The 115645-nt window shown below is 35.1% G+C and overlaps 1 protein-coding gene and 1 pseudogene across 2 annotated transcripts; both read right to left on the reverse strand.

The window, feature by feature from the left end:
* Positions 1–7506: 7506 nt before the first annotated feature.
* Positions 7507–85676, reverse strand: LNPK (lunapark, ER junction formation factor). 2 transcript variants are annotated; one of them, XM_041721688.1, is made up of 14 exons: positions 85522–85676; positions 79403–79491; positions 77723–77764; positions 76514–76701; positions 58408–58466; positions 50430–50470; positions 43548–43631; positions 43418–43469; positions 27916–28128; positions 19109–19214; positions 17798–17868; positions 16809–16979; positions 14965–15047; positions 8911–9053 (listed from the first exon to the last, which is right to left on the reverse strand). In XM_041721688.1, the coding sequence occupies exons 2-14, from the start codon at positions 79427–79429 to the stop codon at positions 9045–9047; spliced, it is 1146 nt and encodes a 381-aa protein (XP_041577622.1). In that variant the 5' UTR covers positions 79430–79491; positions 85522–85676; the 3' UTR covers positions 8911–9044. The 2 variants fall into 2 exon arrangements, with proteins under 2 accessions (XP_041577621.1, XP_041577622.1); XM_041721687.1 differs by lacking the exon at positions 14965–15047 and having other exon boundaries at positions 7507–9053; positions 85522–85675.
* LOC121501653 lies at positions 66744–71017 on the reverse strand (annotated as a pseudogene).
* Positions 85677–115645: the final 29969 nt, after the last annotated feature.

Here is a 115645-nt window from a genome sequence, read left to right on the forward strand (position 1 = left end):
GTTTTGGGTCATCCTACGGTAAAAGGAGTGCTGGACATTCACACTTGCTTCAAACTGCTGCTTACAATTATTTGCTGGGTGGATAAATTGCTCGTAACCAAATCTACTAAAACCTGCTGCTCTCTCCTATGGTGGTTGGGGGTGTTGTGTGGAAGGGTAGGGAGAAGTAGAAGACAGCAGGAAAGAGAGAATAAAATAGCCCACTCTTCAGTAATGATCGCATTATCTTTAAATAAATAAAATACTATCTAATTTCATCAAGCCCAATTACAGGAGATGGACTATTGGAAAAAAAAAAAAGATCATACAAACACACAAAAAGAATCCAGGTCTTCAAAAACCAAAAGGAAAAAAAAATGTGCTGAAAAGAATCTACAACATCCACTCAAAACATGTTTCAAGCATATCAATTTTATTTCAGCCTGTACTCAGCTTATAAAATTCATTGCATCCTATTCTAAAAATTCATATATTATTTGGTATGAACACTCATAATGAAGAACACAAGATCATTCCAAAATTTGATTCCTTTTGGTTTCTAGGGAAAAATATTTTTTAAAAAGCAAACCACTATAATTCAATAAAATGTATCAACTCTTGACAGGTAGGCAAAGCCTTTATTAGCATTCTTGCTGTCAACAATAAAGCACAAAATGCCTATTTCATTTTTAGAAAAAAATAACTTAGCTGACTATAATTCATAAAACATATATTAGTGCAAGTTTTAATTATACCTGCCATGTGCAATATACAGTACCTTTTGATATATTTTTGAGGCAAATACGCAATTTTAAGGTCTAATTTCCAATGGTACATTTACTGAAAGAGGAAATATGTATTGTGTGTGTGTATCGAGACTCCACCAGATAGTGTCAAAGAGCACCTACTTAACCCAGAAAACTCCTAATTTAACATGAATTATAACATTAAATGGGTCAGAAATGAAATTTAAAAAATAAACAAAAAAATATTTTAAAATACCCCATTCTATGTGTGAGTAGAATATGAGATCAGAGGTTGAGGAATATAGAGATACAAATTCTGTATCTGTAAGGTTCACATACAAATGAAACTAAGAATATTTTTTAAGAATGGGAGTTTATTAAACCAAATCATTTTATATACAATTTAGAAACCTTGGCCAAATAATGGATTCACGTGAATGAGAAAAGACCCTCTGTGCTCTAATCCCACCTGAGCACATTGGCCCTTAGGTCATGTGCAGTTCAGTTCATCCAGTTATTGAGCATCTATGTTGGGCACTAAGAATACAAAAACAAACAAATCCTCCTCCCTTAGTGTGCTGTCAGTTTGCATAGCTTCAAATCTTGAGCTAGACTTTCTCACTTTCTGGCCACAATTACTTTAATTATAGGCGTTTCAGATGGAAGTGGCACACAAGCCACCAGGGCTAACCACGTCAGGTCCATCACTTATTTATATGAGTCCACTCTCTTAACATACATACATCAGGCATCATCCCATGTCTTACTTTTGGTTTGTGTTTAAGGAGAGCAAGAGAGAGAAAATAAAAACTGAGAAACACAGCCTGTCTTCAGTGTTCACACCAAACGAGGGAGGCAGAGAGTAACAAGAGGTCAGGAGACAACATTATATATAATGTATCAAGCACAATGAGAATAAAAAGCAAGTAACTGCTTAGGAAAGAAAGCTGAGGAAGGTGTCACTCAGAAGATTGTAGATAAAGCTGGGTCTTAAGGAAATGAGATTTCAACAAGAATAGCACCACATAAGCCTGTGGTCAGCACATAAGAGAGAGAGTAGTTTAAGAGAAAGCTAGAGAAGGGGATCCTTAAAAGCCACCTAGGGAGTCAGCCACATACAAATGAACCTTAGAATATTTTTTAAACCTCTTTATTTTTATTCAATTAATTAACATTAGTTTCAGAGGTAGAGTTCAGTGCTTCATCAGTTGCATACAATACTCAGTGCTCATTCCATCAAGCACCCTATCCTTAATGCCAGTCATCCATCCAGTGACCTCATCACCCCACCATCTCCCCTCCAGCTTGTGTTTCAGAAAGCTCCTACAGCAATATGGATGATAGATCCAAAAAAGAAAAGACGACAAAGGAGTCAATCGGAGCTCCGCAAGGTTGTGAGGATGAAATAATTTCCTTACTCAATAATTCAAATTTGAGGTTTACAAAATTGCTCACACTACAAAATCTGCACAGCAGTATTTTCCATTGTGTGTGCACATATGTGCCTGTACCTGTGTGCACATTAACTACCTATTCAATGGCTAACTCAGGGTGCCTTCTACATGCCAGACATAGAAATATAGTGAGAAGTAAACATAGATATGGCTCTGCCTTCAAGGAGTTCATAGTCTGATGTTGGAGATAAATTATGAGAGCATTTCATGGGGAGGGTGTGTAGAGAGTCTGACAAGTGTTCAGCTGAGAAAACTGCCCTGAAGCAACACTTGGAATTATCACAAAAATAGGAGAAATCCAAAAGAGCATTAGTCTATTCTTTTACCTATCAAAAGAGAAGGCTCACAGATAGCAAACAGGACAAGGACCTAAAGATCCTAGGTTCTGATTCCATTTACAACCTCCATAAACTAAGTGGTCTTGGGGAATTAATTCCTGCTTGATAGGATTCCACTTCCTCACATGGTTGTAAGAGAAATGTGAAATTATCTAGAGCACAGTGCCTGACCAGGAGCAGGTATTCAAAAAATGTTCATTTAATTCCCCCCTTTCTTCACCCTTCAATATCAGACTAAGATAAAAATATTTATTTTCACAAAAATAAATGATTTTCCCCATTTTCCTAAAACAAATGCCAAGGATCTGGTAAAAGTCTTTGGCAGCTAAAAATCTGGCCTGTTCTCATATAATCCTGGAATAAGAACTTTAAAAAACTAATTTATGAAGGAGATTTTTTGAGAACACTTTTTAATCTTCTCAGAGTGCTTCCAACTTCTACCATTTTTGCTGCCAAAGAAAAACAGGAAGGTATAAATATTAGGGGGGAAAAAACCTAGAGAAAAATGCATAAAGCAGAAAATCTAGGTTGTAAAAAACATCAAATAATATAGAGCTATATAAGTGGATAGTGTTTTCTTCTAAAGTCCACAAGTAGTATAAATTAAGCCACATAACAGGACCTCTGGAGGAGACAGAATGGAAAAGTAAGTGGAATCTAAGTTTCACACAAAGGCAAACCAAAGGGCACTTGGGAGAATAACTACTATTGAATAAATTCAACAATTTTTAAAAAGACAATTTTAAATAGTATTGAAGTAAAAAATATAGATTTGTTTCTGAGAAGGAAAGAAATTAGGTTGAGACAAATTAATAGTTTATGGACTGATAGAATTTAATGAGGTTTTTATTCTGTATTTTTAAATTGTTATTCTTATGTTTGAATTCTAATAAATGTACTTTGCTTTATCTATAAATTGATTGTCTAAATTCAGAGCCTGATACATTTACTTATTAGCTGGGTGGAGTTAGTATATTTAGATCTTCAATACCTTTGAAACAAGTCAAATTACAAAGATTTAGCAGATCATCAGTTTACAATCATCTTTATCTTGCTTCAACTTTACATAAGTACTTGAATTATTTATAATAGCTCTTTGGGAGTCCATTAAACTATATCTAAATCTTATCTACACTTTTTTACAATGAATTAAGGCTATGCTACATAATAACTTACATTATTTTCTTTTGATTTTTTTTCTTTTGATTTTCTAAAGCAGCTCTGTTCTTTATGGTTGTTTCAAAATAGCTATTCATAATTCCATAAATTATTCCCATTCTTTGACCCTTTGACTGATTTGCACATAATCCAACAGAGAATACTGTAATTTTTCAAAGTAATATTAGAAAAAATAAGAAAACTTGCACATTTTTAAAGTAATCTTAAACTCTTAACATTAATTTTGATTGGCAGTGTAAAATTGGTGGTTCAGTATAAAGCATCCTGCATTAAGAGTTGAGATCTGAGTTTTTGCTTGGTTCAGATGCCAGTTATCCCTATGACCTGTGTAAGTCATTCAGATTTTCTGACACTCAGCATACAATACTTAATGGAAATCATTATATAATTAGACTATCTCTCCCTTTTACCTTTCTCTCTCACCCACATACAAAGCTATAACTCTCATGACTCAATCGTGTTCTCCACAACAATATTGTTTGTATCTAATGAATAGGCTGAGAAAGATTTAAGAATAAAAGGCATAGGTTAACAACTACCAACAACATTTCCAAATTTGGGTTCTAAGTACTACTATTTCAGTGCAATTCAGCAACTATTTACTGTGTGTCCCTGTGTCTTTGAGAGTAGGAGGATATCCCAGGAAGAGGAAGAGGAACCTGGGGGATTAGAAAAACTTTTGCATTATGAACTACAGAAAACATTATGATAGCTACATTAAAAGTGGGGTGGGAATGGTGGCAATAGTTGTGGTCAGAAATGCCAGAAGTAACTAGAAGCAAAATTATATAGGCCCTATCAGTAGTAAGTTTGGACCTTATCCCAAGAACAATGAGGAATCATTGAAGGGTTTAAACAATGGTGTACCAGGATTCTTTTTCCAATTCTGAAAACTCGTTCAGGCTATAGTGCACAAAATAAATAGCCAAGTAGGCAAGATTGGAGGCAGAAACCAATGAAGAGACAGTTCTGAGATTATTATCAATAGAGGCCTGAATGATGAGAAGGCAGTATGACAGTAATTAAGAGCAAGACTTAAGTTATTGTCTGCATTCAAATCCCAGATTTTCCAATGACCAAACTTGCTCTCTCTATAGCTCAGTTTTCTCATCTATAATCCAGAAATTAAAATCCTCACAAGGTTACACCTAAGAATAAAATAAGACACATAACAACAGTTAGCATGTTACCTGGCACAGAGTAAGAAAGCAAATGTGTATTATCATTACTAATGTTAATGGGATGGAGAAATGAAAAAACGAGAAGATGGTTTTGGAGACAGAAATGGATAGTGAAGATGTAGGAAAAAGGGGGAAGAGAATGAGGGGACACAGTAGTTCAGAAACACAATATTTTTAAGTTTTGTAGGTTTCAAGGAGAAAATAGTGTTCATTTTTTAATATTCTGATTGTGAAAGACATTTAGAAGGCAGGTAATTATTCAGTCTGAAGTGAAGCAAACAGATCAAGGCTGGAGATGGGAGAATCAGAGAAACGAATGTTAATGAAATCCACTGGGTTGATGAGATCCTCCAGAGAGAATTTGCAGAATAAAGAAATGCTGGCACGAGGTAGAAGCTATGGAACACCGGTACTTAATGGGTGGGCAGGGGAAGAGAAGCCTGCAAAGGACACTGAAAGAAAGGCACTAGAGTGTGAAAGTTCAAAAGTCAAAAGAAAAAAGAAAAGTGTTTCAAACCAAAGGAGTGTTCAACAATGTCAATACTGAAAAGCAGTGAAATAAGAACTGAGAGTTTTCACTGGATTTAGCAACTATATTATTCATTTACATAATAAACATGTGTCAAGCAGCGTGCTAGACCCGCAGATACGGGTAAATAAGACAAAAAAGAGGGCAGCCCAGGTGGCTCAGCAGTTTAGTGCGGCCTTCAGCCCAGGGCGTGATCCTGGAGACCCGGGATCGAGCCCCACGTCAGGCTCTCTGCATGGAGCCTGCTTCTCCCTCTGCCTGCGTCTCTGCCTCTCTCTCTGTGTCTCTCATGAATAAATAAATAAAATCTTTTAAAAAAAAAAAGACAAAAAAGAGCCTTGCACACACAGATTGTATGTCATAAAGATAGACAGTAAGCTTGTAAACAAATAAAATACTTAAATTGCAGTAAGGACCATTAGTAAAGTGACGTGATAGAGAGAGAGTAATAGAGGCCAGCTTTAGATAGGGAACTTAGGAGCCTATCTCTCTGAGAAGAGAATATTTCAGATGGGACTTAATGTAGGAATGGGTTTAGCGTGATCACAGAACTGGAAGAGGCCTGGAGGCTACAGCATTATGGTGGAGGAGGGATGAAGAGGTCAAAGCCAGACCATGTTTATAGATCATGCTGAGGTCACAGTGAGAAGAGTTTAGAAAATATCTGTTGAGCATTTCTAAGTAGGAAAGTAAAGGTCACTCTAGCCAATAGCACTTAGTAGTTTGTTTTTCCTCATTTACACTATTCTTAATAATCAGAAATAGAACATTTCACCACTCCTTAAAACCATTAACTATTTACTACAGTATCAGAATAACCTTTTCTATTTTAAAGGGTACTATACAATTACAGCACGTCACTTGTTGTATTCATTTTACTAATCCCCTTTTAATCTTCTTCCATATGTCTTTCAAAGATATTTCTCATAATATTTGATTCTATCATGCAATTATATTTCTCTGAAGTACTCTTCATTTTCAAGCAATGTACATCAGAATTTTAATGTTTCAAAACAAGAAGACTCGGGGCACCTGAGTGGCTCAGTTGGTTAAGCACCTGACTACTGATTTTGACTCAGGTCATCTCCAGAGGGTGAGAATGAGTCCCGTGTCAGGCTCCATGCTCAACAGGGAATCTGCTTGAGATTTCCTCTCTTCCTCTGCCCTTCCACTCATACCATAAATAAATAAATAAATAAATAAATAAACAAACAAAAACAAAAACAAAAAACAAGAAGACTTCAGCATGATGCTACTAAAATGTTTATGGGTCAAAAATGTACAAAACCTGAGATTCACCCTCCCCATAAAAGATTATATTCCATAGTTTCAGGTTCCTATTTCTTTAATCTATGTATTTATTTATATACATGCATTTGATAGAGAAAAGTTGATGCAGAAAACTCTGGCTTAAAAAAAAAAAAAAAAGAAAGAAAACTCTGGCTTGATTCTGAGCAGCTGAATTATATGTTCATATTATTTTTTAATTTCCTTACTTGCAAGAGGAAGAATTACAGCCCTTCCATATTTCACAAGGATATCTATAATATAAAATGTTGCTATTTACTTAATTATTAATTATCAGGCAGTGAGCTAGGCATAAAAATTATGTAAATAATTTTTAATCATCCCTATACCCCAAAGAGTAGGTATTATATTTCCCATTTTACAGTTTATATTCTGGGTCAGAATATCCTATATTGCAGTCTCAGAGAGGTTGGGTGACTTGCCCAAGACTGCAGAGCTAGAATTTAAACCCAGTTTTGTGATCTCAAAAACTCTGGTCCCTATACCATAATGCCTCAGACTATTAACAGATTAGATTCATTAAAATACCTATCAGATATAAGATATTAGATCATAAAGATGAATTTTTAAATAACAAATGTTATTCTATCAATTTTTTATTTTTTTTTTAAATTTTTTTTTAATTTTTATTTATTTATGATAGTCACAGAGAGAGAGAGAGAGGCAGAGACACAGGCAGAGGGAGAAACAGGCTCCATGCACCGGGAGCCCGACGTGGGATTCGATCCCGGGTCTCCAGGATCGCGCCCTGGGCCAAAGGCAGGCGCCAAACCGCTGCGCCACCCAGGGATCCCTCTATCAATTTTTTAATAAACTATGTACAACTTAGAAATATTTGCCAATACACCATTCCTATATATGTCTCCCTTTGATTTCAATTTTTTTAATAATGGAGAAGAATGATAAAAGGAAGATGAAAAAGATAACCACGCTGTTTTTAAGGTCCAAGAATTATCATTCTGGATGAAAATTTTTCCCAGTCAATCCTTAAAACATCTATTAAATCCAATGAACTACTATTAACTGTCTATTCTCACAATACTTATTTGTCTCCCAAAATTAAAAATTACAAATGGTTTCAGGTTTTCCTGGATCAGTAAACTCTAATCTTTGATTAGAACCTCTAAATGTCACTATTTCTCTGAATTTGAAAAGCAATTAGTCTGAACAGAAGCATCATAATTTGCTCTCAGGAGTCTATAGATTAATTGTTTTGTGCACTCTTCCTAAGATTTTTCAGGTAGCCACGTCATCCACCAAGACACTCTCTGAAGAAGTCTAGATATTTAACAAAAAGAAACTGCTGCCAGATCATCTTTATTTTCCTTAACAAAATACACACAAGAGCACAAAATTCACTTATATATCACCATTATTTTACAAGTATAAATAATGCTCAGAATTCAAGTACAGTCAAGTGCAGAGATATTTCCTATATGTTAATATGTAAACATAAGCTAGTTATATACATCAAGTGCCTTTGGCCCAGCTGCAAAATAAGAAACATCAAAAAAGAAACACTGCACTTGACTGTTCAGTTGCATTCTTACTGAGAATTTGTACCAATGCCTATATAGTTACAGTTAGAACTTTCCTACCACTTAATGGAAATGCCTAAATAGACATCCCACACACACAAATATCTCAAGAATTAAAATTCTACCCATTTTTAACGAATAATTATTAAAAATCTTAATTGAGTTTCATTCCTTAAAATGAACACCATTAGAACTTATTCATAACCAAAGTTCTTCCTATGTCAAAATGGTATTATTTACAGGTCACACATAGAGAAAATGAGAATGCTACTTTGTTTACTTTTAGAATGGAAGAAAACATCTAAAAGTGGGCTAAATAGTGTGGGTCTTTATAATTTCCAAAGGATCTTACTTTACTGATATCACTCGCCTTTAATTTAACACCCAGGAGCTACAACTCTGACATATTGAAATAGTCAAGCAATCTGAATTCAAATGATATCAAACACATCCTTAGAGGGAAAGAGAAAGAAAAAAAAAGAAAGAAAGAAAGCACCACCTAGAAAGCAATGACTGACATCATCAAGACTACAAATATCCAGTTGAAGGCACGTGAAAGCATTTACTACATGGCCATCAGAGACTCTCCACTGAGTTCAGGATTAGGAATAGGATCGGCTCTGGGGACTACTGATTTGGCTTCATTCATTGAGGTGTCCTCATTCTCAGCCTCTTGCTTCTCCTCTGGTTCCTCTGTGCCAGATACTTTTTCAGTCCCTTGGTTTGTCTGCTCTGTGTCTGATATTTTCTCGTCTGTCTGCTCTGTACTGTTATCAAGAACATCTTGTTCTTCTACAGATTCTGAAAAGATAAAGGGTCAAGACTTTAGGTATATCCAAATGTTAAAACTGCTAGATAGATAAACAAAAGGTAAGTACACATATACAGGGACAAAGAAACAAGAGAACTGGCCAGCATTATCCTTAAAATCTTTTAAAATATATATGTAATGCCCTATTACATACAGGAATTGGTATAAATGAAGGGGAAAAAATAATTTGGGGAAAACCAACCCATAAACATACTTTTATCCAAAGTTTTCCTGAAATTAGGGAATTTTCACAGTATTTAAGAGCCTTCCTAAAGATGCATTTGAAAGTTAACTGCCAAATATATCAGATGAAATCCCAACAGATTGATGTGTTATAAGACAACAGCCCAGCAAATAAAGCCAATGTACTGACCCCCCAGATTACATTTCCGGAAGGAATTGTCTCCCTTGCACACAGTCAACTGTGTAAACAATAAATATGTGTGTGCATGTGTGTGTGTATGTGTAGTGCTATTTCCCACATTGATTTACCTTTCTATTATTGAAACACTAAGATGGTCTGGATCCACCTTTTCCAAAGGCATGACAAGTCTCCCCCCATCCCTCTACAAAACAAGTTCTCAGGATTTAAACTACTGGGTCAGAATATCCTATATACCTAGAACACAAGGAAGCAAAAGTTAAGAGTCTTTTGCCCCTGTTTCCATAGAGAAAGCTAAGTGAGGGTTTTGGTTCCTATCTAAAAATTTATTCCCTTTAAGTTCTCTTGAGTTTCATTAAATTAAAATCCCTTAATAATAATTTTGTTCAGTAAAGTCTCTTTAATTTTTTAAAGTTTAAAGAATGAAATGAGAGAGAGATTGTCAGAAGCAGAAAGCTTTGGGCCTCCTAATTTTCACGTCAAAAATAAAAATCTAGCTTTTGTTTTTGTAATAAATAGTAAATATTCTTGTTAGGAGAAATATGGCTAAACCACATTGGCCCAACAAATAAGCAAATTTTACTAATCTCATAAAAGATCCCTTATGATATACTACAAGTGTTATTAACTCAAAAAATCTGAAGGAAAAGCCAATCTACATTAGTAAAAAGTTCAAGTTTAGCTCCTTTACAGTACATGTCAGAGTCTTGCTAAATAAATAAAATGAATTAATAGTTTTGCAAAGAAATTATGTGCTATAAGCACAATGGAAATGGAGGTCTTACAGATTCATGGTTTTACCATAATCAGTTTTAATAAATACAACTTAATCTATATCTCACACACTCATACCAAGATATTAAAATATTTAAAAGTAATTATTTCTTTAAATAGATATCCTGGACTCTAGTTTACAGAATCAATTAAAACCTCTTTCCTTCTTTCATACATAGAATGCAAGTCTAAAATTCCAGTTAGGGACATCCAATTTAATGAGGTCTTAATATATGAAAATTCATACAATCACAAAACATAGTGAGGAATTGTTCACAAATCCCATTTGTGTCAAGTGCCACAAAAATGCTATTTTTATCTTAAAAGGAACTGAAAATGGCATTGTAGTACCACTTGGAATCTACAAAAATCAAGCTAGAAAAACAGGTGAGTTTTGTTATCTGAACGATCCAGTACACAAATGAAGAGCAGAAAGTGCAAATGAAACTCTCTGGACATGTACAGATCATTTCTGCCACAAGGGCAAACAAGTGCTTCAGTGGAAAGTTTCAGGAGTTGCCAACCATTTGTAATTCTACCCTCCCAGAGTCACGGTTTTCCACAACTCTCTGGCCATTGAGCAACACCTACTTGCCAAGAACTTTATAATTTGTTTTATTTTAGAAAGCCTTCTGAACAAATCAATAAAGCCACACGAAATGAAAAGACAAAGAGCTCAGGGTTTAGGACTCAACTCACCATTAAACATATTTAAGTGAATATAGGCTCAGATAATTTGTCATATTCTGTATGACCAATCGCTTTAGTACTGAACTTAAATGGGAGAAGTACTCAAGTTCATAGTTTATCACATTTAAGCTTTGTGATGTAACTATTTTCAGAAAGAGACACATCATTGGTCAAATCCAATTTAATTAAACTCTGGGGTCTTGAAGCAGATAACACAAAAAGAAGTACTACAATACTTTAACTCTTAAATGCATAAAGATGAACTCTAAGAAGCACCATGGGTTATCACAATTAGAAAATGACATCATACACAAAGCTTGCTTGTCAATACTTTACTGTATTTCAAAGAATATAAAGAAGCCTTAAAAACTGGTGAAATGATGGGTAGGGCTTGAAAATAATCAAAAAGCCTATTGATGACTACTTTTCTTCCCCCAGGTTAATTTGTGGAAAAGTAATTTTAAGAGCAGTAATACTACAGAAAAACTGCTATGTGTCACAATCCCTATAATGCAGACATCAGTCTAAATGACACAGAGAATTGATTTTTGGATGCCAAATGCCATTTTGTGAAAAGTCATCCAAACAAGATTTCAGTGGATTAGGTATGCAAAAATAACAGAATTACATGTTTAAGAAGTAAACCACAAAACTTTATAATAAGATTATTAAATATATTCCAGAAGTATTTACTTTACTTCTATGGGAGAATATCATTTGCCTATTTTAATAAAAATAGCTAATTTTTTCTGTGAAGTTGTAGTTTAGAATAGCTTGGTAGAATGTTTCTAGCAGCAATGTCCACAATAGCCAAACTGTGGAAGGAGCCTCGGTGTCCATCGACAGATGAATGGATAAAGAAGATGTGGTCTATGTATACAATGGAATATTACTCAACCATTAGAGATGACAAATACCACCATTTGCTTCGATGTGGATGGAACTGGAGGGTATGATGCTGAGTGAAGTGTCAATCAGAGAAGGACAAACATTCTATGGTCTCATTCATTTGAGGAATATAGAAAATAGTGAAAGGGAATAAAGGGGAAAGGAGAGAAAATGAGTGGGAAATATCAGTGAAGGTAACAGGACATGAGAGCCTCCTAACACTGGGAAACGAACAAGGGGTAGTGGAAAGGGAGGTGGGCGGGGGTATGGGGTGACAGGCATTGAGGGGGGCACTTGGCAGGATGAGCACTGGGTGTTATGCTATATGTTGGCAAATTGAACTCCAATTAAAAAATATACAAAAAAATAAAAAAAATAGCTTGGTAGTATAAAAATACATTATAGAAGATGTCAATATTTGGGCATAAATACTAAAAAAGAAACCAAACCTTGTGTTCACACTCATTAAACAGGCCTTTTCTCCCCTGTGTAACACCAGTTTAAGACTAAAGTTAAAATAAAGTTACCTGAATGATCAATACCATCCGTAAGATAATTTTCAAAATCAACATTGGCATCCACAATGCTAAGTAAACAATATATCATAATGTGATAAAACAAAAATGACCTACAGAATTTTCCTTTCCCCACTCCTGCCCCCTGCCCCCTCTCCCTAATGTTCTTGAGAGAAAAAGCTTTTTCTACCCAATTGTAATAATTGGTTTCCAGTTGTTTGGGCAAAGCCTTAACTTAGCCAGACAACTCAAACTCATAAAACTGAGTATAACTGTGTAACAAATACCACTGTCTTATCTATAAACCACACACATGCAAAAACATGTTAAAACGTCACATTACCTTTTGGGTTTTATTCTAGCTCTTGAAAGAATAATTTTCTAAGAAAATTAAATAATAGTCTAGCAAAACAAATTCATATATTTCCTCTAGAAATCTATAATTTCCACAGGGAAAAAAAAACAAAACATAATTCTATCTAGTTTATACCATTGAAAATCCTTCATATTTTGGCAAATTCATTTAGATTCTTGTTTTTTATTTCTTTTTACAATAACAATTACAAAAATTTGTCCTGCTAATGCACCAAACTTTTGCCTTGTTAACACATCAGTAGCCACTGTATGTGTAGACTTAAAAACTTACCCAAAGGAAAATTTATTTTATTAAAATGGACAGTTTGTCTTTGAACTCACAGGTCTTAAAGCAGTTTTTATAAGACTTTTTGCCTTAAGGAAAATGGCCAACTTATATTAAGGAACAAAGACAGGAATTTCATCTCAAAACTTAACCCAGTGACTCAATGACTAAAATTCAATTAAATAAAAACTACCTATGAGAAAAATCACTCATACTGAAGACACAGAATACTGTGTAATAATAATACTGTTATCTACCACTGGTGAACAAATCCATTAGATGAGTAAGAAATGTCATTATTAGGCAAAATGTAAAACATTAGGATAAACTGTTTTAGAAAAGAGAATCAAAAGGCCAAAAGATCTCTAGGTCTACAACAAACATGCAAAAAGATACTATCGGTAAGTTTACATCCTGAGGAAGCTGTATGGAATTAAATATCAATAAAGGTACAAGCTTTTTGGATGTGGTAAATACATGATTCAACAAAATTTACGTTATCATATAGTTCAATTTCCTAGAGCATAACAAACAACAGTAAAAACAGAATTTTCTCTAGTTCAACATGACCTTACAGTAACAGTATATTGCTTAAAAGAAAGAAAAAAAAGAAATCAGATTACCAATAAATTTCACCTTATTTAAATGTTACTAATGCTTTTTTGGTATTGATTAAAAGCCATGTTTTATTATTAGCAAGTTATTGCCAGTTGAATAAGAACTATCTTTTATTAAAATAATTACATAAGATCTAGACAAATTAAAACAATATTAACATAAATAAATAAATACATACATACATAAATAAAACAATATCAACATTTTTCAAACATGCTAGCCTAAAATCACTCTGCTGGTACACAAACAATCTACAATCCACCTACTCTATATATTGATCATAGTTAACAACAATAACAAAAAAGCTACATATCAAGTATTTTGAAAAGCACATTTTAAAAAAGCAAAACGGATAAACCACTTTAATGTGGCTTAGAAGAGATTCACTACTCATTTAGCCATAAAAGAAACTGAGCAACCTAAAAGTAGTTGATTACTTCGGCATACCATGTCTAATATGCTCTTAGATAAAAAGATAATCCATAGTCCTAATTTCTTATGTTTCTTTAATACAGCATTGCCAAAGCACCCGGATCCACAGTTCTAGAAGAAAAGTCTAGGAATCCAAATGAGTAATTAATGAGAGAAATTCCTTCTAGGTCTCCTTCTTTGATGAAAACTTTCCAAGGTTTCATATGTTGTTCTAAAGATTGATCCAAAAAGTTTTCAAAAGTCTTGTGTCTCATCCTAAAAGCAAAATCTTCCAGTAGCAGAACCAAGACAAAACTCAATTTCGAAGTCTTGCATCATAGATTGAAAAAAAAAAAAAAGTTGCTTCTAATGACTCAAGATTATTCATATAAATAGTTATAGAATATTTGTTGAAAGGAAAATTCAGATGGAAGAAAATTACCTTTTGGTTCCCTCTGTGAATTCAATACCTAATCTCTGCAATTTCTGCTATCAAGGAGCTATTTCACTACTTTAAATAATATGAAAATTAAAGCAGGAAAGATTTTTTTTTTTAAGACCTCAAGTTTTTACATTAAGAACATAGAAATCAGAAATCTAAGCCCTCACATACAATGGCTGTCAGCACAGAGAGATGATTGTGATGATATGGTGTTACTGAATAGTTCAATATAATCATTAAAGGTATGCCACCAGGGTTCAAAACAAATGCAGCTTCATCTTTCACCTGAACACTTCCTAGTCAATTGGAAATGGTAACTGTATATCATAGTGGTGAGATAGTAGTCTTGGAGAAAAGTTTCAATCTTCTGGAAAGCCAAAGAAATAAGGTTCTCATAGCCATTTTGGTGAATCCAAGGAGAAGTATGAAAAGGTTACTAAACCCAAGACTATCTTAACCAAATGGAATTGTTGCTTCAGTTTCTAGCCCTACAGAGTTGTTAGACCTTGCCTCAGGTTTTGTCTTCACCTATTAACATTACCTTATTAGGGTTGAGTTTGAGCCAGTTAGACTTCGTTCTGGAGATTTCAGATAGAAAATGAGACATCTGAGGTATTGCTCCTCCTAGATTTGATGAGAAGGAAAGGTATAGCTGGGTGTTGTTTGCTAACTATCCATCTCAACCTTAGCAGAAGATATTAAAGCATGGAACTCATTATCAAGATTTTTATTTTGCTGGCTGTTTTGTTTTCTTTTTTTGTCCCAACTATTAGCTTTCAAATATTCACTTTAGCTTTCATAAGCAAGGTTACTCATGGAAAGGACTTCAATTTTTCTTAGGCATCTTCAGTATGAAATTCTTTAGTTTTCAGTTCCAAGAGGCTACAATAGCAAGGCAGCTGATTTGCATGTGACAGCATGCAGCTCAGAGCATGAATTAAGCAAAAGAAAAAAACTGATTATGTTTGGAGTTGATGCTGCAGACGTGGAGTGGAGTAGGTGAAGGTACTGATTCCATGTTGATAGTATACAGGCTTCTTGTCATGACTATCTGTGTTCAAATTCATTTTAATACATGTTAGTAAGCCAAAAGCCAAGCCCAAATCAATACATATATTTTACATTCATTCTAAGTTTAAAAAAACAAAAAAGGTACTCAAATTTTCATACTAAACTTCTCACATCTGAAAATTCACTGCCTCATGTTATTATTAGTTAAAGCCGTTTTTTCACTACTCAGTGGTTATATAAAGAAGAAATCAAATATATGTAAATGAGAATTCCTAGAAATTAAAAGAATGAATACTGACTGCTAAATAAACTATGTGAACTAAACTTCTAATATGGATTTTTTTTTCTGTATCAGATATAGCACCAAAATATCATGGCCTGTACCATACTTTTAGCATCTTCATGATTCAGAGCTGCTTAACAAACAGCTCCCCACCTAATATTAACAAGAAATAGTTGGCAATAGTCAGATCTTGTATCTCATCTTTTCCATTTTTTCATGAAACTTCCTCAAGAAGTCCTAAAACAATTACAAGATGAGTTCTAAAAACCAATAAATTCTGATAAATTTTGTTTCCCTAAAATAAGGCTGTCTTACATCAAAGGTATCCATTAGCAATATTAATCTTGAAGACCCCAAAAAATTGTTGCAAGGGAATATCAGTCCTATCAACATAGTACCCAAAGAATGCAAGGATGACTTTCCAGGGATCCCTGGGTGGCACAGCGGTTTGGCGCCTGCCTTTGGCCCAGGGCGCGATCCTGGGGACCCGGGATCGAATCCCACGTCGGGCTCCCAGTGCATGGAGCCTGCTTCTCCCTCTGCCTGTGTCTCTGCCTCTCTCTCTCTCTCTCTCTCTCTCTCTCTGTGACTATCATAAATAAAAATTAAAAAAAAAAAAAAAAAAAAAAGGATGACTTTCCAATTCCAAAGTTTCCTGCTTGGTAACCTTACCCATTCCAGTGGTAGGCATAAAGCTATTTTATCAATGTTAGTTACAAATCTTATCAGAACTTAACCCTTTTAAAGTAGTTGAATAATTCTTATAATCTGCTTCACTTAAATAAATTGCAAAAATGATTCCATGAAAACATTATGAGTCAAATCTCCCACAGTTACACGTAGATGTCAACCCATAAACAAATGCTTACCTAGCTGTTGCTAGATGCTGCTTAACACAGTATAACCTGTATTTTAAAACTGAAACACACCAGACCCATCACACAGGAGGCTAGAGTATCAGAGCAATAGCTGATACATGCATGCTGCAAAATCTCATAAATTAATCCATTCTTATCTAAAAGCATTATGCTTTTATTGTTAAATAGCAAATATTATTAAGAGATAAAATTTTTTAATTAACATATTCATACCTTCAGTGATCTGGTTCTCTGATGAAATCACACTTCCTGAGGGCAAGGGACCAAATGAACTTGAGCTTTCCACTGCCTGTCTCTTCTCAAAACTAAACTCTGGAAGCCTTGGAGCCTGAGGTCTAGTTTTTCTTGCAGGATTCAAGAAAAAACAGTAGGCACATCGAAAAGCTGCAGAGAATTAACAAAATAATAATAAAATAAAACCACAGACCAAAAAAAAAAAACTTTCATGGACTAATCAGATAGTATTTGACTACTTTTGCAAAGTAGCTAAAGAACCCTTCAGAAATTATTTATCCCTTGTGAAAGTACTTCTGGTTTTAATAATATGGCAGGTGCTCTTACAAAAGCTAATTTTCAAGCACACTTTCTAATTATTATTAGAATTGAAATATTAATTTTAAAACAGAAAAGATCATAAGTTACATGGCAGGTTATCTAATAGCAAAACAATCTATAATAATCTAAAATGTTTTACAGAAATTACATTTCTAGTCACTAGAATCCTTAAATGTTTTAAAGTCCAGAACCTTGCTCACTTGCCCAAGAAAATGTAGTATGTCATATCTGCGAAGCATAATTAATTTAGTACAATATTTTTTAAATAGTAGCTGCACATGAGAATCACCTGAGGTGCTCTAAAAAAAACAAAAACAAAAACAAACAAAAAAAACCTGCCTCCCCACCCCAGATCAATTAAAACAGACTCTTCATAGGTGGATCCTGGGCATAATTTTTAAAAAGCTTTTCAGGTGATTCAGATACACAGGGAAGTTTAAGAAAACTGACCTAGAAGTTGTACACTGTATAAGGAAAACATCTGTATTGTTTTTCCTGCTTGCTCTGTGTTGTAAAATAAGAACAATATGTCTGAAAAATACATACAGGGATAGTACCTAAAACAAAGTGACATTTACACAGAAGTTGGCATAGAATGAAATATTTAAGAGTAAAATATTTAAATCTAACTGCTCAATAATTCTTACCAATGTATTCAAATTCTTCTTTCAAAGCCATGCCATTATGAGAAAAACACTGCTGACATATAAGGGCATATCTATACCAAAAGAAAAAAATGAATATATCAGTTACAAATGCAAACCCTGGAAAGGCTACTTTAGCCATCAGAGCTAACTTATATTTAACATAACAAAATACGTCAAAACAAATTAAATGTTACTTAATAAACAATACTCTTTAAACAACAGCCAAAATTTCAACCCTTTTAAAATATAATTTATACACCAAATAAAAAACAAAGCAACAGTCAAATGAATATATCCTTAGCAAATTAACAGAAATATATTCAATAACAGAACACTTAAATTTCAATATTTCCTAACATGTATGTCTGAAGATGACAGACCCCAAATCTGTGGCCAGATAAGATAGGAAAAATTAGAAACTCTTAGAGATTCACAATGAATGTTATTAAAACCTCTGAGAAATCTGTAACAAAGAAATGAATTTGTTTAGTCCAATCCAAAGGTTAATTTCATACATGATGATTCCTAAATCTATCCTAGTTCTACATCTTTCTCATTTCCTATTTATATATATATATAAATATATACTCTCTCTGTTCTCTGTGTATGTACTTAACAAATACTTGGCCCTATCAAATAACAACTTGTCTGTTTTGAATAATATACAATTTATTATATTAACATCAAATTCAGTCTTTTTATTAAAATGATAGTATTAATCATAATCTTGTCAAATATCTACTCTACTATCCTAAGTATTTTTTTAAAGTTTACACTATGGCAGTTACTTTGCTCACATCATGTTTATCTTCCTAGGATTATCATAAAAATCAAATGATAAAATAACTGAATAAGTATTTTGAGAACTAAAAGTGTCATATGTAAATTGTCCTCATTGTTAAAAAAAAAAATTGTCCTCATTGTTGTTAAAATCAATTCCAGCACTGACATCTATAAAACTCCATTTCTTACAACCTATCATTTTTTCACTATTTGTTTGCTCTTCAAAAGTTTCAATGAAATGATGCAATGTCCCTAAAAATAATCTTAGACAATGTTATTTTGTTTTCTCTATATGTTTTTCTGTATTTTATCCAGATTTTATCCAAACCCTTACTGAAAAACAACTGAATATTTACTCTGCAAGGCTATAAAATATTCTATTATGTTCTAAAATCAGGAAACAGGAGCAACAAAATTGTAGAACATCCTGTGCATGCATACACACACACACACACACACACACACACACACCCTGATCAATAAACTTTTTCCTCATTTTCATTTACCTACCACCTTAATAAATATTACCTGTTCTGTGGACCATCACCAACTAAATATTCAACAATTCTATCCAGAGCACCTCGTTCTCGGGGGAGAATGGGTCTTGCTAAAGGTGGACCTGGAGGATGAAGACCTAGTAAACAAATAAATACATAAAAAATGTATATGTATAAAATATACTAACATTTTAATTTAGTTACCAAGTACTACCCATGTTTATCAGAACTTTTAAGAGATTTTAAGAGAATAAAAATAATAGTGATTCTTATACATCTCTTCAGAGCACTCAAGTTTTCATTAAAAATACTACACTAAAAAAATGTTAAATTATGTTCTATATCAAAACCATCAATATAATCTATTTAGAAATCAAGCTATATTGGTCTCTGCACAAGCTAATTTTTTAAGTGCCCAGACTCATTAAAGAGGGCACTTGTGAAGCACTGGGTGCTGAATGTAAGTGATGAATCACTGAATTCTACTCCTAAAACCAATATTGCACTGTATATTAACTAAAACTTAAATTTAAAAAATAATTTAAAGATAAATTAAAAATTTAAAAACATATACATGTGTGTATGAATAGATATAACTAAATAGATTTTTGTAGGATTACAAAGGTAATAAAATATAAATAAAATATTTTAAAGGAAAAATATATATAACTTAATGTTTAATAATTTAATAATAAAATACATATTAAAATTTAACAAAAGAGGAGACCTCCATTTGGATTAGATTAAGTATTCAGAGGACCTTTGTATAAGAACAGGGGTCCGACTGGGACATTGGGATGGCTCAGCAGTTGAGCATTTGCCTTTAGCTAAGGACATGATCCCGGGTCCGGGATTGAGTCCTGCATTGGGCTCCCTGCAAAGAGCCTGTTTCTCCCTCTATGTCTATGTCTCTGCCTCTCTCTGTGTGTCTCTCATGAATAAATAAATAAAATCTTTAAAAAAAAAGAACAGGAGTCAGATTTACCTTCCCACCTAAAACAACTAAAATACTATGCAAAATATATGAGGAAATAGTTTTAAAGACATTAAGTATCAGGCAATGTAGGATAAAGATCCTTGAGAGACCAAAACCAAGTAAGATGAGACCTACAATTGCCCAAGCTTGTTGCCTAGAGAAAATTTCCAGCAGCTGAGGGAGGGTAAATTCAGCTGAAATGTATCAGTATCCTTGAGTTTGAGGAGAAAAGGCTGGAACTCTAGGAGACCAAGGCAGTTGGGTTCACAGGAAGAGAATGCACAGAGCAAGAACACCAAAGATCTACAAAGGATCTCCAAGACTGTTCAGTACAATACTGACTGTCCATGTATATCATGAAACCATCTGAGTATAGAGAAAAAAAACTGTCCCCAAATATTAAAGGTAACAATGTTCACATGGAGCCAAAGTATTGCATGCTCTCACCCAGCGAGAGTGGAAAACTTCCTAAGTCACAGGCTATTGGATTAACTATTCAGAGGACTTTTGTATAAACACATAAAAACATCCAGCATTTAGTAAGATAAAATTCATAATGTCTGATATCAGATAAAAATTATTAGACATGGAAACAAGAGAAAAATACAACCCATAATGAGAAAAATGAACCAAAAATGACCTAAAAATGAGTTTATAGAATTTGCAAATATATTAAAATACTTATTATGACTATATTCCCTATGCTTAAGAATCTAGAGGGAAAATTCAATGTGTTTAGTCAAGAAATGGAAAAAAATTAAAAGACCAGATTCAACTTCTACAAATGAAAACTACAATGTTTAGTATGAAAAATCTGCAGATGGGATGAATAGTAGTTTGGACGTTACAGAGGGAGGGAGCTGTAAATTTGAAGATATAGCAATAGAAACCATACAAAATGAAATACAAAGAAAAGTCTAAAAATTTTGTAAATAAACAAATTATCAGCAAGCCGTGGAACAACTACAAGCAGCCTAATATACATATAACTGGAGTCCATAAGAAGGAAGGGAGAAAGAAAACAATACTTGAAGAAATAATGCACAAAAATTTTCTGAATTTGATGAAATCTATAAACACACAAACCTAAAAATATCAACAAACCCTAAGCACAAGAAACATAATTTTGAACCAGACACAGACAATCAAATTGCTTAAAACCAGTGACAAAGAAAAAATGGCAAACCAGTCAGAAAAAGATACACTAGGGATGCCTGGGTGGCTCAGCAGTTGAGCGTCTGCTTTGACTCAGGGAGTGATCCTGGAGTGCCGGGATTGAGTTCCACATCAGGCTCCCTGCATGGAGCCTGCTTCTCCCTCTGGCTGTGTCTCTGCCCCCCCACCCTCATGAATAAATAAATAAAATCTTAAAAAAAAAGATACAGTATATACAGAGAAAGATAAGAATGATAGATTTCTCATCAGAAAATAAACCAAAAGACAGTGAAGCAATATTTTTAAAGAAAAACTGTTATTTTTTTAAATAAAAGCAAAATGAAGACTTTTTCAGACATACAAAACTGTAAGAATTCATTATTAGCAGAATTGCACTATAAAAATTTTAAAAGACAGAAGAAAAATGACACCAGACAGAAAGAGGTAGTACAAAGGAAATAACTGAAATGGTTACCATGTGGGTAAACAAAATTATTACCATTTAAATTTCTTGAAAGACAACTGACAGCTTAAAGGGAAATCGATCACTTGTTGTAGGGTTTGTAACATATGTTGAAGTATACTGTATGGCAACAATAGCACAAAGGCCAAAACAGGAGAAATTTAAGTATATTGTTGTTAGATTCTCAAACTATTTGTGAACTGGTATTATATCACTTGAAGCTGAACTATGTTAAGTTAAATATACATACTGTAAACCCCAAGAGACCCATTAAAATAACATGAAAAAGCAATATAGCTAGTAAGGCAATGAAAAAAGAAAATGATAAAGGCACTCAATTTGAAAGAAGACAGAAAACAGGGAGAAAAGTAATAGAAGAGAGGGACAAATAGAAAAAAAATAGCACAATAGAAGATTTAAACTCAAACCCAAACATACCAATCCTGTTTATGTAGCCTGAACATCCTCACTCACTATGAGCCACAGATTGTCAGAATAAAAAAACAAGACGAGATAATATTGCTTATAAAGAAAAAAAATTAAAAACAAAGACACAAATAGGTTAAAAATAAATGATGGGGGGGCACCTGGGTGGCTCAGTCAGTTAGGCATCCTAACTCTTGGTTTCAGCTCAGATCATGACCTCGGGGTTGTGGATTGAGTCCCATCACACTCCACTCTCAGTGTGGAGTCTGCCCGGGATTCTCTCTCTCCCTCTCCCTCTGCCCCTTTCCCTGCTCTCTGTCTCTCTAAAATAAATCCTTTAAAAATAATAAATAAATAAATAAATAAATAAATAAATACATAAATAAATACATAAATAAATACATAAAAGAAACTATATACATAAATATGCTAACACTAATCAAAAGAAATCTGGAATAACGGTATTAATATCAAACAGAGTAGACGTCAGAGCAAACGTCAGAGCAAAGAATATTATCAGGGATAATTTTATAATGACAAAGGAATCAATAAATCAAGAGAACATAATAATCCTAGACATATTATATGCATCATAACAGAGCTTCAAAACACATAAAGCAAAAAAACTAACAGAACTACAAAAAGAAATAGACAAACACATAGTGTGTGTATATATATGTATACTATACTTATATACATAAATACAATGGTATATACATATTTATACACATGCACACACAATAGTTGGGAGATTTCAACAGCTTCCTCTCAAAAATTAACAGAATAAACACAGAAATCAGTAATGATATATAGAAGACTCAAACAACATTATGTGCTACCAACTTGTCCTAATTGACATATATAGTCACTCTATCCAACAGGAACAGAATATATATTCAAGTGGAATATAAAATATTTACCAAGACAGATGATATAGTAAGACATAAAAGCTTCAGTACATTTATGAAGATTCAAACAATACAAAGTATGTTTTCTGACAAACTTAAAAATTAGAAATCAGCAACAGAAAGACATCAAGAAAATCTCCAAATATTTGGAGACTAACACGCATTTAAATAAAGATTTTGATTCAAAAAAATCAAAATGTAAGTTAGACAGTATTTTTTATTGAATGAAAATGAAAAAAGAAACATCAAAATTGTGATATGCAGTGGGTAGAGGAAAATTTATAACACTAAAACATCTATAAAAGAGGGCAAATCTAAATTTGTGAATTCAGCTTCCACCTTAAGAAACTAAAAAGGAAGAGCAAGTGAAACCCAAGATAGAATTTAAAAATAAGTAAATAAAGAGTATAAATTAATAAAATAGAAAATACAAAACTAATAGAGAAAATCTGGTTCTTTTGAGAACATCAAAACTGATAAACCTCTAGACAGACTAATTAGGAAAAAAAGAGAAGATACAAAATACTAATATCAGGAATGAGAGAAATGGCATAAATCTAAATTGTAGATAATAAAAGGATAATAAAAGCATATTATGAATAATTTTATGGCAATAAATTCAAAAGTTACATGAAATAGACAAATCATCTGAAAGACTACCAAATTATCATAGATCACTCAACTAGAAATAAGTATTCAATATGCTAAAATTATATTAAGAATTTTTATATCTAAGTTTCTGAGAGATAAGTGTAGATGTTCTTCAACTAAAATTTTAGTTAAAAAAAACAAACACCTTCCACAATGAAAACACCAGACCTCGATGCTTCACCCTGTAAATTCTACCAAATATTTAAGGAAGAAATATAAATTCTATACAAAATTGTCTATAAAACTGAAGATGAGAGAATATCTTCCTATATTTTTGATACCAAAACCAAAGATTTTATAAGAAAAAATATTATAGACCAACATCTCTAAGGAACACTGATGCAAACAATATTTTTTGATGTAAACATTTTTAACAAACTTTTAGCAAATCAAACCCAACTATATATATAAAAAATAAAACATCACGACTAATTCAGATTTATCCCAGGAAAGCAAGGTAGTCTAACATTTAAAAAATCTGTCAATGTATTTCACTACATTAACAGATGTTAAAACAAAAAATAAACTAAAACCTCATATGAGCATCTCAATAGATACAGAAAAAGCATCTAACAAAACCCATCATCCATTATCAATAAAAATCTTCAGCTAACTAGAAACTGAAGGGTACTCCCTCAACGTGATAAAAGCTATCCATATAAAATAAAACACCACCAACAAAAAAACTGTACAGCTAATACCACGCTGAATGGTGAAAAGATAACTGCTTTCCTCCTAAGATCAGCAATAAGGAAGAATGTCTGCTTTTGCCACTTCTTTTCTTTTAAGGATTTTTTTTTTAAAGATTTTATTTATTTATTCATGAGAGACACAGGCTGAGGGGGAAGCAGGCTCCATGCAAGGAGCCCTACATGGGACTCAATCCTGGATCCAGGATCACGCCCTGAGACACTCAACTGCTGAGCCACCCAGGCATCCCAAGGATTTTATTTTTAAATAATTACCCAATAATTCAAGCCACCCAATGTGTGGCTTGAATTTACAACCCCAAAATCAAGAGTTGCATGCTCCACCAACTGAGCTAGCCAGGCTCCCCTGCTTTTGCCACTTCTATTCAACATTGTACCAAAGGTTCTAGCTTGTATAATAAGCAAGAATAAGAAATAAAAGGAACCCAGATTAGAAAAGGAGAATTATCTTTATTCACAATGTTGATACCCTATGGAAAATACTATCGAATCTATTAAAAAACTCATAAAACTAGGGGGCACCTGGGTGGCTCAGTGGGAAAACATCTGCCTTTGGCTCAGGTAGTGATCCTGGGGTCATAGGATCAAGTCCCACATTGGGCTCCCTGAGGGGACCCTGCTTCTCCCTCTGCCTCTCCCGAATAAATAAATAAAATCTTAAAAAAAAAATAAAACTAATAAGCGTAGCAAGATCATAGAAGGCCAATATACAAAAATCAACTGCATTTCTATGTATATTAGCAATGAACAACTGTAGGTAGTAAAACAAAGCCATTTTGAGCCGTTTAGGCTCAAAAATTGGAAATAATTACATATACATTTATCCAAAAAAAAAGTGCAAAACCTGTATACTGCACACTACAAAATGTTGCTGAGAAAAACTGAAGATCTAAACAGATATACTGTGTTTTATTATATAAAACACTGTTTTATATAATATTATATAAAAAACTGTGTTTATTATATAAACACAGCAGTATCAGAAGAAACAAATGGAGAGTGGAAGAATAATCTAGTTTTAATTAATGACTTACATTATATAAAAACATCAATAACAAAAATAAAAAGTTATGAATTGTGAGAACTGTTTGTAGGATATACTCTGAATGAAGAGACAACACAGAAGGCAGCATTGAAAAGAAAGTGAGATAATAAAATAAGTGATGTTTGCCTTTGTAAAGCAAGGCAGGATGAACATAAGCATAAGATAGACAGCAATGAAGGTTCACATGGAGACCTCATAGAAGACTGCAACAAAATGAGGCCTTGCTGAAATAAGCCTTGCAGTATAAGGATACAAGGTTTTCAAAATGATTGTGACAAAAACTATAAAGTATTAAAGAATAGCTTTAGAGTAGCAATACTGTATTAATATTTTAAAGGCTAATAAAGAGATTTGCTTTGTAAATGGTCACAAACCTAAAGGTTGTTACTATCTGAAAAAGGGCAAATGATGTCAAAATTGTAGCAATTAACAAATGAAATTTAGGTTCTAGAAGAAGTTCTTAGTGTAACAAATCAAGAACATTCATCAGATTTCATCAGATAAGTTATTGGCTTACTTGTATTAACAATATTCGATCATTTATGATCAAAACATAAATTTGATTACAGACGTTAAATGTCATCTCTCAGTATCAAATTTTCAACTTGAATAAGTATGCCAAATAGTATCTTGAAAGCATTTAGGTCAAATTAACTTTTGCTGGAATATTTTACTTCTATATGTTTAAAATGAGTATGTCCATAAAGGAATCTGGATACATAAAACAACAGATTTCATAAAAATATCTTAAATGCTGTACATACTAATAACTTTTAAAATAAAACATCTTCATATTTATGCTGTTATAGATAACAGCAATTAATACAAACATCAAGAGCAATCATTGTAGGAATACTGGTCATTTTTACACAGCTTGGCAAATTATCAAGTACCTGCTGGTTATTAATTTTCAAACATATGGGAGCCCTGTGGTAATACACATTAAATTGATTCTCTTCCACAAATATGGCATAATGAAAAAATGAATTATTAATCTTCTCTATAAGAAATCATTTAACTCATTCATATTTTTGGCAATGCACAACTTAAATAGTCTTCTACATGGAAAGTGAATTAAAAACTTAAGCAAAATATGTTTTATTTACATAATCATGAAATTTAGACTATTGTTCCCTCTATAACCCTATTCTTATATGTGCAATACAATTTTTATTACTTTATACAAGTTGCTAAACTTTTATTTTCTTAAAATTTAGATACACAAATGTATATAATTCATGCATTCTCACAAAAAAGTTCTTTCATTAAACTAAGAACTTTATAAATCACAAGTATCTCAAATCAATCAAGTAAAACAGACAATTCTCAATTTAATTTTTCTCAACTTCACAAACTATATGGCTTCCTTAAATGATATCGTTTTATGTCAATTTTAGAAGTATTTTTTCAATAACTACCTTAAAGTTATGATTTATATACATTTCATTTGTAGCCAGCTTTCATTTGTTTATAAATTATCAGTTTTCTAGTTTCCTAAAATCTAATGTTCCCCTTTTTTTTTTGAAAGAAAAGGAGGGAAAAAAACTAGTGTCATAATAACATTTAGATTGCCTTTATTTGTATAAGTGCCCTGAATACCTGATATCAACCACTGACTAGCCTCAAAATCATTATAAATTATATGTTAGTAATTAGTCATGAATTACCAAAGTGATTTAAATTAGAATTAAATATCCTAAGATAAGATAAATAATTTATTATCATATTCAAGAATCTGACATGGAAATTTACACAAAATAATGTAATCTGCTGAAGCAGTAGACTTCACTGTGGGTGTTCCATCACAGTCCAAAAGAAAGCTGCAGGGTAATATAATCTATTATACTCCACAAACGGGGTCTTCCCCTAGAGATCTACCACATTGAAAAAGAGAATCCAAAGAAATGAAATAGAAAAGGCAATATGTTAATTTAATAGAACTTGATGCTAAAGTACCTGTCAGAAAATACTAAGGTTCAATGGCTTAATAAAAGAAAAAATCTACCAGCCCATATTAACAATAATAGTATTATACACCACAATGCAGAAATAGTCTTCCTGGAATATGTTGTCATGTTTAAAAATATATGTGGAAAAAAATAAAAATAAAATAAATAAAAATATATGTGAAGAGTTTAGCAAAAAGCATGAATATATTCCAAAAGTGTTCTCTTCTATCCCATTTTATATAAATCTGGAGCCATTCTAAAGCTGAATATAAAAAGATATGCTATACTGTTGACTATGGACTACTACAAAGTTTTATTGCCATTTAAACAAAGAAGCCATAACAGTTAAATGAGCTCAAGAAATAGGTTTCAGTATCACAAGGTGCCAGCTGTAAAGAGTTATGGCTAATTGAATATGGAACTCCTGCTTAATCAGATAACTGCTCTGCTATTTCCAAATGAAATGCCATTTCCATACTGCCTGAAAATGGCCCGTTTTATTGGTAACCAGAGAAAACAATATAAACTGTAAATAACATTAAGTGCTCTGTTTACCCATTCCAGGCACTGAAGTAGCAGGGGATCCAAGACGTCTTGGTAACACATTTGATGATAGGGCTGGAGTAACAGTTCTTTCAGGGGGTCCACCAGGGGCTGAACTGTCCTTTGGTGGTCCAGGAGATACTGGAACTTGCGGAGGAGGGCCCTGGCTAGAGCTTGCTGGTGTTGGAGAAAGGTTTCTCTGAACTGCAGTTCGCTGACGAATCTCTGAGAATAACAATTAAAAAGAGCATTTTTTATTTAATATCCATATTAGCCAATACCACAAAATGACTCACATTTAATAAAGTTTTGTGGCACCAGAAAGCATCTGTAGGGTCAAAACTTCTTGTAATAAGAAATTTATAAAATGTACACTGAGAACTATTACAGGGTACTTACTCCATTTCTGACCCTACATTTCCAACTGCATATATTTAGACAAAATCCTTGATTTAAGTCTATCTACAGATATCACTTTTCAAAATAAATACAAATAAAATAATCACCCAATTATGTGTCCTGTCTTTTTACATTAATTCTTCCTAATTTATGATAAAGGAAAGTAAGTTTATCAGAATTAGTGAAAACTGATGAAAATGGCAGACTTGTTTTTTCAAGATAATGAGTGAGTAAGTATATTCTGGAATTATCAAATGATTTATGAAGTACTTAATCTAAGTAGTCACAGAAATGCTGCAAAAGTACTCTTTACTATTAGGAACTACTCCTAATCTCCTTTATACTATTACTGTCTCTTTGATAATTTTTTTTCCCCAATACATTCAATAAAGGAAAACTTCCTCTCTGTATAAACAGTTATCATCATAAATAAATCTTATCTTTTAGTTGCAGAAATTACAAGATTTTCTCTAACAGGGGCTGGTAAATGTGCCAAATCAGGCTCCTGCCCCTTTTTGTAGTTTTATTTAAAACACAATGCTCTTTTGTTTACATATTGTCTATAGCTCTTTTAGAAAAGCTGAGCATTTGCAAGAGATCATGGCTGTCAGAGCCATTTACTATATTTACTATCTTGCCCTTTACAGAAAGTTTCATGATCTCCTAACTCCATAACACAAATGTAATGCTATCATTTCCCCTTACCACCAATATCTTACTTGAATGTTGATGGTAAGATCTCAAGTAAAGAAGTGCTTATAGCTTTTTAATTCTACGTATCACCTTAAATTATCACAAATCCTCAAACAGTAGGCGGAAACTCAAGAAATTAAATTTTAATTGGCATGACTGGTAAAAATGCATACTTCCAGAAGCAAAATATTTTAAATTTGGACTCCATTTGACAGCTAAGATTTTCATGAAGAGTTCATTGGAACTAAAAGTACACCTCTAGCATCAGGTTTCAGTTCATTACAATCTAGCAGAAACTTCTTTAGAATCTTGGCTGTAACTTATAGCATTATTTGACCTCAGATGGGTTAACTTCACTAAACCTCTTTTCTTTATCTGCAAATTTAGGATAATAATATTAATTCACAGAATTGTTATAAGGATTAAATGATATCTGTATCGATAGCCCACATTTATCAAATGCATAATATTTCAGATGACACTGTTTTCACACAAAGTATTTTCAAATGACCCGTTAGTGAACTGTAATTACTGAAACCAAGTAATTTTCCTCTGCGTTTTAATTGTCTCTAACCTGGCCACTGAAATAATAAATTAAAAGCAGATCATCATTATATAACTGGAACTGTCTTTGTATCTTGCTATTTTCCATGCAGTTTATTTAGAAATTTTCAGATTTTACCTGGACTAATTGTAACCTAATATCTCCTGCAAATTAGCTGGTTACTTATCTTTTACTCACAAGGAACATCTCAAAAGGTGGTTGGTTACACACAGGGAAAGCCATGAAATGCTGCAAAAGGTATTGAGGGGTGCCTGGCTGGCTTGAGTTGGTAAAGCATGCAACTCAATCTCAGAATTGGGAGTTGAAGCCCCACATTGGGTGTGGAGCACTGATGTGATGAGCACTGGATATTATATACAAATGATGAATTATTGAACACTGGATCTGAAACTAATGATGTACTATATGCTGGCTAATTGAATTTAAATTTTTAAAATGCTGCAAAAGGTATTAAGATCAATGTAATTATATTAAGATTGGTCATTTAAATTAATTTTTACAAAACAAGATATCAAATACTATAAATCATTTTTTAGCCAATTTTCAGGTAAAACATAACTTTAAAAAATGACATTTTTCTTCCAGATAAACAAAAGTTTAACATTATCAGACTGTATTAAAAGTAGTTATTACTCTTTTACTTCTTAAAAACAGACTTGAAACTGCTTCCTCTGAATGTGCATCTACTTTGCAACAATTAACTCAAGTACCATTTTAACATACATCACTCATGAACTACTAAAAGCTGAGGTCTATAACTAGCTAGGCTAACAAAGGACACCACATCTAGCATTCTGTAAAAGAGATTTGGCTTAATAATTTCTAAATCTATATTTAGACAGAAAATAGGATGCCCAGGTGGCTCAGCGGTTGAGCACATCTGCCTTCGGCTCAGGAAGTGATCCTAGAGTCCCGGGATCAAGTCCCACATCGGGCTCCCTGCATGGAGCATCCCTCTGCATATGTCTCTGTCTCTTTCATGAATAAATAAATAAAATCTTTTCCATGAAAATAAATAAATAAATAAATAAATAAATAAATAAATAAATAAATAAATAAAATCTTTAAAAATATAAATAAATAAATTTAGGCAGAAAAAAGGAGAAAATTATATAAGGATGAGGAAAGGAAGTTTCATCATTTTCAAAGGAAAAGCAGGTAACAAAATTACAATATCAACAGATGAAAATAGCTAGCAACAACATCAAATCTATATTTGGTAAGGTGTTGTGTTATGAAATATTCTGGTAGTCTCAATTTAAAATATCTAAGATTTAAAAAACCAATAAATAAATAAAATAAAACATCTAAGATTTCTCTACTTTTAGTTACTTGTCATTCACGAATGCTTTGTATTACTCTAAAAAGTTTCTGGTATTCAACAAAGTATTATATTGGTTATATTTAACATTTCCTGCATTTAAATGTAAAATACCATCCCACAAAAAAAGATCTACCAAGCATTTAACATCAATCTGGTAAAGAATCATAAGAAGTTTTCCATAAGTTCAATTCTTGAACTAGAGGATTTTTCAAAATCCTTATCAGTGATCAGTCACTGATTCAATAAAAAATCACACCACGTATGAGTACATATCTATATTTTTAAATTCAAAATGAACAAAATAGAATCTAAATGAGATTTTTAAAAACTTCTATATTACAATAAACAAAGTTTAAAATAATAATAAAATGGCGCCTGGGTGGCTCAGTCAGTTAAAATAATGATAAAACAAGATAGTTGTTAAAAAGCATAGACTCTGCCTGAAGTCAGTCAGTCAGAGAAAGAAAAATACCATATGATTTCACTCACATGTGGAATTTAAGAAACAAAACAGATGAACATGGAGAAAAAAAGAGGCAATCCATAAAACAGGCTCTTAACTATAGAGAACTAAGGGTTGATGGAGGGAGATGGGGGGATGGGTGATGGGGATTAAGGAGGGCACTTGTGATGAGCACAGGATGTTGTAAGTGATGAATCACTAAACTCTACACATGAAACTAATATTACACTATATGTTAACGGGTATTTAAATAAAAACTTGAAACTACAAAGAAAAAAAGCAGACTCTGGGATGAAGCTCTATTGATTTAAATTTCAGCTCCACTCTGTTTATTAGATGTGCATGCAGCCTTTTCTGAATTGATAACAAGTCTCAGTTCAGCTTCCTTATAATAGGAATACTTACTTCTTACAGTTGTTATAAAGATTTAATAAGATAAGCAACAAAAAGGGTTTAACCAAAGCACAGGTACTTACCAAGTACTTAATAAAACCTACTAGAAATAGTATTCAACTAAAGGCCAGAGATTACAATAAATCAAAAGCTAAGCAATCTAGAATTTCTAAAGCAAAAATTAAAATAAAATGTAGATATTAATGTACAATTAAATGTTTTCCTAAACATATTTGTGAGCTTACTAGTGTAAATTCACAATTTATGCAAAAACTTAAATCCATTAACTCTAGCTTGCTCTAAAATAATTCTTGAGACAAATGTTCTATAATACAAATAATTCTCTTGATATACTGGATTTTTAAATACCAACTGTTTACTTGAAGAGGGTTTTGTCTTCATTTTGGTATTAAGCTGTAGTGGGAAGAATAGTACACTACAGTTAGAAGACTTGGATTTTCATCCTAGCAGATACCACCAGTTCCTTATGCAAACTAAAGTCTTTTTTTTTTTTAATTTTTATTTATTTATGATAGTCACAGAGATAGAGAGAGAGGCAGAGACATAGGCAGAGGGAGAAGCAGGCTCCATGCACCGGGAGCCCGACGTGGGATTCGATCCTGGGTCTCCAGGATCGCGCCCTGTGCCAAAGGCAGGTGCTAAACCGCTGCGCCACCCAGGGATCCCCAAACTAAAGTCTTTTATCCACTCTGGGTTTCAAATTTCTTTAAAGAGTGTTGGCAAAACTACAAAGACAATCCTCATATTTTCCCTAGTATTGGTCAAAGTTTTTCTCAACATTATGTCCAGCTCTAAGCCTCATAAGAAAAAGCATCAAGCAAAAGTCTTTGAATGATTCACATATACAAATGTGGAGATTCTTAAATTTAGGGTGTATTTGGCTCTTTATAAGTGATTATTAAATGTAGGTAAAAGAGGCATGAGATACCTTCAGGAGAGTTTCTATTTTTAAATTCATATAAATTCTGGTCTCAATTGTATAAATTTATATGATTCCTTTAAATAATCAAAATAATAAAGACTATGCATCTTGCATCTTTTTACTTTTAAAAATTTTTTGAAGGTCTTTATTCACTGTATAATCTTCTACGTATCCTATTCATAATAAGCTACTTTAAATTCAGCCTCTGCCCTACTTCCCTAAGTAAATTTTCTCAATAGGTGGATGGCTTTTTAGTATCAAAATGACTCCATAACCTCTTCCCTCTCATAGAGGCAAAGCCTTGGGGAGGAAAGAAAGAAAGAAGGAAACAGAGAGAGAGAAAAAGAAAGAAAGAAAAAACTTCCCCAACATTTCACTCCTCAACTTAACACAATTTGTTTCTCGTCCTCCTTCTTAGCTACCATAGTATCACTTACTGCTGAAGGCACCATTGTTTTGGTTACCACTAATGTTATAGCTACTCTTTATGAAATCCTTATTATCTGCTAGGAACTATAACAGACATTTAATGTGAGTTTACTAATGTCATCCAATATTTAGACCAACTCTGAGGTAACTTCTACCATCAGTTTTCAAAAGAAACCAAAGCTCAGAAGCTAAATAACTTGCCAAAAGTCTCACAGTAAATAAGAGATGGACATAGGACACAAATCCCAGTTATTATAACAATGTCCTCAACTCTGTTCAACCTCAGATTTGATGACCTCATTTGTCTTCTACTTGACCCTTTGTAGACCATGACAGCAGATGCCATCCCTACTACACTTCAACTTTCTAGATGCTAGTTTAGTTCTGCTTTCAAGTCTAAGCATTTCTTCTGTCTTTCTCCTGGGTTCCTCCTTTCTCCTATCCTTAAATCTCAATGTTCCCTGGGGTTTGGCCATAAACCTTACTCTATTTTCTTTTCCTGGGCAATTTCACTCAATTCCATGGTTTAAAGAATTATCATCTAGGGGATCCCTGGGTGGCTCAGAGGTTTAGTGCCTGCCTTTGGCCCAGGGCGCGATCCTGGAGTCCTGGGATCGAGTCCCGCGTCGGGCTCCCGGCATGGAGCCTGCTTCTCTCTCTGCCTGTGTCTCTGCCTCTCTCTCTCTCTATGTCTATCATGAATAAATAAAATCTTTAAAAAAAAAAAAAAAAGAACTATCATCTATACATCCCAATGATTCTTAATCTGTACCTATAACCTTAACCTTTTTCCTGATCTTCGTATAAAATAATCAATTACCTATAAACCATACCACCTGGATGTCACTTGACTCAACAAATCCACAAGCAAATCTATTATCTTCTATATAAACTTACCACTCCAATTCTTATGTTTCTTATCTTGCTGAAAACACTAACATCTAACCAGTTGCCAAAAACCTATATGATATCTAGATGTAGATATCTGCATATCTACATCTAGATATCATGTACACCTACACCTCCCACTCTCCACTATCCAAATCTAATTGTCATCAAATCTTGTCATTCTACTCTTAAATCTTAATTATCTGTTAAATCACTCCTTTTTCGACTCCTTTGCCACAATTTTATGTAGTGCCAGCCTTTATTTCTTTTTTTGGATTAGATAATATCCTAATCAATCTGCTGTCCTCAGCCTTGCTCTCTCCAATCCATTCTCCATATTATCAAAAAAAAAAAAAAAAGTGTTATTTCTAAAATGCAAAGTCTAGTGGCTTTTCATGTTGCATATAAGATAAAGTCCCAAACTCCATAATGTTGCATGCAAAATTACCCTCCCTCACATAAACACTCCCTTGTTCAGGCAGATAGCACTATATGCAGTCCCTCAGAGTACCACCTGGTTTCTCTCTTCTTATCTTTGCATGTGAAGTAGACCTGAAGAGTCCTTTCCCAACGTGTTCTCAAAGCAAATTGCTACTAGAATTTATAATGCATTATGATTTGTGCCTACCTTCATTGTCGTCCTTAGTGTGTTAATATTATTTACATGTGTGTACTCTTTTGAACCAAGATCTCCTAAAGAAAAACTGCATCTTTGTAGCCCCAAGATTTGGCAAGTAACCAGCATAGAATATGAACTTAATAAACATCCATGAAATAAATTCTTTCCTCTTGCATTTCAATATCAAATTTCCAACTACCTACTTAGATGGTGTAGTGGGCTCCCAAACATGTCCACATCCTCATACTCAGAGCCTATAAATGTTATGCTACATGCAAAGGAAATTAAGGCTGCAGCTAGAATTAAGATTGTTAATCAGCTTAATTTGTGTTGCCTACTACATTTCAGCCTAACTTCAGACCATAAAAAACAAGCCACCTTCGAGCAGAAAATATGCTAGTCATATATACCACTTGCCAGCCTTTAGTTTACTCTTGTGTTGTCCTATTTTTTAAATTAAGAATACATTTTGCTTATATTATTCATAAACAAATAATCCAAATTAAAAATGGGCAGAGGACCTGAGTAGATGCTTTTCCAAAGAAGACATACAGATGGCCAAGAGACACATGAAAAGAAACTCACTATCGCTTATTATCAGGGAAATGAATATCAACACCACAATGAGAGATCACCTCACACTAGTCAAAATGGCTAGTATCAAAGACAAGAAATAACAAGTGTTGGCAAGGATGTGGAAGAAAGGGAACCCTAGAAAACTGTTGGTAGGAATGTAAATTGGTTCAGTCACTATGGAAAACAGTATGGAAGTTCCTCAAAAAAATAAAAGCAGAAATACCACACAACGTCCACTTCTGAGTATTTACTAGGAAAAAAACAAACACACCAATTTTCTGAAAAGTTATATGCATCCTTATGTTCAATGTATCATTACTCACAGTAGACAAGATATAAAAGAAACCTGTGTCCATCAACAGATGAATGAATCAATATGTGATATAGATAAATAGATAAACCCCCCCACACACATATACATACAACGGAATATTACTCAGCCATCAAAAGGGATGAGATCTTGCCCTTTGCAACAACATGGATGGACCTAGAGGGTATTATACTAAGTGAAATAAGTTAGATGGAAAAAGACAAGTTACCATATGGTTTCACTTATATGTGGAATCTAAAAAAAAACAAAAAAAAACAAAAAACAAAAAAAAAGAAAACCCAAAATAAAAAAGACTCATAAATACAGAGAACAAAGTGGTGGTTGCCATAAAGGGGGCTAGAATAGAGGGATGGGTAAAATAGGTGAAGGGGATTAAGAGACACAAATTTACAAATAGAAAACAAATAAGTCACTGGGATGAAAAGTATACCATAGGGAATATAGTCAACAATATTGCAATAACTTTGTATGGTGACAGATGGTAACCACACTTAGCTTGGAGAGTCTTTTATAATGCATACAATTGTCAAATCACTACGTTGCTTGCCTAAAACTAATTTAATGTTGTATGTCAATTATACTTCAATTAAAAAAAAAGAATATGTTTTGCTTTATAGTTCTTTATCTCAACATTTACATTTTTCATCACCTTCATGATTTATTTCTACTTTAACTGCCTCCTATCTCTTTCAGTTTTAAACAACCTACACCTTGCAGTTCACCAAGGTCCCATTTGGTAAATTACTACTTTACGACATTTAACAAAATTAATTCATTCTAAAAAAAGTTTTATTTTCTTCAAGTCAACACATTTATTAGGTAACCACTATGAGCAAAGCACTAATGAATGGAATGCAGAGTTGCATATAGAGGTGGCAAGCAAAGATAAAACAAAATCATGAAACACCAGGTAAGTGCCATAAAAAAAGGAAGCCAACAAAGTACCATGGAGGGTCCAAGCATAGAGCGATTAAAGTCAGCGATGGAATGAAGGAAGGGTTCAGAGTAATGGTGGTATTTAAGATGAATATTGAAAAATGGATGGGGATCTAAACACCTTTGTTTCTGTATTAAGGTACATGTAGCAGTTTTATAATACAGGTCTAAAATTCTTTGATTTGCCTCCCATCAAATGGGGTTGGGAGGATGTCTATGTCTTCTCCCTTGAAGCTGTGCTCTGTTACTGTTTGACCAAGAAAATGTAGGAGCCTCAGTTTTCCAACTACTGTTGCTTGGGCTTCTTGCTCTTAGAACTCAGACACCATGGTGGAGCAAGACCAAGTGACCCCATGAGAGAAGTCTATGTGGAGAGTAACTAAGTGCTAGCACCAACTTGTCAGCCATGTGTGTAAGCTATCTTGGTAGTAGATCTTCCAGCTCCAACAGATGTGAGGCAGAGATAAGCAGTCTCTGCCAAACCTTGCCAACACTGCAAATTCATAAGCAAAACAAATTAATATTGTTCTAAGCCACTAAGCTTTGGGGTGGTTTGTTATACAACAGATGATTTTAACAGTATAGATATGACATTTAAGAACACCCAAAAATGAGCTTACTGTTTTACAAGTGTTTTCCATATTTTCTTAATCAAACCTACATCCCAAAAAACAGCAAAATATGGAGTATGATTCCCTTTGCTGTCAAGATCAAAAAGATTAGTGATTTCTACTTTAATCTTCCAAATATACCATGGAACACAAGTGAGTAAACTCTAAAAACCTACTTAAGAAGCTATAATCCATTTTCTAGAGCCATTAAAATTTTCTGCAGGACTTATTGATTTCAAATTTAGCTGTGGCAGGATACAATTGACTTTTCTTTTGTTAATTTCATTAGTAGAGATGCAGGGTTATGTACAAAGGTAAAAAAGAATGCATATGTAGCTTCCTTTTGAAACAAATAGGGAAGTCTGTTAAGGATTTATAGTCATAACCCAATTCTAGGACCTTGCCATTAAGGATAACTGCAGCCTTTCCAAGTTCAAGCATCCCACTCTGAAAACAGTTATCTTTCCAGATTAATTCCTCTATTATTCTTTCAACTCCAAGAGGATCTTTAATCAATTAGTTATTAAAGGAGTCAGCAAACTTTTTTTATAAAGGGTTACACAGTAAATATTTTAGGCTTTGCAGACGAGATACAGTTTCTCTTGCATATTTTTATTCTTCTAATTTTCTTGGAACACTTTAAAAATGTAAAACCAATTCTAAGGTCAAGAGCTATATAAAACGGATCTTGTAGTTTGCAGACTTCTATATTAATACTACCAACATCTTTGTCCATCATCTTCCACTCATGTCCTTATTTCCCTCATGATCATCTTAGATTCTATATACATTGTTATAATCACTACCTTGCAAACACTTTTCACTTCCTGTGCACCTTAACCATTTTATTTAATCCATTAGGTAAAACCCCAACCCTGGTTAAAACCAACTCTCTTCCTACTTCATAGCTGTACCCATACAGCTAAACACAACTAGAAAACATGCACAATCATATTTTAAATTGATGACTGTCAATTTTAATTTATTTGCTTACTTTTAAGTAGGCTCCATGCCCAGCGTGGAGCCCAGTGTGGGGCTTGAACTCATGACCTCGAGATTAAGATGTGAGCTGAAACCAAAAGTTGGATGCTTAACTAATTGAACCCTCTGGGCATTCCAAATTTATGACTGTTAACTTTAAGTGGGCATTAGCATCCCCTGGCATTCCTACATTTTCCTAATCCATTTGCTCTCTCACATCCCTAGAGATTTATTTTATGCATTCTCCTCAGGCCCCCAACAAGATCTTCCCCATTCTCACTCTCATTAAGAATATAAATACAACCAAAAGACAATTCCCACCAATTACCTGTATCTGTCCATGTTCTCTGTCTTCACTCCTTACTATTGACAAACTATGCACAGCCCCATCAAAAGCTAACTTCCACACTTGTACACCAAATCCCATCCCTTCTTGCCTCCTCATGGACAGTTTTCCATCAATTACGTCCACTCTCTCCATCATCAATTATTCTGTGTCCGCTAGGCCACTCCCAGTAGCATACAAACATGTTATTTCTTTCATACAGCATGTTCACTCACATACACATAATGCTTCCCTGTCTAGCTACCCATTTTTCTACTCCCTCTTATTCAAGAGTCTCTTCTGTCTCCAACTTTTCTACTTCCCTATTTTCTTAAGCCCACTCTAATCAGGCTCTTGCCCTCATTCCTCCACCAAAACTATTATTTTCAAGGTCACTATGGGCCTCAACATTGTTAAAAATCAATGTTCAATTCTCAACTCTCAACTTACGTAGCAGTATTTCTCACAGTGATCACACCTTGAAACACTTTCTTTAGTTAGCATTCAGGACTCCACATTCTCCTGGGTTTCCTCTGACCACTTCTCAGTGTCTCTTTATGGTTTCTCATTATTCCTGACATCTTAAGGTTAGAGTGCCCCAGGGCAGGCTTGGTCCTTTTCTCTTTTTTCTCCACATCTACATCTTTGGTAATCTCAAATAGTCTCACAGTTTTGATACCATCTACATATTGATGATACCCAGATTTATATCTTCAACCTAGATATTTCCTGTTTGCCAGACATATATTCTATTGCTTCCTTAAAATCTCTACTTGAATGTCTGGCATCTCAAATGTACATGGCCAAAATCAAACCCAGTTCTTCATATCACCTCAAACCTTCCCTTTTCCCCAAAAAGTGCTCCTCTTGCAATTTCTAACATCTTAGTAAATGGCAACTCCATCTTCCTAATTACTCAGGCCAAAATCCTATGTTCTCTGATCCTTCCTTCTCCTACCCCATATCCAACCCATCAGGAAATCTTTTGGGTTCTAACTTCAAAATATATGCAGAATCTGACTGCTTCTTAAACCACTTCCACTGTTACTGAACCAAGGTCCAAGCCAACATCAATGCTTTCCTAGACTACTAGAGTAGGTTCCCAAGTAGTCTCCCTGCTTCTACCGTTGCTCCCTTTACAGCCTCAACAAAGTAACCTTCCGATTATTTTATTTGAGATTTTACTTATTTATTCATGAGAGACACAGAGAGAGAGAGGCGGAGACACAGGCAAAGGGAGAAGCAGGCTCCATGCAGGGAGCTCAATGTGGCACTCAATCCCAGGATTCCAGGATCATGCCCTGAGCCGAAGGCAGATACTCAACCACTGAGCCACCCAGGCATCCCTAACCTTCCAATTAAAACATAATACAGCTCATGTCAATCTTCTGCTCAAAACAAAAAACAAAAATTTTTAAAAAGTGAAAACTGAAATTCTTAAAATGGTCTACATTCCATAAGGCCGTACAAGGTATGATCCTTTCTTTCCTCTCTTACTGCCCCTTCTACTAGTATCTCCCTTTGTTCAATCCAGTGCAGCCATACTGGTCTTGTTATTTCCAGAGCAATCTGGGTATGCTCTCTACTCAGTCTTTGCACTTGCCGATTCTTCTGTCTACAATGTTCTCCCCTTCAGATATTTGCATGGCTCATTCCCTCACTTCTTTCATATCTTTAATCAAATGTCAACTTACATTGATGTGGCCTTCCCTGATAAACCTTATTTAAAATTTCAACCCACCCTTACTCAAGGCACACCCTATTCACCGTTATTTACTTCCTCTAACATATATATATATATATATATGTTATTTCTAATATATATATATATATATATATATATATATATATTTCTCTCTCACACACACACACACATGCATGCACACATACAAAGTTTTTTGTCTGTTTTGTTCCCTACTATGTTCCTAGGGCCTAAAACAATGCCTACAGAGAGCACACACTTAAGTAAACATTTATTGAAAAAAACAGAAAAAAAAACAAAAAACAAATCCGAGATTAGTACACAGAAGTCAGATTTATTCCTGCATGCCAATTAAACTTTGAAAAGAAATGTAATTTCTTACCAACCCCAAATATCTCAATTTCTTTATTCTATAGAATCTATTCAGAAAATTCCACTGGCAAATACCTTTTTTCATTAAATCCAAACTATTACTTTTTTTAAAAGCTTGGCATGGAGCCCAACACAGAGCTTGAACTCAGAACCCTGAAATCAAGACCCAAGCTGAGACCAAGAGTCAGATGCTTAACCAACTAAGCCACACAGGTGCCCCAAATTTCTTTATTTACTAAGGACAAAGCTTTCCCATCTCTCAGTCTATGATTCCTCCAGAACTAGAATAAATGCTATGCACCTAAGCACCATATCATTTTATTAAATGTAAATATGTATATATACACATATATCTACTTTTATGTTTTTAGTCCTTCATACTAAATGATAACACGGATTTTCTAAGACTAAGCACCCACCAATTAAAAATTCTTTAAAAAGAATTTAAGAAGAAAAAATTATTTAAAAAGGAGTCAGGACTACACTGTCAAGATCAATGAAAAACAAGGAGTCTGGGAAACTGGCACAGCCAAAAAAGTCTAAGAAGACATGTCAACTAAATGTAAGATGGTGTCCTGGATGAGATACTGAAGCAGAAAAAGGACACAAAATTAAAGAAAAAAAAAAAAAAACTATGGAAATGGGTGCCTGGGTGGCTCAGTGGTTGAGCATCTGCCTTTGGCCCCGGTCATGATCCTGGGGTCCTATGATCGAGTCCCACATCCAGCTCCCGGCAGGGAGCCTGCTTCTCCCTCTGCTTATGTCTCTGTCTCTATCTGTGTGTCTCTCATGAATGATTGAATGAATGAATCAATCAATCAATCTTAAAAGGAAAAAAAAAAAAAACCTAAGGAAATCTGAATAAACTGGACTTTAAGTTAATAACAGTGAATCAATATTGGTTCATTAATTTTAGCAAATGTTAATGTAAGATGGTAACAGAGGATACTTGGTACAAGGTTATATGGGAATTCTTTGTACTAGCTTTGCAATTTTTCTGTAAATCTAAAAATATTCTAAAAGATTAACCTTATTAAAAAAGAAGAGATGGTCAGGTTAGTATTATCTCCAGTACATATTATACTCCTTTTAGTAATAAACTTAAGCAAATCGATGAATACTATTTTCAAATTTTATAATCAATATCAATGTAATATATCATTAACACTACATAATAAAAAAATAAAAGATATCTTCTACACATGATTCACAGTTCTGGTTCAGCAATCAAGCAAGAGAGTTATTAAAATAAGAACATATATAATTTTTACTAGCTTTCTTGCATGAGATACATATATATATACATATACACACACATATATATATATTTAGTACCTTTTTTCCCCTTTCTATTTCAGTTCAGAAACAAGTAAAACACAAGAAAAAAAGGAAAAGAGAGGGAGAGAAGAGAAAGAGGGGAAGGAAGGAAAGAATGAACAATGGTTCAAGCAAAGACATAAATATTTGACTAAACTCACAGGAATGCAGAACTTAAACATTAGTAGAATGTATGACTAAGTCACCTACAAAATGAAAGGAACCTAGAAGAGATCTGAAAAGATAAACAACAAAACTCAATTATAACTCTCAAAAAGGAGAATGAAGTTGAGATATAGTTTAGAATTTTTTAAAATAAGGAAAAAATTCCAAACAGCAATTAATTACTACAGACCTAGAAGAACTAGTAATACTAGAATAGGACACTCCAGAAGAAATTTTTTTGTATATTTTTTATTGGAGTTTGATTTGCCAATATATAGTATTACACCCAGTGCTCATCCCATCAAGTGCCCCCCTCAATGCCCATAATCCAGTCACCCCCTCCCCCCACTCACTTCCCCTTCCACTACCCCTTGTTCGTTTCCCAGACTTAGGAGTCTCTCATGTCAGAAGAAATATTTTTTAAAGAAAAAAAAAGCTTATAAGCTTAAGGTCAAAAACCATATTATATTCATCTCTGTATTCCCCATGGCATTTACACTTAAGAATTATTTAACACGTTCTTTTAAACGAATAGCTCATTTATGGTATAGCTAAGAGTTAATTCTCCCTAAAAGGATATCCAAAAGCAATGCCACAGGGATCAAGAGCAGAGAGACCAGCAATGGTTTTTCTATAACTACAATACGACATCAGAAGGAAAAAATGTATTTGGATTTCAAAAGCTTCGAAGGAAAAATGAATTTAAATTCTTCAAGGAAATGATGTTGCCTAAATATTAATAAGTACTTAAGAATGTCAGTAAAGAGGTCATACTTTTCTTTTTTTTACTGAAATAACAGATTTTTTTAAGTAACAGCAACTGCTTTCCACAAAATGTCACATTTAAAAAATATTATTTCCTAAAGTTATTTAAAAAGTATTTTTGAAAAGTTAGTGCCAGTTATACAAAATACTGTAAAAATGATAGAAACCTGGCCTATAGACCAAACACTCTTTTAAAAATTACTAAAAAGTAGTATAAATTGTAAAAAAAACTTAAATCGGCTATGAAGGCAGGAGTTCAGTGCAAGTATCTATGCCTAATTTATTTTAATCATATGTAAACTTTTACACTCATCAAAACATCAGGCTTATATTTTTATAAACCAAATCCTACTTAACTGACTGAGCCACTGAGGTGCCCCATAAGAATTTTCATAAGGTATTCTAAAAGATCCTTATTTGAACAGGGGAAAAAAACTTATAAAATACTGTTGAAATTATTTTAATTTCAAAAGCTTAAAACCAATTATATATTTAATCTCAATGGATAATATCTTTTACTTATCAACATATTCCTGAAAAATCAAAATGAAATGAACTTATTGCCATCCACTCCAAGTCATAACTCATATTACCAAATATAAATTAACATAAAAGCATTCTACATAAGTTTTTACACACCTCTATCACACTTTTGAACTCACTTGGATAAATATGGATCTTTCCAACAGCAGCAGCAGTTTCTACAAAGTTATTTACCTTGTCCAGGTCTTGCAGTTACAGCTGCTCCAGCAGATGGCGGCTCAAACTCCTGTCAATTAGAATAATGTTATTACAGTGACCTACTACAATGCACTATTTATAAATAGCACTGATATAACAGTCTTACCTTTGCTTTTTTTGAGTCCGGATCAAACCTTTCAAGAATTAATTTAGCCGTTTTATAAGTTTCTTTTTCCATGACTTCTTCAAGCTACAAACAAAAATTTCCATAAATTGTCACACTTGAAAACATACACACTACTTATTTTTATAAGTCCTATTCCAAAAGTGTTCAAGTACAATGGTTAAAATAAACAGCATATAATATATCCAGACAGCATCAAATACTTCCTACATTCAAATAATTAAAATCCAGATTTTAAAATGGCTTCTAACCCCTAATATGTTACTTGTATTTAACAGCTTTACTGCAAGGAAATACCAAATACTGCTAATTGTTTACATATAATGAGGAGAATAATTACATGCACCAACTTCAATAATGGAATGTGCAAAAATCTATCAGCCATCATTATTGGAAGTTATTAGACATGACAAGCAAATGACAGGCAATTCCTCAGATTTATTTCCTCATAGCACTTAATGCTATTAATTTAAAGAAGGTCGTTAGCCAAGAGCTTTACAAAATAAAATCTCTGTGCCAATTAACTGCTGTCAGCATCGATTTTAGATTATTTATTAGCAGAAGCAATTAGCTTGCTGCAAATGCAGTGAAAACTCACTAGCTGGGAGAACAGCCATGGAATTTGAACAAATGACTTTAAAAGCTGAAGCTCCCCCTTTTTTACTTAGATTCAAACAACTTTAGAGGGAAAAAAACACAGTAAGAATTTAAGTAAAAATTTTACTGAGTTCTATACTCACACTAGGGACTGTAATTAAAACAGTTCATTGTTACAGCATTTTATTTACAATACACACAAGTCACTCTATGGCTAAATACAGGGTTTAATTTAAAAAGCAATAACTAGTAAAGTATCATTTTAGCAGTTATGGCCCAATATCAGAAAAAATTTAATTTTAGTACAAGGCAGTCATATTATGACAAATAGCTAATGTATAGAAGAAAATGCTTTGCAAAAATTGGAATGGGACCTTTTCCTTCTCAGTGACCACTGACAGCCACTTAGATTCATTAAATGTCATATTTATTCCAAAGGTCATTTATTTTAGAACACAACACAGAGCACATTTACCAAGTTAAGAATACAGTTAAAAATATGCTACCCAATCATAGTTAATGGATTCCTCATTAAAAACTCAATTCAACATTTAAGAAGCTAAGTACTTAGATGAATGATTTATTAACCTTGGTTTAGTGAAACTAAAACATTTTCCTAATTATTTCAAAATTATGATAAATTCTCTAAACAAACAGGTTTAATGTTCTGATGTAAAGGAAAGGTTTGCAGTTCACTTTAGAGTTGAGAAAAAACTGGAAATCAAGATAGAAAGAGGACATGATACCATATATCCCTAAATCAACATAATCTACATGGAATATCAATGAACTACACCCCTGATCTCTACAAATTAATTTTTGATGTTTCAGGTCAATGTTTAGCAATAGAACTTTACATAATGATGGAAATGGTTTATATGTTCTTAATACAGTAACCACTATGCCATATATAACAAATGTTGCTTATGCAACTGAGGAATGGAATTGTAGTTTTATTCCATTTTAAACAATGTAATTCAAAAGATACATGGATGGGGCTTTTGGCTACTGATGTGGACAGCACAGTTCTAGATGAAGAGGACTGCTAGGCTTAAAAAGATTAGATACAACTGTGATCTTTGAAACAACACACAAAACTCAAAATCAAAATGCCACTTCATCAAATGAATGTAATACCTGGTACATCATTCAGCAAATATTTATGTTTATATCTTTGTTCATGTAAAGTATCTTCAATAAACTAAAGCACTAAAAGATGTAAACTATTCTCCTTTTCTAACAAAAATTTTTCACTTAATAGCTTAACACACATGTATCCATCCATACATTTTAAGTGACTAACTTGTTTCAAATAGAGACATTCTGATAGTATAAAAAAAAAAAAAAAAAAAAAAAAAACTTGAAACTCTGAAGTCAGAAAAAAAAAATCTAGGTTCAAAGCACATCCCCATTCTTAATTACTTAAAAAGATTTTGAGCAATTTCAGTGGCCTCAGTTTCTCTTTTTGTAAAGCAAATACACTAATATTTTCTTCATAGCACTGTTAGGCACTTAAATATAATAATGTAAGAGAAAGAATCTACAATAGTACCTAATACAATAACACATAATCTTTATTTAATACACTCAGATTATTCAGAATGGGTCTGAAAACAGCAGTGTTTCCAAATACCCAACATATTAATGAATGAAAATTTGATACTCAGAATCCCCTAAAACACGTTACTGTTTTTCATAATATTTTTATATGTTAAATAGTAATGAATGATATAACAACGAATGAACTGTTCTTCTGTGATACGTTATACTAAAAGTTTCTGAGCTTTTTATTTAAAAAACAAAATAATCACATTATGAATCAATATTTTGTCAAGATTATATATTTCAATAACATGTAAAAATTATTTCTACTTGATTAAGACATTCCATCATGGACACTAAAAGAAGGGAACATTAACACAAATGTCAGAAAAAAAATTTAATTTTAAAAGGTAATCGTACAAATATTTAATATTTAAATTATCATTCTTAAAATTTTAAAACACACAAAGCATCAATTGTTCTATCCAATATTCTTCATCTTTGCTTCATGACAAAAACTCTAGATGTAGAAAAATTTATTTTGTTATATATTAACTTCGGTCAAATTATTAGGAGTGTGCCCCAAAGCATATTCAACTCAGAGCATTAGGGTACATGTTGCATTATTTAAACTCATCTTTTTACAATGATGAAAATCTGTCTGCTTACCCTGATTTTGGTTCTACTGCTGAAATCAATACTGTTTTTACTAGTTCAGATTTTATATCATTTTCTGATTTCATACAGCAGTATTCCACAATAATAGTCCCATCTTTTCTCTCTGCATTTCTTCTGTTAAAGTATTTACAAAGATCTAGAGCCTAGAGTGAATATTCAAATACTAGAAAATGGCAGCAAACATTATTGGGTAATATAAAAATATAACATTTGAAACTTCTCGTGAGGTGAACAGCACTACACAGAATTACATGCTGAACTTGCTAATTTAAGGACTTTTTTGCTTCCAAAATTTATTTCATGTAATGTCATTAACAGGATTATACATAAAACATACCATGAGTATAAGCTTATTATTACTTATTTGCAAAAAAATTTCACCATTAACAAGAGACAGGGCCCATAAAACATAATATGGCCACAAAAGCAAGACAGATTAATTAGATTGTAAGATTTCTCTACTACATGCTCCTGTCCTTCTCCCACAAATGTCCATATTAACCTAGAGCTCAGAATGTCAGCATTTCCTGCTCTTTCCTTCAACCAGCGTTAATAGATTCGTTTGAACCAGTAACATTTTGTAGTTAATTGTTAAGCTATAATACTCAGAATTATAACATTTCCTCCCGTGTTCTAATATCAACTGACTTTCTCAGGATTGATTGATTGACTGATGGATTTGATTTACTTATTCACGAGACACACAGAGAAAGGCAGAGACATAGGCAGAGGGAGAATCAGGCTCCCTGCAGGGAGCCCAATGCGGAGATTGGATCTCAGGACCCCAGGATCACGGCCTGAGCTAAAGGCAGATGCTCAACCAGTGAGCCACCTAGGTGCCCTTCAGAATTTAGAAAAACATGAATTTCCCGAGAAATGCCAGAAAGGAATTACCACACAAAATACTCTCCTTAAGGGTGCCATAGTCAGTTGAGGGACTGACTCTTGGTTTCTGCTCATGTCATGATCTCAGGGTTGTGAGATCCAGCCCGCCTCTGGAGCCTGCTGGAGATTCTCTCCCCTTCCTTTTCCTCCCTCCCACTCTGCTAGTCTGCCACTCCCCATCCCACCCCCACTCATGCATGCATGAGCGCAGTTTCTCTCTCTCTAAAAAAAAATTAATAAAATCTTTAAAAAATAAGAAATACTATGCTTGACAAAGTACAGCATTTTCATGAAGCCACTTAAATTTAAACTCGTGTTCTGATGGATCCGATTTTGAACTGTTTTCTTGAAATGCTCATGGATGCAAAGGGATTATCTATTAAACAGTAATTTTAAAAAACTGAATGTTTGTTTTAGTAGCAAAATATACACATCTAGACTTGGGAGTTTTTAAGATTAATTAAAGATTAATTCTTAGCTTTATTTTAATAATACTTACATTAAGTTCTTAAATTTAAAACATTGTCAAGATACCAATTTTCCTAAAATAATTTAATTTTTTAATCAATTGATAACTCATGTTCATTCTTACACATTACACTTACACAAATCATATTGCAAACCTTTTCAAAATAAAGATAGATCCCTAAGGAAACGACCTTTCATAAAATGTCATGTAATAAATATAATTTGTATTCATTTTATTATTGAAAGAGAGCGGTAGGAGTGCCTGGGTGGCTTGGTCAGTTAAGCATCTGCCTTCAGCTCAGCTCATGATCTCAGGGTCCTGGGATTGAGCCCCTGATAGGGTTCTCTGCTCAGTGGGGGAGTCTGTTTCTCCCTCTACCCCTCTCTCGGTGATCTCTCTCACTCTCTCTAATAAATAAATAAAAATTTTTAAAAAGAAAGAGGAGGGATAGGAATTGGACAATTTTAGACTGACAGTTATTTTCTTAGACGCATTTCAATAATAAAAGTATTTTTAAAGCTAAAAAATGTGGAGTTTAAAATGAAATATCAATGAACAAGATCAGAGTGCCCCTTCTTTTTCCTCTCATTATCAGCACAATCATAAACAAGCATTGTGCTCCTTACTAACTCACCCTTAACACCTATTGTTCTAAACAAAGTGTAAAGAAAGTATAAAGCAACTCAAACAAAGCAGCTCTGTTAAGAGACTGAGTAATAAAGGCCAGGGACTAGTTCCCAGTAGCAACAGTATTATAACTAACAACAATCAAGTCAAAGCAAATTGTGTTCCCTAATTAATAAAATGAGTTGGAGCAACCAATTTATTTTTTCTTTAATTATACTGCAAGAAATATGACATACTAAACTATTCTGTAATATTGACACCTCTTGAACCATTTAAATATAGACATGTGTTGACACCTGAACTGAATTTTCCGACTGTTAGGCCCAGATGAAGCATCTTTATGTCGTGATTCCTTCAAAGGCTATTAAAGAAGCAGATTGTTCGGCTTGTCTTTTCAGAGTTTTCCAAGTCTGCTCTGTTACTCTATTAAGTTTTTGCCCAATCACCTGCTCTCCAAGATTCGCTTTCTAGTGATATAATTGAACTGACATTTGGTCAGCTTCTCATCACTTAAAATTTTTTTAATTTCCTTCTTTTTTCTTTGTCTTCCTCCCTGTATTTTCTACTTTAATAAAAAATTCTCCATTTTGGTACAAAGTGGAGCTTGGCTCCAACCACCTCTATCAGCTCTTCCTTTTATCACATCAGCAAACCAAACCAATCACATCACAACTTCTATATTACTGAGAACCATTGGTATTTCCTCACTTTGAATTTCTGGCTGTTATATGATGTACAGAATGCAAGAAATATAGTAAGATATAATATTTCCATGTTTCAGAGCCATGAAAAATGTCAATGCAATGTTGATAAATAACTCACTGAACACTGAAGAAGCTCAAACAAGTAAGAAATCATTTCGGGATTAAAGTTCTATACTTTTCAAGTACTTAAGTCCTCAAGACCAGTGTCTTTATTACCATTTCACAAAACATTTTTTTTTTTTTAAGTAAGCTCTAGGTCCAATGTGGGGGTTGAACTCACAACCCCAAGATCAAGAGTCAGTTCTACTGACCAAGCCAGCCAGGCACCCTCACAGAACAACTTTTAACATTAATCTTAAATTTCATAATTTTTATTAGTTTCATATATAATTGTTACTTATTACATGTTACACTAAAATACATTGGTCATATGCATCTGATTAAATTTTATTAAATAAGTTTCTACATAACATGCCCTTGCTATCAATTACCATTTTCATACTTCAAAAATAATTATATTAAAAAAATGTAAATTTAACTCAAACACCAAGTTCAATTCGCTTAGTGAGTATGATATATCATCCTCTAAATATCTAGGGCCCTTCTTCTCTTATGCTTGGCCCCCTTTCCAAATATCTTAAGGGGATCCCTGGGTGGCGTAGCGGTTTGGCGCCTGCCTTTGGCCCAGGGCGCGATCCTCGAGACCCGGGATCAAATCCCACATCGGGCTCCCGGTGCATGGAGCCTGCTTCTCCCTCTGCCTATGTCTCTGCCTCTCTCTCTCTCTCTCTCTCTCTATGACTATCAAAAATAAATAAAATTAAAAAAAAAAAAAACATCTTAAGAACACATATAACTGGCTCCATAAGAGATACCCATGTGATCAGAGCTGCTTATAGAAAATGAAAGAAAAAAATTCTTTCACCCTTTCTTTACTCTTTTCATGTAAAACTTGACTTTTACAACCAATCTTTTTGATTCTCTCTCTCTCCTAACCTAATTACTTAGCCTTATTCTGTCCAGAAAACCTGAGAAGGGACATAAGTAGATGTTTGATACTTTTTCAATCCTAATAATCTGGATACCCATTTTTTACCCATGTGCCTCATTGAGTCCTCCAATATGGTTATTTACTTGCTTCTGACTTACAATTGCATAGATTCTCAAATTCAAAAAAGTCCATAACTACTTTTCCCATCATTATTAACTAGCAAAAATATTCAGAATTTAGCTTCATCATTAAAACACTATCTAAAAGCATATTTGTTACTTGGATCGTCATTACTTAAACAGACAAACATTACTTATTCAGTTCTCAATATATTTGTCCTATGTAAATTAATTTTAAATAAGTTAACTTACTATTTTTTTCTTCTGGGATTTTAAATCATCCAGTGCTTCATCTAGAAAAAAAAGATTTAATTAATAAATCAAAGCTAAATCAGGTATTAAGATTAGATATCTTAAAAATAGTATGCCAAATGATATACATTAAGCATCCACATGAAAACTTTTAGAATTTTTTACTGACATGTACAGATAAAAATTATCTCAAACTTTATACATATATATTTCATATTGTTGCCTATATGTTACAAGTAGAGAAAAAACTGACTTTATATAGAATAAAACACCTTTCAAAATTTAAAAAGGGGGATCCCTGGGTGGCGCAGCGGTTTAGCGCCTGCCTTTGGCCCAGGGCGCGATCCTGGAGACTCGGGATCGAATCCCACGTCAGGCTCCCGGTGCATGGAGCCTGCTTCTCCCTCTGCCTGTGTCTCTGCCTCTCTCTCTCTCTCTCACTGTGTGCCTATCATAAATAAATAAAATAAAATTAAATTAAAAAAAAAAAATTTAAAAAGGCCTATACATTTTATCAAATAGAATTTAAATAATTATTCTTAATTCAATTAAATTTATAGATAAAATTATTATTTCTTCATTTATGTTCTGGGGTAGCAAATATCTGAAAAATCAAATCAAAGTATATTATTTATGTAAAAATACAAATACAAACTTATACAAAAATTGTACTATATTTTTTTAATAGTTTTTAATGTGCTAGCAGACATTACTAATGGGGGGGGAAAGCCTGCTAACATCTTTAAAGAGAATAGACATCTATAGTTATATAAGACCAAGCCAAATATTTATCCCTTAATCCAGAAGTCAGCAAACTTTTTCTAAAAGGGCCAGACAGTTAAATATTTTAGGCATTATGGGCCAAAAGGCAAAACTAAGTCAGCACTTTTTAAAACAAAAAAGTAAAAAAAATAAAAATAAAACAAAAAAGTAAACAGATTTCCACAAATCTTTATTGACAAAATTCAATACGATAATAATTGAGTTAAATTATTTTTTGTAACACAGATCTATCACTTAAAAGAATGGAACTATTTTTTTTTGGGTGGGGAGATAACATTTAAATGAGGTTCAAAGTTACTGTTCTCTATCATCAAAAATGATTGCAAATATTAGCACGTTGATGTTGATCTGTCATGAGATTTACACATTTGATTCTTTGAAAATGGTTTTTCAGACATATAGGTACTGCTAAATACTGAAATCAGTCCACAAGACCATGATTTTAATTGAGTAAATTCATTGTTTGGAAGGCATTTATAGACTTAACTCTTCTATTGATATTCGCCTTTTCTTGTCATTATATTGCATATTAACCACTTTCAATTGAAGATAAGTGGAAGCTCCTCAATTGTATAGTTAAACGAATTTTGAAATACAGAAATTTCCTTTGTACTTCTTGAAGTCTGAAAAACACTGTTGGGTCTTTTCTCTTTTGGCTAAGATCAAGTGTGAAAAACACTGCTGGAACTATAGTTTCAGCTCAGATCATGTATTTACTACAAATTTCAGGGGGAATGAGGATCTTGCTTCTTGCTTTTCCAAGTCTTTTTTACTTTTTTAAGATGTTTTTATTTATTTATTCATGGGAGACCCGGGGGGGGGGGGGTGCAGGGACACAGGCAGAGGGAAAAGCAGGCTCCATGCAGGAGCCCGACATGGGACTGGATTCTGGGTCTCCAGGATCACGCCCTAGACTGAAGGTGATGCTGAACGCTGAGCTACCCGGGCTGCCCCCAAGTCTTTTTAAAAAATTATTTTGTGTCAATACAATGACATTTATTTTCTAAATGACTTTATAGCACTATAGGTTTTGCATATAAGGATTGTTTGTCTTGCAATCTTAGGTTGAACTCCTTAAGAACCATTGTCAACTCTGCAACAAAAGCTAATTTTCCAAAGTCAGTCAACATTCAATCATAGTGGTTGAAGGTGGTTCTTCTCCTACACAAATACTACAATCTATGCCCTGAGCTCAAAACATCACAATAAAACTGTACCGGCAGGTTAAGATATTCAGCTTCTATTTATGATTAAAGTTCACATAACTGACAATGGTTAAGTTCTTGAGAGTAAATAAAATTCTCCATTGACACTACTAATTTATGGTAATTCAAATACGCTTGGAAAAGTACCTGCTGCCACATAACACAATGAATAACCACAAAATGAAAATACCTTACAGTTTCACAAGTTTGCAAATTAATCCAAATAGGCCTTTTTCTGCTTCATGCATTTTTTTTTATTATAGTTGACACACAATGCTACATTAGTTTCAGGTATACTGAAACTAATTTGACAAGTTTATACATTATGCTATGTTCACAAGTGTAGCTACCATCTGTCCCATTACATCACTAATACAATTTCATTGACTGTATTCTTTATTCTGTGCCTTTTAGTCCTATGACCTACTCATTCCATAACTGGAGGTCTATGTCCCTCTCCCCTCTTCATCCATTTTGCCCAATCCCCGACTCCCCTTTCCTCTGGCAATCATCAGTTTATTCTCTGTATTTACAAATCTGATTCTGCTTTTTGTTTACTCATGTTTCTTAGATTCCACCTATGAATGGAATTATGTTATTTGTCTTTGTCAGTCTGACTTATTTCACTTAGCATAATACCCTCTAAGTCTATCCATAATGTCTCAGCACAATCTCATCCTTCATATCCCATTGTGTGTGTTATCTATTTGTCTACTGATGGACACTTAGATTACTTCTGCAGTTATTGTAAATAGTGCTGCAATAAACACAAGGTGCATATATGTTTTTAAGTTGGTGTTTTCATTTTTTTCTGGGTAAATACCCAATAGTTGAATTGTTGGATCATACGGTATTTCTATTTTTAATTTTTCAAGAAATCTCCATACTATTCTCAACAGTGGCTGTACTAATTTACATTCCAGCTAACAGTACACAAAAGTTCCTTTTTCTCCACATCCTAACCAAATTATCTTTTTTTATTTTAGCCTTTCTAAGAGATATGAGGTGATATCTCACTGTAGTTCTGATTTGCATTTCCCTGATGATTGCTGATGCTGAGTATCTTTTCCTGTGTCTTTTTCCTGTGTCTACTACAACTAAGCAGTATCAGATCCAAGAAAGATCACTCAAAATCATTTGCCATATTTTTAAACTATCCTGCTTCCAATATTCTGTTCTTCAAGCAATTATTCTTGCCAAAAGGCTACTTACTAAGCAAATATACTTTCTCTGAATATATTTTTTTCAGCTGCTGTAATCAAACACAATAATTAATTCACCATTGGTAAATAAATGACTTTCTCTGCTTCACTAATAGGCCAATCAGAAACTTATTTGGTTGAAGCTCCATTTTCACTTTTTTTTTGTAAGTTTATTTATTTATTTATTTATTTATTTATTTATTTATTTATTTATTTATTTGAGAGAAGGAGAGAGAGAGTACAAGCAGAGGGAGTAGCAGAGGTAAGGGAGAAGCAGGCTCCCCGCTGAGCCAGGAGCCTGATATGGGGCTCATAGTCCTGGGATCATGACCTGAGCAGAAGACAGTCACTTAATGTATGAAGCCACCCAGGCACCTCTCACTTTTTATTTTTATGAAGAATTCAGCTATGATGAGATATTCAATTTTTAAAATTCTAATTCTTATGACCATTGCTATTCTGTGAGTTGGGAATATTATGAGTACTTGGTTTGGTACTATCAATGTATATTTTTATTCTTCGAGCACAACTATAATGTCATTGAATAATAAACACAATGCTTTATGTTTTGATAACAAAACAACCCACGGCCTACTATGCCCTAAAAATGCAACATTCAAAGTTAAATCTTCTCTTCTTTTGTTTTTTTTCATGATGAGTATACAGTGGTAATTTTGAAAATATAAAATTGTCACTATATATGGCACATGAAATGTCAAGTTATAATGGTGTCACTGTGATTTGCAGTACATCCTGCAACAGTCTGAAGTGTTGAGAGCACCACAGTCTATCACAACTACTTAACTCTGCCATTGTAGGATGAAAGGAGTTACAGACAACATTTAAGTGAATGGGCAGCATTTTGCTCCAATAAAAACAGGAATTTGAATTTAATATAAATGTAATATCCCAAAATATTCTTTTGAATTTTTCAATGATCTAAAAATTTGAAAATCATTCTTAAATCATGACATGTAAAAGTGGTGGGCAGGACTTAGCCCACAGGCTATGGTTTACCAACTCTTATTCTATACTAGGTCCAAGGTATAGAAAAAAAGGAAATAAAACTAAAAGAGAACAAAAAGCAAGAACACAGGGGCAGCCCTGGTGGCCCAGTGGTTTAGCGCCGCCTTCAACCCAGGCCCTGATCCTGGAGACCTGGGATTGAGTCCCACATTAGGCTCCCTGCATGGAGCCTGCTTCTCCCTCTGCCTGTGTCTTTGCCTCTCTCTCTCTCTGTCTCTCATGAATAAATAAATAAAATCTTTAAAAAAAAAAAAAAAAAGCAAGCAAGAACACAATAGCTTCAGGCTTAAATATATATATACTACAATTGACTTTATGCTATGAGTTTTTATGCTAAAAAAATAAATGTAGGACTGTAAGATAATCTTTTATGAGTTCTATTTTAAATGTACATGTAATACATACTCAAATGAATTAAATTTTTTAAATAAAAGGATCCCTGAAATAATTTTTAAAGCAACCCTTTTATATAATAACTATGTCCTGATGTGTCTATTTATAAGTTAAAATATTCATACATTTAATTTGCTTAGAGAAGTGTTTCCAAGCACTCTTTTAAGAGAAGATTTTTTTGTATTTTCCACTATTTTGTTAGTTCCATGAGGTCAGAGAACATTTTGTTTTAAACTTCTTCCTGTCCTTCTGGCATCTGCTATATTACCAAATATCACTGGAAACAACATCATAAGCTTAATTTCCTTAATATGATAGTAAGTACCAATATTTTTTAAAAGCACAGCAAATATCCTACTTTATGGTAAAAAAAATAAAAGCTTTTACACTGAGAATTAGAAACTAGACAAAGAATCTGCTATTTCCACTTCAACTCACTATTATACTGAGTCCTAATCCATTAAAACAAGACAAAGATTAAAAAGACAAGAAAAATAAAAAAAGAATAAGGAATAGAAAAGAAAAATCAGTACCATGAGCCCACGTGTGTTAACACTTCACAATTTTTATATACCTTGGCATAGTTTCACTTAGTACTCATAATAATCCTTCCAAAACAAATATTTCATGTGTATGATGCTGATGATAATACATGTTTCCACTTTGCAAATTAGGAAACTGAGGTTCAGAGAATTAAAATTTGTCTGTAGGACAAAAAGATAGCCAGTGTGGTGGAGCATAAGTGAAAGACGAAGAGTAGAAAGAGATGAAGTTAGAGAATAGGCATAAGCCAGAAAGTAGGGGTAAAGAATTCAGATTTACTCTGGCTGTCACGGGAAACCATTATAAAATTTGAAGCAATGGGCAGCCCAGGTGGCTCAGTGGTTTAGCACTGCCTTAAGCCCAGGGTGTGATCCAGGAAACCTGGGATCAAGTCCCACTTTGGGCTCCCTGCATGGAGCCTGCTTCTCCCTCTCCCTGTCTCTGCCTCTCTCTCTCTGTGTCTCTCATGAGTAAATAAATAAAATCTTTAAAAATAAAAATAAAAATTTGAAGCAGGAAAGACACAACAACTATTTTATACCTTAAAAATAGACTGGTTTGGAAGTCATTCCTATTACAGGTAGGAGATGGACAATGACCTGAATTACAAAGTAGTAGTAGTAAAGCATATTAGAAGTGGTCAGATGCAAGATAATTGTGGAGGTAGAGATGATAGGACGTTGAAGGGGAGAGAGAAATGCACAGTAGATTAAAGGGAATATGAAGTCAAAATTGAGTCCTGCCCACCCTTCCCCCCACAACTATGTGGAAGTAAGATTATACACCAATAGAGACAACCCAAGAGAAAGAGATAACACAAAAGAAGGTAATTGCAGGAAGAGATAACTGCAAGAACAAAGTCCTTGAGATGGCCAGAGTATCCAGAATCCGAAGCATAAATGGAGAGCTTAGCCATAGATGGCATCAAGTTCAGTCTTCCAGACTACCACTGAAGGATGCTAACATACTGAGTAACAGATGGAGCTAACTGGATATATTTGGTGGTGGCAGTAGCTCTCATCTATTTACATCTATTTTCTCCATAAAGTGAGACTCTCCATGAGTTGCCAGGTAGATTTTTGTGGGTTTTGTTTGTGAATTTTGAATTTTTATTTAGTTGACTGGTTGGTTGGTTTTATTTTGGTTTGGTTTTTGTTTATTTGCAGGAAGGCAGGTATTAGTGATCTGAAGAGAAATATAATCTCAAGAAATACTCTCAGAGAGAAAAAAGTGAATTTCCTAGGGAAATACGAAATAGGACCATGTAGTAGTACAGAGTATACATTTAATATTTACTATCATAGATTTAAAATAAGTCTGGTCAGGGACACCTGGGTGGCTCGGCCAGTTAAGCATCTGCCTTTGGCTCAGGTGATAACCCCGGGGTCCTGGGATCCAGCCTCCATGCTTCTCCCCCTTCCTCTGCTCCTCCCCTCCTCCTTGCTCTCTCTCTTATATAAATAAGTAAATAATCTTTTTTAAAAATAAAATAAGTCTAGTCAGTATGCTTTATGATTTTCTCTTTCTATGATCTCTTTTGAAAGAAATTTAGCTTTTCTGATGCAGGGATAGACCAAGCTTATAAAAGTTTTTAACCAGAAGAGAGTTTTGCGGTCATAGATTAAGAATATAATTGTATTTAAATAAGGTACAGTTTTTGCCAAATAGAATGGGAAAAGGGGGCAAAGGTGTCAAGAGTATCTGCAAGGAATGGTCACTGGGCTAACCCATGAACATACACTGGGTTAAAGAGAAGTCATAAGTGAGGGGGGCAATTTGAAAGTCATATATGAACCTTACTTGGATTTGAATCAAACAAACAAAATATATTTAATATTTTATGATATTAGGTATGATATGATATGATATGATAATATATTACGTTACGTTAATGATAATGCATTGTATAATGTATTTTCTTAAAGGCCTTTCATGGATAGATATAACTGGGATATACTTAAAAAAATATAGTATGTAGATAAGAGGGTGGGGATAAAAATTAAACAAGGCTGACCATGAGCTGATAGTTATTTACATTGTGTGATAAGTATATGAGCACTTATACTATTCACTTTCCTTTTGTGTATAATTTTGTATGTGAAATTTTTGACAATAAAAAGTTAAAACAAAAAAAAGAAGTCACATTCAATATGATGAAATTCACATATCTTTGTTTAATTATAACTCATACTTTTATACCTGAAAATCTTTAAAATCTGTACATAGGATGGGATCCCTGGGTGGCGCAGTGGTTTGGCGCTTGCCTTTGGCCCAGGGCGCGATCCTGGAGACCCGGGATCGAATCCCACATCAGGCTCCCGGTGCATGGAGCCTGCTTCTCCCTCTGCCTGTGTCTCTGCCTCTCTCTCTCTCTCTGTGACTATCATAAATAAATAAATAAATAAAATTAAAAAATAAAATAAATAAATAAAAATAAAATAAAATCTGTACATAGGATACAGAAGGAAACATCATAATTTGCATATTTTCATAAAAACAAAAGCCTAGGAACTGTGAGGTTAAAGAGAATGGTGCAATTAATTAACAAATTAAAAGATGTCTACTCTATAATAGCATAAGTTTTGTGTAAAGATTAATAAATAATTTCTCTCAATTTAAAAGATGAATTAATGAACTATTTTGTGTAAAAAAATTCTGAATAAACAAGATGAACATAACACAAATGTAAAAGAGAATCCCTTTAGTATTTACAAGATTGTCATTTCAATACACCATTTCACAACCTGCCATTCAGTTACAAACCAATGTACTATAAGAAGGTGTTTTTTTAAAATGTATTTATAAAAACTTAGAAATTAAACTTACTATTTCTTTCTGTTCTCTTGGAAAAGAAGAAAATAAGCACTGTTCTTATGCTCCAGATGCTACAGAGGAAGCAAAATTCAGAAACAAAAACCAACATTAGGATAAGTGAATTAAAAGCCATATAAAATGAAAACAAATATACATTTCCAGTTAGAGTTCAGTACATTGCTTCCCTTTATATTTTGAAAATCAGAAAGTATTTCTGTATTTGAGACTATCAGAGGTCTACCTCTGCTTTCAAGAGTTCTCAAGATAAAACACATGGACCTTCTGAGGGTTCCCCAGAATTATGAAATTACCTTTCTGTGTATAAGTGCATTTCTCTGGAAAGAGCACTGTGTTTATCACTCTGAAAGGGATCTATAAACCAGCCCCCCAAAAAAATTATAGAATCCCTTCTTACTAAGTAAGCATCAACTCCAAAAATTTGTCTATTCCCATGCATTGAGAGAAAAGCACATTTCACAAATCCAGCACATTGTGCAAATATAAGCTGCTATTACTTCCCTATTATTTAACACTGGAAGGATCTTCTCTACTAAATAGAATAAGCTATCTAGAAGAGAAAAAAACTTACCTTCAAGGAAGTACTTTACAAGTAAACTTAGCTAAACACTTCCTTTCAAAGATTTTATGAGAATTCTTTGGGCACTACATTAGTAAGACATGAAATGATATTAAAAGTAAATCAAAGAATGATCCTAATCGCAAACTTGTCAAGGTCATCTCTCAAATTCAATGTAAATACAGCACAATAGTTTTCTTCAAAGAACATAGCAGAATACATATAGAAACATTATTCATAATTTTATAAAAGAAATACATTGCAAGGGCACCTTTGTGGTCCTTCCAAATATTTTCTTGTGCTGCATCTCAAGTGCACATGGAATATTCTCCAAACAGATAACATACTGGGTCACAAACCAGGTCTCAACTAGTACAAAAAGATTGAGATCATATCATGCATATTTTCAGACCACACTGCTATAATATATGAACCACAAGAAAAAAATTGGAAGGACCACAAATATATGGAAGTTAAAGAATATCCTACTGAAGAATGAACAAGTCCACCAGGAAATTAAAGAAGAATTAAAAAAAAATACATGGCAGCAAATGAAAATACAGCAGTTCAAAACCTTTGGGATACAGCAAAAGTGGTCCTAAGAGGAAAGCACATAGCAATACAGGCTTTCCTCAAGAAGCAAGAAAAGTCTCAAATTCACAATCTAACCTTACACTTAAAGGAACTAGAAAAAGAACAGCAAATAAAGCCTAAATCCAGCAGGAAAAGAGAAATAATAAAGATTAGAGCAAAAATCGATGATACAGAAATCAAGAAAACAGTAGAAGAGATCAATGAACTGGCCTGGTTCTGACTGAAACTGACCTGGTTCTTTGAAAGAATTAATAAGAATTAATAAGATCAATAAAGCTGGGATCCCTAGGTGGCTCAGCGGTTTGGCGCCTGCCTTTGGCCCAGGGCGCGATCCTGGAGACGACGGGCTCCCGGTGCATGGGGCCTGCTTCTCCCTCTGCCTATGTCTCTGCCTCTCTCTCTCTCTGTGTGTGTGACTATCATAAATAAATAAAACAATTTTAAAAAAAAGATCAATAAAGCCCTGGCCAGACTTACCAAATAGAAAAGAGAAAGGACCCAAATAAATAAAATCATGAATGAAAGAGGAGAGATTACAACTGACACTCAAGAAACACAATTATAAGAGAGTATTATGAGCAATTATATGCCAACAAATTAGGCAATCTGGAAGAAATGGATAAATTCCTAGAAACATGAACTACCAAAACTGAAACAGGAAGAAATAGAAAACTTGAACAGATCCATAACCAGCACAGAAACTGAATTAGTTTAAAAAAAAAAAAAAAAAACAACAAATAGGAGTTCAGGGTCAGATGTCTTCCCAGGGGAATTCTACCAAACATTTAAAGAAGAATTAATGTCTAGTCTTCTGAAACTGTTCCAAAAAAATAGAAATGGAAGGAAAACTTCCAAACTCATTCTATGAAGCCAGTATTACCTTAATCTCAAAACCAGACACAGACCCCACTAAAAAAGAGAATTACAGATCAATATCCCTGATGAACATGAATACAAAAATTATCACAAAGATACTAGCTAACAGGATCCAACAGTACATTAAAAAAATTATTCACCACAACCAAGTGGGATTTATTCCTGGGCTACAGGGGTGGTTCAACATCCTCAAATCAATCAATGTGATACACATTAATAAAAGAAAGGACAAGAACTAGATGTTCCTCTAACAGATGCAGAAAAAGCATTTGACAAAATACAGCATCTTTTCTTGATAAAACAAAAACAAAAAACAAAAAAAACCTCTCCATGTGTAGCAATGGAGGGCACATACCTCAGTATCATAAAAGCCATATATGAAAGACCCACAGCAAGTATCATCCTCAACAGGGAAAAACTGAGAGCTTTTCTTCTAAGGTTAGGAAAATGGCAGGGATGTCCACTCTTACCACTGTTGTTTAACATAGCACTTGAAGTCCTAGCCTCAGCAATCATACAACAAAAATCAATAAAAGGCATCCAAATCAGCAAAGAAGAAGTCAACTTTATGGGGAGATTGGGTAGTTCAGTTAGTTAAGCAGCTGCCTTCGAATCAGGTCATGATCCCAGGGTCCTACTTCTCCCTCTCCCTCTGCTGCTCCTCCTGCCTGTACTCTCTCTCTCTCTGTCAAATAAATAACTAAAATCTTAAGAAAAAATAAAGAAGAAGAAGAAGAAATCAAGTCAAACTTACTCTTCACAGACAACATAATACTCTGGAAAACCCAACAGACTGGGTGGCTCAGTTGGTTACGCATCTGCATTTGGCTCAGGTCATGATCTCAGGGTCCTTGGATTGAGCCCTGCATTGGGCTCCCTGCTCAGCAGAGTCTGCTTCTCCCTCTCCCTCTAACCCTCCTCCTGCCTCAACGCACACACTTGCTCTTTCTCTCCATCTCAAATAAATTAATTTTAAGAAAGAAAGAAAGAAAGAAAGAAAGAAAGAAAGAAAGAAAGAAAGAAGAAAGAAAGAAAGAAAGCCCAAAAGACTCTACTCAAAAATTGCTAAAACTGATACAGGAATTCAGCAAAGTTGCATAATATTAAATCAATTTACAGAAGTCAGGTGCATTTCTATACACTAACAATGAAGCAGAAGAAAGAGAAATTAAGGAATTGATCCCTTTATAATTGCACCAAAACCCAAAGATACTTAGGAACAAACCTAACCAGAGAGGTAGAGGATCTATACTCTGAAAACTAGAGAACACTTATGAAAGAAACTGAGGAAAACACAAAGAAATGGGAAAACATTCCATGCTCATGGATTGGAAGAACAAATATTATTGAAATGTCTATACTACCCAAAGCAATCTACACATTCAATGCAATCCCTATCAAAATAGCAGCAGCATTTCTCACAGAGTTGGAACAAACTATCCTTAAATTTGTATGGAACCAGGAAAGATCCCAAAGGAATGTTGAAAAAAACCAAAGTGGGACTTCAAACTGTATTATAAAACTGTAATCAACAAGACAATATGGTACTGGCACAAAAACAGACACATGGATCAATGGAACAGAATAGACAATCCAGAAATGTCAACTCTATGGTCAACTAATCTTTGACAAAGCAGGAAAGAATATCCAATGGAAAAAAAGACAGTCTCTTCAACAAATGGTGTTGGAAAAATTGGACAAACACATGTGGAAGAATGAAACTGGACCACTTTCTTACACCATACACAAAGATAAACTCAAAATGAATGAAAGACATAAATGTGAGACAAGAATTCATCAAAATCCAAGAAAAGAACACAGGCAGCAAGTTCTTTGACCTCAGTCACAGCAACTTGCTAGAACACGCCTCCAAAGGGAAGGAAAACAAAAGCAGAATATTGAAATATACTCCCTTACTCCAAAATAAAGCACAGAAATCCCCCTTTGTGGACAAGAAGTTCTTCTTTTGTTTTTTATCAGAACTACTGCTGGAGAAAATGAGCTATCATAAAAAATACACATTTCCTTCAAGACTTGAAGAGACAGAACATATATAGTTAGTTAATCTTTAGGACCAAATTAACTGAAATTCTTTTGTATTTTTAAAACAAAATTTAGGGAGAAAATAAATCTAGTTCTAGTTATTCCAATGAAGGTTTTTGCTCTCCTAATAAATATAATTTATGAAAATAGAGCAACATGTTTTGTGAAGATATTAAAGATACTATTACTGACTCCTATTTTGACAATAGCTGCCTAATTTCCATTTCCTCTTCTCTTCTTAGAAACATTCCAAACAACAAGGAGAAGAAAAATAAAAATTCCTGTCCTGGTATAAAATAAGATATAGCTAAAACCCAACTCTCAAAATGTGTGGGCAGACTCCCAAAAGTAACGGAGATCATGAAGATCAAAAGTGCAAACACAGAAGGAAATCTATTTATCTCACAAAGGGGTAGCAAGACAAACTTCTCAAAGTGTAAAGCCTAAAGCCCCTGTTTATAACAAGAATAAGACACACATGCTATAGGCAGAAACTCCTCAGTTTGGTTCCAAAAATGAAACAGAAAAGGCAGAGCTTAAAGAGAAACTATTCGGAAATACCCTGTTTACAAAGAACATTGTTTTTATGGCAGCAGGAGAGAAAAGAGGTTTTGTATTAGGAAAAAACACACAGTTGCCTAACCCTATTGGCTGGGGAAAGATAAAAGCTAACAAATTAGCACATTCAATCCTGGATCATAAGGAAAATTCTAGATAGCCTGGAATGTGGGAATATATGCCCTGATACTCACGCAAACCTCCTACAAAAAACCAGGCAAAGGTAAAGTAAAATACCACATAGCTAGAGAAATCTATATTTTTAAGTTAAAACAAAAAAAGCAAAATACAAAATTATGTTCCAAAAACTAGACCAATGTCTTTCCTCTCAATAAATGTAAGTGAGCTAAACTAACCAGAGCAAAAAACTTTCAGACTGGATCATAAAAACAAAACCCAATTCTATAATATAAACTAACATCTAAAATAAGAGTTTTTCAAAGTTGAAGAAAATAAAATCATGGGCAAAAGTATACTAGGTAAATACTCACAAAACAAGGTTATCTTAATAGCCCACAAGGTTGAAATCAAGACACCCCCCACCACCACCAAGAAAGTTTTAAACTAGAAAAAGAAAGTCATTTCATAGTGTTAAAAATGATGCAGTTCCTTTCCAACAAATGGTGTTAGAGCTACTGAGCATCCATGGACAAAATGAAGGAAAGAAAAAAATAAATGAATCTCAACATGAACCTCACACCTTATATACAAATTAACTCAAAATGGCTCATGAATTTAAAAAATGTTAGAAGAAAAAAAAAGCATAGAAAAAAAGCGAAAGAAGAAAATCTTTAGAACCTATAGTTAGAGAACCTTGACAACAAAAGCACAATCCATAAAAGGAAAAATAAATTTTGTTCTGCAACAGCCCTATTAAGAGAATAAAAGACAAACTACAGACTGGGAAAAAATATTTGCAAACCATATGCCCAGTAAATAACTTGTATCTACAATATAAAAAGAACTCTCAGAACTCAACAGCAAAAAGAGTAAAAAATCCAATTAGAAAATTAGGAGACATGAACAGATATTTCACAGACGAGGAGATATAAATGGCAAATAAACACATGAAAAAAAGTTCAACATCATTAGCCCTTAGGGAAATGTAAATTAAAACCACAATGAAATATCACTACACATCTATCAGAATAATCAAAACAGGAAATAGCAAAATACCAAATGCTGGCAAGGGCACATTTATATGCAACCAGTAGAAATGTAAAATGGTATATCTACCCTGAAAAAATGTTTAGTAGTTTCTTTAAAAACTAAACATGTACTTACCATATGCCTTAGAAATTACATTCTTAGGGGTATACCCCCAAAGAAATAAAAATTATGTTCAGACAAATGCCTATATATAAATGTTCATTGAAGTCTTACTTGTTTTTTGTTTTGTTTTTAATTTATTTTTTATTGGTGTTCAATTTGCCAACATATAGAATAACACCCAGTGCTCATCCCATTAAGTGCCCCCCACAGTGCCGTCACCCAGTCACCCCCTCCCCCCGCCCACCTCCCTTTCTACCACCCCTTGTTCGTTTCCCAGAGTTAGGAGTCTCTCATGTTCTGTTTCCCTTTCTGATATTTCCCACTCATTTTTTCTCCTTTCCACTTTTATTCCCTTTCACTATTTTTTATATTCCCCAAATTAATGAGACCATATAATGTTTGTCCTTCTCCGATTGACTTATTGAAGTCTTATTTGTAATAGCCAAAGACTGAAAACTATCCAAATGTCCTTCAACAAGTGTACGGTTAAACAAACTGAAGTATGTCATTACCATGGAATACTACCCAACAATACAAAGAAACTATTAATACACTTAACATCTTGAATGGATCTCAAGATTATGGTGAATGAAAAAAGCCAGTTTCAAAAGGTTATATGCTATGTGATCTCATTTTATAATTCTTGAAATAATAAAATTATAGAGATATAAAACAGATTAGTGGGTGGAAGGGTTAAGAATGGAGTAGGTGGAGGAGAGTTGGTATGACTACAAAGGGATGGCAAAAAGGAGCCTGGTGGTTTATTTTATTTATTTAACTTAAGTAATCTCTACACCTAATATGGGGCTTGAACTCATGACCCTGAGATCAAGAGCCACATGCTCCACCAACTAAGCCAGCCAAGGAACTCCAAGTCTTGTGGTTTTACAACAGTCCTGAATCTGAATTGTGGGATAGTGACATGAAGCTACACATATGATAAAATTACATGGAAATATAAAGCACACACATAAAAGTGCAGGTAAAACTGGTAAAATCTGACAGACTCTGTGAATTGAGTCTCCACACCCAGCATGGAGCCCAATGCATGTCAGTTTCCTAATTGTGATATTTTACTGTACTTATGCAAGATGTTACCACTGGGGAAAGCTAGGTAAAGAATGCATGAGATCTGCTTGAACATTTTTTGTGTTTTTTCTGCAACTTCACATGAATCTATATCTCAAAATAAAGGGGTTTCTTTTAAAGAAATATTCATAAAGCAGAGAAGTTGAAATATATTACTAGGATACAGAAGAACTATATAACATAATAAAGTAGTTTTCATTGTTATTAAATTCTATGTACCAAAAAAAAAAAAAAAACAACTTCAAGTGTTTGTGAAAGGCAACAACTAACCAAATAGCACAGCACCAAAAAAAAAAAAAAAAAAACCTCAATAAATTCAAAGTAATAGAAATACTTTTAAGCAATATGCTATAAAAGCAATACAACAAAACTAGAAACAGTAACTAAACCAGAAACCAAACATGCAAACACACATTTGTCACCTGGAAATAATACTTAAATTACAAACACTAAATTTAAAAAAAAAAAAAAAAAAACATGATATCTAGAAAATAACCAAAGTAAGTCACTACATATCAAGACCTGTGGAATAAAATTAAGCAGTGGTCAGAAAATACCATGACCTCAAATACACATACAGTGTATTGTGTTAATAAAAAAGAATGAAAAATATATTAAGTATCCAATTTAAGTTACAGGAATAAAATAAAAATAAGCCTAAGATGAAAAAAAAAAGTAGTAGTTATTTAAAAACTGGTTCTTTGAGAGAAAAGATATATAAACAACTAATAAAATCACAAAAGAGATGTACAATATATAAAATAAGAATAAGGAATATACAAAAAAATAATCATAGATACAAAAAAAGTTTTGTTTTTTTTAAGTAGTCTCCACACCCAGCATGGAGCCCAATGTAAGGCCTGTACTCATGGCCCTGAGATCAAGACCTGAGATGAGATCAAGAGTCAGAAGCCTAACTACTGAGCCACCCAGGTGCCCCATGAAAAAAATCCTTTTTAAATCAGTAAAACTGATGTAGTGATGACTACAACTATTAAACACTCTACAGAAATACATTTTTTCCCCAAACACCAACTTTATTCCAAATAATCACATTATTTTTAAAATCTTCCTAAAACACTCATATAAAAAGTAACCCAGTGTCATTAATTCTGGAAATTCCATTTTGTACATTAGTAAGTTCTAATGTACTTAGTTGAACTGAAACAGTCCAAAAATTCCAAAGCTTCTTATAGACTTCATTTCAAAAAGTTTTAAAAAATTCTACTTTTCATGATAAATGATGCTACTGATTACTTGGTGGACTTTTAGTTTGCTAATTTTTACACTCTTACAAATAAGCAACACATACATAATATATCTAAAATAACAAGCTAGCTTAATCGCTTGCATTGGAGGCCAAGGAGTTGCATTTTGTCAAACCCAAATTGAACAGAGTTGAATTTAGGTTAATACAGAGAAAAGCAAGTTCTAGATGTATTGTCCTTTATAATTTTTGAAGTATCAGATGAATAGTAAAAAGTTCAAAGAGCTTCTTATTACTCTTGATTTTGGAAAGCTTCTTGCAGAATAATACTGAGCTTTTTTAGTATCTTAAAATCAAGCTTAGGGGTTTGAAGCAGCACAGAGCAAGTACAAAAAAATAAAGTGTTGCTACAGGCTTCCAGGAAAGGCTTGCAAGGATTTAGATTCCACTGTCATCTGAAGCAAACTATCAATGACAGTAGAGAGGATCCTTTACTGGATATTCTTAGATGATTTAGTATTACTGGGACAGCTTGACAGTCCAAAAACAAGACTTTTCCTTCATCTGTCTTCAAGTCCAGAGACAATCAAATGCCTGAGCACGTAGTCAGCCTGAGTAACCGTTTTGAGAACAATTATAGTTTATTAAAACCTCAGTGGTAAATTGAAGCTCTTAAAGAAAGCAACTGTTTTCCACTGAATGTTGTAAAGAATCCTGAATTCCCTTAGTCACTACTCCTCTGAATATGTGTTTACCAGTCTCCTCAATGTTATGTCATGCTCGAATGCTATGTTCCTGCATCTAGCTTAGAGACCAATATATAAATTTTACAAAACGCTCACGAAGTTTGGTATTCACAAATAGCATGCACTGTAGCTGCTCTGTTATCACAGGCAAAAGCTTTATACACTTCTGAATATCATTTCTCTGGCACGCAAATTTGAGTAGCAGCTTTCCATTGTCCATTCCAGATTCTTTACTTTTTATTTTACTAAGGTAATCTGAAATCCAGTTGATGAAAACAATTAAAAGTTCATAAACTTGTGCATTAAATATAAATAGCAGCTTGTGAGTTTCTGAGACTGGTACTTTTTTCTTATTTTAAACTTTTCACTTCATTGGCAACATGTGAACTTCCTTTCAATCTCTGTAAAACTCATACTTCCTCTGTAAATTATCTAAAGGAGCTTGAACTCTCTTAGCCTGAATCTCCATCTTTTTCTTTTCTTCACTTACTTCATTTTTAAAACTGTAGAATGAGTGGGCCTCTCAGTGGTGCAATCCATTGACAGCCTAACTCTTGGTTTCTGCTCCAGTCATGATCTCAAGCTCATGAACTCAGGGTTGTGGGATGAGCCCCACATCAGGCTTCAGGCACAGTGTGGAGTCTGTTTGAGATTCTCCCTCTCCCCCTCCTGCTCATGCTCTCTCTCTATATATATATATATTTATATATAATTATATATAATTATAATTATATATATTATATATATTATATTATATATATAATTATATATTATAATTATATATTATATATAATTATATATATAAAATTTTATAAAATTATATATAAAATTTATAGTTTTATATATAATTTACATAAATATAAATATGTCTTAAAGATAATTATATATTATATAATTATATATTTTATATATATAAAATTTTTAACAAAACTACCCTTGGAACAGACAGAAAACCAAAAAGATGAACTACTATTGAATTTAAAAAGTTAAGGGGATCCCTGGGTGGCGCAGCGGTTTGGCGCCTGCCTTTGGCCCAGGGCGCGATCCTGGAGACCCGGGATCGAATCCCACGTCGGGCTCCCGGTGCATGGAGCCTGCTTCTCCCTCTGCCTGTGCCTCTGCCTCTCTCTCTATCTCTCTGTGACTATCATAAATAAATAAAAATTAAAAAAAAAAAAAAAAAAGTTAAGAGCTACCCTCCATAAATAGCACCAAGTTCAGAAGATATCCAACAGAATACTACCAAACTTATTAAGGACAGATGACAGTTCTATTTAATGTATTCTAGAGCATTAGAAAATAAAGACAAGCTTTTAGATGTTTTTATAAAATGATTACAACTATGAAATTACAAATTTTCCTGGAATTCAGGATTTCAATCTTTGAATTCAAAACTTAATGTAATCCATCATATTAGGGGATATAAGATGAAAAACTCAAATGGCTATTTCCATAGATAATGAAACAGTATTTAACAAAATTCAACAATCTTTCTTGGCTTAAAAGAAAACTAAACATGGATGGAAAATTCCTTAACATGATAAAATGTTCTGATCCAAAAGTCAAAAAAAAAATGTTCAATAGGGAAATATTAGAAGTATTCCCAAGGAACAAGTCCAGAATGTCCACTATTTCCTCTAATAACATTGTCCTGAAAGTATCAGCCTACACAATTAGCCAAAAGAAAAAAAAAATCAGACAAAAAATATGTAAGGAGGTGGTAAAATTATTGCTGTTCACAAATGATGTCTGAATACTTTAAAAATACTTTAAATTTTTTTTTAAAAGACTTTTATTTGAGAGAGCGAAATGAGCAAGAGAGAGAGAGGGAAGAACAGTGGGAGTGGGAGAAACTCTTTTGAGCAGGGAGCCTGGGCTTGATCCCAAGACCCTGAGATCATGACCTCAGCCAAAGGCAGACGCTTAACCACTGAACCACCCAGGTGCCCCAATACTTGTAAACTCAAAAAAATCAATTAAAAAATTTATTAAAAACAAGATAATTCTTGCAGTTGAATACAAAATTGTATGGAAAAAATCAATAAATTCAAATATACAATCAGTTCTAAAACATACTAAAAACCCTCTCTTAACCTAATTCATCAAATCATCCCAGCTGTTCTTTTCTGAAACTGATACTATTTGAAACAGTAGTACAGTATGAATTTCTGTTAAACATAATTTAGTGACTTGCACTATAAAATTCTAAAGGTATACAAAGAGGAAATACTTGGAACCTCAATATAACAGAATCACATTTTAATTATGGTAAATATTTTAAAACCCTAATATTTGGTGTTTTACTGTACTAAATTTAAAAATGCTAAAAGTTAAAATATAGCAGAATATCTAAAACTCAATCAATATAATCAAACCTTCATCACTTTTAACTAAAGGATTAACACTCCATAAACCTCCAACCAAACCTGAAGGTTTTTCACCAACCTTCATATATGGAACACTTTCTGCCAAACTTAAGTGCTGTCTTTCCAACAACCTCATAACCCTACCCAATTTATTGTTTTTCGATGAGATTTAGCAACATATAAAGCTAAAAATGAAAAGATATACCAGATAACTACGTTGATTACTTTGTCAGTTTATTTAACTATCAAAGGCTTTAGTAAGAATTACCTTCACATTCGGACAAACTAATAACAGTGATTTATTTTGGTATAAGGAATAAAGCAGGAATCAAACTTTTCTTTTTAATTGAATGGACTTTAATTTTTTTATATATATAACTCAACACCACTTTCCCCCAATGATTTGAAATGTCATCATAAATAAAAACCATACATATCATACCATATCATATATAAAAATTCCTTTTCAGATTTATTTCTGGATTCTTGTGTCCTTCTTGGTTTGTGCCAAACTTAAATTCATATACTAGTTACACACTGTGCCAAACTTTTAATTTATAGACTATTTGTACACTATAGCAAACTTTTAATTAATGAAGTTTTACAATGCATTTACTTATAATAAATCACTGTTATTAGTTTGTCTGAATGTGAAGGTAATTCTCACTAAAGCCAGATGTCAGATGCCTGACAAACCTCTGCTTCTCACCCCTCTCCTTTTTTAGAATTTTCAGGACTATTCTTATGTGTTTATTTTTCCATTAAAACATATGGAGGTGCACCTGGGTGGCTCAGTCAGTTGAGTGTCCGACTCTTGATTTCAACTCAAGTCAGGATCTCAGGGTCCTGAAATCAAGCCCCAAGTTGGACTCCATGCTCAGCAGGGAGTCTGCTTGAGATTCTCTTTCTCTCTCCCTTCTCCCTCTGCCCCTTCCCCCCTTTTCTCTCAAATAAATAAATCCCCCCCCCTTTTTTTTTTTAAGTATAGGATAACTGTGCCAAAATTTTTAAAGTACTGTTGGTATTCTTATTGTGACCACGCATTTTTATGTTAATTTGGGGAGAAATGAGCTCATAACAATACCAAATTTTCCCAACCAAGAATAGGATCTATCTCTTAATTATGTCTCAGTACATCATTCTTTAAGTACAGAATTCTATAAATTGAATAACTATGATTATTCAAATATCTATAAACATTGCAAAAAGGATGCCTGCAAAATGATTTCTTACCTACCAAAACCTCTTAGTAAATATTCTCCTTGAGTAAATACCAAGAGATATTCACAGACATCTTCTCCTTTAAGAGCCAACTATAGTTGATGAGAGATACTTTGTATTCTTATTCAGAGTGCCATGAAAGAAATGTTTAACTTTCCTCAAAAGGTTACAAAGTATGCTTTTCAACTCTCCTAGATGGACTGAGAAATATCTTTTACCAGTTAGTTGGGAGGTGGGGGAGTGGGAAGAAGGCTTTTAAAACTGTGTAAGATCAAAAAAAAAAAAAAAACTGTGTAAGATCAAAGCCCTATCCTCAAATGGTTTTCAATTTAAGTAGGAAAACAAACAAAAACATTAAAAAATTTGCTTAACTTTTCCCCCTCCCTAACCCCATTTTAACAGGAATTAAAAAAAAAAAAAAAAAAGAAAGAAAAGAAAAGAAACCCAGAAGGAAATTATGGTTAATTAAGTACTCTGGGAAGGTCAATGTCTTACACTAATAAGCCTTTGAAATGATCTTCTAGAGAATGAAATTTCTAGAAAGTTATCATCTGTAAGAATAAAGTACCCAGGAATAGAAGTCTAAGATTGCTTGCAGAGTTAGTTAAGGGTAGAGACAAAGCTTAATGGTTGTTCACTCTCAGAAAATGAACCTATTCCCAAGGTAATGCATACTTGCCAGCACAATCAAGAAATACAAATTTTAAACTATAATCCAAACCTTCCTTCACCATGGAACATAGGCTTAATGACTCCTATGAAATAAGTTCAGCATTTAGATAATTTGTTTCAGTAATAGTTGAAAAATCAGCGATATAAATTTATTATTGAATTTGAAAGGCAGAAAAATACCAACTTTCTCCTTATTACATCATGAAAAGAAGATATAATAAAATATCAAAGCATCTTATACAGGTTGATATTCTATCATTAAAGATCATTTTAAGATAGTTATGACTATGTAATATATGCTCATTCCTGATTCCATGACCTCTCTGTCCAGTAAAAGCATTTGGGAAACTTGGAATGCAGAGATAACAGTCACTTTTTGCAGTTATCAGGTAGATTTCTAAGCTTTATAATCAGTGTAGACAGTGATAAGTAAAACAATACATTTTATTGTTCTTTCTGCTTCCATTTCTTTAAGTAAACCCTGGTTCCATTTCTTTAAGTAAACCCTGGTCCAGTCCTTAATATTTTTGTTTCCAAAGAAAAAAAGTCCAGGACTAAACTAAGACAATAGTTCACGCAAAAGAAAACGTCCTGCGGTAAGTCTTCCTTCTACATACCACAACATCCACTTTCACGTTGTTGTATTTTATTTCATGTTTTTTTGATTGTCATCCATCAGAAGGACAATTCTATTCTTTGTTTGATAACTGGCCTATGCTTCCAAAAGTGGAGAGCTCAGTGAAATAGAAGCAGTGGCAGTCAAGAACCAGGTCACAAATGTGAGTGAGACAAAGTGAGAAATGGCTCTGAAGCTTAACAAACCAAGAAATACTGGATGCAGGTGATGCAGAAGAGGCAGGACAGTGAGGATACTACAGTCTCATACTCAAAATAAGAGAAAGATCAAACTGAAAAAAATAACAAAATTTTTAAAGAAGTTAAAGTTTTTTCTACTTTTAAGAACAATCAGTATATGATTTATTTGCCCCCCAAAACAAAGTCTTCTGCAGCATAACAGCAGATCCAATAGATCACAAGTTTTGAACAGCCATTAGAATTAGCACAGTAGTTTCCTGTCAGACATTCTTTTGTAACTAGATAGAAATCTTTCATAATCAAAAGATCAATTTTGATATAGAAATGGATGTCAAGTGAGCTTTAAGTTTTTTAAAGATGTTCAATCAAATAAACATCACACTTATTCCCTTTCTAAATTTCCTTTCTCTCTTTTAATAAAAAACCAGAAATGAACAAGGGAAAGGAGCTCAGCATTATAAAATCTACTATACCTCGGATAAGAACATTCCAAAACATTCCAAAAAGAGAAAGAAAATGACAGAGATTTTATTTGGTAATACGCATGGACTCGATTTTTTGCTTTTACCTACATACAAAGCTAAAATTTTATGATCTCCAGGAGTTCCAATTGGAAAATATGTCCTGCACTAAAGACTAAACAAACACAATTATTTTACTTTAGCAGTCCCCCAAAAAAGAGATCCTACACCTGCCAAATGTCAAACCAAAAAACCTAAATAGCACCCAATTCATTCTTGTCCCTTACCTTCCCAATTTCTCCCATCAAGTTGCCTCAGTTGTACTTCTGAAATACTACCAAGTCATCTATACATCTCCACTGCCACTGGGATGCCCAATCCATCTTTACCTTTAAACTCCTATAACAGCATCCTAGCTGACCTCCCTGTTTTCTACTCTTGTCCTCCTCTACTCAATCTCCACCGGCAACACACGATCCTCTTTCTTTTTTTTTTTTTTTTTTTAAGTTCTTTTTTTAAGTTTTTTATTTATGATAGTCACAGAGAGAGAGAGAGAGAGAGGCAGAGACACATGATCCTCTTAACTTAAATCTCATTGTGAGGGCAGCCCGGGTGGCTCAGCGGTTTAGCGCCGCCTGGCAGCCCAGGGCTTGATCCTGGAGACCCGGGATCGAGTCCTGCATCGGGGTCCCTGCATGGAGCCTGCTTCTCCCTCTGCCTGTGCCTCTCTCTCTCTCTCTCTCTCTCTCTCTCACTCTGTGTGTCCCTCACTAATAAATAAATAAATCTTTAAAAAAATAAAATAAATCTCATCATGACATTCTTCCACTAAAACCTTTACAAGCTTCCCAATTCACCCAAAATGAAACACAAACTCCTTAGCCATGACTCTTCCCATGATCCAGATACCATCTGATTGTGCAAGCACACCTATCACTCTCTACATCACACATTCCATATATAATGATCTTTTTGACCTTAAATAAGTCATGATCTCTCCTACCTCACAGTCCTTTTATTTTCTGTTCTCTCTTCCTGTCAAGATCTTCCCTCTCAATGCTTGGATTTTTGTTTTTGTTTTCAGGATTTGAAGAACACACAGGTAAAAAATTCAAACGATACAAAAAAAAAAAAAAAAACATGGAAAGAAACAACTACAAAAATTCCACCACCCAAAGAGAATTTCCATTAATATTTTGAGGTTAATCCTTTCCTACATCTCTCTATAGACACATATGCTATTATACACGGTATATATAAAAATAATCTTCCATAAATTCCAACTCTCTCCAAGCTGGTTCTTTCTCATACATTAGTTCTCAACTCAAATACTGCCTTCTCAAAAGAGGACAGTTCCTCTCTATCACATCACCCTGTTTATTTTCTTCATTACACTTGTTTGCTTATTGGTCTCTCATCTTTTATCTGTCCAGTCCCAATAGAATGTAAGCTCCATGAAGGCAGAGATCTTGTCACTACTTTCTCATTCAATCACTAGGGTCTAGCCCAATACCTAACACATTGCAGATGCCCAAAATTTACTGAATGAACAGATGCTGGTTCTGATCAACATTTATAAACTGCCAAATCCTAAATTTAAATCTCCCATTCAAATTTCTTTCCTGAGCTTCATACTCATACTTAACCATACCACTTGGCAGCTCTCTCTAGATAGAACACAGGTATTTTAGTCTTAGTGAGCAAACCTGCTCTTCCTCATGGGATTCCCTATTCAGATGGTGTTCCCTATTTAGATGAATGAGACTACCATCAACCAAATTTCCCAAGCCATACTCTTAAATTTTATCCTTGTTACAACTATTCCCCCTCACCTCACACCCACCCAATCACCAAGAGCATCTCCATATTACCTCAGTTCTGTCTCCTAAATCTCAATATATCCACCTCATTCAGCCCATCTGCTTCTCTTCTACTCTGCTACCTCCACCCAAATTCCAAATCACCGTCAATCATTTTTCCCCTAGACAACTGTAACAACCTTCTAACTTGCTGCTTCAGATCCACTCTTACTCCCCTCTAATTTGTTCTCCATGGTCTAGCCTCAATATTCTCAAAATAACAATATGATCACATTATATTTCTTCTTAAAAATCTTCAATGGCTTCCCATTACTCTTAGATTAAATCCTAAAATCCCTATCATGGATTATAAGGCGCACAAGAATACCCCATGCCTAACTATCTAGACTTTCCCTATAAATCAGTCTTCGGCCTTCTTTCAATTTTTTAAACCTACCATGCTCTATTCCCCCCAGGGCCTTCATATATGCTGTTCCTTCTGCCTAAAAGATTATCCACCATGTCACACCACTCTTAAAACACATAATCATCCTTGGGTCTCAAATTCAAAGTCACTTCCTCAGGGAGGCTGTGGTAGGCAGAATTCTAAAGCTGTCTCTCTTCTTCCCCAAGATTTCCATCCTCTGGTAATACAATCAAACAGTAATCTATGTACTGCTATGAAGGGACTCTGCAAATATAATTAAGTATTACTCAGCTGATTTTATGCAAGGGAGATTATCCTGGATTATCTTAGTGGGTCTAATATAATCAGTTAAACCCTGAAAGGCAGAGCTTTCTCTGGGCTGAGGGCAGAATCAGAAGTCAGAAAGATGTAGCACAATCAGCAAATAACCTGACTAAACCTGGAAGATTCTCCCCCTAGAAACTCCAGATAAGATCCCAGTCCAGCTGAATGGCTACCTTGACTGAGGCCTGTAAGACTTTAAGCTGAGAGCCCAGTCAATTCACCTGGACTTCTGACCTACACTGTGATACAACATGAGTGTTGCTCTAAGCTGCTAAATTTGTGACAATAACAGAAAATGAATACAAACTCTTCCCTGACTCCCACCTCCACCACAGATAGTGTCAGAGCCTCTGTTAAATGTTCCCATAGCATCTGACACTTCTCTTTGATAATATTCATCATACCTATTACTTATTTTAATATATACAGTCTAAAATCTACAGAGACTTTATATTTTTGTATACCATACACCATTATATTCCAACATCTACAAAATCCAACATCTACAGAATGTACCCACAAAAGTTTGCAGAGTGAATGAACCAATTTTTTTATTAAATTGTCTCTCAAAATTGTCAATCATGACACACCTTCAGTAAAGTGCTATATTATAAAATATTTCTATAATAAGGGTCAATTGCTTTATAGCAGTGATTAAAATGAAGGGGAAAAGAGATGGGATGAGTGGAACATATTCAGAATCATTGGGGCAGCTGGGTTTTTTGTTTGTTTGTTTTATAAATCCTCCCTCAGTTACAACTACCCACAATCTGAAATGCCCACTCCTTGCCCTATATCCCTACAGGAATGTGATCATCTATTAGAGGATCACAAAAGATTCCCACATAGAGCCATTATTACTGTCACTGAGTGATATTCCTCAGCTCTGCTGAATTATAAATTAAGGTTCAATACAGTTAGTTTACTTTTTTAAAGAAGTAACTTTGCAAAATGAAAACAAAAGCAAATTTACTCAATCTGAGACATTACTATTTCACAATATAGAGAGACTAAATATATTTTAACCGGCCAAAAAGAGAAAAGGTCAACTAAATGAACAATTTACTTACATCAATGGGAAAGCAAAAAATGGAAGTGTCATGGCCAGTCTTGCTGTAAATTCATCAGGAAGATACCACAAGTATACAATTAAACATGTAAACAGATAAAGAATTGAAGAGTAGAGAATTAATCTTCCAACCCATAATTTTTGTAATCTCTGATTTTTTTCCCTAAATTCTTCCAATGCTTGAATTTCCTGTTAAGAGAAAATTATTCTATATTATTTAATTGAATCTCAAATTTCATAAAGAAATCAAAGTGTCAACAAAAAATTTTAACATGATAGATTATATAGGAAAAACTCTTAAAAGTCAATTAAATGTAATACTTTAATATTTTAAAAAGAACATAATTTGAAAAAAAATTAGAAATGAAGTTAGAACATATGAAAATGCCTATGCTGACAAGTCAGTCTTTTAAATGCAAAATTAAAGGGCACCTGAGTGGCTCAGTCCATTAAGCATCTGCCTTCAGCTCAGGTCATGATCCCAAGGATCCTGGGATGGAGCCCCACATCAAGCTCCCTGCTCAGTGAGGAGTCTACTTCTCCCCCTGCCCTTTCCCCCCTGCTTTTGATGTCTCTCCTTCTTTCTCTCTCTATCTCAAATAAATAAAAATAAAGTCTTTAAAAATAAATAAATGCAAACTTAAGATATCCTTTTCGACTATCAAATTAGCAAAGATCAAGCATGAAATGGACATCAATATATAGTATTTAATAATCTAAATAATTCTCTCTGTATAAGGTCTAAAAAAAGTCTGGCTAAAAATAAGTTAATTAGTTTTTTAAATCTGACTATAAAAAGAATTTTTAAAAATTGCAACAGTAACCATACTAGATTTTTTCAATCTATTCACCACTCAATATTCCTAAGAAATAATCATTTTTGATAATGAAGTTTGTGAAGTTTTCAGACTGATAAAAACTGTTGCAGACTATCTTATAATCTACTTTATCCTATCTGTAACATTGCTTTACACCATGCTATACATCAAATTTCATTCTAACAGGTTCTACTGACACAGACTTAAGTGACTGAGAGACTTCAGATATTTTTCTGAGATAATACAACAATAAACTTCTCAGGCTTACTCTATTTGATCTCTAAATTCCCAAACCAGATCCAGTCTCCAAAATAATATACATATACTAAAATTAAAATAAATTTATGCAATACTTAAAATGAATTAAAACACCCCAGAGCCCAAAGACATACCTTATCTATATTTTCCAGAACTTCTACAGTTGAAGGTTTTGTCTGTTATCAAAACAGATATGAGACATTAAAACTTGTTCCTGCAAACTTAGAAACACTTGATTTATAAAATCATAAATGAATATTTTAACTCAAAAAATAAAAATAAAGTAAAAAGGAACATTTTAATTCAAACCTTTTTCAAATGTCAAGCAATATGTATACCTATTTATTAATGAGATTTAGATTTAAATAAAATTACAATTACAAACAGAACTACATGATTAAAGAAATAAACATTTTCCTATTAGATATTTTAGTCCTAGAAGTACTTTCAACTCTGACCACTCAATTTCTACCACTTTTTTTATTTCTACCATTCTTAATCAAATTTTATAGAGAAATTTTCCCTCCAAGAAAAATTTTCTTAGATATGATTATCCAAAATATATCATATATTAGAAATTTCAAGACTAGGGATACCTGGGTGGCTCAGTGGTTGAACATCAAGACTAAAGATGGTCTGCTCTACTACTACTATTGCTAAAAGTTCACTTAGGACTCTGAAAGTCAAAATCCATAGGCTATCTTCATTTTGAATTCCTAACCTATTTTTCTGAAGATTAGATTTTTAAAAGGCAACTAAGAATACTTCATTATAGCAGAGTTGTTTGTTAAAAATATTTTTTATATATCCAGAATAAAAACCAGCCAAAATGTCTCCTACAACACTTGAGAAGGTACTTACCAATTATATACTCAATAATGTAAGAAAGTAGTGGATATCAATTAATTCATTGTAGTTCCCACAAGTTGTTAACTTTAGGTTGAACCATATGAAATTGCCAATATTCAACTGTTTTGACTTACATAAAAAGCAATTTCATATGGTTCAATCTAACAAAGACAAAGGAAAATTAATCCTCATATGGTTCAACCTAACAAAGACAAAGATAAATTTGATCCTCAAGCAGAACTATCAAAAAGTTTTAAAGGAAGGACAAAGTCCAAAACAAAGCAGTTCCAGCAACAGTCAAAAAAATGAGTCTACCAAATCTTGCTAGACTCCATTATATGGCAAAAGAGGTTAAAAATAAGCTTTGTCTGAGACTACATTATCTCCTCTCATATTAGAAAAGAACATTTGTCACTATATTTTAAATTTGTAGCGCTAAATTGGAGATACTTTCTCTAAAGCTCTACCCAATAAAATCAAACTGCATTCCAAATTTTGTTTAATTCCTAAAAGTATATTTAGTATGACTTCAACAAATACATATGATAAGCAAAAAGATATAGCCCATAAAAACATAAGTATTATATAGCATACAACTATAATTTCAACTACTTCAATAATAACAATTTTAACTATTCTTCAAATAAGATTGAAATAGAGGCAATAAGCAGAAGAAAACAAGAATAGATAACCATTTACACATGAATGCATAAATAGATAAATAAAAATACTCATAAGTCAAAGTGAAATAATGATATTAAAAAGAGACATTGCATACCTATACAGCAAGTGAATATTAAAGTCCAAATATACAACTAATTCATATGAGGAGGAAGAAAATTAAATAGAATTAGGGATAATATCAAGCTATACTCAAGTCTATACCACAAAGGAGACTTTTACAAGTAGGTTTATGTGACACTTTATATTTGACTAAGAACTGGCTGTAAAGAAAACTAACTTACCCTCCATCGAGAAAATAATCCACCCATCTTTTATGTGTAGAAACTGGGCACAATGATAAATATCATCAATCGTCCAAAGGAATTCACAGCTAGAAATAAAGCAAGTATTTAAAATTTTTAGGTTAAATACATACTATACCCACTATAAAATGTAGATGTTGCAATACTGCCCAAAAATACTATAAAATATTAATTTATTTGAACTCCACTTACATGGAATTTTAGTTCAGATATTCTTGAGACAGAGTCTACCCCTCAACAAATCCCTTCTTCCACACCAGTACATATTTAAAAGTGAAAATAAAGCTAGAAAGACTTTTAAATGGCAAGGCATTTTAACAGTATATATTCTTATTGCTTTGCAACTTACTGTTCTTTCAAGTAGGTCCCCTAATGTCCTAAGAAAAGTTTTACTGTACTACTTTCATTCTACATGCTTAGATACAACATATCTATCATTCAGCTGTCTCTCAACTAAACTAGTTATTTGGAATTAGGGGTGTTTTACAATGTTTAGAATATTTTACAAGTAACAACAGAAAGCCAATAGACCTTGAGCAAGTCATTTAATGCTTCTGAGCTTTAATTTTCTTTTCTGTAAATTAAACTTAATATATCAGCACTTTTCACAGGATAGCCTTCATTTTTACCATTTTACAGATAAGAAAATTAAGAGAAAAGACGTTCAGTGATTTGCCCAATAGCTCAGAAAAAACATGATTCAAAGCTACTGTATCTTCAGGGTGCATGAGTCAAAGCTACACTATCTTAAAGGACACCTGGGTGGCTCAGTGGGCTGAACATCTTTATTTCAGCTCGGATCATGATCTCAGGGTTGTGAGACATAGCCCTGAATTGGGCTCTACGCTGGGTGTGGAGCCTGCTTGGGATTCTCTCTCTTCCTCTTCCTCTGCCTCTCTCTCTAATTAGAAAAAAAAAAAAAAAGCAAACAAACAAAAAAGCAAAAAAATAACTTCAGACTTCTAATCTGTTCACTACTGTCCCAATACCCAAATAAACATTTCTCTCTGAAATTGTGTCTAAGTCCCTCAAGTCAACTGACCTTCATGTTAGCTAGCTGTGTATCTATGTCCTTCTTTTAGTTGTTTCTCTATGACTCTCAAATGTATTATGTTACTATATGGATGAAAATGTTATCAGCCATCTTAGATTCTAAATCAATTTATTAGTCAATAATTCTATCTTAGATTCTAAATCAATTTATTAGTCAATAATTATATAAGTTCTTATTCTTTTAACCTGAAATAGTGAAAGTATACTTTCAAATTTACATATTTTTACCAGGAATAGTTACATACTGTCCGTGTACAAAACTACTTCATCCCACATACAAAAAAGGCGATAATTCTCACATTTTTTTAAACCATTAATGCAATCAAAAATGACACCAGTACCAAGTAAATACATCTACTCTGCAACACTAGTCACAGATTGGAATTAGCATAAGGCATACCATCTTGGACTTTCTCGATTAGAGAAGTAACAAAGATCCATTTTATTAAATATTTCCACGTACAAAGTGATTTCTAGGACCAGAAATACCTATAAGCTATCCTAAAAAATTCTGGTGTTTATAAATGGATGTTACAAGCCACAATTAAGTTGTAACCTAAGCACTATTAATCCTTCAATATTAAGTCAGTATTCAAATTTCTAAGATGAAATTGTAGGAAATCCAGGAACTTTAATGAATAGAAGTATAATTTCTCAGTTAAAACATCAAATAGATCTTAAAACATATCTTAAGGTTTTAAGATGCTAAAAATACTCACCAAGAAAGGTGACTGGGTAGGGAGGATTTATACAAATCACTTAACTTGGTACTTTCAAAGTATATAGTAGTTCCCTAATTGTATAGTGTCTAGCACAGTGTTTTGAACACAACTGACCTACACATTTTGGTTTGTAACATTTATATGCCTCTGAGTTAAGTTTGTAGCCATCACAATTCAGAATTCTTATAATTTAAAGATAACAACAGGGGTACCTGGCTGGCTCAGTTGATAGAGCATGGGACTCTTGATCTTGGGGTCGTGAGCTCAAGCCACATGTTGGGGGTAGAGATTACTTAAAAATAAATGCATAGGGGAACCCTAGGTGGCTCAGTGGTTTGGCGCCTGCCTTTGGCCCAGGGTGCGATCCTGGAGTCCCGGGATCGACTCCCACGTCGGGCTCCCTGCATGGAGCCTGCTTCTCCCTCTGCCTGTGTCTCTGCCTCTCTCTCTGTCTTTCATGAATAAATAAATAAATAAATCTTTTTTAAAAATGCATAAATAAATAATTTTTAAAATAACAATTAAAAAAAGTAATGACAGCAATAAAGATACCAGTTAAATATTTGATAAATACTTTATCTCTGGTAGGCCCTAAAACAAATGCTTTACATGAATTTCATTTAGATACTACTATCATCCCATTTTATAAATGTCAGAAACTAAGGCTAGGGAAATGAAGTAATTTGGTCCCAGAAATATTAAGTAGCATAGCCAGACACAGTATTTTAGTTTTGATTTTTTTATGAAGCAAGTAGTTATTCCCAATAACACAAAATCAGAAATAAAGTCTGCTTTATATAAATAAGATTGGAATATTTACATATAAATACATGAAAACACCTCTGACATTCTCAAATAGCTGGTAAACAGAGCTACTGAAGTGGAAAGTAAGTTATAAACACAAGAGACAGTGTTGGTACAGTGTATCATGTGGCCCAGTTCCTTCCTTTGATTAAATCTGAATGCTTAAATCTGCATGGAAGAGAAGCTAAATGATTTGCCAAATCATTTTGGCAGCTAGCTTCAGCTAGTGGCAGACTGGAAGTCTGCAAGCACTGCCTTTACTTGTCCATTGCACATCACTTTTTAAATGTAATATGAAATATATGCATAATATTGCAATTAATATCAATGTTGACATCAATTATTTGTTTGGAGACTTGTTTTGATGTTAATGAAACAAACTATGCTTAACCTTTAAGATCCCTGAAGCAGGGTATTATGCTTTAAAATTTGTCCTCTAAAACAACATTAGGGTAAACAGTCATTAAATGCTTATCCATGCTTTCAGGCTCTAATCAAAGAATGAGCTAACCCTCATTGTTCCAGTAATTTTCCTAAAATTCCAAATTCCAGTATTTGTTCAAAGAAACTGATTTGCTATTAATACTCATGTAATGGTAGTACTTTCCAAGAGATATAAAAGCATAACAAAATTAATCAACTTTTTCTACATAGCTTTAATTTCATACCTCTTCTATGTTCAAACACTTTTACCCTCCTTGACACAAACATCTCAACTCCAATTCCTGTGGCCCATTACTTACTATGAAACCTTGGGCAAATAAGTTACTTAACCTCTCAATTATTCATTATCTTCATCTTCAAAAGAGGGATAGTTAAGGACCTTCTAAATGTTGAAAGCCTTAAATGAGATAATTCAGCAGTGCTCCACACATAACTAATTTCTCAATACAAACTGTTTTTACTGCTGTGGTCATTGCCATTTCCTAGTCCATCTCTTCTAACACACGCAAAATATATGGGAAGCAAATAACTAGCATTTCTCTCTGAAGCATAAATCAGTGTATGCCCTTGAGTGGACAGATTGCTCAATCTCAAGTGGCTTGTCCCCAAGAGCTCTTCCATGAATGTGTACAGTCTCTTTCCACTCTGATATTACAACGGGACCTGACATGACCTTAAGAGCTGGATGCATCTACTGTGTTTTCAACAAATAATAATGCCCACCACATTATTTCAATGTTTCCTATTGACTGATATTCACACTCAGGTTTGGGGGTCAGAATTTAAAATCTTGGGTCATGTCGTTCTTAAATTTTCAGTTCATTTCAAGTCATATTAAAATAATAGAGGGGCACTGAGTGGTGCAGTCAGTTGAGTATCTGACTCTTGGTCTAGCTAGGTCATGATCTCAGTGTTATGAGATTAAGCCCCTGTGGGGCCACTCAGCATGGAGTCTGCTTAAGATTCTGTCTTCCTCTGCTCCTAACCCACTCCTCCACCCCACTCTCTCTCTCTAAAATAAAAACTTTTTAAAAAAATAGAATAATGGAGTCAAAAAGGTCTGGATCAAAATATGCCTCTGCTGCATACCAGCAATGTGATCTTGGGTAAATTAAACTCTCCAACCTCAGTTTCCACATTTATGTAGTGGTGAAAAAACTTAACACTTCACAGAACTGCTGTATGAACTAAATGAAATTATGTATTACTTGGCACAGTGTCCAACAAGTAGTGAGCACACAATAAATTATAGCCATTATTATTATTACTATTATCAGAAAGCACATGTAGTGCAGACAATACTCCTCATACACCTAACTTCTCAGAAAGTACCCATTTTCATAATTTTAAATTTGGAAAAATAAATTACAATTTGTATTTTAACTGAAATTGTATTGCCCTCATTTGCTCTAGTATTAAAAAATAAAAACAAAATATTCTTCAGACTCTTCCATTAAAATGTTCTTGCAGGCCTTTTAGAGGCTCTATAATGTACTCTTTGATTTAAAATTAAAAGTGATTTTGCTCCAGAATTCCTTCGAATATTCTAGCCGAAAAGGCAATTTTGAAATATCCCAAACCACATTTATTGCTCAAAAATAAAATTACTGAAAAGAAGTACACCTCTAAAAGCACTTTTATTATATGCTAATTCTGATCTTCATGGTAAGCTGATGTTCAATCTGAACTAAACACTACCAAGAAACGACTATTTCGGCAGAAAGACCTCTATATTAAATCATGCCTTGCGGATAGCTCTTATATTATTTGTCAAGTTAATAATATATAAACACCAAGCTTATTAAGAGTGTTGGGCGGATCTTAGGTGACAGAAACAAAATTCTAATTTTATCTCTGTGTGTGTGTGTGTGTGTGTGTGTCTCTATGAATAAATAAAATCTTTTTAAAAAAATTCTGATTTTAGATGCACCACTTTTGTTTTTAAAAACGTGTTCAAGATCAACTTCCCCCTAAAATGGAACCACGGGGGCTGCTGAGAACAAGAGATGAGCACTCCCTGCCAGTCCGAACCTATGCCTGAAGCCAAGCTTGCTCGCATGCCACACACTGCTGCTGAACAGGGTCACTTACGTTGATGGTGACACGCAGGCCAGAGAGATAGAAAACAATTGACATAAACCAGAAGCCAACTGGGAAAAGGCGGAACATGGAAAAAACTCAGTGAGTCACCAGTTTTATTACCATGAGGGCACCATCAGCAAAATTGAGTTCAGTGATCCCAACTTGCTCAATCTCCATACACAATATTAAAGAATCAAACTAATTTTTTTTAAGATTTTTTTTTAAGTCACCTCTATATCCAATGCAGCCAGAACTCACTACCCCCAGGCCAAGAGTCGCACGGCTCCACCAAACCGAGAGCCAAGCCAGGCGCCCCCAAGAATTAAAACTATTGATAACAGTTCAGATCTGCTCTTCTCCCCGGGGCCGAGCCTCGGTCACCCCGGCAACCTCGCTCCCTCCACCCCTTACACCGCCCACCTTCCCTCAAACAAGGACAGCGTCGGTGGAGAGGCTCCTGCAAGCAGCACGTAATCCACGCCCACATGCCTGGGCCGACCAGCATGACACTGACAGTTTTCGGTCCTCCCGATCTGTCCAATTCGTGGCGCCTCCGCACAACTCGGAGGGGGGGGGGGGGGAGATGGACACACAACACTCAGCGACAGCTCAGCGTCGAACCTCCTGACCCCCCGCCTTGACACGGGCGGGCCAAAGAGCCGATGCTCTGCTCCACCCGGCCACCTCCCCACCCCGGACTCCCCGAGGACGCGCGGGGGTGGAGGGGGGAGGTGGCCGAACGGGCTCCCGGTTACTCCAGGGTCGCCCCTGGCCCTGGGAAATCAGAGGCAGCAGGAGGCGAGGCTGCTCAGCGCGCGGCGCGGCGCGAGCCCGGGACCCGCCACCTCCGCGGAGCTCCTAGGCCACCAGGCACCCGGGCGGGCGCGCCGGGCAGAGGCGGGCGGGGAACCCGGGAGCCCGTGCCCCAGCGGAAGGCTCAGCGCGCCTCCCCTCCGCCGAGCCCTCCCTGCCGCCCTCACTCCGACGGTTTACCTGCAGGAAGCGGGCAAAGCCCGGCGCTTGCGTCCACGTCTGCCAGCTTCGGCGCCACCGCGCAGCCCGTCTCCGCAGCAGGCGGCAGCCGCCACTGACAGAGCGGTGGGCCCGGCCAACTCCTTCCCATCAAACCCCGCGCTCCCGCCGCCGGCCAATCAGCGCCACCGCCGGCGCGCGCCGCTCCGCGGTCACGTGACTGCGCCGGGGGCGGGCAGTTGGGGCGGGCCGCTCGGGCGGTTGGCCGGGGGACGCCGGCCCTGGGGCTTCCGCGGCTCGGTAGGGTGCTCGTCGTCGCGGCTCGGGGCGGGGCGGGGCGGGGGGCCTGCCGTTGATTGGGAGGCTTACCGGCACGGCTACTTCTTTTCCTCGGCCTCCTCTCGTTCCTTTGAAGCCTGTTCTGCCAACTCTCACTGGAGAAAGAAAACCCCGAAATTGACCCTGGGGAGTGGGGGGGCAGGGGGGTCCTAGGTCGCCGCGAGAGGGACGGGTGGGGTTGAGGGTGCAGATGGCTGCGTCTGGAAAGGACTCGGCCCTGAAGAGCCCCAGGGTCAGCCTCCTGCGGCCGGCAGCGGAGGCGCTTAACCCGACCTCACAGCTCAGCCAGGGCCCCTCCCCACACGAGCCCGTGGAGAAAATCCAGCAGACTGAGTGCCGGAGGCCTTCGTCACTGCTGAACGTCAAAAAGGGTCATTTTGATGACAGGACGCTGACCTCACCCGTGGGGGGTGCGCTTCACACGCCGGAGGATGTTGTTCTCAAACCCGTGGAGGTCACAGAGGCCGAGTTTTCTCTGCTAAAACTCTCACCTCGCGAATACGCCCTTCCCAGGCCCTGATCTCCGGGCCCACGGATAACCCCACACACACACCGGGCGGCGTTCACCTCAGATTTGAAACGTTGGCTCCAGAGCGTTTCCTAGTCCACTGCACGTGACCAGTCTAAATAGCCAGAGATAACGTGAACCCGCGTGAGGTAACCGTGCAGCAGGGGTGAAAAGCAAGCAAAAGCTTTGGTGGTGGTTTACCTCTGTGACTTGCTTGTGCAAACATTTTTCACGGGATATTTTTCTATTCTGTTTAGTTACATCCGGGTTTTAAAATAATGCATCCGTGAGTGTCTGTCATTGCTTTAAGGCGCTACATGGAAACTTTGACGAAGCAGGCAGGTAAGGTGAAGTGAGAAACCGAGCATAGGGTACCGGAAGCTACCAGGTGATTCGCTGTGGGGTGAGCTTGTCCTCACTGTTAGAATCTTTCGTTACAGCTGTGTAAGCTTGAAAGGACGAAGGCGAGGGAACCAGAGTTTACTTGTGCACTCTGGGTCTAGTAGAAAATAGAAGAGTTTTATAGATAGAAATTCTGTATCCCAGAATTCCCTGTGAATCCCCTTGGCCTTGTTTAAAAAAAAAAAAATTCTATCGAAGAAAATATGAATAGAAACATTTCATCTATTTTGATACAGAAATTTAACCATTTCATTTTTCATCCTTTGCTCTTTCAAAGTATATATTTTTAAAAGGCCTGTGAAGTTAATGCAAAACATATCTCCTCACCTCAGGAATATATTTTCCTAAGAGAACAGGAAAGAAATGTTTACCAGTTGCTACTGATTTTGTTCTCTAGTTTTAACTGGGCCATCAAGGTCTGTTGTAAAGGGGAAAAAACAGGAGGGAGAAGACAAGAACTAGCCAGGTGCCAGGCATCCCAAAAACCTGATCCTGAGATCATAATTATCCATAGATAATTACTCTGAAAGAGGAGACACTTGGAGGGTGAGATGTATGGAATCACTCTTTTAACCAAACAACTTCTTAAGGTAAGTATCATTTTAGAAATGAGAAAATTGAATAGAAATATTACGTATATTGCTGAAGGTAACACTATACCACTACCTGGTAAGAGAGTTTGTCAGGCACAGTAAGAGAAGACCAAATATTTATCGAGGACAAGACCCTGTGTACACATACAGATAAATAAAACAGCTGTCCTAAAGTAACTGACACTAGTGAGAGAAACCTTCAAGAAAACACACAAAAAATATAGGGTAAATAACTATGATAAAGGCAAGTGTTCAAGAGATTGGAGAAGGATAAGGCAACAGCAGCCAGAAGGGGTATGGGAAAGCCAGTGAAGGTGGTGCTTTAACTGAGTCCAAATATTGAAGAATTATTGCCTACTAATCCTAAATTTCTCCTGTGATAGATTCTAAGGAAGTGAAATCAGAAAAGCACCAGAGAAGATGACAAAGGGAATAAACTAGTCAAAGGAATGCTAAAAGGTCTAATTCAACAAATAAGTAAAACCACATTTATTCAAAGGAATAAATGAAAGCTGCAAGAAATAGTTGCTATGAGAGCTTACAATAGGGTCATTCACTGACCTGGTCAGAAAGGTGAGAGAAATCTCCCTGAAGGAGGTCCTACTGGAATGGAAACCTGAAAAATGAGATACTGAAAAAAAGGAGAAATGGAAACCGGGAACATCATGCATAAAGACCTTTTGTCAGAGGGGAACACTGCAAGCCTGAGGAACAGAGGACCAACAGAGGAACGTTGGCTAGAACATAGACCATACAGAGTTCATGGTACGCTGGAGACCAGACCTTGTTGGCCATACTGAGAACCTGTATCTTCTTGAGAAGCAGAGAGGGGATTTAATGATATCTGTGTTTTGAAAAGTTCATTCCAGCTGGAGTGTGAGAATATGAATAGAGCCAATTAGGGTCCCCGGGTGGTAGTTAGTGGTATTTCAAATGGATCGGGCTGGGAATAAGGAGATGGAGACAAGTGGGGGAAATGGAACAATTTGGGAAGTAACATGGGAGATTTAGGTGACGGATTCAGATATGGTGGGTGATCTGGAAATGTTGGGGTTAGGAGCAAATGGTCAAGAAAGAACTTGACACATCTTCAGACCACCAAAAAGGTGGTTTTATTAAAGGATGGGGACAGGACCCGTGGGCAGAAAGAGCCGCAGGGGGGTTGTGAGGCATAGCTGATTATATACTTTCAAGTTGGGAGGGCGTTAAGGACAGACAGCACAAGCCTCCAAGGTATTTTGGAAACAAGGTTTCCAGGACTCTGAGGGGGCTAACTATTGTTAGGAAAAGGTTATTTATTACTGTTTAGTAAAAACTCAGTCATGAGATCCTTCAGGTGTGTATCAGTGGGCCATATGCTTGGAGTATGATTGCTAACATCTATGTTGAGGGGTAGAGGTAAAGGAAGCTTCCAAAGGAATTTCTGTATGTTTAAAGTATACTCACAGGATCTTGGGGGCGGGGGGTGGCTAAGATTGCCTTTAGCAAAGTGCCAACACTGAGGCAGCCGAGCTCCCAGAGGAAGGTCACCTGCCTGTTCCAAGGACTTCTCAATGGGTTGTAAGTAGTAAGGAAACTTAATTTTCTTCTGCTTTTGTTTGCCACATCAGTGGGATGAACTGGGAATTGAAGAAAAAGGAGTCTGAGATGATGGGATCTCTGGCAGGCATGGTGGGTGGATAGTAATGCTATCACTGAGATATGGGGAACACTGGAATAGAGTTGGTTTTGAAGGAAGATGGAGATTTCAATTTGAACATGTTGAGTTTAAGATGTTTTGGTGACTTCAAGGAGAGGACATATATAGAGGGAAAAAAATATTTTACAGTTTGTAATCTTTACAACAAGGTACCTACTTTTTATCAAAATGCAAAAAAAAAAACTACTTATTATAAACATTTTGCTTTTAAATACACTATGGAAAAACAAAAGTGGAAGTCTTTAAAACTCTTCCCCAGAATTCCCTGTGAATCACTTGGGACTTAGTTAAAAAAACAAATTCTCAGGGCCTTTCCCTGGAGATTCTGATTCCACATGTCTGGTATGGAGCCCAGAAATTTGGATTTTTAACAAGTGCCTCTGGTGATTCTTGCCAGTGAGTTTTTCTGAGCAATGCTACTCAGTGCCAGAGGCCACCTGCATAAGAGTTACCAAGGCGCTTATTAAAATACAAGCTCTAGGGCCTTGCATACTAAAAACCCTATGGGTTGGAGGACCTGGGTGGCTCAGTCGGTTAAGCATCTGCCTTTGGTTTGGATCATGATCCCTGAGTCCTGGGATCGAGCCCTGCATCAGTGGGAGTCTGGCTCTCCTCCATCTGCCTCTCCCCTAGCTCATGGTCTCTCTTGCTCTCTGTCTCAAATAAAATATTTTTAAAAAATAAATCCCTAGAGGTAAAGGGGATGAAAGGAATGGAAGGAGGGAGATACTACAGTACCAGGTGCTCTAAGATTTCACATCTCTGACAGGTGTCCTAGGCTCTCCACCAGGCAGTTCCAAGGACAGCTAGTGTTTTTGCTAGATGACACATATGTAGAAGCAGACAGCCCTTGCAGGCTTCTGTCCCAAGTGATTCACAGGGAATAACAGCTTTCCTGCTCCTAGGCCAGGCTTCCTGCAGTGTCTACCAAAATGGCATTCCACCAACTCTGATGCTCTTTTTTTTCTTTTTTCTTTTTTTTTTTTTTAAGATTTTAGAGACAGCTGGGTGGTTCAGTTAAGCATCTTCCTTCAGGGCAGCCCTGGTGGTGCAGCGGTTTAGTGCTGCCTGCAGCCCAGGGCATGATCCTGGAGATCCTGGATTGAGTCCCATGTCAGGCTCTCTGCATGGAGCCTGCTTCTCCCTCTGCCTGTGTCTCTGCCTCTCTCTCTCTCTGTGACTATCATAAATAAATAAAAATTTAAAAAAAAAATATTTAAATAAAAAATAAATTTAAAAAAAAACATCTTCCTTCAGCTCAGACCATGATCCCAGGGTCTTGGGATCAAGCCCCATGTCAGGCTCTCTGTTCAGTAGGGAGTCTGCTTGTCCCCCTCTGTCTGCCTCTCACCTCCTCGCCCCCTCACTCCCGCTCCTACATCCTCTCTCAAACAAAATCTATTAATAATTTGTAATTACTATTACTTAGAGCAAGTAGGGGGAGGGGCAGAGGGAGAGAGAGAATCTCAAACCTGGTGGAGCCTGATGAAGGGCTCCATTCCACGACCCTGAGATCATGACCTGAGCCAAAATCAAGAGACGCTCAACCAACTGAGTTGCCCAGGCACCACACGGCTCTTTTTCCACCACTGCCATCAAACTACATCCTTCCCTGTCGTGCCCACCCCTGCCCAGCCTTCTTCAGAATTATGCTGCATATACTCCTCCCAATTCAGGGGTTCGTTTTTTGTTTTTTGTGGGGTTTTTTTAGCTAATCTGGCCAGGCAGGACTAGAAAGGATATAGGGTCAAATGCTATGTTTTACTCTTGTCAGAGCTTTTTTTATTCTTGAGAACCTACTTTGGAAGTATTTTCGTTTTTGAAGACTACATGGTTCTCTTTGTTGTCTTGCTGTAACAACTCTAAGTCTCTATGAGGCACTATAGATGCTTCTCACCAGAGGAAGAATCAGGAAGTATGGGGAAGAAAGAAGATTGGAATTATTTTTTGTGATGGGAAGTAGAGCAAACAAAAGCTCATAAAAAAGAAGGGTACTACTTAAAGACTATAACCCAAACACTCATGTGACCCCACTGGGTCAAAATACCAATACCCTAAAAGGCCCCAATGTACCTGTTTCCTTATAACCCCCAAATGCCTGCAGAGAACCACTATGGTGTTTATTAGCATATTCAATTTCTTGCTTTTCTTCACATTCTTTCTGCCTAACTACTCATTCTTTAAAAATACACCTTATGCCTATTTTTGAACTCCTACATAAATAGAATCATAGGGTAAGTTTTTTTCATGTCTTGAATTGTTTTGATCAAGGTTATGTCTTTAAGATTCACCCATGTAGACATGTCTATTCATTCATTTCATTGCTGTAAGCTACTATATTACATGGAAATATAATTTACTCCATGGATTTAGGCTATTTCTAGCTTTGGGCTATTATAAACAATGCTGCTGTCTGCGTGTGTCTGTGTGCATGTTGTGTGTGTATGTTTATCCTGGAGTGTATAAACACAGATTTCTATAGCGTCTTTACCTTGGCATGGAAGTCCTGATTCATAGAACATGTTTATTTATAGCTTTTCAAGGCCATGCTAAATAAACTCTACCAGTTTATATAACCAACAATAACATATAAACATTTCTTTTGCTTCCCATCCTCATCAACACTTGAGTTGTCCAACATTTTAATTTTTGCCAATCCAATGGATATGTAATACTTACTGTGCTACTGTTTTGCATTTCCTTACTTTAGTGAAGAATAGCCTCTTTTCATATAAGCACTGGCTTATACGCTCAGGTGCTTTCCCATTTTTATTTTGGGTTCTTTGTCTTTTTCTTACTGATTTCTATTAATTGATTACATAATGTGGAAACACGCCTATAGTTGATTACCTGTGCTACAAATATTTTTTTTTCAATTCTGACTTGCTTTTTCACTCTCTTAATGTCTCTTGATGAAAAATTCTTAATGGAGTCAAATTTATCACTTTTCCTCTATAAGTAGTGGTGTCTGTATCCCGTTTAAGAGATACATCCTACTCCTAAGCAGACCTGAAATCAACTTTTTTATTAATGGAGAGAGGCACCTATTGTCCCCATTCCCTTACCCCCACCCTCAGTGTGGAAAAATAAACTGTCACCACTTATTGACAGGTGGTCCTCTCTACCCTACCCTGCAGTGCTACCTTGGTCATAAACCAAGTAAGTAGTCACTTATGTGTTGGTTTGTTTCTGACTTTGATATTCTGTTCCATGGTCTATTTTCTTTTTTGTATATCCCTGCTGTTTAAGATCTGAGAGGATCTCATATTTAAGGACTGAGGAAAGAGGAAAACACTGAAAGACAGGAAAAGAATTGCTACTGTGAGACACCAACCAATAGATGAGAAAGAATAAAATCGATCTGTGGTTTTTCTTTCTGGTGATATCCTTCTTTGGGTTGGCATAAAAGTTATACTAATTAGCCTCATAAAATGAATTGGGGGATATACTTCTTTTTCCTACCCCTATGTCATTTTTATTCATTCTTCCTTTCTTTGAAATCAGATTATCAAGAAACACCCACCCCCAAAATACCATTGAGATTTTTATTAAAATTTCTTTAGTTGTGTATATTAATTCCTTCCACATGAGCCTTTCCTTCCTGGACTATAGTATAACTCCATATTTGTGCAAGTGTCTTTACACATTCTCCAAAAATAGTCATTTCATCATACAGGTCTTGTACTTTACAGTGGGCAGAATTCTAAATGGCCCTCCAAAATTCCCATCCCCTGGTTATTAAAACACTAACCCAGGTACTGCTGTGAAAGACATTTACAGACATAATTAAAGTTATAAATTATTCTAAATAGGGGCACCTGGCTGGCGCAGTTGGTAGAGCATCTGACTCTTGATCTCAGATTGATCTCAGAGTCATGAGTTCAAGCCCCACGCTGAGTGTAGCGATTAAGAAAAATTATCCTGAATAACCTAGGTGGGTCCGATCTAACAACTTGAGCCCTTGCAAAGGGAAATTTCTCTAGCTGGAGTCAGATTTGGCAGAAAAGGGAAGCTGAGGCAAAAGATGAGGCAGGAGGGGAGGTCAGAGATTCTGAGCAGAAGAAAGATTTGACCTGTTGTGGCTGACTTTGCAAATGGAGGAAAAGATGCGTGAGCCAAGGAATGTATGCCGGCTCCAGATTCTGAGAATGCCTCCTGGCTGGCAGCTGGCAAGCCACCTGAGAACCCAGTCCTGCACCTACACAGAAGTGAATTCTGTCAACACCCTGAGTGAACCTAGAAACAAATTCTCCGTTGAGTCTCCAGAAAGGTACACACCTGCTGATCCCTTGATTTCAACTTTGTAAAACCCAGAGCAGAGGACCAGCTGAGTCACAGTGTGCCTGGATTTCTGACTTACAGAACAGTGAGAGAATAAATGAAAGTTGAGATGCTAAAGTTGTAACGTTTTATGGCATCAAAAGAAAGCTAATACCTTTCTCATTAAGCAAAATATTTTTGGTGGATCTTCAAGTAAGCCTTGATAATGATACGAGGAAGATCACAGCTTCAAATCCTGTGGCCGAGATTGTTTCACCTTCTAGAACCAGACTAAATGTGTCCAAGAGAGGTGGCCCTGGAAGGACTCTCAGCTACCTCCTGAAGGTGGATTTGGTATACAAAATAAATAGTACTTGGGAGGAATGGGACAACAACAAATCAGGGAAAGCACAGCACCAAAAGCCAAGAGTTCGGGGTACAGCAGAATTAATAGCAAGTGCACCTCAACTGCTCACTTCAGAGTGAGACTTGTTCAGCACACTTTTCTAAAGTAAATGTGTGCTAAGTGTGGTTCCCATGTTCCAATAAAAAGAAATAAAGTCTAGGCTGGTGTAAAATAACTTGGGAAATATCAATATCTTTTGATACACTCATCAAGTCTAATAATAAAGATTCCAATTATCAATAATACGTCATTCCAGAGACCATTTGTTCTGAAAAACATGATTTAAAACTAGAACACAAGGTATCCTGGCACGTAGACAATTCCATGTGAGTTCAATCTAGTTATTGAAAAAGGGAGGAGCATTTTCTTAGAATGGAAAAAAATTATTTTGCTTGTTCTGGAACAAAATATATATACACTAAGGTTAAAATAAATTCTTGTCTTGGTGCCCGGTAATTCCAAAAGGTGGCATTCTAATGCTACCTAAAAGTTAATGATACACATGACAAATCATAGCTGGTGAAACTTGAGTCTTCGCTCTTATGCACTTAAAGCTTACAAATAAAGAAGATGTAACATTAGCTAACTTATACTGAGATTTATTGTTAATAGGAGTCATAAGAGTACAAGGTGTTTTACAAAGCAAAAAATATTGGAAGACCAATTTTCTGCTCTCACGAGCTTAGTAAAATGTGTAAGCAGTAGCTAACAGGAAAAATATTAAGTCGTGATTTATAAAGTGACTACCAAAGGAAAACTGGGTATAGAAAAAAACAAGAGAATTGGAAAATGTCAGGGATTTGTGGGGAGAAAGAAGATTGCAAAAGTTTGAAGGAAGAATAGAAAGATGAGAGAAATGAAAAAGTTCTAAGAAATGAAGAAAGGGGGGAAAATGAAGATGAAGATGGAGGAAAAGACTTGCAGCTGTGAGACATGAAGCACTGCATTAGAAAGTATGTAGGATAGATTTCCTTGACAAACCTCTGAAATTAGATGATTGGGAAATACAACTCATTTCTTATAAAACTTGAGCTAATTTTCCCAAACAGTAGATACTGAACCAAACCTCTCATCCAAGCCGTATTATTCCATCTATAACAGATGGAATATATAAATAAAACCCCGTGTAAATCTAAATGCAGCTGAATTGTGAAAAACATAAAGAATTTAAGGAGGGGCGCCTGGGTGGTTCAGTCAGTTAAGTGTATGCCTTCAGCTAGGGTCATGATCTCAGGGCTCCCGGATGAAGCCCTGAGTTGAGCTCCATGCTCAACGGGGAATATGCCTCTCCCCGTTCCTCTCCTGTTGGCTGGTGCTCTCTCTCTGTCCAAATCTTTAAAAAAAAAAAAAAAGTTTAAGGATATTTTCGGGTTCTACTGTACAAGGAACTTCAGAAGATATATTCAAAAGCACTTGTTTTTTCTTTATATGGATATATTCTAGAAGAGTCCTGATGCTATAGCAATATGGAAATCAGACCCAATATTTTCCTGCAAGACCAACTTCCTGTATAGTGTATTCAGGGCTCAAACCATTTCCAGGAACTACCTTGTGGACATGGCAGCTATACAGACTTTTCTATATTCCCCAAATAGGTCATAGTCAAGGAATTACCCATTTTTAATGGTATTATCTTTTTATTGAGTCTTGAATATTCTTTATAAATTCTAGATATTGTTCATTTTCAAATATGTGATTTTCTTTTTTTTTTAAGATTTTATTTATCTGAGAGAGAAAGCACAAGCAGGGGAAAGGGAGAAGCAGACCCCTTGCTGAGCAGGGAGCCTGAAGCAGGGCTCAATCCCAGAACGCCGGGATCATGACCTCAGTAGAAGGCAGATACTTAACTGACTGAGCAACCCAGCCACCCCACAAATGTGATTTTCGAATATTTCTCCAGTCTATGACTTGTCTATTCATTTTCCCAACTGTCTGTCAAAGACCAACAAAAGTTCTTAATTTTGATGAAAGGAATTTTTTTTCTTATGGGTTACACCTTTGGTATCATACCGAAGAAATCTTTAACCCAAGATCACAAAGATTTTCTCCAATGTTTTCATCTATGCGTTTTATGCCTTAAGGTTTTGCTTTTAGGTCTATGATCCATCATGAGTAATTTTGTATACAGTGTAAAGTATGAGGTAAAATTCATTTTCTTAATTTTCTTTGCATATATATGTCAAACTGTTTTGGCACCAAGGGTTGAAAAGATTATCCTTTTTTCTAGTAAATTATCTTTGGAATTTCATCAAGAATCAATTCACTATATATTTGTCAGTCTGTTTCTGGGTTGACTACTCTTTACCATTGATCCACCTTCTATATTTCTAATTGCCACACCCATCTTGACTACTATCCCTTTATAGTAAGTCAGATGGTGTGAGTCCTCCAATTTTGTTTTTTTTTTTTCCCAATTGTTTCAGCTATCCTAGTTCTATATGAAATTTTAAATCTGCAATTTCTAGAAAAATCTTACTGGGATTTTTATTAGGATTGCATTAAATAGTGATTTGCCTAATGGAGCAAAGCTGAATCTCTGCCCCACCTGACCCCCTGCAATGCTTATTCAAAAACAACCTCTACAACTATTTTTTAAAAAGGATTGCATTAAATGTATAGATCATCAATTTGTGGGAAATTTATGTATTAACAATATTGAATCCTCCAATCCATGGATGTAGTATTTCTTTCCATTTATTTATGTCTTTGATTTCTTTCAGTATTTTATAATTTTTAAAATACAGGTTCTGCATATTTTTGTTAGATTTATTTCATTGTTTTGGTACTATTATAAATGATACTATGCTTTAAGTTTTAATTTCCAAATATTTGTTGGTGATAAGTGGAAATAAAATTTCTATTATTTTTGTTGATCTATCATGTGAATTTTCTAAAATGATTTAGGAGGTATAGGAACTTTTGATAAATTCCTTGGGATTTTCTATGCAGAAAATCACACAGTTGAAACAGAGTTTTATTTCTTCCATTATAATCTGTATTTTTTTCTTTTATTTTTCTTGCCTTCTTGCACTATCTAATACCTGTAGCACATTATCAAATAGGGATAGTAAAAGCAGACACCCTCATCTTGTTCCCAATCTTAGGGAAAAGCATTTTTTTCAGTTTTAGTATATTAGGTGTAAGTATTTTGTAAATATCAGGTTAAAGAAGTGCTGCCTTTGGACCCTCACTTTGTACCACATTCAAAAACTCAGAATGGATCAAAGAACTTAAGGGTTAAAATTATGCAACTCTTAGAAGAAAACCTATGGTCCAAATATAAAACTTTTGTGTGCCAAAGTACAATATTGAAGGAGTGAAAAAACAACCCATAGAATGGAGAAAGTGTACATTATGTATCTTTTAAGGGTTTAATGTATGGAAAATATAAACTCTAAACTCAAGAACAAAAAAGATGAGCATAATTCAAAAAAGGGTCTAAGGTCTTAAATAGTTATGTTTCCAAAAAAGATATACAAATGTCCAGGGGTGCCTGACTGGCTCAACCAGGAGATATGTGACTTCTGATCTCCAGGTTGTGAATTTGAGCCCCATGCTGGGTATAGAGATTACTTTAAAAAAATGCCAAAAAAAAGCATGAAAAGATGCTGAACATCACTAGTCATTAGGAAAATACAAATTAAAACACAATGGGATACCACCTTGCACCTACTAGATGGCTATTATCACTCCAGATTACACACACATCATCACTGCTCCTAGGTATATATATATATACCCATAAGAAGGAAAGCATGAGCTCAGATGGATACTTGTATGCGCATGTTCAAAGCACCACTATTCTCCATAGCCAAAAAGTGGAAAACCACCCAAGCACTCATCACCAGTTGAATACATAAGAAAAATGTGGCACATACATGGAATGGAATATTATTCAGCCTTAAAAAGGAATTGAGTTCTGATAAATGCTATAACAGATCAGCCTTGAAAAAATGCTAAGTGCAATAAGGCAGATAAAAAAAAATACTGGCAGCCTGGGTGGCTCAGTGGTTTAGCGCAGGCTTCGGCCCAGGGCCTGATCTTGGAGACACAGGATCGAGTCCCACATCAGGCTCCCTGCATGGAGCCTGCTTCTCCCTCTGCCTGTGTCTCTGCCCCTCTCTCTCTCTCTCTCTCTCTCTCTCTCTCTGTGTGTGTGTGTGTGTCTCATAAAACTTTTTAAAAAATACTGAATGATTCCATTTATATGATGTACCTAAAATAGGTGAATTCACGGAGACAGAATGTAGAACAATGGTCAGCATGGGCTAGGAAGAAGAATAGAGTAATGCTATAGAGTTTCTGTTTAGAATTATTTTAAGTTTTGGCAGCCCCAGTGGCTTAGTGGTTTAGCGCTGCCTTTGGCCCAGGGTGTGATCCTGGAGACCTGGGATCGAGTCCCACATCGGGCTCCTGGCATGGAGTCTGCTTCTCCCTCTGCCTGTGTCTCTGCCTCTCTCTGTGTGTGTCTTTCATGAATAAAATCTTTTTTTAAAAAATGGTGAAAGTAGTAAATATTATATTATGCATATTTTACCAGAATTTTATTTTTTTTTAGATTTATTTATTCATGAGAGACACAGACTCAAGAGAGAGGCAGAGACATAGGCAGAGGGAGAAGCAGGATCCTCACAGGGAGCCTGATGTGAAACTTGATCCTAGCCTAATGCGGGACTCCATCCCAGATCTCAGAATCACGACCTGAGCTGAAGGCAGGCACCCAACTGCTGAGCCACCCAGGTGTACCAATTTTACCAGAATTTTAGAAAAAGAAATGAGGTGCTGATGCATTCAACAAACATGGAGGAAGCCTGAAAACATTATGCTAAGTGAAAAGAGCCTGTCACAAAAGACACATATTGTATTATTCTATTTCTATAAAATACCCAGAGTAGATAAATCCATAGAGACCAAAAGCAAATTAGTGCTTTCCAAGGGATCCTGGGACTCGAGTGAGTACTAAAGGGTATGGAGTTTCTTTTCAGGATAATGAAAATGTTCCAGAATTAACTGTGATGATGTTTGCACAATCCCGTGAATATACTTGCAACCATGGAATTGTATACACTTTCAACACATAAATTATATGTTATGTGAGTTATATCTCAATAAAGCTATTTTTAAGTACCTTCTTAGTTTGCAGAAAGTATTTGTCATGAATAAATGTTGAATACCAGCAAATGCTTTCTCTGAATCTATTGAGATGATCATGTAGTTTTCTTCTTTAGTGAGTTGATATAAGTAATCTTGATTTTCAAGTCTTGAATCCTGTAATAAACTGTAACTGTGAGTATAACAACTCTCAGTGAGTTCTATGAGTCGTTCTAGTGAATTATCAAATCTGAGTGTGATTCTGAGAACCCCCTCTGAACTGTCAACTGGTGTCAGATGTCTTTGGTGGACTTAGCAGTCTGGAGAACTATACCCTCAAACTTCAGAGTCTGGCTAATTCTAGGCAACATTCAACCAATCTGTGTAGGTTTGGAATACAAGTTTCATCTCTCGTGTAGGCGATGGTTCCAATGTTAGCTCAAGGTTTTTTTGTTTTGATTGATTTTTTTTAAGAGAGAGAGAGAGAGAGAGAGAGAGAGATGGAGGAGCTGAGGGAGAGGAAGAGACAATCTTTTTTTTTAAGATTTTATTTATTTATTCATGAGAGAGATAGAGAAAGAAGCAGAGACACAGGCAGAGAGAGAAGCAGACTCCACACAGGGAGCTCGATGTGGGACTCGATCCTGGGTCTCCAGGATCAGGCCCCGGGCTGAAGGCAGTGCCAAACCACTGAGCCATCAGGGCTGCCCAGGAAGAGACAATCTTAAGCAGACTCCCCCCAGCATGGAGCCTGACTCAGGCACAATCTCGTGACCCTGAGATCATGACCTGAGCCAAAATCAAGAGTCTGACACTTACCTGGGTGAGGCCCCTGGGTGCCCCTAATTGCTTATGTTTTTAAATTTATTTGCTGGCCTCTTTTATATTTGGCCTCTTTTATATTTGTCTCATGTACTACATAAACATTAGTCTGAGATTTGAGATTTGTAGTTCCATTCTCAAAGCTTTGGCTATGTAACTTTAGGTCCGTTCCAGTGTGGTAAAATTAAAAATATATATATTTGGTTTTTGTTCTTAGTTCCTGGCAAAGAACTCCTAAAACCCTTGAAAACTTCTATAAGAGTGATTTTGGCATGCTAATCAAGTGACTCTTGGCTATGAGGCTCCTAGCTAGTTTCAGGATGGGAGCTGGTCACCAGAAAAACCAACCATTGAATAGAGGTTTAGAACTTACAGCCCTATTCCCCATCCTCTAAGGAGAGAGGAGGAACTGGAGATTGAGTTAATCACCAATGGCCAGTGATTTAATCAATCGTGGCTACATAATGAAACCTCCATAAAAACCCCTAAACTGCAGGGTTCAGAGAGCTTCCAGATGGGTGAACAGATGGAGGTGCTGGGAGGGTGGCATGGCATCTCTGTGCTATCTCCTCTGCCCCATACTTTGCCCTATACATCTCTCCCATTTGGCTGATCTTGAGTTGTATCATTTATAATAAACTAGTCACAGAAAGTAAACTACTTTCCTAAGTTCTACAAGCAGTTCTTAAGATTTTATTTATTTACTTACTTACTTATTTGAGAGAAAGAGGAGTGAAAGAAAAAGGGATAAGTGGACTCCACACTGAGCATGGAGCCCGACCTAGGGCTCAATTTTACAACCCCAAGATCATAACCTGAGCTGAAATCGAGTCAGATGCTTAACCAACTAAGCCACCAGGCACCCCCCCCCTACAAGCTGTCTGAACAAATTATTGAACTTGAGAGAAGCAGGTTGTGAGAACTCCAGATTTGTAGCTAAGGCAGACAGAAGAGTGGGTAACCCGAGGACCCAATACTTGTGGATGGCATCTGAAGTGATGGCAGTCTTATGGGATTGAGTCCTGACATCTGTGGAGTCTGACACTAACTCCGGTAGGTAGTGTCAGAATTGAATTGAATTGTAGAACACCTAACCGATGTCCAGAGAGATGGATAGTTGGTTGGTGTGAGGAAAAACCCACATATTAGCTGCCAGAAATATTGTGCATAAAAGCAGCTCACCAACATGTGCAGCTCAGCAGTGAGCCTGGCATTATGCTGGTTTATCACAGAATTTGGAGATCGTCTTCTCCAAGTCTCACTTCCAAAACTTCCCCCACATTCTCCAGACCACAGAGGTCCTTCCTACTGATCTTCCATCCTGAAAGATGGGATTCCTCTTGGATTTGTAGATGCCCATGCTGCTGCACAGTTCTCACAATTGGGGCCGCCCATGGGGCAAGGCAGAGAGGAGGAAAAAAAAAAGATTACCAAATCAGGAGTTCTTTCTACCTTCTCTGGCCCTCAGGCCCCTTTTCTCAACTCCTCTGAACAGAAGGATAGAAGGATAGGAAACCTGCTGCTTTAGCTCCACCATAGGCCAACCCTCTTTAAGTCACAAACAATAAAAAAGGGGAGAATGTGAAACAAAAAAATATTACTCCCACATTCTCTGGCCCACAGAGATCCTCTTTCTTGATCTTCTAGACAGGAAATATTTCTCCAAGTTTTAGCTGTATGGATGCCCCAGGTCTGCCAGGGGCCCACCCTTGGCTTAGGACCATGAGCAAAAAGAGGAAAAACTGGGAAGCTAACCCCCATACAGCTTACTTCTCCAGGTTTTGACTCTCTTCTCCAATCTGTCTGCTTTTTACTTTTCAAAGTCCCTAGATAGTTGCTTTTTTAATTTTGTCTAGAGAGAGATTTTAGTTGTAATCATCAGAGGGATAAGATTTGGTAGGCTCAAAAAAAAAAAAAAAAAAAGATTTGGTAGGCTCTCTCCATTTTGGCCACACCAGTTCAGGCTGTATACTTTTAATTGTCTCTCCATGTGACAATGATTTTCAATATTTTCTATAAAAAGTAGAAAGATAATTCAGTCTTCTGATTGATTAAAAAACTTCTTTGCATTATTGACAGTTTAGGCAAATATTTCAGCTTTGTGTTAACATCGTAAATTTTTAGAATGGCTGTCAAACGTGGAGAAAGTACTATCAGGTTGTTAGACTTGTGCACTAATTAATCTGAAATATTGTTTTAATCAATGACACTTATTACCCATCCTTGATGTCCTGGTTGTAATGGCATATTATGAGTTTTATATCATGTTTTTAGAGTAATCATATTATGTCAAATCAAGAAGAACTTTAAAACCTTTTTCAATGTGTTCATATAGTTCCCTCCTCTCATTAACTGGATTATCAGACAATCCTAGAACATATTCAATGCTATTTGAATGTATCTCTTCTTGTATATATTGGTATCTAGATATATCTATTTGAAATGTATCTCTTCCTTCTAGTGAATTCCTGCATTTGAAATCTTTTTTATTTTTTGTCAGAATAATTTCTGACAAAATTAATAATAGTTAATACCTTTATTAATACCTTTAAATACCTTTGATTAATTGCATACCATTTTTTACTTCTGTTTTATATTCCAGTAATTTTTTATCTGAAAATTTTCTTTGTTCTTTTATGAATAGATTTAAAGGTGACAAAAGATAGTGTCCTTCAGGGGCACTTGGGTGGTATAGTTGGTTAAGCCATTGACTACTCTTGGTTTTGGCTCAGGTCATGATCTCAGGGTCATGGGATTGAGCCCCATGTCTGGTTCCATGCTCAGCATGAGAGTCTGCATAAGACTCTACTCTCTCTCCCTGGTCCTCTCCCCCATGCGCTCTCTCTCTCTCTCTCTCTCTCTCTCTCAAATAAATCTTTTTTAAAAGATGGCAAGTTCTTCTTTTTTAAGATTTTATTTATTTATTTACTGACAGAGCATGAGCAAGGGGAGGAGCAGAGGAAGAGGGACAAGCAGACTGCGCTGCGCCTGGAGCCCATCATGAGGCTCCACCTCACCATTCTAAGATCATGACCTGAGCTAAAATCAAGAGTCAAAGGCTAAATAGATTGAGCCACCCCGGGCACGCCAGGGGATTGCAATTTCTTGAATATCTCATGGAAACATTTCAGAGTTTCCTTCTGATTTACAATTAAAACTATATATTTTATCAACTTTTTGAATAAGTATTTAGCTTTTTTGTGTGTTGAGGTTTTTCTTCCCAATCTTTGAGAAAAAATGTCTTAGAGTGCATAAAATGTCTTTGTCCTGTGTTGCAAGGCTTAAACAGCTGTATAATGGATAACTCATTATATTATACTTAGACTTTTTTTTAATCCAAGTTGATATATGTATGTAAAATACTCCATTTATGAGAGGAACCTGAAAGGAAAATAACTGTTGTAAATGCCAATGTGGTTAACAACTGTGGAGGCAGCTTTTTCTCTCCCCAGATTAAAGGAATGAGCTGCACATGGTGTACATCCTGCACACTTATTAATACCTTTAAAGACTGCTAGGAGCTCTTTTCCTCACCTTTCATAACAGCCATATTGTGGGACAGCGTGGCATGGGTGTTTTAGACCACAGGTCACTATTGTCCAAAAGTTATTTATTTCCCATTGTTGAATAAAACCACAGCCTGGTTTTCACTTGGTAAAAAAGTTTAAAACTATACATAGAGTTTTCAATCACAGCGGTAGAGAACAATGGCCAGCTAGTCAGCGTTGGACACATCCAGCGTAGACTCCATGGTAATGGAGCAGTATTTGCTGTCTGGTTTATTTATCTATTTACACTTTCATTATGCATATATTTTCCTATTATCTCTAGTTGTCTTATGGTACATAGAAGAATCACAGCTTTTGAGGGCTTTCAACATATTCATTAAGTCTGAAAATCCATCCAGTGTGAGGTCTGTCTTTTTGAAAATAATCTACAGGCAAAACAATATTTATGATCTTTTTTTGCCTTAGAATAAACTCATAAGAGTATGACTATTTAAAATATTTCTTAAATATCCTTTTGAGAAACATTTCTTTGCCCATTTTATATTCTGTTTGATTCTATGTAAATATTATTAGAATCACAATTTTGAAGGGAAAAAAGTCTTTAATTAAAGTATTGAATGACATTCCTTTTTGTAACAGGCCATAACAAAAGACCAGAGTCCTTATTAAAGTCAATGAATCTGGGCACCTGGGTGGCTCAGTGGTTGAATGTTTGCCTTTGGCTCAGGGCGTGGTCCCGGGATCCTGGGATCAAGTCCCACTTTGGGCTCCCGGCAGGGAGCCTGCTTCTCCATCTGCCTGTGTCTCTGCCTCTCTCTCTTTCTGTCTCTCATGCATAAATAAATAAAATGTTTTTTAAAAAATAAATCAATGAATCATAGGGTAGTTCTATTCTTAACTTTTTGAGGAACCTCTATTCTGTCTTCCACAGTGGCTGCACCAGTTTGCATTCCCACCAGCAGTGCAAGAGTGTTCCCCTTTCTCCAAATTTTCTCCAAAACCTGTAATTTCTTGTGTTGTTGAGTTTAGCCATTCTGATAGGTGTGAAGTGATATCTCATTGTAGTTTTTATTTGTATTCCCTTGATGATGGGTGATGTTGAGCATTTTTCATGTATCTCTTGGCCATCTGTATGTCTTCTTTGGAAAAATGTCTATTCACTGGAAAACAGTATGGAGGTTCCTCAAAAAGTTAAAAACAGAACTACCTTATGATCTGGCAATTACAATACTACATGTTTATCCAAATAGTACAAAAATACAAATTCAAAGTAATACATGAACCTTAATGTTTATAGCATCATCATCTTTAACAGCCAAACTATGGAAACTGCCGGAGTGTCTATTGACTGATGAAGAGGTGGTATATACGTACAATGAGATTAGTCAGCCATAAAAACAAATGAAATCTTGGGGCGCCTGGGTGGTTCAGTTGGCTAAGCATCTAATTCTTGATGTTGGCTCAGGTGATGATCTCAGGGTCATGGGATGGAGCCTCAGGGTGGGCTCTGCAATTAGAATGGAACCTGCTTAAGATTCTATCTCTCCTTCTCCCTTTGTTCCACCTCACCCTACACTCTTGAATATGCTTGCTCTCTCTAAAACAAACAAACAAAAAACATTTAAAAAGAAAGAAATCAGGCAGCCTGGGTGGCTCAGCGGTTTAGCGCCGCCTTCAGCCCACGGCCTGATCCTGGAGACCCGGGACTGAGTCCCACGTCCGGCTCCCTGCATGGAGCCTGCTTCTCCCTCTGCCTGTCTCTGCCTCTCTCTCTCTCTCTCTCTCTCTCTGTCATGAATAAAAAAATAAAATCTTTTAAAAATTTAAAAATAAATAAAATAAAATAAAAAGAAAGAAATCTTGCCATTTGCAATGACATGAATGGAGCTAAAGAGTATTATGCTAAGCAAAATAAGTCAGAAAAAGACAAATACCATATGATTTCAGTCATTTGTGGAATTTAAGAAGCAAAACAGAGAGAAAAGGAGAGGGAGAAACAAACCAAGAAATACTCTTAACTATAGAGAACTGATGGTGACCAGAGGGGAGGCTGGTGGGGGAGTGAATGAAATAGGTGACAGGGATTAACCAGTGCACTTATTGTGAGAGCACCAGGTGTTGTATGGAGGTGTTGAACTATACTGTACACCTAAAACTAATATCACACTGTATGTTACCTAGCTCGTGCTTAAATAAAAACTTAAAAAAAAAGAACCTCTTCCAAAATACAAGAAAAAAATAAAGTCAATGAAGTCATCAGCCTGAAGCTGCTGCCAACCTTTGTTGACTACACAATTCTCTTTTGCTTTACTACTTTCTATTTCTTCTGCTTTTCATTGCCTCTTTGGAAGTGTCCTGGTTCTCATAATCTTTTATCTCTTCTGTTGTAATTTTAGTAATCTGTATTTTCCTGGCCTCATGAATGCTTTTTTTTCTGCATAATTTTGACAGTTTTAGGGAAAATCCCAATGTAATAAGATAGTTTTTGATATTTTGAGGCTTTTGTGAATCTTCCATTTAAATCTTTGGCTTCCAAAAGGATACTTTCTTCCAGATAAATTTGAATGTTAGGATAATTAGTTAATTCTAAAAAAAAAAAAAAATGTTTTTTAAACCTGAAGTTAAAACATGGGAAGGAGCAATACAAATGCGTTTTTAAATTTGTTACTATATTGTGGTGAGCAGGAAAATGTGTAACTAAATCACTCCTAGTATATACATTGGTTTCTTGATGAATACATGCAGGAGTTTTGTCACTGGAACATTTGTGTGCTCTGACAGTATTACTGTGTTAGTGGTAACTTTGCAAGCCTCGTCCCTAAACCATAAACCTTTGTCAGGATATGATATACCAGTTAGGCTAAAATACCTTATACTATATTGGAATGCAGAAAATACACAGAATGCTTGTTATTTTAGTGTTGCTACAGGTATGTCCCCTACAAACATAGAAATTCTGGTAAACTCTATTTTGCACAATTCCCATCAAAAAAGGGAAAAAATGTGAATTAGGTATAATTGCATATGCTGCATTATCAAGTACATTTTTCACAGGAAAGAACTTTTTTTTTTTTTTTTTTTTTTTAGGAAAGAACTTTTAATTTCACTAGATGTTAATGAGAAGTCAATCCTCCACTTAGAATTTTACTTATCAGAAGAATTTTCCACAGACTAGTTTCTGGCTCCTTACATTGCAAACCTTGTTTCTATTCCACTAACAATTTATTCCCACTACTCAGGTCCACTCATTTTGTGATAGTCTCTGGCCTTGCACCTTCATATCACCATGCCAAGTGAGCCAGAATGTCAGCAACTGGAGTATACCTAGGAATTATTCTTACCCTGAGAAGGCTAGCCACAGGAGTGGCTATGAACCATGTAAATTCATCCCACTAAACCCCAAAAGCATGTCTCCAACTATCCATAAGCTGGATCCCCAAAAATCCCTGAGCAATTTATTGCAAAGCCACCTAATACAAGGGGAAATGTGTTGGAGGGAAAACCAGAAGGGAAAGACAGCAATCTTCATTGATGACATTAAATGTCTTGCTTGGGCAAATCTTGCAGAAAACATATGATCTTGTGAACGCATCATCACAGTCCCTCTCAAGAAGCTTTGTAACAGTTTCTCCCAAAGAGTCATGACACATCAGCCTCCTTAGCTTCAGGGTAAATCTGCCCATGGACACTAATTACTTCCAGGCATTATCCACACTTTCTCCCACTGCCTATACTGTCTTATCCCTTTTTTCTGCTCCTGGCATATCCCTATCCTTCTTCCAGGCTTAATTCAAATGTCAATAATTCTCCCTGAGAAAGAACCTTGTGCATTGGAAAGAAACGGGGCTTTGGTAAAAGACAAATCTAGGTTTCAGTCGTAGTGAGTTCACATACTGTTTGGGTATCACAAGCAAATTACTAATTCTTTTGAGCTTCCATTTCTTCATCTATAAAATATGGATACCTTCCTGACTTCGTAAATCAAATTTTTAAATAGCATTTTATCAATTCCATTTTTTCTTATTTTAATATCTTTCCATAGAACATTGGGATCATGAAGAAAATGTGCTTAAGAGAAGTTTTAAATTACTTATTTCTCTTCTGACATCATTTTATGATTTAGGTGATCATCAGGACCCGAGTGAAATAAGTGAGATGTTCGCCTCAGGTCCAAAATACAAAGAATTGTTAAAGAACTCAGTAATCAGGGGATCCCTGGGTGGCACAGCGGTTTGGCGCCTGCCTTTGGCCCAGGGCGCGATCCTGGAGACCCGGGATCGAATCCCACATCAGGCTCCCAGTGCATGGAGCCTGCTTCTCCCTCTGCCTGTGTCTCTGCTTCTCTCTCTCTCTCTGTGACTATCATAAATAAATAAAAATTAAAAAAAAAAAAAAAGAACTCAGTAATCGGGATCCCTGGGTGGCACAGCGGTTTGGCGCCTGCCTTTGGCCCAGGGCGCGATCCTGGAGACCCGGGATCGAATCCCACGTCGGGCTCCCGGTGCATGGAGCCTGCTTCTCCCTCTGCCTGTGTCTCTGCCTCTCTCTCTCACTGTGTGCCTATCATAAATAAAAAAAAAAAAAAAGAACTCAGTAATCAATATAAATAACAATTTAATTCAATATTTAAAAAAAATCAATCCAAAAGAATTCACGATGAATAAAATATCAAAATTTTAAATAAGGACAGGATCAGTATTATTGATTTTTCCTTTTGCCTTAGGCTACAGTATGGCTCACATTGGTACGGTGATCAAAACCTGATGGAAGAAAAGAAAGAAAAATTTGATGGAAGACTTTGAAATATTATTTCCCCTTATAATTAGTCATAGAAAATTTAAATTATTCTCATTACATTCAGTTGTCTTCATAGATGCCATCTTTCAATGCCTCCAAAATTAATTTTTCTAGCATTAAAGCTTGACCCTCCACAACAGATGAATATGAGCAAATTACCTTTGTCATATCTTAGAAATAGTGTTTGTATAATTGAAAAGTAACTTACTGTTTTGTAAATCTTACAATACTTTCCATTGAGATGATATCACTGGAGAATGAGCTACTCCATTTTTTTGTATACTGACGCTGTTTAAATTTCACTCTCAATCTCTTGCAGAATGGCTCTTTCAGAGGACTTCAGAGACCTTATGCTTCCTTTAGGAATTCTTCCCATATATATGCAAGTTGTTTCTTATTTTCCATCTAAATTATTTAGCCAAATTTATTTATGACTATTTCTCTGAGATGGTGGAATAAAACACTTGGAATTGTCTACCTGAGGTATGATCTGTAACGTGCATGCTCATTACATGGAAGTATAAACTGGCAGTTGCTTAAGGTCAATTTGAAAACAATTACCAAATTTGAAATGTGTATAATACATATTACTTTTATAATTAAAATAATTTTTTAAAGAAGTCACTTTTTTCCCATTCTATCCTTCTAGGTGAACAAGTACAGGGTTCCTGGCTTCAAGGATCTCATACTTCAAGGATAAAGGAGAAAAGAATGGTATCTTGTGCTCTTTACATAGAGCATATTTTTAAATTGTTTTGTGGTGTTTTCATATTTTTTAAAATTTTATTTATTTACTTATGAGAGAGAGAGAGAGAGAGAGGCAGAGACACAGGCAGAGGGAGAAGGAGGCTCCATGCAGGGAGCCCGATGTGGGACTTGATCCCGGAACTCCGGGATCACACCCTGAGCTGAAGGCGAATGCACAACCACCGAGCCACCCAGGTGTCCCTTTTTTTTAAAAGATTTTATTTAATATTTTAAATATTAATTATAATGCATAATTATAACCCATACAGAAAGTGTGAGCAGTTTTTAAAAAGTAGAATTGCCTTAATTCTACATTTTGAAGATAATTTTGTATTGAATGTAAATAAATCCTCAAACTAAGAATAAATGAGTTGTTATACTATTCACAATATGTCTCTAATTATTTTGTTTATTTTTTAAGATTTTATTCATTTAATTAATCTCAACACCCAATATGAAGCTCGAAGTCACAATTCCAAGATCAAGACTCGCACACTCCTCCAACTGAGCCAGCCTGTGACCCTATTTTATTTATTTTTGAATGGATATTACATATCTATGATACAAAATTCAAAAATTGCAAAAGGACATAGGGAAAAAGTAAGACTCTCTCATCCTGGCCTCAGGATGCATAGTTCCCTTTCCTGGAGGCAACCACTGTTGGCAGTTCTTAGACAGCTTTTCAGATTTATGTTATGAATATACGGATATATTTCTTTCTCTTTCTTCATTCTTGCACAAAGAGTAGTTTATTCTATACACTACTCTGCATATATCTTAAGAATCAATTCTCAGCGGTTTTAGTGGCTGCATTCAATTGAAAGGATGTAGCATTTTTCATCTAGTCTTCTGTTAATGGACATTTAGGTTGTTTCTCATCTTGTACCATCACAAGCCAACACAGCAATCTAAAACTTTGTGTATGTGCCATTTTTGTGTATGTCAATATATAAAGGATATGTGTAATTATCATTTCAATAGATTTTTCCCATTACCCTCCATGGAGATTGTACTAAATAACATTCCCACCACAAGTGTGCTTCTTTCCTCACTCTAGACAACGCAATGTATGATCACATTTTTATTTTCAACAGTCTGACAGGTTTTAAAAAAATGGTATCTCCTTGTAGTTTTGCATTTTTCTAATTATGAGGGAGGTTGAACATCACTTCATGTGTTTAAGAGCAACATTTACTTTCAAGATTCATTACATAAAAAGGAGTCACTATTTCCTTCTAAATTTGATTAGATTTTCCCCCCTCAGTGAAAAAAAAAACCTCCCGTTGGGTTATAACTTATTAATGTCTACCATTTAACTAAATAAATGAATGAAATCAATCACTACAACATCTTAAAATATAAAAGCAGGGTTTTTTCACCTTTTCTGAAAGAATTCAAAAGTTTATGTTTGGATTTATAACAAACATGGAAAGTTTCACTAAAATTATCTATTTGTAAAATTGGAAATCCCAATATATAAATCCTTCATTTTAATTGTCTTTTATCTTTCAGTGCCAAAATGCAAAAGATATATACCCCAATGGAAACAAATGTTTTCCTTTAAAACAATAGCTTCCACGTTATTCAGTAATGAAAAAGCAAACTTTTAAGACTAAGAAAATCTTTCCTAATGAAAGCTTGTCTTTAGGGACTTTCTAACATGAATGTTGATGAGTAATATAAATATAGCATAAGTTTTAATGCAGAATTTGTAGGTAGAATTGTTGCTAGTGTTACAATACCAATGTAAATAAGTATTGTAAACAGTAGTGTTTCTCTCTGTTCTGTGTCATTTCAAAGTCAACATTAAAATCATTATCTTTTCATCATCGCTATAAGAGTGAATTTTATGAAATAGAGCCTAGCACCTGAAATGTGTCAAAAATCATAGTACTTTTCCAGTTTGTATTGATCATATGGAAATCACTTAGTACTTTAGAGTTCTAGATACAAGATATCATTAATCATTATTTTGGAAAATTAGTCTTTCTACAACCTGCTACCCACCCCACCCCATCAGCTTCATGCAGAAAAAAGAATTCTCTCGAAAGTTATAGATAAGGGGATGTCTATTCATCAGTCTGGCTGGTCACTGGAGTGAAAGATGTCACTGCCAGATCCCCGGATACACTGCATAGTGGCACAGACTCCTGCAATTGAAAGGGAGCCAGATCAAGGAGTCATTTAGTCCAGACCTCTCTCTTCCTGCAAGGCTCTGCCTGAAATGTCTAAGACAGATGGTTTGTCCTTAAAATTCACCAGGGACAGAGATTCCACAATATCACTCTGGAGCCTTTTCTAATGTTTAATCACTATTTCTGTCAAGTCAATTTAAGCTCTTTTCTGCTAGTTTTTCTTCTGCAGAGATGGAAAACAGTTGGTCGGCAACCTCTTTCTAATCACCTTTCCAGTGCAAAAGGACACTTTCCAAGGTGTCCTTCAACCTTGTTTTTTCAAAGTTATATCATTTCTAACCATCTTTAATATATCAATATTTTATCTCATTAATCATTTGGATTACTTTTCATTAAACCCTTTCCATTTGTTCTGTATCACTTCAAACTTAGCATTTTAGTAGGCGCTTTAATTGTACTGTGCTTTTATAAATTTTAATTAGTATAGGACAAGATAACTACACTTTCATTTATTCACCGACTAAGCTTTTGCTGAGTATTTTTTGCCAGTAAGAGAAAGATAGGCAAATCTACTCTCTTACAATACGTATTCTAATAGAAGAAATCAAGAATAATTACCAATGGATCTATAATATAATTTTATACTAAGAATAAAGTGCCTTGTAGTAATTAGAAAAGGACCAGACTACTGTGCTAGAGACCCAACAATAACTAAGTGGTTTGAAGAAGGGGTTTACTTCTTACCTATAATACTCCAGTGTGACTGCTTTGAGTCATCAAGAAGTTCTGCTCCGGGAAGTCATTCAGAGACTCCAGTCCTTCTATCATGTCGCGCCATCACACCTCAGGTCATTGTCATTATCTTTATAGTATAAGCTGAGTCACTCTGAGTTCCAGCAACAGAGAGAAGAATGACAGGATGAATGGAGCTACCCGAGGCACAGAAGTGGCACACATCACTTCCACTCTGTTCAGTGAAGAGAACACAGTTGCAGGGCCACACTTGACAAAGGAGGCTGGGAAGTGTAGCCTAACCACATACCCAGGAAGATGAGAATAACTGTTAGGGGACCAGAGAAGGTTTTGCAAACACTATCAATGTTTCTCCCCAATACCTTTAGATCTCTTTTTACCTCTTTGTGTATTTCTGCTTCGAACAGCAGACAACGGGCTGTGTTTTGGAAGATCCCCTGGGGAAACTGGATCTTTCTGTGCCAACACTGGAGAGTGCTTGTATTTTACTTCCCCCCACTCCACTTCACCCAAGGGGGACTGATGGATGCAGGAATATGAAATATGTTCTTATCCCCTGGTCAGAACAATTCTGAGACGTGACTTCGTTCCAGAGTTTCTATTCAGGCACATGGCAAAGGTATGTTCTATGGGAATTGGCCTGCAATTCATTCTTGCTTAACTCTCTTCCTTTTTCCTGTCCTGCTTTCCACATCCCCTTATTGCTTTCCCCCAGGAGTACTCTCTTAATAAATCACTTGTATATGAATCCTCACCTGATGGCCTGCTTCTAGGAAACCTGATCTAAGACACAAGGTAAAGGGTTAAAGGTGCTGGATCATTTTTAGTGGCCTCACACGTAAGATCAAAAGGAATATTTGGACAAATATGAATGACTTAGCTCATAGCTATCACTACTATTATGGAAAAAAACAAATTAAAATGTATATTTGTGTTGTTTTGCTAGGGTAACATTCATATATATAAATTCAGCTTTTGTGACGTGGATACCTACAACGTGCTCAAAAAGCGAATGCATTTGGGGGCACCCGGGTGACTCAGTCTGTTAAGCATCCAACTCTTGATAACAGCTCAGGTCTTGACCTCAGGGTAGTGAGTTCAAGCCCCACATTGGGTTCCACGCTGGGTATGGAGCCTACTTAAAAGACAAAAACTAAATAAAAAAACAAAACAAAAAAGCAAATGCATTTGTATCTTATTCTATAAGTAAGCTTCATAAAAGCAATCTTCTGATTGGATCTTGGAACATAAAGGGAATGCATTTAAGTGAATAGAGGGAATGGGCAACAAATGTGCTCCGTAATAGTCAGCCATGGGTAACCCAACAGAGACTTAGAACATTTCAGAGTACAGGATGCCAAAGATTCTAAATTACCTAAAATACTGAAAAGTAACATCATTCTGTGGGCCAGATATAGCACAAATAATGTTTTGGACAAGGGTGCTGGGGGAATGGGAGAGAGGACTTTAGAAGGAGCAATTGGCATAAGGTTAGCTGATTTAGTTTTGACTCTACTAATTGTAACCATCTATGATTCTTTTTTATGATCCTAATTAATAAATTAACAGAGAAATTTATGTTACACAGTATTTTTACAATAGTATTAAAGTATGTAAATATTAGACTTATTTGTATAATGGATAATTATTAGGTTTTGTATGGGTAATTGACTCAGTAAGAATTTTTTTAAATAGGTTTCTAATTTGTAGTATTACCTTTGATAAATACAAAAATCAGGAAATGTAGATACCACTTAAAGTAAAATTAACCTACATTGAGATTACCATTCTATACATTTTACCCTCAAAGAGCCCTGCAGCCTTCTCTCAAGACACCATTGTGGCTCTGATCAGTTACAATTGTACATTTATTTTTGTGCGTTTTTGATCATTGTCTGTCTCTCTCACTGAACTATAGATCTCAGAGGGTTGTTTTGAATTACCATTGTATCCTCAGCATCAAATGCAGTGATATGTAATAGGTACTCAAGAAAATTTTGACTGGGGAGGTGGGCGGGGGGTGGGGGTGACTGGGTGACGGGCACTGAGGTGGGCACTTGATGGGACGAGCACTGGGTGTTATTCTATATGTTGGTAAATTGAACACCAATAAAAAATAAATTTATAAAAAAATTTTTTGACTGAAAAAAATAATGAATATACACAGAATAATTTATAATAATATAATTAATATAACACAATAATTTATATTAAATTTAAAATAATGTAACCTTTACCACCTAAAGCACATGATAGTATTATTTATTACTCCGTGAATTACCAAATATGGCTAATTCAGATGATTTTTCTCCAAAGAAAGGCAAACAAATTATATCCAGTAGAATGCAATTGATTAATGATCTTTATATGGATCAGTTTTGCCTCTATATGTAAATGTATTTTAGCTTTCCATATTGCCCACACATGTATGTAGTTCTTTAAGTCCTCATTATAGGGGCACCTGGGTGGCTCAGTGGTCAAGTATCTGATTTTGGCTCAGGGCATCATCCCGGGGTCCTGGGATTGATGGGGCTTGCCTGTGGGGACCCTGCTTCTCCCTCTGCCAGTGTCTCTGCCTCTCTCTCTGCGTGTCTCTCATGAATAAATAAACAAAATATTTTTAAAAATAAAAAAAATTAAATAAATACAAAAACAGTACTTATAACAGTGTTATCTTCACAACACTTACTAGTCAGGCTGCAAAGAGATTAGTAAAAGAAGTATTCATATGTATTTTGCTTTTTGTCATTATTATTAATTTGTGTAACCACAAAATACTAGCACTACGTTGTATCCTTGGAACCCAACCCCAGTTTCCTGGGATTTGCGTACTAGGGAAATATTTTACACAGACCATCCATGTGAATTTTTCAAAACGGTCTGGTTTTCAGTTAAATTCATTCTTTTCTGTTTCTTTTGTTGTTATTTTGCTCTATTTTATGTGCTTCATAGCAGAAAAACTACTCAAAATTGGAAAAGGAGATAGTTCAAGCATTGGAATTTCAACTCCATACGTTTCAAAGAGTGCAAAAGGTTGTATTTCAGGAGGGTACTAAAATTACATATGATTTTTTTCAAACAAATGCCAAGAACTGTATCTGCTAATAAGTTTTGCCCAGCTTGGAAACCAAACTCAGCCACGTAGTATGAGAATGCCAGATATACGACAATAAATATTTTTGGCATAGTTTCAAAGCTACATAATGCCAGACATAGACATGTAAAAGTAATGGCAAGAACTACAAAGATTATAAAAGAAATAAAGTCACAGTTCGTAATTCATATGATTATGTTCAATAGCAGGCTTAGACAGCTTTTCACATAATAAGATCCACATGTAAAAGCATCAGCTTATTTTACTCAGAAAAAGATAACAAATATTAAAATGGCTTTTAAAAGTAAAATTTTGTTGAGAGCTTGTAAATGTAGTTTTGCAAGCTAAAGGAGAGTAGCTTAAATTGGGGTTTTTTGTTTGTTTCTATTTAGATACCCAACCTCTGCTTCCCTTCTGTCATACACAAGAATGAAGTAAAAAAAGAAAATGCAATCTCAAAGACTGGACCGTCTTTTTAATATTGTCACTATAATCAGCATATTAAAACTGGGGTTTAGGAAAAATACCATTCCCTTAAAATTAAATAAATTGGGCACTGCATTTAGAGAAAGGATGGAGGAAATATAGTTGTCAGATGTCAAACCTTAATTTGACTACTGGGTACAGATTATGGGGATCAAAGCCAAAGTGACTAAAACCAGCCAAAGCAATCCCGTTGCATCCTCCATTGCAAGATGAAGAATATCTAAGGCTGGTTCTTAGTGCAGATCTTCTAGCAAATACTGTGCTACTTGCTATTTTATTTTAGACCCAGAGAAACCAAACTAAATTGCATTTGTGGGGGGCTTGATTTCCAGAGATAAAAGAAGCACACTTTTGTGTTTTCCTTCTACTTAATTTATAGATTAGAAATGGTCAGCCATCAGGGTGGGCTAATGAAAAGCAAGACTAGGGGAAATGCTAGTGAAAGAAGAATGGAAGAAACCATAGATTCTGAGATAAACTGTCAGTCCCTTAGGCAAGATAAGC

Source organism: Vulpes lagopus, chromosome 11, assembly GCF_018345385.1.
Source record: "Vulpes lagopus strain Blue_001 chromosome 11, ASM1834538v1, whole genome shotgun sequence".
Taxonomy (NCBI): Eukaryota; Metazoa; Chordata; class Mammalia; order Carnivora; family Canidae; genus Vulpes; species Vulpes lagopus.

Bases quoted from the DNA above. Each gene is read 5' to 3' on its own strand.
- LNPK (XM_041721687.1), bottom strand. From the start codon at position 79,429: ATGGGTGGATTATTTTCTCGATGGAGG. The intron at 43,470-43,547 runs GTAAGACTGTTA...TCTAATTGACAG, and splicing joins CGGACTCAAAAAAAGCAAAG to GAGTTTGAGCCGCCATCTGC. The intron at 16,980-17,797 runs GTAAGAATTATT...AATTCTCTGCAG, and splicing joins AGAAGAATTTGAATACATTG to CTTTTCGATGTGCCTACTGT.